The 118195-nt window shown below is 48.3% G+C and overlaps 4 protein-coding genes across 26 annotated transcripts; all 4 read right to left on the bottom strand.

Annotated features, from left to right (window-relative positions):
- Positions 1–19373: 19373 nt before the first annotated feature.
- LPAR5 (lysophosphatidic acid receptor 5) lies at positions 19374–28927 on the bottom strand. Its single transcript, XM_066341150.1, has 3 exons — positions 28859–28927; positions 28049–28279; positions 19374–22105 (listed from the first exon to the last, which is right to left on the bottom strand). The coding sequence occupies exon 3, from the start codon at positions 21800–21802 to the stop codon at positions 20654–20656; it is 1149 nt and encodes a 382-aa protein (XP_066197247.1). The 5' UTR covers positions 21803–22105; positions 28049–28279; positions 28859–28927; the 3' UTR covers positions 19374–20653.
- A 5984-nt stretch (positions 28928–34911) lies between these two features.
- Positions 34912–45374, bottom strand: ACRBP (acrosin binding protein). Its single transcript, XM_066339045.1, is given in 11 exon segments — positions 34912–35040; positions 35530–35616; positions 35692–35859; positions 35966–36145; positions 36337–36469; positions 41620–41893; positions 42112–42214; positions 42330–42424; positions 45005–45275; positions 45278–45341; positions 45343–45374. Coding segments are annotated over 11 exon segments (1536 nt in total).
- Positions 45375–53915: 8541 nt separating this feature from the next.
- ING4 (inhibitor of growth family member 4) lies at positions 53916–68338 on the bottom strand. 6 transcript variants are annotated; one of them, XR_010746090.1, is made up of 10 exons: positions 61410–66340; positions 57066–57137; positions 56703–56869; positions 56377–56491; positions 55948–56056; positions 55496–55643; positions 55044–55105; positions 54610–54784; positions 54452–54516; positions 53916–54303 (listed from the first exon to the last, which is right to left on the bottom strand). XR_010746090.1 is itself a non-coding variant. In XM_066341148.1 (8 exons), exons 1-8 carry the CDS (start codon positions 68292–68294, stop codon positions 54745–54747), a joined length of 750 nt encoding a protein of 249 aa, XP_066197245.1. In that variant the 5' UTR covers positions 68295–68338; the 3' UTR covers positions 53916–54744. The 6 variants fall into 6 exon arrangements, 3 of the variants coding, with proteins under 3 accessions (XP_066197245.1, XP_066197246.1, XP_066197244.1); XR_010746089.1 differs by having other exon boundaries at positions 54452–54784; XR_010746088.1 differs by having other exon boundaries at positions 53916–54516.
- Positions 68339–75771: 7433 nt separating this feature from the next.
- Positions 75772–98497, bottom strand: ZNF384 (zinc finger protein 384). 18 transcript variants are annotated; one of them, XM_066341130.1, is made up of 12 exons: positions 98160–98405; positions 97779–97827; positions 96693–96882; positions 93982–94048; positions 93596–93836; positions 92937–93258; positions 88022–88102; positions 80642–80866; positions 79817–79999; positions 78946–79024; positions 77974–78132; positions 75772–77808 (listed from the first exon to the last, which is right to left on the bottom strand). In XM_066341130.1, the coding sequence occupies exons 3-12, from the start codon at positions 96743–96745 to the stop codon at positions 77533–77535; spliced, it is 1686 nt and encodes a 561-aa protein (XP_066197227.1). In that variant the 5' UTR covers positions 96746–96882; positions 97779–97827; positions 98160–98405; the 3' UTR covers positions 75772–77532. The 18 variants fall into 18 exon arrangements, with proteins under 18 accessions (XP_066197227.1, XP_066197230.1, XP_066197228.1 ...); XM_066341133.1 differs by having other exon boundaries at positions 88022–88099; XM_066341131.1 differs by having other exon boundaries at positions 98216–98405.
- Between the last annotated feature and the right edge of the window lie 19698 nt (positions 98498–118195).

The following is a 118195-nucleotide window of genomic DNA, read 5'->3' as shown; positions in this document are numbered from 1 at the left end:
CCCCCGCGCGGGACCTCGCGCGCCGGGGCAGGGCGCCCCCCTGCGCCTCCCGGGGCTGCCATCCCATAATAGACACGTCCCCCTCCCGCGAGCAGAGAGCGGTGGGGGGGGAGGGCGCACTGTGAGGACCCCCCGGAACATCCCATAATAGTCACACCCCGAGCGCGCACATCCCATAATAGTCACACCTCCCCCCCCCGCGCGCCCAGGCAGGCATCCCATAATAGTCGCCCGGAGCCACCGTCCAGCCCGGCATCCCATAATACTCGCGGCCGCCCGCCCCGCACCCGCGGGGCTCCGCCGCCGCCCCCACCCGCCCTGCCCGGGGGCACGGGGCCCGCTCCGGCCCGGGGCACGGGGCCGACCCCTGGCACCGCGCGGCCTCCGCGCACCTCCCGCCTTCCTGCGCGCTGGCACCGGCCCCGAGCACAGGCTCCGGGCACCGCCCTCCCACCGCCGACCGCCCCCGGCCTCGGGGCTGAGCGCCCCGCTCTCCCTGCCCCGTCCTGCCGTGCCCCGTCCCGCACGCTCCGCCCGCGGGGCCGCAGGACCCATGCAAAGCTATCCGTGCCACCGCCAGCCCGTGTGTGGGGAGCCCGCAGTGACTTTGGTGCTTGCCCTGCACCTCGAGGCTTCCTGGCTGCTGGTACCTGCAGAACTACCGACCCCAGGGATACGCCTTCTCCCGGGCAACTAGCAACAGGATGAGAGCATGTAGTCTCAAGCAGTGCCAGGAGAGACTTAGGCTGGACATCAAGAGGAATTTCTTCATGGAAAGGGTGATCGGACCTTGGAATGGACTGCCAGTCACCATCCCCAGAGTTGTTTAAAGAAAGGCTGGATGTGGCACTCAGTGCCATGGTCTAGTTGCCATGGTGGTGTTTGGTCAAAGGTTAGACTTGATGATCTCAGAGGTCTTTTCCAACCTCATTGATTCTGTGATTCTGTTATACACGGCGTGTCCACGTACTCCATTCCTCCCTGTCACCCAGCACCCTGCTCCCTGTGGCAGCCTCCAGCAGGAAACTCATCACTGATTTACACAGACGGGAACGGTCCGTAGGTATAAGTATACTTCAATTATGCACATACAACTGTATCATTAATTTCCCATTAAACAAAATCACATGCCATAATGCTGCCTTATCCTCTGTTGAGCATTTTCATAACACTATTAATCTCAACAAAGTGGTGCAGTCCTGTCCATCTCTCCCAGTGAATGTGTGGGCGTCAACAACTGCATTTGTTGCCTCCACTGTCCCACGCCTGTGGTCCAAGTGCACGTTTCATCCCGCCACAGTGAAACACGCCGCAACACAAGTGGAGGATTGGCTGTTTATGGACTGCAACAAGTCGCTTACAGATCCTGTAACACAAGCCAGGCTTTGTCTGCTGGAGCCCAGTGACAATACGTCCACGCACACAGCAGGCATGCGGGTGTTCCATAACTCCATCCCATCACCTTGGCCGTGTGCTGAAGTGGCTCTGGCTTATTGGCAAGCTCTCCCTTACCTGTGCATGCAGGCTCCGACCGCCTCCTCGCACCGGCAACTCTGCTGAGATACCACCAGGCTCCACCACCACATCCGTGTGCCCATCTCCACTGCGTGCTCCCACACAGTTCCACAACGCACAGTACGTTGCACCTCTCATACCCTGGTTCCCACCTTGCCATCAAAGACTAGACCAATGCATCCCAACAGGCTGTTGTGTAATCCATGTTCCTGCACACATAAAAATCCCACGTACCTCTCCAGCCATCAGCAGCATGCGCCCTGTCCTGTCCCTGTACATACCTGTGCCCACATGATGGTGATGCTCTCATTTATCTCAGCTCCATGGAGGAAAAGTGGTAGTAAAGAGTACACTACTCTTCCATAGATGCTATCCATCCTCTGCATGGATTAAGCAGACCATCCAGTGCTACAGAAACATGTGGTGGATCACACCACCAGCAAACTCACATGGACCTTTGCAGGACTTCTCATTTCCTCTTTTTTGTGCTGACAGCCATAATCCCCTTTTAACAGGAGCCAGGCAGACAGCCACACCAAATTCCTGAGCTGAGTAGCCCAGCCCCAACCAGTGTCCACCAACTCCACATTTGCCTCTTTCCCCCAGTGGCTTGGTCACAAGGGGAGAGGTGTGATGGAGATGAAGATCCTGCAAAGGGAGTTAGGTGCTGAGGCTCTCTCTGCAGGTGATTCCCAATGCTCCTGCCAGCACAGTTACAGTCTGAAGAAGGCTGTTTGCTATTGGTTAGGCAACGCGTGCCCCAGTGCCTCCAATGCTACAGCATGAAGCTTCCCAATGAGCCATCACCTCCCTGAAATCCTTCTCTGCATGACAAATAAACACATTTTTATCATGAATGTGCCTAAGGTTCCCCACCTCAGCTAAAACTCCTTTTTCTCTTTATAACTTGAAGTTCCTTCATCAGTCGAAATCTTAATTTTCCCTCAAAACAAAAACTCCATATGGGATTATGATTTAAGCGTTTTTACTGTTTGTGAGGGCCAAGTAAATGAAATTGATTTTAAAAAATAGATTTCTAAATATTTTCCTTTGATGAGGAAAGGATAGATTTCCAGTCATTTGGCTGCTTTAAACTTGGAAGTTGCTGTATCTTACTGTGGTTCAATTACTTACCCAGTTTAATTGAATCTTTTGAGTTTATAGCACTTGACTTGGAAACAATTACAGCAAGATCTGTGTAAGACAATCTTCTCTACCTGCGCTGATGCGTGTCACCACCCTGAACAACCCCACAGCACACCTCCCATGGGGGAAATGCTTGCAACATCTTGCTTTGGTGCTGCGCCCTTGTTGGGAAATCCAAACTGGCCAGAGGACCTTCCACGCATCCCTGCCCAGCTCTACTTCCAAGAACAACCAAGTGAAGTGGGCTCTGTACTCCCACAGCAACATGTTGGGGTGACTTCTGAATAAATTTCTGTAATTTTGTGTGTAGCCTAAGTTAGTCAGGGCTCAGGAGAGTGAGTCCTGTCCCATCTCCCACCACCTCGTGGGCAGCTGCCTCTGTCCAGGCTTTTATCAGGCCCACAGGCCTTTTTAACTTTCACTTTTAATTTATGTTCACTTTTAAACATATTTCCCCAAGGTAACAAGAAGAACAAAGCTTTTGACATTGTTTCACCCTGGAACTCAGGGTTGTAGGCTGGAAACCTCCATCCTGTGTGTTTCAGTGCTGCCCAGTGTGGGAGGCAAGGGTGGGAGGAAGGAAGTCCAGAGCATTTTGGAAAGAAGGGGAGACTCTCCAGCCTAGCATGAACCGTTCATATGTGGGACAGAGATAACAGACTACAAGCTTGACATGCTGGTGCTGCAGACAGTGTGATCTGAAAGATCGGTTTATGGTCTTTCAGGCTATTTTTTGTCAGCTCCTCTTGCATTCCATAACAATGCAGAAGGGCTTATGGGTTTGGACGCTGGGCACTGCAATGCTGCCACTGTATTGCTTCATTTGTGTTCTGGGACACAGCTATACTTCCGTTCTCCTCATTTTTGCTGTTTCCCAGACTGAGGGTTGCTCCAGCCAGTATGTAATATCTGCTCTGTCAGGTTGCATACAACCGGTAACATGAAAAATATATTTCAGTATCTGCGTAAAACTGGCAGCCCCTGATGTACCCATGAATGTGACATTGTTCTGCAAAGGCTGCAGCTACATTCCACCTCTTCCCTTAACCTAGTTTGGACCATTTGTAACTAATGTGGATGGACGTACTCCTCATGTTTACCACTCAGCAGCCCTGTAGGCTCTCCAGATCATACTGATGCTTGCCATGACTGAACTAAGGTTTTACCACTTCTTCCAAGGAACCCTCAAGATCCCTGGATTTCTGAGAAGCCTTGCCCTTTTGTTTTTCCTTTGGTAAAGCAGAGAATTTTGCCCTAGATAATTTTTTGAGCGGAGAGGGAGCATCAAACCCTGAGACAGGTAATTTTGACTTTGAAATTAGCAAGAAAATGGTTCAAACTTTCACTTAATATGTGGTTATTGTCCCAGAGTCTGTGTCTCTTCAACACTCAAGTCCCCCTGCCCCCATTTTAAACTATCTTGTGAGAATCCTGTGTCCTCAGCTCTAGCCAAAGTAACTGTTCTGAATTCTGCAAGACTCCCCCAACACGACAAAGCTTCTCCACTCCCAGCTTTCTACGAAGTCTCCATGGCAAGCTAAGGAAATCTAAATGACCAAATTTCATTGTTTCCTTTATCACGCACACACCTTTTTCTAATTTTTTTCCTTATTTTGTTTGAGTGGGGTTTTTTCAAAGAAAAGCATGAGCTTATTTGTTTAGCCCTATGGAAGCATCTTTACTTTGGTGTCAGACATGGCCGATAAATGACACAGGAAAGTCTCCTCGTCTTGCGGAGAAAAGACAAGAGCCCTTTCTGTCATGTCCAAAAGCTGTTCCTGCAGCAAACAAATGCCACTGGAACAAGAGGCAGACAGAGACTTGCACTCAGAGGATTTTGGAGCGTACAACCAGAATAAGATCAAGAATCACTCAAGAGACCACGTGTGCTTCTTTTTTGAGAACATTCTACTGTCAATGGAGGATCGAGTCTCTCTCGTAATAGCCACCTAGGTGAGGGCTGCCCATATGCCAGCGTGACTCTGCATCTACTTCCCGTTAGGGGAAGAGCATTTCAGACTTCGCTCAGCACTCGTCATGAGCCTCGTCGCCTGTTTTGCCAGAAGGAGGGGGCAGGGAGAGCAGCGTGGCCGTGCAGCCGGAGCCGCACCGTGTCAGCCAGACGTGCACGGTGCAGGAGGCAGTGCTGGCGGCACAGAACTGAGGCGGGGGAGAGATAGAGAAGATTGGGGGTTGCTCAGCCCCCTGGAAATCAGAACGGCTGATCTCTATCTCTGTGTGCTTCGCTGGTTTGTTTGCTTTAAAAAACATCACATACTTGGTACTGACACCTATGGCTAAGGTTACTCGATATTTTCCATCACAAGTCTGTTTTCAGTTACTCAGAACTTTGCCAGATATCAGATAGTCAGATTCGAATTTTCCATGTTTATTTTCACTTTTTAATTTTTTTTTCTGAAGATGGAGGCACTTGGTAAGGCGTAAAAAACAAATACTATTTTGCAATTACAAAAATTTGACTTTGACACCAGTCTTTTCACATAACGTATATAATGAATAACAAAAGCTGCAAGCAATACACAAAAGTTAAGAATGCTTATTAGTTACCATTTTTAGGTTCCCATTTCAATAGTGAATTAGAGATGCCCCGATCCCCTCCCCTCTTCATGGAACAAATAGTTGGATCCAGCCAGGGATGGAGCCAGTGGTCTCAGAGGGGCTGCAAGAACAACCCACCGGTTTGAGCTGCCTGTTCTGCCGTTCTGCCATACCTATTTTTACCTCCTGTATCAAAGCTGGTGCATGCTGGCAAAAATCACTAACACCGACACACATCTCTTGAGTGTATTTAGCAGAAATACTGAAAAAACAGGCTGGGACAGAGCTCTCTTTCATCTCCTACCTCCAGCTGGATCTGGGAGAGGTGTTTCCAGTGCTGCACCCAGCAACAACTGTGCTCCAGGGAACAGTGCTAATTAGCCCGGAGGTTGCATTCCTCATTTGGCTGGGTGAGAACACCACTGCTCCAGAGCACAGCTGATGGACTCGGGGTGCATGGAGAGGAGGAAAGTCAAATCTCAATGGTGATACCTACTAAGTCACCACAGGCTCCAAACCAGGCAGAGGTTTGCAGAACTGCCACAGCCACACAGGTCTGGAGGAGACTTTTTCTCATCTCGGGCAAGACCCAGACCAGGTACTTTGGGCCTGTGTCCCCGGTGCAGAAAGCATGATCACACATCAGCCTCTGCTCTGGGATGGACCGTGCAGGGACATGTCTTGCTTAGTGCCATCGTTGTGCACGTTTCTTCAACTTAGAAGTCAGAGCTTTGTGACACTTGGACTTAGACGGCAAGTTTCTTCCTAGAAACTATATGGACTAATGTACAGGTGAGATGCTGAGATGCTTCACAGCCCCAGTTTGAACGGCTGTGGGCTTTTTCCCTTCCTACGTGGGGTCAGAATTTGCTTGCGAGGGCAGGCGGGAGCCCGCAGGCTCGCCATGCTAGGGGCCCGGCCGAGGGGTTCCTACGGAGCCCACGTGCAGCTGGCAGCCAGGAGTCCGCCCCGGCTCGTGTCCCATCCTCCCGCCGCGCTGCCCCGGGGGGCGGCGGGGCCCGCTCGGCCCCACCCCGCATCCCATAATAGTCCACAAAGGCGACTCCATCCCATAATAGCCACCCACGGGAAACACGCCATGGCAACCGCCCCCCCACCCCACCCCCGCGCCATCCCATAATACCCTGCCGGCTTTATTGCTCCCGACCGGGGAGGACAGGGGGGGGCCGGGGCCGGACGGGGGCACCGCGGGGAGGTCCCGGCGGGCACCGCCAGGAAGCCTGGCTGGGGCTGCAGCCTCCCCCCGGCGGCCCGCAACACCCCCTCCTCCTTCCTGCTGCATCCCATAATGCTTCCCAGGGAGGCAGCCCCGCTGGAAGGTAGAGCCATCCCATAATAGTGGCCCGGTCACACCGCGCTGGGAATGGTGCCATCCCATAATACCCTCGCCCCACGCCGGCTGCGGCGGGCCCTGCCATCCCATAATAGCCGCCCGCTCCCGCCCCCCCGCTCCTTGTGGGGCATCCTCCTCATCCCATAATACTCCCCCCGGCGGCACGAGCGCCCGCCATCCCATAATATGCCCTGCCACCCACCTGCCCCCCTCCGGTCGCGGGAGGCCTCGCCATCCCATAATAGTCGCGGCTCGCCCTTCCCCCCCGCAGAAGGGCTCGCCATCCCATAATACTCGCCGCTCGCCATCCCATGAAGCCGCGGCTGAGGCCTGACCCCGCGGGCCGCGCTCGCCTGCCCCGCTCGGCTGGCTCCGGCCCCCGCGCCTCCCCTCTGCTCTCAGCCCCGCTGCCACCGCCGCGCTGCCTCGCCCCTGCCTCGCCGTGCTGCTCTGCTGTGGCTTCACCCTCACCTGGCAGCCCGCTGTTGCCCCGGCTGCAGCCTTGGCCACCTTCCCCGGAGCCTTGGCCTGGGTGTCCCCGGCCCGTGCGGGGCCCCTCGCTGTGGTGCCTTCCCCACTGAGCCCTCGGTGTCCTCCCCCAGTGCAGGCACTGTCCGCTAGCCCAGCCACCATGGAGTCAGCAGAAAAGCACAAAGCTGGAGCGAGTGCCATCATGACACCCATGATATCGTGGGTGTGTGTCTGGTTTGGATGGAGCCTTTGCTGCTGGGAGCCCGGGACCATGCTGGCGTGGCCTTTGTGACCACTGAGCCCTGACCTAGTTTGCCAGGTGCTGTGCTGCCGTTGGAAAGGCCTCCTGCTCCTTGCCCGCGGCCACTGTGTGCCACATTGGGGTTGGCTCGCTATCCACTCACATCCGTGTTATCATGTGTCTGGCATGGAAGATAACTACATCTTGCCATCCGCTCATATTGAGCATATATATTTTACTTCTGAAGGCAGTTTTTGCCGCTGTCTTCGGATTTTGCTTTTAGCCCCATCCCTGCTTTTGTGCCCTATTGGATTTAGTGTTAGGGGCTGCAGGGAGTGCTTCTGAGCTGCTCCGTTGTTTTCCTGGGTTCTTTCACTACCTGCCCTTACAAGTACAGCTCAGCACTTGCAACATATACTTCTTGTTAAAGCCAGCAAATGTGTCCTGATAGCTAAGAGAAGAATAGGAAATGTAAGCCCCAGAAGCTGTAATAATGACATGTAAAAGGCTGATACGCGGAGAAGAACCAAGACGCTGTAATTCCCCATACTCTGAACGGAAGCTACAAAATTATAGACTCACTGGATTAAAAGGTGGGCTGGGAAATAGTAATGCATGGTGACAAGAGAGAGGTGTTTCCTTGTTGGATGGGATGCAGTAAAGATGCCTGCATCCATTCAGTCAGATCCTGGCAGAACATTCAAAGGGATGAGGTTTTAGAGCAGCAGCAGCAAATTTGGATGCTGCTGCAAGGAAAGGCGAGAACCATTCTCTTTTCCCTGTGAGAAACCCACGGCTGCTGCTGCTTCTAGTGGGGAAGGCTCTCCATCGGGCCTCACCCCGGTGAAACCAGAGAAGGGGTCTGCCAGGAGCACACCCGCGGCTGTGTGCCCACCGGCAGCCCCAGCGGTGGCCACCGGCACCGGCAGCACTGCTGAGGTGTGGTCCCTTTGTCTGTTGGCTTTCCGGCAGCAAATGCAGGAGCCCCCTTTGCAAACTCTGTGTTTAACAGAGAGTCCCCCTGTGGCAGATCTGTTTAACAGGGAAAGTGTTTGCAGGGAAGCATGAGACGGTCGCGGATGGAGTCTGCAAATTGCTGCCCGTTTCATTCTGCCCGTCATACGTTTTGTTCGCAAATGATCCTCTGGCATCAGTGAGAAACAAGTGAGCGAGCACACGCAGCACTCCACTGCCTTGGAGGGGGAGCTCTGGACTCGGAGAGCGGAAGCCCTGAGTCCTTTTGACAATTCTTCCCACTCGCTTTTTTTAAGGTTTCTGTGCACTTGGGCACCTGCTAATTCGGTATCCAGCCTGTCTCCTTGGGAAGATGCCTGTCTTTTCCTTCTTTTATCTAGAGAGTAGCTGAAGGGCCAAAGGAGGTCATGCCGGTTTGAGCTTAACGTAGAGCTCTAGTTTGCAGTGTATGGTACATACCATACCATTTGCATGCGATGTGTTTAAAGTAACTTTACATCTGTTCAGTAAAACATCAAGAGTACCTAATGCAGATGACGAACTTAAACTGCTCCAAGCCTGGCTTTAAGTGGATAAATCTGTGGTTTGGGCACACACTTGCTTAATGAAAATCCAGGTTTGGGTGCTCCTGTCCCCTGGCTGTTCACTATTGACCTCCTGCAGTAGATGCTGCTCCTGTCTTGGCTCTGATAACCGAGCAGATGTGCCTGCTCAGCGCCTGCCCCAGTGGGAAGTCCAGCTTTTCATGGCACAACAGCTGCAGGAGGAGGGCTGAGCTAAGAGCTGTTCTGACTGCAGTGGCTGTGTACGGACCCTGCTGGAGCATCCCACTTGTCAGGGCCTGCCTGCCCTGTCAGCAGCCATTTCCTCCTCTCCTCCTGCTCTCCTCAGCCACCATGTCAGGTCCTGTAGTGTGCAGCCTTTCTCGTCTTGCACCTCTCTCAGGCAGACAGGGTGAGTGCTGCCTGCAGCTGGGCTGCTGCCCCAGGGAGCAGAGCTGTATTTCTGCAGGAGCCAGAGTTGCCACCCAGCGTCTGTGAGCTGCAAGTGGGCACAGGAACGGCATTAACGTCCTGGGCAGCGAGCCATGCCAGCCTGCAGGCTCTCAGTTTGATTGCACTCAGTGAACAGGTGCCTCATCCTTTAAGAATACACCAGATTTAATTATACCACTTCAAAATGTTCTGTCTTAGGTGAGGCTTTGAACATGTCCATATTAGCCGTTTATGGAGGTGTGACAAGACTGTTTTTAAATGGATTGATTTACACTGGTGACATTGCTAACAGATCAACCACGTTATGAAAAGCTGCAGCTTTTGAGTTTGACCTTCTCTCTTTCCACAGAAATATTGTAGGCTTTGTGTGTGAATTTGTTTCCAGCTATCAGGCCTCATTTCCCCATCTGCCTCACAATTCAGACAAAGCTTCTGAGAAGCCCTGATCTATGGCAAAGCAAGTCCTGGTTATTCCTGCCTTATTTTGAAGCTGCTACGGACAGCAATGTGATTGATCCCAGAGTGGCAAGTTCAAACTGCAGGTCTTTGCAAGAAGAAATTTACCAGCAGAGGTGGAATTAGACTGACTGGGCATTCCCACTGTAAACTATTCAGTTGCTTGTGATTTTTATGATTGGAGCTGAAATTTTCCATTCTGGCTGTCTGCCTACATCTGATTTTTTTTTAATTTTTTGTTTTCTTTTTAAATATGGCTTCAGCCTGTACATTAAATCTACTCAGGGAAAAAAAAAAGGCAGAGCAAAACATTTTGGTTTTGAGTGTAAAGTGTATGTTAAAAAGAACAGTCTTTTGCCCAACTGCTTTGGAGGAGGAAGCTGAAACCTATGAAGGAGAGCTGTCCTTGCGTCAGAGCTACACTACTCACTATCCTCATAAAAATCCATGCCAAATTTTGATAAATTATAAGCCTTAAAAAAATATCCATTTCACACATGCTCTGTAGGGACATCTGAGATTTTCCCTGTGTAGTTCTTCCAAGATCTGCTGTCAACAGTGTCTCACAAAAGTGAGATAAGGTTGTGTGGATGCCAGTCACCTTCTGTAAGGACCCAACCGCTGGTGACTGCTCTGGGCCAGGCAGGGGGAAAGAGGAGCAGCTGAGTGAAAGGAGAACAGTAAGTCCCTTGAGGAAGGGGAAACATGGAGAATAGATGAAGGCCAGGAGCTTTATTATACTAAGTATGTCGTGAGGATAAAGACAGGGAGTTAACTGGAAAACAAAGGGATGGAAGTGGGAGAAACCTTGACTGGCTGAGTAATTTGACTAGATGGAAAATCAGTACATGGGATAATAAAAGTCAAGAGTGATTGCTGTAGTGGAAGCAGGGCCTAGAGAGAAGAAAGACTATTTGAAAAAGCAAGAAGCTAGTCTTGGGAGCTGTGGAGAGCAGCAGTATTGGAGCCAGTGAAACGAGGAGAAAAAGAGGAGCTAAAAGTGGTAGGAGGGGTGTAACAGCACTGGATGTGGAGATAGGAAAGAACAAGCTGTGCTTGACTCACTAAGGAACCAAAAAGCAGGAAGAGCATTCAGATAACCGAGCAAGGAGACTTGAGGCAGGGGGTGGGCAAGGAGCTGGCCAAGCAAGCACCAGTGTCCGTCTCATTCTAGGGGCACAAGCAAATCTTTAGGTTCCTGCATCTCATCATTGTGCAGTCATGAATCAGGAGTCCTGGGGCTGGCAGCACTTCTATCCTGAAATGTTTAAGGGAGAGAAAGGAAAAAAAAAAAAAGTAAGACAGAGGGGATTCTACAACAGCTTCTGAGCTGTCATTCTCCGCATGAGAAAAAACACAAATCGGATAGTAGTAAAAAAGACCCGATTCCTTCACCAGCTCATGCATGACATCCTGAGACCATCTTAGGGGCAAAAGAGCGCCCTCCTGGTTCCCACTCCCTCATTTGCTCCCTTTCCAGATTCTTTGGTTACAGAGACTGGACCAAATGAATGAGGACTGCCTATTTTGAAGTCTGTGGCTAACAAATCCTGTCTTTTTTTTCTTTTTTTTTTTTTTTTTTTTTTTTTTTCTTTTTTTTTTTGGTGGGGGGGGGGGTGGGCAGGGGGGAGGGGGAAATGGGTTGAGTAAGCAGACCGGATAGAAAGCTCTTTATATATAAAAGGGATAAGGTGCTCCCAACATCTGTGCTCTACCTCTTCCTAATTCCTATGGGCTCTGCCCACTTCCACTTAAAGTTTCCATAGCTGCCCTTCACACTTGCCAGCTGCTTCACGATTCAGTTGCTGATGGGCAGGAGACAGGAACACCAGATCAGGATGTGGTCCATCCAAAATTTGTTGAAGGCTGTGTGATTCTTCTCCTTTACACATCTCTTTCAAAATCTGTGAAGCCACAGAGGGTGAAGTGGGACAGGCTGAGAGGGACTGAGCCCTATGAGGCGTGTCATTCCCAGATGTTTGTCTGTCTCTACAACAACACCAGGTACATTTGCTGACAGATGCAGTCACCTAGACTTGAAGCGGGAACCAGAATTACATTAAGAAACTTCCCAGAGCAGCACATAGGGACAATGTCAGACGTTAAAGCTGGTCTTCAAGTCTTGTGTTACCATATTTTTAAAAACAGTTCTTTAGTCAACAGCTAAATATACTCCACCAGATACCCAAAACAAGGACATTACAGCTTACCAACAAAGTTTCCAGTTTACCCTGCCCTAGTTGCGTGTACAGGCAAGTGGAATATTTCTTTTTGTAATTTGACCCCTTTTATGGATGCTCAAGCTCTTTTCTTCCCCTTTCCCTTTCTCTGCACCTCCCCCCCCGCTTTCCATTTCCCTTCCCCCTGAAGAAGTTGTGGGAGAAACAAAATATAAGAAAGAGGTGCCGATTTTCCTTGACCAGCTTTCTCTTCAAAATGATACCCTGGAAATAATTCCCTAATCTATCTGGGAAAAGAACTTGAGATGGATTTGATGCAGGCTTGCTGCAGGACAAGGAATATCAACAGCAGTCAGGAGCTACACGAGATCAGCGAGCTGTTAGCTCCAAATGGCTGCAGGTTCAGACACAGGCAAGGCCCCATCAGCTTCCAAAAGCATCCATCACTGTGGCAGGAGTCCAAGGAGATGAGACAAAAGGCCATTCTGGACATTTTCCCTGGCATCCAAGCACAGAGCCTGTGCTATGAAGATCCTGTGTTCTTGGTAGGGTCACTGTGCTGACAATTTCTCAAAATACTCCTCTGGTAAAGAGCACAAGTGTCTTCTCCAATAGGTTTCAGAGCCTTTCATATTTCTTTCAGCCTTTGTTGCAGCCTGACTTCTCATAGGCAGTCTTGGCAATTTGAAACATAAACCGGGACAACTACCCTCTGCAGCCCTCTGCTGCTTCCAGGAGCTTGGCATGGGGAAGAGACTCTGAGATCCACACCTACCACCCTGCTCACCCTGAGAGGCAGGAAAAGCAATACAAAGCTCATACAGCTCAAACCACCAGCACTTAGGAGGTTATTTCTCAGGATCACTAATATCACCGATGTGCTAAACACAAGCCAGTAGGAAACACTTTTTTATTAAATTATTTTTTATTTTCTTAAGTTGGTGAAGGCTACCCTCTGTAGAGGGCTACGTAAGTCAACCCAAGGACAGAAATCAAAGTGGTGAAAAAGGCAGACACAATCAGCTTCATCCCCTATTTTGGTGTCCTTGGGGAATTGCTCTCCCAGCTGAATTACATTTTTGCTGCAGAGTCCCTCAGGTTTTTGCAAGAGCAGTTTTTCTTAGTACTTTCCGATTGCATGTCCAGAAAATGGCATGAGGAAGGACAGCATGGAGGGAACAGAGAGCACAGGGTCAGGTTGGAAGAAAGTGAAACAGAGAATTGTATCTATGACAGGGCCCTCCAAAGCTTCAAAAATAGCTCAAGTGATGAGCCTGACCATTTCCCTTTGAAGCATTGATGTCACCCTGCCTGTGGCAATGATCCACTTACCAGACCGACGATATATTGCTACTGGCAGTTACTCTGAAACTAAAGTCAATAAATACCATTTCTAAATTAAGTAGCCAGAGAATTTTCCTATTGCTTCCCCTATATTTAATTCTTCCTTGTCCAGTAAGTCATAGTGTCTCACCCATTGCCATAACCTTCCCTCACCTTTAGAAAGTACAAAGTGCAGAATGACAGAATGGCCTATGTCACCTTTTGTCTGTCTTACCCTTTTACTTTCTAAATTTCTCATTCACATTACCTCTGACTTAGATGACATTTTCCCCTTGATTACAGCTATGGGCTCTTTGACTAGGTAATAAACTTCATGTAACCAGCCACTAAGATCCACTGATGTTTTTCTCTCACCATGTTTCTTACTGAAAAATTCCCCACATCACTTCCCTCCTCTGGAAGTTGGTCCTTTTGGAGCACCAAGTGTGCTCCTTGGTGGTTCAGGTTACATTCTAGGTGTGCAAATAAGGTGACCTGGTCAAGAAGACAATCTCCAGTTCCCAGGCCAACAACAAATGCCTTGCCACCCTTTGCAACCTGACCTCAAACAAGCTGGCTTATGGCAGCACAGGTCCTTTCCCTGCCTACTAATTGTCACCAGTAATTTTGGCAAATGCTAATGAAGCATTTTACTGCAAAATATGTCTCACACATTTCCCAGTTGCAGGTCTCCCATAGCATGTGTGCCACCCCCTGGCTCCGTATCCTGGGCACACAGTGATGCTTTCAGCAGCTGTTCTGCAGGGACTGCTGTCTCTCAGCTGTAGCAGCATGTTTCCCCAACACTTCTCTCTCTCTCTCTTTTTTTTTTTTTTTTTTTTTTTTTTTTTTTTAACCTCCCTGTCCCCTCTGAATAGGCTGTAACTGGGGACTTAAGCACGCTGAAATTATGCAAATCGTCCCACCGGGTTTTTTGTAATGCTAATTATATCAAATGCACGCTCATCAATGAGAATGTCTAATTCCCCTTGCTCATTATCTAGATGTCACACACTGATAGAGAAGCATCTGAAAAAATTAATCTCCTCATAACACAGTGTTTGCGAACCCCTTGTCACCACCTTCATGCCTCCTGCCTCTGCCCCAGGACCCCTAGGTGATGCTGGACACAAGCACATGCAGAACATTTTCCTTAAAACCACCACTCCTTTGCTCCTTCCTACAGAGGAAGGAAGCCTTATCACGAGGCTTTGGTGTTTGATTCACAGAATTGCTTAGGTCTTGTATTTGTGACTTAAATCAACAGGAGTGACACGATGGATATGTGCTATATAGTACTCCAGAAAGTGGCATCTGCTGTAGTTCAGAACATACATCTTAGCTACTAAGTTTCCTGCCTATAAAATAGTAGTAATACCTTATCACTTAATGGGCCTCCTGAGAAAGACATTAATTCAAATTTATGAAGCCATTGGATTGCAGAGATGGTAAACACTACAGAAAAACGGGAGAAGATCAGGAGCCCTATTTGCAGAATGTAGTTCATGTATATGCAGTAGATAGCTGATGGATTGTATATGGCATAGAAAAAAACAAAAAAGGGGGGAAAAAGTAAAACGCCACTTTTTTTTCGTCTGTGTGACTGATGCTCTTCCTACATGGTGAACAAAGAAGGGACTTCGAGGGGAAAACAATCTGTCATTGCGTAACGAAGGACAACCGTGGCACCTATGCACGAGGAGAAAAGTACGTCTGGCATTTCCCGACTCAAAGCGCAGGGCAGCGACACCTTCTGAAGGGATGTGCTTTCATTTATCGGAGTGCTCCCTAAATACATGAGTTCCTCGTTTGCCAGGTTCTGATCAGCTAAAACCCTCAGGAAGACCCTGACCCGTGCCACGCGCTGGATTACTTCCAGATGCTTTTGTCATTCTGTTCTTTACACCTTACTGGGATGTTACTATCCTGACAACAACATTATCAACTCCTTTTCTCCCCTTGCTCCCGGCGAAGAAGCACTCACACATTTACTTCAGTTTTACACCTTCTTGCCTTCATTAACATTTTTTCCTCCAAACGTTGAGAGGAGCTGCTTTGTCCCGGTGCATCTCGGAGGAGGCCGGTGCAGAGGGATCCGTCCCGGGGGCGCCGCGGTCCGTGCGCCCGGAGCCCCTCCGCGGTCCCGCCCGTGCGGCCCGAGGCGCCGCCGGGGGCCGCTGTTGGCCGCGGAGAGCGCGGGGCGGGCGGGGAGCGGGCGGGAGCGGAGCCGCCTCCGGCCGGCCCAGCACCGCCTCCCTTCCCCCTCCCCGCCCACCCTGTCCCCGCTTTTTAATTTTTTTTTTTTTTTTTTAAACCTCCCCCCCTCGTGGTGTTAGAAAACCTCTTTTCTCATCACCTCGAGGTGAAAAGTTTGATTCTCTCCGTCCACCCCTTGCCCTCCTCGGTAGAAAAGTTCTTCCTTGTTGCATTGTATTTCAGGGGCTCAAGTGGAGGGTTGACTGCCCGTGCTTCAGGGGACAGCGTATGCCGTGCAGGGAGGTTTTACAGCGGCCATGGAAGCCTTGTCACTGCCGCTGTCTGAAACAGGTAAAAGCAGTGATAGCTATGCCTGACTTTTTATAGTACATGCAGACTCCCAGATAACCTCAAACAAAATCACCAGCATAGCAGGTTCTTCGGTGATATTACACTGTTTCTTCTTATTTTGCTTGGGAGCCCTATCGCTATCTCGCTGCTCAAGATGCTGTGCAAACCAAACAGAAAAAACCCAACCCCGATCTATGCCCAGAGATCTCTCCGAGTGTAAGAGCAGAGACAATGAAAATGTGGGAAACAATAAGGAAACGCTGAGCCGGTTTTGGTCAGCAGGATGTACAGCAGCATCAGAGCAGCGGCAGCCTGCCTCTGCCGAGATGCTGTTAGCACTGCAGAATACACGAGTTTGCAAGAAAGGCTTCAAAAGCAACACACAAAATGTGAAGCTTTCGCTGAACTCGGCCACAGGATCAAGGACTCTGCCGCTGAAAGGCAAGCAGGGTATGCAAAGTGTAATCCGAGCAAGAACAACTCGGGGAGGGAAAGATAATGAAAAAATGCCTGGGATGACAGATCAGCATCTAAAACACAAGGTCAGGGAACCACACAATTATTTAGGTTGGAAGGACCTCTGGAGGACATCCGTTTCATCTCCCAGCGATGGGAGTGGAAGGGGGGGAGTGGAAGACAGGGGGTACCTCCCAAGCTCAAAGCAGTCACAGCTGAAGTTGCTCAGAGCCTTTGTAATATAAATACACGTTTTGTTGTAGGGATACATCCAGTGGTGGGAGGCACACAGCCAGTACGCAGTAGAAGGAATAAAAACAGTAATAAAAGCAATCTGAAGATAAGGTCTGGCTTGTTCTGGGACTTCTGAAACATCTTTTCAAGCTGACTTACAGAACTCAGAGTATCAGAGGGTTTCTAAAAAGTATAAAATACATTTTAATATTAATAGTCATTATTAATAGGCATAACAATACTTTTATATATCATCCAAGTAGGGAACCATTTCCAGAAGCATAGGACATATCCATACTGGAAGTCAAAGGACTTGAAATCCTGATGTACGTGTACATGTTTGCAGATACTATCTGATCCATACGGAATAAGTGTTCTGTGCACCTTTGCCATCTCTCTGACCTTTCACTTGTTTAGTCTTACTTGATAAGGAGACATTTGTTTAATGTTCACATCTGCAAATGACACAAAGTCAGGGAAGTAGTGAATGGCACCTTTTACCTCTGACATACTTAGGAAGAATACTAATTCAAGAATTATCACAGCAGGATGTAGAGGGTCTTTGCTAAGTTTATATTTCCATTTAACTTTCCCTTCTTGAATACTATTGTTTCATGTACTCCTGTTGTATTAAACACAAGCTTTCAAGTGGTTCTGTTTTGTATTGTTGGACACCACCATACCCTAGAGCTTTCAGATTTGTTTGGCTTTTTTTATACACTGATTAAAAAAAAAAAAAGTCATAAAGCAAGATAAGGATGAATGACTCATTTCACTAAGAGACAGCACATATGTGTGCTGTTCCTTATCACCGTGTGATGGAATAAAAAACTCCTGAAGCTTGAAAAGCAAAAATGCGGAAGGAGAAACTTAGTTAACACCAATTCTCTCTATCAAACATGAAAAGTAGCCCAAATCCCCTCTAGTCAATTACATTTGATTAGAATCCTCAAAACCAAAATGAAGCTAATGCAAGCTGAAAATACCCAAAGGACAAAACACAACAGCCCATAGTGGGCCCACCATTGTCTATATGTAACGATTAAGCAAAGCCTTTAGAAACCCAAAGTCAGGAACTTTTCTGCTGTGTGTAACATGACCAGCAGCCCGCTTTATTGTTAAACTGGTTGATAAGATTCATTAAGAGATCAGCTTTGCAGTTATTTATAATTTAGTCAAAATATTTGAGCTAAAATTTCCTCTGCTGGAGGTGGAATATTTATGAAATGTTCCAGGTAAAAATAGTTCCACTATTTTCAGGAATGAAGCTACAAGAAAAGATCATGTTTTCTGATGTGCTTTTTTTTTGTGTGTGTTGTGGAGGCTACTGTAACTTCAGCAGAGGAGCAGCCTCTTCCGAAGGAGTGGCATCTGCCAGCTGACATTTCATTCATACTTGGCAAGCTTGCCAAGAGAAGGAAGAGCCAGACTCTGCTCTCGGTAGCCCTGAGAAAGCTCAACAGCCATGACTTGCAACACTCCTGGTGAGCATTAGAAACAGCCTCTCCCCTGGGCACGTTTCAGCACTGGTGTGGGTACCTCAGGAAGCTGAGGAATCGCCATCCTTGGAGGTGCTCAGAAGACACCTGGACAAGGCTCTGAGAAGCCTGAACTGCATTGCGGTCCCAAGTATATCCACTCTGCTCCTGGGGCTTTGGCTGTACGAGCCTGGGGAGGCAGTGGAGCAGAGGGCAGCCTCTTCCCTCTGATGACTTTGGGGAATTTCCAGAATGCTCTGCTGGAGCCTCAGCCAGCCCAGCCAGCCCTGCCCCAGGAGATGCTTTTAGGCTGATGCCTTTGCCCCTTGGCTCCTGTCTGAGGAGTGTGGCCTGTGCCTGAGCATATCATCTGTGGATCTAGACCCATGGATAGGCTTCCTGGCTTGACCCAAGATCTGCCTCGTCATGACGGACTTGTCAGCCAATCTCTGGACTGTGGCTCACCCTGGTTCAAGCCTCCAAGCCTGATCTGATGCTGACTTGACTTCTTACTTTGACCCTGGACCTGCCTCATCACCACAAGCTTGTCTAAAGATCTGGATTCTCAGCTGAACCCAGCTATCGACCTATACCTGCCTTTGTCCCCTTTCTGGGAAAGCCTCTTCGTCTTTGTTACATGCCTGGATCTCAGCTCATATATTCCTTTAGGGAGCTTCCAGCCCTCACTTCCAGCAACCTGCTGTGAGCAGACAGTTTTGGTGGAGACCTCCAGAGGTCCTTTCCCACCCAAATCTTCCTGTGAACTTATAACAGCACTCTAGCCATGTTAAGAGGAAAGAAAAAAGTAACTTCTCTGGGCAGGGAAGAAAACATAGCTGTGAAGGCATTGTGTTGATGATTAGGTGCATGGAGCATTAAATTAGGGAAGGGAGAAAGGACCAGAGGGACAGAGACAAGGAAGGGGGTCTAGGAAGGACGAAGGTGGTGGAAGGTTTGAAAATGGACAGCAGTGCATCTGCTGTAATATCACTCCATTATTCCATAAATCCCAGGACAAAAGGGTAGCAGAAGCGATGCACACAGCTCTGTTTCCTCTCCAGCTGCACTATATCACAAAGGATTCATGGCAGTCCTGAGTTTTTAAAATAGAAATATCTAAAGCCGTACAAGCCCTCTACCACCTCTCTCCCTGCATCCCTTGGGCACCATTAAACCTCTTGAAAATGGATTTCAAGGCTGCTCTGCTAGTGATGCATGGGCTGAGCAAGGGGACAGAGCTGGCTCACCTCCATACAGTAGCCTCCATACAGCTGGAGTGTATGTCTCACAGGCAGGCTGTGACACAGGGATTTCTCTGTGGAGAGGGTCATCATCTTCTACAGGTCTTCTTGAAGATGCTTGTGCAGTCATCTCTCATAAAAGGGTCTTCAAGGGAGACTGGAAAAATGGATTTAAAACCCAGTACCTCCTAACACAAACCCATGATGTATTACAATACATTTATTCCCAAAGCAGTCATGAGGTAGGAACTTGAAACCAGATTTATTGCTTATTGAGAAGTCTAAAAACTATAAACCCTACCACTTTGGACTGCATTTCTTGTCACTTTCCCTGACCTTTCCTTTAACATTAAAAAACCCAAACCCAAACCACTATAATGGATCCACTCCAGAACAGCCTGAGACCTGCTGGAAGCCACAGAGAGGCTGTTTAGCAGTGCAATTGGAAAGGCAACCTTTGGCCATCAGCAGGAGTGAAAAACTGAGGCTTCTGGCACTGCTTGTGTACAGCTGGATCTCACTTCTGGGGAGATTTATAGGGCTTTCACATACAGTGCAGCCTGAAAAAGCATGTACAAACAGTGCAAGCAAATACATTTCACCCCAGCCTCATTCTGTGACATCATTTCTTTTCAACAGTGAAAATCACTCAGACCTGAAATTAATCACCCTACATAGGGGCCAACAACAAGAGAGTGGAAAGCATTAATGTCAGCATGAGCTTCTGACCTGATGATATTGGTATCCTTTCTTTTTAGGGGGGCCATTGGGAATGTAGTTTTTTAAAGTATGCTAGTGTTTCTCAAGCCATTTTGCTTTAGGCAAATGTATAGCCATTGTGCCATGTGTGTGTGTGTGTGTGTTTGTGTACAGCTGCACGTTTGACATACCTCCTGAAGATTGTTTTGCTAAGGTCTGTGATTTTCTATACAATTAGGAACCTATTTTCTGCAAGATTACTGAAAACTCAGCTATTCTCCTTGACCTCAACAAAGCTTGCTAAATGCTTCAGTTCTTTTGGAAAATTAAGATACTCATTTAGGTGTCCTGAGCTGGACCTATGACTCAAATTGAAACATCTGGTTAAGGGCTTTCCTCAGCTACTGCTAGTAAATTCACTTTGTCAGCAGTGAGTAGTGTATCTGTGTTCTGACAAACCCCAGAACTGCCTCAGGCTACAGTGCAGCCAGGAGCTACTCAGAGAAGATGGACTTGCTATAGGAATTTGTGCTGGCCAGACCTAGACACACTAAGTTTGTTTGAAATCCTTGTTCCCCACTGTTTCCTGTACCAAAAGAGTCAGGTATGACCGTGTCACGAAGACACCTCTGTTTATTCAAAACAATCGTTCATCCTTCAGCTCTGCATCATCACGTTCAGCCACAGACAGTCTGCTGTGCTCCCTCCAACAGTTTGCTGTATCCCACAGGCTTGCTGTAGTTACTGCACGTGTGACTCTGCAATGCAATGGCTTTCCCAGGCTTAAATTTCCGAGTCCTCGATAGGGCCATTCAGAAATACTGCAGTAGGAAGTGACGGAGAAGATTCATTGGAATGGATGAAGTTTGCAGATGGGAACAGTTTTACTTTAGACACAGCGTGGTCTCGGATTGCCTTACTCTCCATGATCTGATGCTTAAGCGTTCCCATCTCGGAGTCCCAGGCTTGTCCCCGGCGCAATTTCTTGAAGGTGTTACGGAAACCCTCAGTGCTAAAGTAGTAGATCAAGGGGTCCAGTGTGCAGTTCATGCTGGCCAACATCATTGTTATAATTAACGCTTGGCGCACGGAGGCCTTGGTCGTTTCCTCAACCTTCATCACCCGGGCCTTTATCATCCCATAAACGGCCAGAGTGGTGTTATAGGGCACAAAGCAGATGATGAAGATGACCAGATTGACCAAGAGGAGACGGACAGTCTTCTGCTGTCGCAGGGTCTTCGTCTGGCTGGGCTTGCAGAGCTCCTGAAAGATCCGGATTGAGCAGTATGTCACAGAGCTGAGAGGCAGGAGAAACCCCAGGATTTCACCCAGGATTACCAGGGGGAAGAGGTTGTTTTGCCACATGTTGTCGCTAAAGCTTTCAAAGCACAGATAAATGGTTTGGTTTTTTACTTTACAGTGGTTTTGCTTGTGGACTATGGCTGTGGGGATGGAGCCCAAGAAGATCACAACCCAGACGATGAAGCAGAGGAGCTTGGCCACCTTGGGGCGCCGCAGATGCCGCCAGCGAAGTGGGTGAACAATGGCAACGTAGCGATCCAGGTTGATGCACATGAGGAAGAGGCAGCTACCGTACATGTTGATCTGGAAGACCGAGCCAGACACCTGGCACAGGATGCTACCAAAGGGCCAGTGGTGGTTGGAATAGTAGTAGAGTCGCAGGGGCAGAGGAAGTGTGAAGCTGAGGTCACTTATGGCCAGGTTCAACATGTAGATCATCACTACAGACTTCAGGCGCAGGTATCGGATGAATATCCACAGGGCTACCACATTGAGTATCAAACCTGTGATGAATATCAGGGTGTAGCCAGGCATGAGGAGGTGGTGGTTGAAGGTGTAATCCTTGCATGTCTGAGATGTATTGGATGTAATGGATGTATTGGATGTATTGGACGCTGACATGCCCAGCATGGATGAGGGGATGGTCTCGCTGAGATGGCTAAGCCTGTTGATGGGCTAAGGAGGCACAAAGAAGAGCACTGAGGAAAGTTGTTCCCCTCTGAAAAGCCACGGGCAGGTCATTCCTGTCATCTGCAGCTGGGAGGTAGATGGACAATATCTCTCTTGGCTGGCACTGCTTTGGATTGCTGGTCTGTGGTCATCTGGCAGGGATGGTAATCTGGAGTCTGCTTCTGCCCCTAGTTCAGCAATTCTTTCCAGTGGTTACGAGGGGATAAGGTGAAGGAGGATCATTGCCAGCTGTCAGTACAATTCCTGGGCAGAGTAGAAGACCAAAACAGAAGAGTTTAAGTTAGAGAAGGAAATCTCTTGAAATGTTAAAATCCCACCATGGTGGCTTCTGCAGCAAGAACTCACAAAGAAACCAAAAGACGAGGGAAAATGGACACTAGAAAAGTGAGTAATTACTCACTGGCAGAAGAAGACAGAGCACAGAGAAGGTGGTTGTTGTACAGAATCATTTATCACTCAGCCCCAGAAAATGCACTTTGCTTTGATCACTGCTGAGAGCACATGAATACAAGAAAGGGACACCACTAGCACACAGGGAAAGTAGTTGAGGCACTTCCAGAGAAAGAGAAAGAAAAAGAAGAGAGCAGTGTTTTGAAAGAAAAATGCTGACTGGAAGGAACTTAAAATAAAAACAGCACAGTACTGTTTTATATCAGGGAAAGAGGACTTTGTACATCCATTTCAGATAAAAAATATTACCGTACGGTTAGACCTGACTCCACCCAAGCTCCTTTTCTTACGTAAAACAACACACACCACCTCAGTTCCAGTGACTTCGAGTTCCTTATGTTTTTTACATTCATACAGTTCCTTTAGTGTCCTTACTTGCATGGGACCAGTGGTGCTTATTTGGATTGTATGCCCTCATTCTGCTGCTTATAACACCCTAAACCTTGAAGCAGCCCATGTCCCAGAAATGCAGAGCAGCACAGCCATGGAGGGGAGCACGATAAAAAAGGAAGTGCCATGGGATTCATGTGGACAAACATGACTTCAAAGCAGTGTGAGGCTGGTAACCACCCAAGGTATTAACTAGCAGCACTGTCCAAACACTGATCAGCTGGAGAGAGCGCAGTGGAAGGCCAAAATGGTGTGGGGGCTGGAGCACTTGTGCCATGAGGAGAAGCTGAGGGAACTGGTCTTGTTCAGCTGGACAAGAGAAGGCTCCAGGTGATATAATAATAGTACTGGGGTTTGCACCGCAAGGTTTTGGTAGCTGGGAGGGTTATAGGTTTTCTGTTTTCTGTGAGAGTGTGCCAGAAATTTTCTGTGTGTCTGATACAGCCAAATCCAGAAAGGACCTGCTGCTGGCCATGGCTGAGCCCATCCGTGATGGTGGTAGCACCTCTGGGATAATGAAAGAAAAAAAGTTACTGTGAGACAGCAATCGCAGGCAGAGAAGGGAAGTGAGAATATGTGATAGAAACAGCCCTGCAGGCACCAAGGTCAGTGAAGAAGGAGGGGAATAAGGTGCTCCAGGCACTGGAGCAAAGATTCCCCTGTTGTCCTGGAAAAGACATGGTGAGCCCATGCTGGAGCACTCTGTTCCTGAAGGACTGTACCCTGTGGAAGGGACTCACACTGGAGAAGGCATTGGTGTGACACAGTTCCCCACAGTTGTTTGCAGGGGTCAAACAGGGACTCCCTCAAAGAGTCCATGTAGATTGTGATTTACTTCAAAAGGAAAGTAGAATTTTCTGTCTAGAGAATATCTTTACATAAGGTAGATATTACTCAGCAACTTGACAGGCATGTCAAGCATGTCAGACCTTCTGGATGGCACTGGGTGGCAATGCACAGATCCAGAGAGAATCTGCTGCAGACAGAAGCGTGTGCTGACCTCATAGAGAGGAAGAGAATCACTGTGGTAACAACATGTTAAACAAAGGAAGTGGAAACCTAATGCAAAATTGTAGACAGCTACCAACTTGCCCATCCTTTTGTTTTGTTGCTCAGGTCCCTCACCAAAACAGATACCTTCAAGAAACTTCTACTGGTTTGTTAAACTACATCTAACTACAGGATTCTCCCCTTCCTGGTGGATGAATACCTTGCATGAAGTTTCATGCAAATTTGGAGTATTAAGAAGCTGACAAGGCAAAAGTGCAAGAATGTTGTTGGTTTCAAGTGAAGTGTTTCATGCTTCAAAAAATGTCAATGAGAAGCATCACCAATGGTCGAAGGAGGTGATTGTCCTGCTAACTTTGCAGTGGTGCAGCCTCACCTTAGTCCAGTGTGCAGTTTCGGATAATATAAAGAAGGCACTGAGTTATTAGAGAGTGTGCAAAGGAGGACCATGAGGATGGTGAAGGACCTTGAGGGGAAACTGTATGAGGAGTGGCTGAGGTCACTTGGTCTGTTCAGCCTGGAGAAGAGGAGACTGAGGGGAAACCTCACTGTGGTCTACAACTTCCTTGAAAAGGAAAGAGGAGGGGCAGGCATGGATCTCTTTGTGGTGACCCATGACAGGACCTGTGGGAATGGCCTGAAGTTGTGTCAGGGGAGGTTTAGCTTGGATATCAGGAAAAGATTCTTCACCCAGAGGGTGTTTGGGCACTGGAACAGGCTCCAGAGAGCAGTGCTCACAGCACCAAGCCTGACAGAGTTCAAGAAGTGTTTGGACAATGCTCTCAGGCACAGGGTATGATTCTTGGGATGTCCTCTGCAGAGTCAGGAGTTGGACTTGATAATCCTTGATGATTCTGATGGGTCCCTTCCAACTCAGTATATTCTGTGATTCCATAATTCTAGAAGAACATATCAGCTTTTGCTAGAGCCAAAACCCTGCAATGAATTGCAGACTGAACAGACTGGTCAGACCTTTATCTTGATGGAAATAAAGTTATTGAGACTGTGACTTAGTGAGTGACCATGACCTGCTGTAACACACGTACTCAGACCAGCCAGATGTCAGGTGAAAAGGATTTATCTCCACAGACAGCACGTTTTTTCAAACTTTCCAGAGGTATTCAATTAACAGATTTACAGACTATAATATGAAAGCACAGTCCATGCTGTCAGGCTTTCTACCACTAATATTCCACCTCAAATTGTGGATGGTGAAGGGATTATGTTAAGAATAGTACAATCATGTAGCTACACTGCCTCAAGTTGTCTTCCTGCTTCCAGCATAAATTGTAGCCCAGGAATTTCTTGAGCCACAGGTGACCTAGTTGTATTCAATAGTCCTCAGGGAACTTTTATTTCATTGGAGTTTTTTTCAGTCATTTTTTGAGTTGATGTAAAATTTACCATCTACATTATCCAGTGCCAGTAGTGCGAAGGGGTTCCATGGCTTACTTGTGCCTCAGGTGAAGAATCACTTCCATATACCCATCTCTGATTCATTATGTGCTGGATTCAATTCTTAGCTTTAGTGCTAGAACAGACACGGCAAAAAACATCCCTATTCACCTTCATTTCATGGATGATATTATTATAAATATCTACCATATTCCTACTCAGCAATTTTTTTTTTTAATTTTTTTTAGGCTAAAGGGTCCTTGTCTTTGTAGTTTTCCCTTGTAGAGAAGCTGTTCTGTACTTTTGAAAATCCTTGTTGCCCTTCTCAGCACCTTTCCACTTCTGCTAGAGCCTTTGTGTGCCCTGTGCTGGGGTGCTGGAAATACACAGTGCTGATGATGTGGATGCACTGAGCTGTGTGAGTGTAGATCTCATTTGCAAGTGGTAATGGTCAGTTCAGTTTGCTTTTTCCCATCACTTCACTAGATAAAATTTCAGCTGATAGTTTAAGCCAAATCACACTTCTCTTAAGCTCTGCAGTTCTTCTCAGCCAAACCTCATCTTTTTAAACTTGAATAATTTTATGTCTCCTACAGATTTGTTATTTTATTATTCATCCCTCATGAATAAATCAAACAGTCCAAGTCCCAGCACAGGTGTCTGACAACTCCACTGAGAAAAACAACCATCTACCTTCATTCTTTGTCCCTTCTTTTAGGCACTTTTTATCCAGGTAGGAATATTTTCTTTAAATTTTTTAAAGTGCTATTGGTGAGACTGCCTTTGAAAGCCTCCTGGAAATCCACATGGGCCACTGTTCACATACTTATTGAGCCCTTTAAGGAAGAACTGTGGGAACAGAATCCCTTTATAAAAGCCATGATGACTTTTCCCCAGTAATTAGATGTGACTGCATGCCAATTGATTTTTGCCTTTATTATAGCTTCTACTAATTTGTTCAGCAAAACCATCAAGCTCCCTGGTCTGGAACCCCCCATGAGCCTTTTCTTAAATTGAGTCTGCCTTTAAGAGCTGTTTTAAGCAAAGGTTTCTATGGCACAATTAGTCAGGTCTTCCACCCTTCAGTTATTTTGGGACCTCTGGGGTAGGAAAGTCGTGTGGTTTTAGACACTGTTTAGTTCATCTTGCTGCTCCGTGGTTGATCCTACTACTGTTTTGACCAGAGACAGTCTTTTATGGACTTCCCATGGAGAGAGAGTTTCTGCTGTGGAAATCTCCCATGAATACCAGTGAAAAAAACCTGTTCATTTTTTTGCCCACAATCATGTTTTCTTTAATTTCTGAGTGGTCTTGCCTTACATGTTCTTGCCTTTCAGCCTTCAAGACACTGAACAAACAGCACAGTTCTAAACTGTCAGCAAAGATCACCAAGAGCAGAGAACAGATGGGGGTTTTTGAGGGGATTTTTTCATGGGTAGATGGAAACACAGAAAAAAAGAGTTTGCTATGGTGTTGGTAAGAAGCTAATCTGATAGTCTCAGACTTGCCATGACAGATACTGTGACCAAGACCTGAAATGAGATGTACGCAGACACAGTCATTAGAAAGATGAAGTTATGGGTGTGGAGAGTTTCTCCAGTGAGCTTTGGAGATCTTGCTTTGACTGTGCCTCTCTAAAAACAAAAGCTATGGGTAGGTAAAGCAGGCTGGCAGCGGGGAGACTGATTATCCTTGCTGGTTAATGCAAGTATTCATTGCTCTGCACAAAAGCTGCCAAGAGATCTCAAGCCACCAGCTGTGTCAGGAGGCAGTGGTACCACAGCTGAATAATCCCCCTCCTCATAACAAGATGCTCTCTTTAAATCCTGAAGAAACTTTCTGTTTGGTGACTGACCTTATGTGTCCCAGGAGGTGGAGGAAGCACTTTTTTCCCCCTCTTCAATTTGAGCCCCTGGATACCATCAACAGCCAAGACTGTGACTTGCAAAATCCATGGGATTTTGACTTTTTTCTTTTGGGGGATGAGAAGCTGTAAATGTACTTGCATACACAGTGCAGAACAGGCAGGCATGCCCTGAGATGGGATATATGCCTGGCATCTTGCTGCCTGGTCCTGGGAGTCCTCTCTCTCCTGGCACTGTCTTACTACGAGTCACTGCCTGCAAGCACCACAAAAATGATGAAGAATCTGAGTATGAGGCTGAGAAATGAGGTGGAAAAAGAAAGCTGGAAAAATACTGATGAGCATGCTTCAGGATCAGTGTTTCTGTTTGTGGCTTGTCACTAAAACCATGGGGAGTTTTGGGGCTACTGTAAGAATGCAGAGAACAAATGTGGAATTGGGGCACAGAACTTAAACACAAACTGCATGAGCTCACTTACTTAATATGAAACCAAAGAGGAAACAATGAAAACGTGTCAAACCTCAGAAAATGCACCCGACTTTACTCTAGAAATGGAGACATATTTTTTAAATAAACGTGGGTGCTTTTTACTTGCTGTTAGTGATATTCAAGCCCCACTTTTCATCTTTTTTTCTACTTAAGAAGTTAAATTTTGGTGACAATTAGCGCCTTGAAGACATTCAAGTCCTAGGATAGCTTATTTTTAATGAGAGATACATGATATAAAAGCTGAGACCTCAGTATTTCACTCAAGACGTTTGATCACACTGCTATTGCCTCCTCCTTAGAGATTAATCTCCAGAGAGTCCGGTGGAGGAGGGCTCCCACGGTGGGCACCTTGGCAAGTAAGCTCTGCAGGCTGCCTGTGCTTTTACTATCACAGGATCCCAAAGAAAGCCTCCGTTTGAATAAACACAGGGGTGTGCCCTGCCCCTCTGTGTCCAGGGGGCAGCTGAGGAGGGGAGATGTCCCCCAGTGCCCCGTGCCCAGGCCTGGCAGCACGTGCACAGCAGCTGGTGGGGAGCAGTGCCCAGGGTGCCAGACCATCCGGCTCTCCAGATGTTCCCGTCCGCCTTACCTCACTGCTGGAGAAGAGCCAGGTGTGGATTCCAGCTCGCTGCCTGCTGACTGCTCCCACTGCAGAGGGCTCGATCCGGGCACCAAACCCGCAAAGCAGCTCGGATCAAACCAGAACCAGGCCGGCTCTTCATCCAAATCACAGCTGTCCCCTACCACACCACGGCTGATTCTACATCTGGCACGCTGCAGTTTGACTCTTCTCCTTTCTCACTTCCTGATGCACTTCTGCCTGGCTACAAAGCACGAACTTTGTTATCAAAAGCTGATAAGCTAAACCACATCCTACAACTGCAAATGCAATCATGAAAGAAGCAGTACCCAGGTGTCCTTGCAACTGAGGAGACCTGCCCTAGGTCATAGTGCCAAATACTTGCTTGTCTTGCTAACTCAGCCGCCCCAAAGAATGACAGAGAGAAAATAAAACATCCCTCTCCCCAAAATATTGCTAAACAGGAGGTAGAAGTGAAATATGGGAAGTGAGAGCACAGCTGATTAAATTGCTAGCCCGCGCAAAGACTTGGAGTCCTGTGGCTCCCATGGGCTAGGGGGCTTTGAGATTGAATTCCTGCCGGGAGGGAGGGGGGGGGGGGGGCGCAAGCTGTGCACCGCTGGCATGTGGCAGGGTCCCAAAAAGAACCAGGCTCCAAAGAGGTGTCATTGTCTGTGGCAAGCAAAGGCATGTTTGCCACGAACCTCGGTCCCTGGTGTTCAAGGCTACAGGAGGCACAGTGCTGTGAAAGTACAAGGGCTGATTTACCAGGATGTCTGTGACCTGGCACTGCCACGTGTAGCTGGCAAGGGAGCTGACCTTGTGCAGAGCCCATCTGGCACTCTGCTGCTCCGAGTCCTATTTCTGCTTTGCCAGTCTCAGCACACCTGGAAGAAGACACGAGTCATGGCCACGCTCCTAATCCCACTGTTGCCCCAAGAACAGCTGCCCCAGGAACTTGCTGTGGGCTCCCTTTCTCTGCAGCCCTTGCCTGCTGGTGTTAGATTTTCTCACTCCTCCCTTTTTCTGCCGTTACTCACTCCTCATTCAGGGAATGACACACCAAGGGATATATGTTCCTGCTACTCATAAATCCTTGGAGGGCACAAAAGCACCCGAACCACTGAGCTCACCCTGCTTCTTTTCAGCGCCTCTCTTTTTTAGCCCTTTTGTCACTTGCTAGTTGCTGGGATCTTTGTTCTCACAGCTCTTTTTTTGTCTCTTCAGTTCCCGTCAAGGAGCTGCTACTGATAAAAGCTTGCAGGTATGCCACGGGGGGTGTCCTTTTGCCTAAGGAGTGTCTGACACATTCTGTGGGAACCTCCCCCTCCCCTGCAGCCCTCAGCGCTCACACACATGAGCACACACCTGGCTGAGCCCGGCAGTCCTGGCTTTTCCATGTGAGAAGACAAGGACACAGTGGCACCCAGCCCAGCCCATGAGCCCCACAGCATCCTCACCCAGCCAAGTTCACTCACCTCCCCGGATCTCGGTGCATCAGCCCACGAACTCTGTGTCCCGTCACCCGGGTGGGCTCACACGTCTGCCCCTCGCTGTCTCTTGAGGCTCAGCTCGTGGGGGAGAGCAGCTCAACCCCCGGCGTTTCCTCACCGCTGTCTGAGTGAGCAGCAGGTAAGACCAGATTACTGGGGTGTGTGTTGGAGGCTACACCCTGATGCTGCAGATCCCAACATGCCTGCCACCCCGGAGTGCTGGCTCCAGAAAGCAGGAGCAAGGACCCAAGAGGAGGAGGGATGCAGGGAGCTGGGAAGGCGAGGATAGAGGTGAAAAGCACACTGCAAGAGAGAGGCTGCTGAGGTGTGAAAGGATGACTGATAAACCACAGTGCTCTTCAGATTTCTGTGCAGCAAAATGTGGGAGACAAGAGCAAGGGGGCAAATCCCTTTATGAAAGAAGCACAGCAGGGCCAGAGCAGCCTGCTTCACTTTCTCAATGATTCAGACAGGAAAAGCAGAAACCTGTGGCTGCGGAGGAGTTTTACTTTCCAAGGTGGTGTGAAGAGCTGGCAATTCCCAGGTTGGGGGAATGGCAGTCTTTTGTCCTGGGACATTTCAGCTGCCTGGTCACACAGCCCACATTTTCCTGGGCTCCCAGGAGCTCTTAGGAAAGAGGTATCCAATGAGAAGCGGGGCAGCCACCCCATTGTGCCTCCTAGGAGAAGGGCAAGGACTGATCTTGGGGAAGGATAGTCCATGGGGAAGAAAATGAGGGAGATGAAGGGAGACCTCCCAGGGAAAGAGTTAAGAGAGCCAGGGAGCAGCTGGGCTGTGTCTGTTTGTTGTAGCTATGCAGGCTGCAGGGTAGAAAAGAAGAATCTCCAGCCTGGAGGAGGCAGATGAGGGAGTGTCTTCTAGAACAGTGGATGTGGGTGAGAGAGGCAGCAGGTCTTTGCCTCTCTGCTCCCATGCAGGGAAACTCTCTGTCTTTCCAAAGGGCTTGGTGACAAAGCGGTGAAGAGCTGGTGGGTCTGGCAACAGCTGCTTGGTGCTGCTGCGTTCTTGTGTGGAAGGCTCTGTCTGCTGCTGAGCGGGTCTTGGGCTGCTTCCTGCTGAAGGAGCAACTGGACTGGGGAGGAAGACAACCACATCATCTGCCGACAGCATGGCACAGGCCACGGGTGTGACACAGGTGCTGTCCCCATCCATGTAAGCTCCCTGTGACGGATGCCCACCGCAGAGCCCTTCCTCAGAGCTCTCTCCCCATGCTGCCCAAGCTGTAGCCACTGGTGTGGACGACCTTGCAGGGCCAACCCAGCAGGGTTATGCAGGCTACAGGGTCTCCGATGCTGGCAGGCACACCTGGTCACTGCCCAGGGCTGGGGCTACCCTGCTTTGCAGTGCTGGGCTGGAGCTGCTGTGAAAGCCACTGTTGGGCAGAGGCTGTGGGAAGCCACAGGAAGGGATTCGGGTGGCTGCTGGGCTGGGGTTGATGGTGGTGAAGTTCTGCCACAGACAGGATGGAGCTGGTGTGGCTGTATGTGATGCTGATCCACATGCAGCACATCACTGTCATGACCTGGTTGTAAGTATGCTTTGTGCTTGTATTGTCTGGGTTGGAATGCCACCTAGGGAGGTGCTGTCTCCAAAGAAAATAGGGTGAGAACAGGGTGGAAGAAGGAATCTGGGCAACCAAAAACAGAAGGGGCATGTCTGGGAGCATGGAGGAAGAGGGATGATAAGGCTGAAGAGGGGCAGACCAGAACAGGCAGCAAGAATGTCCAATCCACAGACAACATGGCCATGGCCCCTTCCCTGCCCCATTTCTGCTCTAAGATATGGCTAGAGAGGGTTAGTCCTGAAGAGGTAAGGCCCTGGCTCTACGGCATCTGCAACTGAACCTCTCCCCTGCCCCACAGGTCCCTGGCCGAGCAGGCAGTCCTGCAGGACCCCAGGGGCTGTGATGGCCTGATGGGGCTGGTGGAAGAGCAGGTCCACGTGTGACAGGGCAGGTGGAAGCCATGGAGGTGGTGAAGCTGGGTGTGGGGCTGGCTGTCCTCGAGTGCCAGCACCAGTGTCACTGTGACTGCTGGAACTGCCCCACCATGCAGGGGCTGCAGGTCTTGGGCAAGGCCATCATCCAAGGTCAGCGAGGGAGTGGTGGCACGGGCAGACTTGGCATGGTGTCCCTCCAGTATGTCCCCTTGACACATCAGCCATTCCTGGGCTACTGTGCAAGGGTTGCCCTGGACGCATCTCCAGAGTGGTCAGTGCCTTCTTCCACATGCTAACATGTCTGTCAGCACAGAGCAATCCAGACTGAATGCCCTCATACATATTAGCATTCTGGAGAAACTTCTTCCCATGTGCCTAGATTTGGCATTTTGGTCCCATTGGCCCATCCTGGGTACCAGCTCTGCAGACTGACATTTTGTCCCTGACCCTGCACAGAGCCATGCCACTTACTGGCTCTCAGCCTTGGGGGCAGCTGCACTGGGTGAACATCCTGACATATATTTCTCCCGAGCAGTTTCCATCTGAAGGCGTCCTTCCTGCATGCAGTGACAGCCTCTTCTCCCACACTGTGCCTCGTAAGTGTCTTTGCCCTCTGCAGACTGGTGCCCATTCTTGTCCCTCTTGCAGGCACACCAGAGTCTGCTTTCATCCACGCTGTTTCCGCTGCCAGCATTGCTTTTGCAGTGACCCGTGCCTGCAGCTGTGGGGAGCTGCACAAGTGTGGCTTTGACCACAGGATCTGAGGAGTCAGCCCTGAAGGTGAAAGAAGAAGGGGGTGGCAGGGAGCAAGTAGTAGAAGGAAGGTCCATGGGGGACCAGACCAGAAAAGGAGACACTTTCATTCTCCACAGGTTTTTGGGAGGTCCTCTCAGGGCTTCTCTTTCTTTGTCTCAAGACTGCTTTCCCTCTGCAGATTTCCAGTGGTCAGGCTGCTCTCATAATCTGTTTTATGGGATTGCCTTCTTTCAGGCCTTTGCGGACAGCCCTGAGAGGAGCTGTGGTCTCTTCCAGCCAAATGCTCATGAACCTGCACAACAATGAGGCTGGGAGGAAGGTAAGGGCAGGAACAAGGGCTGGGAGCAAGCCTGGCTGCAGGGGCTTCTCCCTGGCTCGGCAGAGCTCAGTCCAGTCCCCACACCCCAACAGCCACTCCAGGGCAGCCACCTGCTCCCAGAGCAGTCTGCATCCTGCTGCCTTTCCTAGCCCAGAACCGTGCCGATTACCCTGAGCTGGCTCCTGCCTGTGTGGAGGGGGGTCCCAGCCTCCCCTACACCCTTCTGTGCAGTCTCCTTTGCCTCACTGACCCCACCTATGATTTAGGAAATAATTTACTCTGTTCTGCTCTGAAGGGCTTCCCTGTCCCCCAGCCCTCTTCAATAAAGAAAGACATCTGCAGGGGCCACAGTCAAATCTGGTCCCTTGGACATCCTCCACCTCTGGCCAGATCTATTCCCCTCCCCACAGCCCCGCAGGTCAGAACAGCTCCCCATCCCTCTCTCTGCCTCAGGGATTTATTTTACAGACCCAAACCATCTTGTTTCCCACAGACTGGATCTTCTGTTCATGTTGGCCTGGCTTTAAAAGACACTTTTGCCCTTTCCCTTCCCCTGATCTCCAGCCCCATGGGCGGGGTGTCGGAGGAGCAGCAGCACATGGGAGGTGTTGGGAAGGGTGTCCGTGGTCAGGCTGGCAGCTGCCTCCTGCTCCGCAGGCTCTCCTGGCCCACACGAAGGTGGAGAGCAAGTGCCACGGCGTGTCGGGCTCCTGTGGAGGTGCACGGGTGCCGCTGAGGGAGGGCCCTGCAGAGGCGCAGGGCAGCGCCCAGGGGTGCCATCAGCTCCTGTGTGCTCCCCTCGCAGCACCCTCCCGCCAGCCGCGCTGGGCTGTTGTGGTTTGAATTATTTTTCCGGATGGAGGGTTGGAGGACACAGGCCAGATAAAACACTAAACTTGAGAAAAAATACCCAGCCGCAGCGCACACAAAAGCTTCTTGCTCACATGTTGCATCAGGGACCTGGAGAGTCCCTGTCTCCGGTCCCTCCCCTGTCTCTGGACGTGCAAGAAATGCCTTCCCCAGTGCTCAGCTGTCCCTTTGGCTGGAGAAGTGTTTCCAAGAGGAGTTCCAGCAGCTGCCACAGTGAGGCTCCCCTCATTCAGTCTGACCTCAGTGCCAGGGAATGTTATGGAACAAATTATCCTAAGTGCAATCACTCAGCACAACCAGGGAATCGGCCCTAGCCAGGATGGGCTCATAAAAGGCACGTCCTGCTTGACCAACCTGGTCTCCAGGTGACCTGCCTAGGGATCAGGGAAAGGCTGTGCATGTTGTCTGCCTGGACTTCAGTAAAGGCTTTGACACCACTTTCCACAGCCTTCTCCTGGAGCAGCGGGCAGCCCATGGCCTGAACAGTGCTTTCTTGGCCGGGTTAAAATCCAGCTGTGTGGCTGTGCCCGGACAGTGGTGGTGGGAGGACTCACATCCACCTGGTCACCACTGGGGTTCCCCAGGGCTCAGTACCGCGGCCAGCCCTGTTTAAGACCTTATCAGTGATCTGGATGAGGGGATTTGGGGCACTGTCAGTCAGGAGACACCGAGCTGGGTGGGAGCATTGGTCTGCTGGAGGGCAGGAAGGCTCTGCAGAGGGATCTGCACAGGCTGGATCCATGGGCTGAGGTCAGTTGTGGGGGGTTCAGTAAGGCCAAGGGCCAGGTCCTGCTTTTCAGTCAGAACAAACCCAGGCAGCACCACAGGCTGGGGGCAGAGTGGCTGGGAAGCTGCCCAGAGGAAAAGGACCTGGGGGTGCTGGTGACAGCAGCTGAACATGAGGCAGCTGTGCCCAGGGGGCTGAGAAGGCAAATGGCACCTGGCCTGGATCAGGAATAGTGTGGCCAGCAGGAGCAGGGCAGTGATTGTTCCTCTGTAGTCAGCACTGGTGGGGCCACACCTCGAGTGCTGTGTCCAGTTCTGGGCCTTCCACTGCAAGAAAGACATTGAGGTCCTGGAGTATGTCCAGGGAAGAGCAACAAAGCCTGTGAAGGAGGTGGGGTTGTTTAGCCTGGAGAAAAGGAGGTTCAGGGGACCCCTGATCACTATCTACAACTCCCTGAAAGGAGGTTGTAGCCAGGTGGGAGTTGGTCTCTTCTCCCAGGCAACCATCAACAGGACAAGAGGAAATGGCTCCAAGCTGTGCCAGGGGAGGTTCAGGTGGATATTAGGAAAAAAAAATCTTCACTGAAAGTGTGGTCAGGCATTGGAACAGGCTCCCCAGCGAAGTGGTGGAATCACTACCCCTGGAAGTGTTCAAAAACCAAGTAGATGTGGCACTTTGTGATGTGGTTTTAGAAGGCATGGTGGTGTTTGGTCAAAGGCCTTGACTATCTTGAAGGTCTTTACAAACTTTATTCATTTTCTGATTGCTGCTTGGAGAGCCTGAGGAACTTCTCATGCCACAGCTGCACCTCCTCATCTCCCTCCTTGGCACTCAGCACCCGGTAGGACTTGTTACTCTTGCATTCCACACGAGTCACCTGCAAGGACAGCCTGGGCTAGTAGGAGCACTGCCACTGCCCATCCTTCCCCAGGGAAAGAGACCTCCATGATGGATGGCATCTGGAGGCTGGGATGATGGGAGCACCAGGGGGAAGAGGGGAGGACCAGCTGAACTGACAGCTGAAATGTCTGTTTGCTGGGATGCAGCCCAGTCCTCTGCCCTGCGCTGGTGATTTGGGGTTTTGTTACTGCCTAAGAAGCTCCCAGCAGATGGGGGAGATCCTGTTCTTCAGGGATACACAGGGATATCACCCCTCACATCGTCCGTGCAAATCCCACCCACCAATGACACCCCAGTTGTGCTGGGGACACTATTCGTCCCCCCACCTCCCCCAAACAGCCCCAATTCTGTCCTCCTAGAAGGTAAAGCAGCGCACTAGTGAGTCCAGCAGGGACTTGGGGCTGGATGTTGAGGTGCCAGCCATGGAAGAGCAGGCTATGCAAAAGGCAGCATAGCTGCTTCTCACCCTCTCATTGTAGATGCTTTTCAGGAGGCACTGGTAGCTCTTGAACATGCAATAGTTGGGATGCTGAACTCCGCTCGAGTCACAGATCTGGTGACAAGGGAACGAAGGTCAGAGAAAGAAGAGGAGAAGGAGGGATGGGAACATCCACTGATGGTCACCCACCTTTCCCGAGCCATCCCCATCTTGGAAGGCGTCATAGTCTGCCTTTAGCCAGAAGGATACAGCAGGGTCCTTACAGCCATAGATGGCCATCCGGCTGCACCAGTACTCCAACCTCATCCCTCTCAAAAAGTCCATGTCATAGTCCTCCGGGCTCTCTGAGGACCTGGACTGCAAAGGGGTGGGATAAAGTGAGCCATGCTTCTTCCTGCCCTTCCCCAGCTCCCAGTCCAGGCTCCTCCTGAGTGAGCAGCAGGACATACAGCTCACTCAGTACCTTGTCCTCTTCATCCTCGTGCTGGGCCGAGATCTGCGGGTTGATGTAGGTGGAGAAGCCGCCTGAGTCGCAGCGGATGCGGTTCAGGGTCTCGATGTTCTGGCACTGCTCCCTCTTCAGTGAGCAGAAGGCACAGTCAGGGCACAGGTCCACGTGGCGCCGCCCAAGGTTGTCACACACCTGGGGTGGATCCAGCAGGGAGTCAGGGGGAAAAGGAGACTGAGAACCTCCCAAAAGAGGAGGCTGAGGAGTTCCCATATTCCTGCCTTGGAGCCTGCCTCCCTGGTCCCCCAGGTCAGCTTCTCTCAGGAGGTGGCCTGCACATAGTGGGGGCCAGGGTTAGGGTTAGAAGTGGACACTGGTGTCTTTACCGAATCTCCAAAGCCAAAGACTCTTTTTTCCATCTCCTTCCAGGCCATGGTGAGCATCGATGAGAGGCAATTTCCCTCCAGCACTGCGTAGCACAGGACCAGCACTGCCTCATCGTTCTGCAGGGCTAGGAGGCTGACAGGGAAAGGGAAGGAGGGAGTCACCTCATTCCTTGTCACAAACTGAAGAGGTGCATCTTTAGTTAGAAACTGAAAACGACCCCAAAACAAAGCAAAAAATCCCTTCCCAAAGAAACTTTGGACTCTTGGCTAAACTGCACAGAGGAATGGAGCTCTCTGCAGGGTCTGTACATGCCTGTGTGACTCAGAGGCTGCAGGGGGGTTGCTGTGCATTTGGGGGCATGTGAGAGGGACTGGATGAGGAGCACAGCTTGAAGAGCTTTCCCAGGGCCTCTCCAGCAGCTGCTGCCTAATTTCATCCGAGTGCGCAGTGAGGAGGTTTTTGTTAGATGTCTACTGAGTGTTGAGCGTCAGGCAGCCCCGTTTGGGCCACATATTAAGCCTCCCTCCCAAGTATTTGACAGAAATGGGGAAAAACTTGTTGACCATGAATTAACTGTTCATTTAAACTGACATGGAGAGCTAAGAGTAGAAAATTTAAGGACAATGGGATCAGAGCAATGAGAATATTTGGCATCTCTTAGGAGCAATGGAATTTGTAAACACAGTACAGAACTGTTAGCAGACAGGGATGGTTGGTTTCAATCATCATCAATGATGCAGAAGAGGTAAACATGCTCATTAGATATTTGCCTCTTGTATCTGGAAAGAAAGCCAGTGATAAGTAAACAAACTTTGATCTGACAGAGTCTAAAGAAGATCAGTAACTGCTTATGTTAAAATGCTCTTAAAATCCATGCATGGGTTAACATGTATGGACAAGCTTTCCTAAGAATAGATGAAACTTCTTGGAGACATTCAGACTATCACTAAAAAAAAAAAAAAAAAAAGGTGGAGAACCTGAAGGAAGGTCATGAAGATGAGATTTCCTAAGGCGTGGAAAACTTTTAGAGGTAGAAGTTACAAATCATCACTCAGCTGAGCAAAGACACCAGTGGGTACCCTCTCAGTCACTCAGCCCTCTTTTACCAAGGAGGGCTTCACCTGGAAGCTCTCCTTGTCCGCAGGTGGAAGAGTAACAACTTTTGGTGACTGGAATCTGGGGCAAGGTCCATTCAAACCAGAAGCAAACTGCATCTTCCTGACACCAAGGGTGTTGAGCATGGGGACAGCTGATGGGTGCTTCCTCCACAGTTCAGAGACTTCAAAAAGATATCCCAAACTTCTGTTAGGAGAGGAGTCAGCGGCTCAACCACATAGCACTGTTGTTTTCTTTGGGGCTCACCAGACATGACTTCATGTCCTGTGCTGAGCAGGAAGGTCAGGGTGCAGGATCAGGGCTATTCCTAGACCTGGATGTTAAAAGAGAGGAGCCTCACAGAAAACCGAGATGTGCCACTGGCACACGTTTACCAAAAAATTCTGCAGTGCTGTCACATCCTCTTTCTCCTCTATCTCTGCTCTCCATCTCTGCTGTGAGGCTTTCTGGCCTCACAGCTGCAAATTTATGAGCTGATTTACCACCTCTGGGTGAGTATAACAGCACTGCTGCTGGTTCTCTCCACTCGTTGACACGCTGCTGAGCTGTTTGTGGATGCACAGAGGTTTCACCGTGCTTCAGGGAAAGGGATGGGTCTATCTAAAGCCATTTCCTAATGCAAATCCCTCCCCAGCTTAGTACCGCTGCATGTTATTGTCCTAACCACTGCCCTGGAAAAAGCCCAACAGGTACTGTGAGGCAAAGATCCAAAGGGAATGTGAAATAAACCCCCAGGATTAAGAAGAATCTGTGGGCCGAGATCAGTAATCAATCCAAGGCAAAAGAGAAAACTTCAGGTAAGAGCTTATCATACTTCAGCATCTCAGGATGTGGTAGGACACACAGAGCCTGATTCAGTGGTATCTCTGAAGAGTGCTGGTGAGCAGCATCCACTCCTCCCGCCATGTAATGACAAGGATTTGGGCCATTAGCTTTCAGCTGCTGAACCTTCCTGATACTGGCTGGCTGAGGTGCAGTGAGCACCTGAGGCGAGCAGAAAAGAAGATAAGGAGCGAACAGCAGCTTTCCAGCACTTGGTAACTTCAGATTTAGGAGGGTTGTTGCAGGAAATGAAAACCAGTTATGAAAAAGCCACTCTTAACAGCTTCAGAAAGAGTAAAAAAGATCTTTGACTGCATGCCCGGGCTGGTTATGGGTGATGATAATTCTAAAACAGGTGGCTGTTTTTTTTTTTTTTTTCTGGGGATATTATTTTTAATGAAGGGTCTGGTCTATAAATGAAAGCCTCTGGGGCTGAAGTAGATAATCACCACAAGGACTGTTTGGAGGGGTAAAGCAGGAGGAGGAGGAGTCACTATGAGGGTATGTATCTCTCACTGCACATAAATATCTCAAGGGTGGGTGCCAAGGGGATAGTGTCAGACTCTTTTCAGTGATTCCACGGGATGAGGAGCACTGGCCATAAATCAAAACACATGAAGTTCCACCTCAACATCAGGCAGAACTTCTTTACATTGAGGGTGGCAGAGCACTGGAACAGGCTGCCTGGAGAGGTCATGGAGTGTCTCTCTCAAGACAATCAAACCCTACCTGGACATGCTCCTGTGTCACCCGCTGTACGTGACCCTTCCTTGGCAGGGGTTGGACAGAATCATCTCCAACCCTAACAATTCTGGGATCCTAAGAGGGCTTGGAGCAGCCTTGCTGGGGAAGCTGGGCTCACGTGAACCACAGGTGAGCATCCACATGTGAATACCAACAGAATAAGACGTGGATCCCAGCAGAATAAGATCTGGATCCAGGACAGCCATGATGCTGAAAGCGGTGTAGGGGTTGTAGCAGACAAATGACACAACGGTGGGAAGCTCTGGGGAAAAGGGCAAATGCAATTCTTTGTGCAAACAGAAAAGCAGGGAATGGGGGCTGATGTCCTTCCACGCACCCAAGTGCTGAATGCTGTCACTGGGTAGGGCACACAGAGCTGGAACCTGGGGGTGTTTTAAAGGGACACTGGAAATTGCTGCAAAAGAAGAGAGTTGCACGGGCTTTATAAGGTAAGGGCTAGAGAGCCCTCTTTAGCTTATTGCAAGATTGAATCATGGTTTAGAGGTTAACTCTGAGGAGAAGAAATACTGGGAAATAAGGCAGAGAGCACAATAAGGACTAAAAATAGAAAATAGGTGCAATAATTGTCATTTTCCCCTCCCGCCCAATGATTCACCGCTACCAGAGACACCACAGAAAAGTGCTGCAGATTCGTCTTGTATTAGTACCCTTGCCCTGTCTCCCTCTAAAGATCACAGCTGGCCTCATCAGGCACTATGAAAGCTGGAATAGCTGCCAGAGCAGCTGCCACAAGCCACAAGGGGTGAATAATAAGGATGGATGTCCTGCTGGACGTAAGACCCTAGGGAAGACAGGCAGCTGTGGGATCCGTGCCCATCACAGCCCTGCCCACCTTGTGTTAAACCAGATGCTGAATGGCACCTGTGCACAGCGACCAGTCCCACCCAGCACTGCTCCTCCTGCTGGAATGGAAATGCCTCCAGGCGTTTTGCCCCTTTTTTAGGTCATGCTTTGAAGTCCCTCTGAGAGGAGGCGGGATGTGGCGAGCGGCAAAGCCGACAGGCGCGGTCTATCTCGCCTTTTTATCCTCAGTGGGGTTTAAGCTTTGCTTAGCATGATTGATGGGGCTCGGCTGCCAGTTACAGACACACAGTCAGCATTAGTGTCTTTGAGAAACTCTGCAGCAGAATAGCGAGTGTCATCTGCAATCACAGCAGTCCCCCAGTAATCCCAATAGAACTCAATCACAGCAAGGCTCAGTTTCAGAGGCAGGGAAAACGAAATCCTCAATGAAACACCATTTTGCCTGAGAGCACATACACCAGGAAAAGTTTTTGCAGGCAGTGAAAGCCTCCCACAATATTAGGAAGGAGGATGACATATGTTAGAGGCTCTTGCAAGAAGACAGTTATGGCTTTAACAACATGATGCAATTCATCCTTACATGCAGAAGTGGAATCTCTGGCTGCACTGTGGCAGTGGTATACAGCGTGTTCAAGAGAAACCACAGATGTGCAATCAGGCACAAAATCTGTGTGCTTACAGGAACATCATTGGCCAGCAGGAGAGCGAAACCAAAATGACTTCTCCATGAAAACCGCATCTAGACACCAATTTTTTTTTTTCTTCTCTTGGTAAGCAAAATAATATTTGCATGTCAGTCAAAGCAAATGGTCCTCAGCCACAAGGTACTAAAGGATCAAAAAGTAAAATTGAGTGAAAACATAATATCCCTTTGCAAGTCTTTTCTCTGCCACCAGCCCCAGCTACCTGAGGACAGAGGCAAACAGATCCTGGCATCTGAGAAGAGCTCAACATGCTCCACGAGCTCCTAACACATCCGTAGGCCAGATTAACTGAGGAGGGTGTGTGAAAGGGTTGCAGCAAGTTCGCCTGGTGCAGCGCCCCATGCTGAACTGCCGTGATCCTTCCTCCAAAACCAGAATGGGGAACCAGAAACACCCTGGGAAGAGCTGTGCACACATCCAGAGTGCAGAGAGGTGCACGTGCTTGAGGAGAAGTAGTGGCCCTGCACAGCTTTGTGCTCCCGGCTGTTTCCTGGCCCAGGGCTGCTGTTGCTCCCCTTGGGTGAGGACAGAGCACTCCTGGGAGGGTTCCTCAGGTCAGGCTGCTTTAAGAAACATCTTCTTCACCCTGCACACTGAGAGGCAAGGAGCACAGCAAGACGAATCCCAAGGACCTGTGTTTGCAAGGACACTATTTCTGCATGTCGCCCAGACTCGTGGGACGTGTGTTTGGAGGAGGATGAGTGCAGAGGTGATTGCATAGTGCAGATGGCCACAGTGTGGGGAAACACAGGCATGGGACAAAGCCCTGCCTGCAGCTCAGGCCCAGGTTAAACTTACTTTGCTCAGGATGCAAGTACAGTGCCATTTTCAGGCACCGACAGTGCTGGATCACCCTTTCCATGCTCACTTTGTGCTGGAATGAGAGGTGCCGGGGGCTCCCCAGGTACATTCCTGCTCTGGGTGGGACAGCTTGCTCCAGAGCAGGAATGCCCACACTCACCACCTGCTCCGAGCAGGGACACGGATGCCCTGGGGCTGCTGTCCAGTGTGCACAAGGACAGCCCTGCACAGGTGGTGTGTGGTACCCAGAAAGAGCAGATTTCTCCTCACCTTCCTCGGGGGGGAATTTTCTGCTCTGATGTGTGTCCTGGGCCCGAGCTGAAGTTCCAAGAGGAGTCCTTGCTCTCCAAGGATGCATCCAAGGAGAGAGCCGAATGGATCAGATGCCAGATGCTTTTCCTCAGGCTTTGGTCCTCAGGGGATTCCACCCTGAGAGGTGAGGTGGCAGCCCAGAGAGATGTTGGGTGCGTAGTACTGCTCTTCTGCCAGGGTGCGGACACTTTTGGCGTGGCTGTGGGGTGTTTTGTCGGCCATGGATTCTGACCTAGCAGTGCATGAGAGAACTTGAGAAGGTCTTCCACATTGCCCTGCAACAGGGCACTAGCAGGTGACAGAAAAGCCTGCTTCTCAGTGGTGGGACACAGGGATGGAGTGGCCGAGGGCGGCTTTTGGAGGCCAGACAGAAAGCTGCAGGGGTGGAGAGCAGCTACAGGAGACCAGCAGGTGAGCAAGGGTACCCAGCACAGCTTGGTGCAGCCATACCTTGTGTGACAGGGGAGCCTCTGGCCATGGCTGAGGAGTTGGCAGTGCTGGATGGCTCCATTGGGAAAGGGTTTGTTAGAGCCCAACTCAAACATGGGACTCGCTGTGTGGAGGAGAGAGGGAGAAACACGACTCTCACTATGTTATTTTCCCTTCCTCCTCACCCTTCCATTTCCCAAGAGATGCTCCCCCCACCCGTCCCACATCCCACTCCTCACCTTGATGAAGAACTCCCGTTTGAGGCAGCGATAATGGGCAAACTGGCAGAAGGTCTGGAACTGCACCACCTCTGGAAATTCAGAGCAGACCGGCCCTAGGGATAGAGATGTGGGGTGGAGGCAGGCCTGGGTGCACCAGGAGATGGGGACCCTCTCAGGTGGCAGCTGGTGGATGCAGGGAAAGTCCTGTGTACCCCCAGGCAGAGATCACAGCCTTGGGTGCTAGAACTCCCAATTCCAGGCACCACATCCCTTTTCCCTTCTGCCCCCTGAGGGCTTCACTTCGTCCTCTGCCCTTTTGCACACTGTTATCTTCCCTATGACAGAGACACAAACTTCTTGTTTCCAGGATCTGATACTTCTGTTATTAGTCCTTGCTGGATTTAAAAAAGAGAAAGAAGGCAAGTTGTAATGTAATAGATTAAAAAGATGACCAGACCAGGCCTGGGAGCACTAGAGAATCAGAGAATGGCTTGGTTTGGAAGGGTCCTTATAGCTTATCAAGTTCCAAATCCCCTGCCACGTGCAGGGATTCCTTCCACTGCACCAGACTTTTCAAAGACCCATCCAGCCTGGTCTTGCTAGGTCAGGGATGGGGCTGCCACAGCTTCTCCAGGCAGATGGCTCCAGAGGAGACAAATTCTTCAGGGTACTAAAATTTGACGTTGATTTCAGCCTTGCAGGGGATGGAGGAGGGTCCACAAGGCCAGGATGCTGCTGGCAAAGCCTGTGCCTGTACACACATACACTGCAGTCTTGACTAGCATTGCCAACACACTGGCGTTGCAGGAAAGCCAAGGGCATGCAGGAGAGCAGAAAAGCCTGAAGAATTGGGTGATCTTGTGCTCCCTCTGCTCTAGGAGTGCACGGCCTGGCTGGAACAGCCAGCCCCATGAGAACAGGGGAAGTGCTGGCTGAGAGGGAGGGCATTAGCAGGGAAATTGCACTGCTCTCCTGATGTTGTTCATGCACCATCCTTTATCCTGTACTCACTTCTTGTGCTGAGCAAACAGCTGCGCCATCAAAAGTAGAATTTCAGATATCCACCAGGATGCCAGCCCAGAAAAACACCCAGTTTGCAGGGAAAACTCCAGAACTCCACCCCATCTCTTGTTTAAAGCACGAGGTACTGTAGGGAGCACTCCAGATCCTCACACTGTCCTTTGTTTAAAGCACAATGTGACTGTCTTCCTCAGCACCACACCTGAATGGGCAGAATTAATGCTCGTGGATATCTGTATGTAGACAGCACTGCCACAGCCCTCTCAGGACAGCAGAGGCTAAACACGAGAGGGAGCACACTCTGCCACAGCTGTTTCACCTCTCACCCTGGCTGAAACGTGCCAGGATAGCCCCCAAAATGGAAAAAAGGTAACACAGAGGGGAATAAATTCTGCGGGATAGGTGTGCTAGGCTGAAGGATGGGAGGTAAAGAGGGCAACCTGCAGAACTGTCCCATCTGGCATTTCCAGATGCTTCTGTTCTTGACAACTGAGTCTCTGAAGGCAGCAGCAGTGGGAATGTGGCTGGACATGGCAAAGAGCAGTGCTGGGCAATTGGGCACCACGAGGAGAGAAACCAGGGACAGACCGTGGGACAGACAAAGCACCATGGCATGGTGGATTGCAGGTGCCCAAAAGTGAATGAGGAGCACAGGACCCATCCCTGGGTCTGGTGATGTGGGTGGGACTCGTTCCCCCAACACAGCTGCAGAAACCAGCAAGAAATAGTTGCCCTCAAGCTGCAGTCCAAATAAGCACAGTTGGCTGATCATTCAGCTCATTGACGTTCATATCTAAATATAAAGACATATTTTTTATGAGAAAATTGCTCCTATTTTTTTTCCTCTGAAGAAAAATACAACAGAAGTAGTCCCAAGTTTTTCAGCTGCACAGATATAATTATACCACTTAAATTCTCTGATGCAGGGGTGCAGGGAAAATATGACTGCAGAGATCTGAAGGGTGCTGTTGCTATGGTGCTTTCTGAACTGGGATGTTTCTTGGCTCCTGAAATGTTAAACACTTAAAAAGGCAGCTTATCATCTCAAGTTTTCTTAAAGACCTACGAGAGCCCATGAGCCAAGATTTTGCATTAACCCTCAGGTGAAGTTGGAAGGAGCTGGTAAGAGATGAGGAGCTACACTGAGCTTGAGAAAACTCTGGCCAGTTTTTCCTCCTGCCACCCCACCAACAGAGATGTGGAGAAAGGAAGGGCCACTGAGTGGCTTTCAGCCCCATGACCTGTAAAGAGAGGCTGGGACAGCTGTCCTTGCTCAGCTGGGTACAGAGGAGGAGTCACAGAAGGCCACAAGGGTTTGAAGGAAACCTACAAGAGGACAAACCCTTTTTGCTGGTGGCAGACAACACATGGAGCGAGGGAAAAACCATGTGAACTCCTGCTTAGGAGGTTAGGGCCGGCCTTTGGGAAAAGGTGTTTTTGTTTTTTTCTCCAGGAAAGTGGTGCAGCGCTCAAAGGGATGCTCAGAGAGGCCACAAAAGCCAGTGTGCTCTACTTCTGCCAGTGTCTGCTCCAAGCCGCTCCTTGGGCTATAGAGCCCAAACCAACCCATCCCATTCCCACAATCTTGTGGCATTTTGGGGCAGAGAAACAGCCACGCTGCTCCAGCGGGGTCCACGCGCTCCTCTGAGCCCGGGGGTGGGCGATGCCCTTACCTTTGGGGATTTCTCCGTGGTTCTCGTCCTGGTCCATGTGCAGGACGGTGGGGCTGAGGCAGCCGTAGGCCTGGCGCAGCAGGCAGAACATGTTTGCCTGCCAGGGCGGGCGCAGCCTGGCGAAGAAGTGCTGGTACTCCCTGTCCGACAGCGGGCTGCCCGGGATGGGCGGCAGCGGCGGGGCCAGGGCGGCCGCCGGCAGGGTCAGCACACCTAGGGGACAAGGAGGCGGCTGGGCTGGGCTGCCCTCGACAGCGACAAGCGGGGGGAGAAATGCAGGAGCAGCTGGCAGGTTGGCCTGCTTCTGTCTGCTGGCACAGAGCAGAGTGCTGGGACAAGCATCAGATGCTGGCCTGAAGTCTCCCTCCATCACCCCTGCCTGCAGGGTGCTGGGGAAACCAGGCAAAAGGGTGGGGGGAAAGAATACAAAGAAGGAAAACCCGAAACTTTTTAAGTCGGATTTTATTGTGAGCTTGGTTTGGACTGGGGGTAAGGGTTTTGATTTTGGTTTTGTTGTTTTAGTGTGTGTGTATGTGGTTTTGCGGGGGGAGGTTGAGGGCTTTTTGTGGGGTATTTTTTTGTGTTTGGGGTTTTTTTGAGGGGGTGCGGGGAGGTGTTGATGTACTTTTTTTAATTTTTCCCCTCAAAAGTTTCAGCCTCCAGAGGCACCCACAATGGTGGTGGCTCCCCTGCCGCCTGCACCATTCTATGGGCACATCCCTGTCCAGGGGGTCACCCCTCCATCTCCTCCCTCCCCTTGCCTCCAGCTGGGCCCCTCTCCTGCTGCCTCCGCACCATCCTCTGTCCCCCACGGTAAGTCAGGAGCCTCCAGCTGCCCAGGGGCCGGCAGAGCTGAGGCTGACATGGCCTGTGGGCCAACTGGGGGGTCTTGTGAGAGACGGGGGTGCGACCCCAGGCTCTGAGGTGGCCCTGCAAGGGAAGTCACTTACTCAGTAGCCAGAGGAGCCACGATGTGTCTGCCACAGGCTTCAGCATCCTGGAGCTGCTCGGTGGCCAGGGGGCAGTCACTCACACGCCGAGCAGGGCAGATGCAGGGAGTGGGAGCGCCCGGGTTCTGCCCTTGGCAACCGTGGAACCATTCCCTGGCCATGGCAGAACCCGCGGGCAGGACCCGGCAGCGGTGTCACGATGGAGCTGGGGAGGGGCAGCCGGAGCCGCCGGGGCTGAGGGCACTCACAGGCAGGGGACACGCCAGGCTCATGGGGACAGGGTGTCGTGTCATGGGGACGGCCAAACTGGGAGTTTCTCCCTCTGGTGGGAGGGACCACCCGCAGCAGCATTTGAGGCCTGGCCAGGCTAACCTGACGCTGAGGGTACCCCAAAAGTGGTACCTTTGTGTCTTAAGTAAGTGTCTTAAACCCCAAATTGTTTCACGTGGGGGAAACACTTCTGTTCCATCTGCAGGGGGTTCGGAAGCACCTCATGCCCTACCAGGAATGTCCCAGCACCAGCTGGCTTCAGGATGTGCTGGGGAGCTGGCTGGACCTCTCCCAGGCAGACACACCACTTTCTGAACTCCCGGGGAGTCCAGGGAGCACCAGCGGGTCTTCCTCTGCCGCTGGCACCTCTCTGCACAGTCAAGCCTTCCCAGGAAAACGCAGGAAGACTGCTGCCGGCAAAAAAGGGTTTAGGGACCACCAGAGCAGAAGTGCCCAGAGCCGTAAGGACTGGCTCTGAGGGACACCCACACCCATGGCCATTTCTTACTGCGGAGACAGCTGAAGGGCAGGGCACGGACACAGCGACCCTCGGGCGCAGCCAGCACGGTGTCCCCGCAGCCGGGCACCTTCTGGTGCCAGAGGGAAACAAAGGCACCACCAGCCCGGGCGAGCAGCTGGCAGGCTGGCAGGAAAACGCTTGGCACAGCAGCTCCGGGAAGTGCAGGGATAGGCAGGAGTCCGGCTGGCACAGCAGCACCCGGCTCTGCGGAGCCCGCCGGAACCGAGGCGGAGCTGCAGAAGTTTCCAACCGCGCGGCAGGATTCTGCTTCTGCCGCAGATCCTGGGGATCCCGGCGGCTCCGCTGTGTGGAGCGGCTGCAGAGCGCCCCGAGGATGCCCCGGCTGCGAGGCGGACACGGCTCCTGCCAGTGCCCTGTGGCCAGTCAAGGTGAAGGCTCAACTCGCTCCAGCCACGCCGTGTGTTACAAAGGTGCCTGGTGACAGCGCATGGCTCTGCCGGGCGGGAGACGGGCTGTAGTTTGCTCTAAGATGTCTTGTTGGAAAGCAGCGTGTCTGAAAAGTGTGAAGCCTAACCATTTGTGGTGTTTTTGCACTGACCATTTAGAAACAGCACTGAATTTCGGAAGTTTTTGCAGCTCTTTAGAAAAACAATGATCAGGAGAGTTTTTTCCAGCTAGCTCTTGCTACTCATATTAAAACAGGCAGCACTGCTGGAGCTTGCATATTTTTCTAGTCTTCCATTGCATAGCTTGAGACATATTGCTTATTAGTGGATTTTGGACAATTGCAGGGCCTTCAGCTCCCTAGCTCTGTTAATCACCTTACTTCTCTGCAACGAAAGAGCCAAGGCTGAGCTCTGTCACCCGGATTGAGCAGCTTCCCAGAGAAGTTTAATGCTGACCTTGCTGGCTGATGGCAGCGTGGGCCTAAGGAAAGCACACTGATGTGGCATGTCACAGAATCATGGAATCACAGAATCAAAGAATGGCATGGGTTGGAAGAGACCTCAAAGATCATCCAATTCCAAGCCCCCTGCTGTGGACAGGGACACCTTCTACTAACCAGGTTCACCAGGGCCCCATCTAACCTGGGCTTGAACACTGCCAGGGATGGGGCACCCACAACTTCTCTGGGCTATGCCACACAGTGTTATTGATCTCTGGCCGGTGCTGGTTACACCGCCTGTGTCTTCATGTGTCAGCAGGAGATTTATGGCAAGTGAGAACAGGAAACCAGAAGGAATGCAAAAGAAGGGGGACCTGTCACACGAGTCCCCCTTGGTTGGTGCTCTGGTAGCAGTGCCTGTGGGGAGCTACCGTTTATTTGGAAAGGTGGTTATGGATGTGGGACATGTTGGCTACTCAGCACTTCTCGTGCACTGTGGCACATCGTGGACTTGGTTCAGGTTGTCAGGATCCTTCAGAAAACTCACAGCCCGCTAGTGGACTCTACAGAAGGCAGTGAGTCTCTGGCAGGCACCCAGCAGGGTTGGGAGGCTGCGAGAGCAGGAGGCACTGCTGTGCTGTTTGATGAGGTGTGTGCCAGCTGGCTGTGGGGCACCTGCATTTCAAGTCTCTGCAAAACCAAAGTCATCTCTGGGGGAGGGAAGAGGAGGGGAGGAACAGTAACTTGTACACGATGCATCAATGCTGCAGGCTGGGGGAAGTCTACTCCCTACTGCTGCATCAAGCAATTATAGTTGTCAGCAATGCGGAGCACGGGGGTGATGTTAATTCCAGTATTTTCTGATTTCTGAGGGTTCGCTTGGCGCCTTTAAGGCTGTACCCTCGATGACGCATTAGAAGCCGTGTAATTTTTGCAGTGAAGCAGATTTGCACCCTTGTTTTCAGGGCTGCCACAAACACAGAGTTTCCTGCAGCCAGTGTTCCTGTGCCAGCTGGGACCCGGCGGGCTGAGGGACACAGCTGTAACCCCCAGGCCTACAGAGTGCCTGAGCCAGCAGCAGGGAGGTGTAACAGCGGGACAAGAACTCACTGGAGTGATGTTTTCCATGTTGTTATCCAATTGCATGTCAACCCAGAGCTTTGTAAGAGCCTGTCTAGTTTGTGAGGGACTACCCTTCAGCAGATGGGCTCCTCTTCCTTCTTGTCTCAAATACTTCAGCTATTTCTCAGCATTTTCCATGCTGCATGTTCCACCACAAACACCACCGGCAGCAGCAATGACCGAAAACCTCTTGGAACCTCAAAGACTGTGGCTCACAGACCCTGTGTCAGCACAGTGAGGTGAACTGGGGGGTTTGGGGCAGGGAGAGGATGTCTCAGGTCAGCTCAAAACCCCATAAAGATGGAGGCCACAAAGATTAAGTGTGACTTTCGGTGGCTTGTCAAGCAGCATCCCCAGAAAGCATGTGTCTTAAATAATTTGAAATGTAAGCAGAGATGCTTCCAAACCCACCTGTATGTGTGTTGCCAGAAGTTAAACAGCAGGTCGCTTAGGGAGGAGGCCATGAGTAGATGTAGATGAGCTCCTGTAGATGTTGGGGTGGTCTCAGGAAAGGGTTGACAGAGCCCCTGAGACTCAGCAGGTTGTGCATTCCTCACAGTGCCCCAAAGGAAGGTGTGATAGCTCCATTTAGTAAAACACACACCTAAAGGAGTGGGTATAGAAGGGGGATACTTGCTTTGTTCACACAAGGAGTTGGACAGTCCAGAGGAGCCTCTCAGCAGAGGGGACAGCTCTGCCAGGAAGGCACAGAGTCATCACACAGCAGACAAGCAAAGATCCCCTTCCAGTTCAGCACTAACTCTTCCAAACACTACTCCAAGATCCCAGTGCTGGACACCTTCACCCCATGGGAAGGGCTGTAGGTACCAGCCCAAGCAGAGCAGGGCACAGATGCCCATCTCCACAGACAAAAGCACCTAGGAGTGTTCAGATTCAAACCAAAATTCTCTGAATTGCTGACTTTATTCACAGGTTAAAGCATCTTCATTCTGCTTTTGTACTTTATTTCAGTGGGTTTACTGTCATTGGCCAATAGCTATGCGAATATACTGATAAATATAGACTTTACATTAAAATTGGCACTCTTTTAAACCTGGTAGATATGGTAATCTATTCACATTTGTACAAGCACCGCACAGTTATAACGTGCATTAATTCAAATACTTAATTTACATTTTATTTTGTTAGGAAACTGTGAATGAAGCATTTTTTTACTTGACATTTAGAAAATGGAATATTTAATTGATTGCAAAAACAGCATTTAAAAATTGTTTTCTTGAATTATTGATGCAAACTAAAATGGAGTGGATACATAAAAGCCTGCTTGAACAAACTGCTGTAGTCTTTTTAGGCAGGTTTGTTTCATGCAAGAACAACCTGACCCAACCACAATTTTTTCCCTAATGCGAGCAGAGGCTTGGACTACAAAGCTCCAGAGAGGCTTCTTCTCTCCTCGATCTTTCTGTGGTGAATAAATGATTCTTCCAGTGACTGCATCATTCAGGCTTTTGGAACGAGGAAATCTCAGGGACTCACACTTCTTTCTCTTGCTTGTTGTCAACGTGTAAAAAATAATTCCTTCCCTACTCCCAGATGGGGTTTCAGTTTTGAATGAGTTGTTTCTTCAATGGCAGTGACACAGCCCACTGAAATTAAATTGCACACCTGCAAAAACAGACCGAAGTGGACACCTTGCTGAACGTTTCTTTCACACCAAGATGTAGGAGCTTAGTGTTTGTCACAGCTTTGCCTGTCCTTAAGCCTTGGACATGAATGTGCTTTTTAAAAACTAACGCTCCTAGTTTCCTTTATGTATTCAGAAAAATAAACATAAATTAGCATAAATTAATCAAGATGTTTGACTATTTTTATAAATGAAATTCATTTTATTGGATAAGAACAGCTATATTTCTTTTGATACTGTAACTAATAGGAAGCAGAGTTGGAGAAACTTCCTTTAGTTGTCTTTGGAAAGAAAGGTAGGACATTTAATTTCCTGCTATTAGTCTTTAACTCTTTCAGTGCTGCAGTCTTCCTTGCCTACTCCCAGATCTTTAGAGCAAATGTTGCTCCTCAGGCTTTCAATGCCTTCACATTGGCAGGGAGAAAGTAGAGCTGTGGTTGATTAAAAGAAGCAGAACAACCCAGAGATTTTCAAGCCAGGTCTGGGAGGAGATGGGCTTATCTTCAGTCTGTATGAGCAAACTGTTTCTTGGGAATGTCTTCCACTGCCAGCCTGAGACCTCTGGACCAATTTGGGCAACATTGGAATTGAATATACATGATGGTGAGAGAGTGTCCACCACACGTCTCTGAGTGGTGGTTAGGTAAGTAATACCTTAGAAGTGCTTAAAGAAAGGCTGGGTGTTGCTGAGCTGTGGTGTGAGTTCATTCAAAAGCAGGAGAGGAAGGTGGTCCCACTGGTGGAAGGTGACCATTGTGGCTGGGATGGTTTCCATGCACATCATGCAGGGGACGTGGCAGAGCCTGAGGGATGGGAGCCTGGGGAGCACGTCTGCTCCTTGGAAAGGGGAATACTTTGCTGAACATCCTCGTCAGCACATTTGCCCAGCTACTCTCAGGGATGATGCCCACAGATGGGGCAATCAAACTGGGAAAGATAAATTGGTCCTTTGTGTGCATGACCAATTATTATTAATAAATGGGCTTAACAAGGCTGCAAAATTCTTCCCTCTTGTCACGCTCTATGGCTTCAGCCTCCTGAAACTCAGACTTGACTTCACTCATCAACTAGGATATTTCCAATCACTCTAAAAGGGCAATTTCTCCAGCACCATTTTAGAAAGTGTTTATGTTGCACTGACAGCTGTTCCAGGAAATCTGCAAGCTAGCCAGTTCTGTAACGGAGTTCATGATTACTTCAACTGAGAATATGCCTGCTTTAAGCTCTTCAATTCTAGGAGAAGTAAACTTCTCAGATCCCATTACCACTACAGGACCCAGGTAACTATTAACAAGAATCTTAAAAAAAAAAATTTAAGTAATTTTTGACATATTTTTTTGACTACTTCCCCTCAAACTGATTTTATTTTGTTGACCTGGATTTCTTGCTTGTTTTAGCGAGAAGAAATTTATTTCTCCGCTGTTGCAGTATTTCACATCTGGACTGTTGGGGCAGCCTTCTTGACATCATTAAGGACCAGGACAGAGCTGGCTCTTTTCCAGCCTTGTAGGTTTTCCCAAATCAGTCCAGAGTCTGACAGAGATCAACCCACAGATGCCTCCAGGTGGCTTTCACAGGATGACAAACACCATTTATTGAGGAGTGATCAAAAAAGTCTTTGCCCCAAGAGGTGCCATTTAAAACCCTTCTTTACTGTTTGCCTAGGAAGTACACCATCCCCATATGACACTAGCACCAACACAGAATAAATATTTACAGAACATTTCCCCTCCTCTCATTACAAACAATTCTGCTATCTGCAGTCAGTAATGGACAACTGCCATGTTCAATTATATCAAAAACAAAAGACATTCTAAAAAAAGCTGCTCATGTTTTCAGCTTTGTCACTTACAGGCTTTGTTCCCACTGGCTTCATTTTTGTACTTTTTATTTTCTAGCTTCTACTGGTTCTTTTCCTCCTCTGGAGATTAAATATTGCACAGCTATTGCCCTTATTCCCTCTTTTCCAAGGTTAGCTTTTAATGTGCTTTCATTTGCATTTATACTTGCAAGCCATTTAAAAATGCCAAGGTTTTATCCAAATTTTGGTGTAAATTATCTCATTGTGCAAGTCATAGCATTCCCTCAGTGAGAGCAGAAGTCCCCGGAATGCTCCTTGCTGCTGGCTAGTGCTTCAAACACCTCTCTGGCCCACAGTTCCTGGAGAGCTTGCAGCTAATGCTGGCCATTAAATCCCGTGTCCAATCCATCGAAACCAAGCTGCTTGGAGCAGTTTCCATCCTTCATTACCACTGCACTCTGCCCAAAACTCATTTTCCAGTTCAGGCCACATCCACCATTCCTTCTGACAGCTGAGCACTAGTTGATGTCTGAGTAACCCCCAGCTGAAGAGATCAGTTCTCCTGCCACAGCCTGGAACTGGTGATCCAGTTCACTCACTGGATCATGGTAGAGTTTCCCTGTTACTAAAACCATACCAGAGACACAGCAAACACCTTCCAGAACTTGCTTCACCTCTGTTTAAGAAAGGAAACCCCAGGAAGTGGTGTAATACAATCTGGGGATCAAGATTCAGACTGTGGGAGGGGTACCACAAACCATATAAGCCACAGCCTGGGCAAGAACTCATCCTTTTTTTCTGTGCAGAATGAACAGAAAAACGGAATGAACATCCCTCCTCGAGGCAAAAGCAAAGTCTGACTCAGTGCTAACTGACTTGAAGAGAAAACACCACCAGCTCCTGAGCTGATGGCTGCCAGGATCCCCGTGCAATGAAAGGCGGGGCAGCACTGAGCTTAACCCACACTGTCGTCTGAAAGCTAGCAGAGCTTTGGCTTCATGACTAAATGAGCAAAATCCCCCATGGATCCTCACACAAGTTCTCTGCGTGAGGAAAACGTTCCATGTCTCAGGTGGAAGGCTCAAACCTTCCTGATGAGCAGACCACAAGGAGGAAGGAGACTTGGTTTGTCAGTGTCCAGGCCGTGCCAATGGAATTGATGAAGAGGAGCTTCAGTGTGGGCCATCTCCTCACAGTTACCTGCAGACACTGCAGGCCTTCAGACTGCCCATCTTCAGGAATTGTTTTGGAGCCTAATGTTACGTTAGTAACAGCAGCAGAGTTTCTGGCAGTAAGGTGATTGTGACCTACTGGGAAGCAAGCTATCAGGGTGTCTGGAAAACTTACCCAGCTTTTTGGAGACAAGTGGTTTGTCCTGAGGGCTTATTTTCTCAGCTGTGCTACCCAACAGACAGTGAGGGTTGGCCTTTGCCACCTCCACTCCTCCTCATTTAAGAGAAGGCAACTGATGAAGTAAATGATCAAACAATAGTGGGAATAAATGTTCACCTTCTTGTGAGGGCACAACTGCAGGGACAGGTATTTTTCACAGCCACCACACAGCTCACTAGCTTTATTAGGAACATTTTCAAGCCTGCTTTATGAAGAATGTCACTTTTTAGGGACAGGATTGCTACATGAAGAAGCTGTACCGCATTCACCATTTACAATAAAAGCAGAGCTAAGAGAGAAAGAAAAGCTAGAGAGACCAATTGCCACAGTTTATTTTGGAGGTGACATCCAGGCAAACAGAGTGTTTGTTTCAATGAATTTTATTTAATTCTGTATTATACAAGTGGGGTCTGAATCCCCAAACTTCCCACCATCAACATAATGGAGAAGCACCACTACACAAGAGGAAGGCAGAATTTTGAAGCCGGAAGACAGACTGGCCCAAGCCGTTTCTCCCCACGTGGTCAGAAATTCTTCCTCCTTCACACAGTGTGCTTCCCAGACCAGCAGGTTTACCCCAGCAATAAGAGAGACAAAGCTAGCTCTAAACACTCCCTCTGCCTCCTCCTCTCCCCAACAAAAGAGGCTGCTCAATGCCAGCAGTGGAATGGTTAAAGACAGGGAGCACATCAGGTTTTCAGTCTCTCAACCAGCCCACTAGATTAAGAAGTAGCTTGGTTACTCCCTCTCTCCTGAAAAAGATCCAGGAAAACGAATGACCTAAAATGCTGAAGACTTACCTCCTTTCCTTCCCCCATCCCATAGCCTCGTTCTCTAAGCAGAGAATAGGCAATGAACTCTCAGGAGGCTGAAGGAAAGCCAAGGAAAATCAGGGGCTACCTGAATCCCTGGGAATCTGGTGGCTACCCTGGTGCCCTCATTCATTCCCTTTGAGGTTCAGAGACCTGTTTGGAATAGTACACAGAGAGGGCCTGCCTTAAGGACTCAGAAGCAACCAGGGATACAGAACACACAGGAACCACCGTGAGGGTACACACCATTCCAGGGATGGCCCAAACCACAAACAGGGCAAGACTTCCCTTCAGCCAAGGCCCCAAGTGCTGGGGGAACTGGGACGAGGCCCTGGCAGGGGGAAGAGAGCTCCTGCAGCAGTACTGAGGTCTCATGTGAATTTACTTCTTCTTCCTCTCCTGGGAACAGCGAGGGCAGAACCTGTTAGAAAGGGAAGTACACAGCCAACATTTAGGGCGTGACATGAGCCTCAAGTGCATGGTCCCAAAAGACCTTTTCCAAGGTCCCTGACAAAGCCTCAATTCAAATTTTCCTTTTAATGACATATTCTAAGTGTGTAGTACTATAGTAATAATAATACTAAATAATAATACTAAAGTAATATATAGTACTTTTCCCCCTGCCACCTAGGACTTCCCCTTTCCAAAGGCCAATGGGCCCCCCAGGTTGCTTCACTCACCATTTTCCTCTTGGTTTTGTTGTCAGACCCACACAGGCAAAATGAAACCATTCAATGGAACACTGTTGGGATGAAGAGCAGCCAGTTAGAGTGGTTTCCTTTTGAAATTGTTGCTTTTGGGCTACCAGAGTTTCCCAGCATTTAATCACAAACTCTTAAATCCCTAGCAGTGATCAAGGATTGAATACTCACACCCAACCTACACACTGTTAGCAAGGAGAACGCCCCTTCTCCCTTGCTAAGTTTAGGGACAAGAAAACATTTTAAGGAAAACCCTGAAGGAAGAGGCACTTCAGAGGTCATTGCCAGCACACCTCTGCCCCTCTTCCCTGAGGTAAGCCCTCTCCTTGTCACTGCTTGCTATCTCAGCCCCACCCAAGCAAGACAAGACTTTCAATGCAAGACTCATCTCCACTCCATTCCCCCCCTTCCCACCACGCGCAGGCTCTTACATCTGGGTTGTCACAGCCAATCATCTCCCCATAGGAGACCTGGTGGCACAGGCAGTAAGTGGGCTCATTGGGGTCCACGGGCATATCCAGTACATCCGAGGGGTGCACATTTCCAAAGGTGACTGAAGGCATCCCATACTCTGTGCTACTGCAGGACAGGAATAAAGTAAGTCAGCAAAGTAACTGGCTTTGAGTACCTTCATGTGTCCCAAGACAGTACCCTTGTTTGCCAGAGACAGATAGTTCTCTTATTTAAGTACTAAAGGGGCTCTGCTTTCCCTTTCAACCCACATTCTCCTGAAAGAATAAAAAAGTTTCCTTCCTCTTGCTTCCCAAGAAGGGACAGAGGACACACAGTTCCAGTCTGGGCATCTCAGGGAAGCCTGGCTAGGCCTGCCTTGATCTGATTTCTAGCGCTGCTTCTCATTCCCTCAAGTCCCTTAAACACTTACGTGCGGACGAGCTTCAATTTCTTTTGGGCAGTTTTTGGTGCTTCCTCATCAGAGTTTTTCCCTTTAGAGCGAGCACGAGCAGCTTTTTTCTCTTTCTGGGCTCGGCCCTCTGGTAAGAAGAGAAAAAGGTGTTGCATCTGTCACCCCACCAAAACAGACACCTGACAGTGACAACCTCTGCAGCACTAAATACACTCCTGCTTTGGAATGTATATTGGCTTTGGGCCATGCACCCCATCTTAATTTATCTAGCAGCCTTGAATATGCTCACACAAGAAGAGCCCAGGTCACCATCTTTTTACCTGTCCTTCAGACTCCAGCGCAACAGTCTTTGATCTGCACCACTCCAGTGCCTGCCTTCATCCCCACCACTTCCATAGTCACTTGGCTGCCTCCTGAATCAATCTGCAGCCCAGTGGGGGTACTCACTCTTCTTGCCCTTGCTGGAAGAACTGTCATAGTCGCTCGACTCTATCTGCTTCTCCTTCAGGTCAGCTTCAAAGCGAGCGAGGTCTGTGTCCAGCCGCCGGATGTGCTTATCGACCTGCAGAGACAGCAGTGACCAGGGTCACCACCGGACAGAGCCCAGGAAGGCAAAGAGAGGACAAAAGGGGACAAAGGGGCAGGGGGTTTGGACTAAAAGAGCCAAGGAGCAAGAGTGGGCATGGCCTAAAAATGAAAGATCAGGGCCTGCCGAGATGGGCGGCTTTAGTTCGGGCGTTCACAGGACAAGCACGAGACACTTCCCTTCATACCATCTCGTAGGTCTGCATAGCCAGCTGGACCTTGTCATCCCCAAACTCCTTGCACTTCCCATAGGCCTCCTGGATTTGCTTGAGAAGCCCCAGTTTCTCCTCCGAAGATAAGGTCCGCGCATTGCTGATATACTCCGTGGCCAACTTATCGATCTCTGATTTGAGGTCTGAAACAAGTGAGCCATTGAATACACAAACACCACACACACACCACAGTGCCCTCCATGAGGAGAGACTGAATGACTGGAGTAGCTCCAGGCCTCCTCCCCTGCCTGGAGATCCCCATGACAAAGGCAAGGCAAAGCAAAGCTGGTCAAGCTACCTACTCCTTGTCTTGGCAACAAAACCATCTCTAATCCTCACCTTCTGTCCTCTGATCCAGATCTCGCATGAGCTGGAAGTTTCTCTGTAACTCAAACGGCAGGTTCTCAATACCTGCAGAGAAAGGAGAATACATGGAGAAATCAGATTGCTGTCCATGATGCCAAGGCAGGAACAAAGCTAACCACCAACAACACCCCCCCCGCCCTCTGGTGCACATCAGCCTGCTTCCATTTGTTGCTGGCCCCAAAGGAGACAGACTATAAAAACATGATATATTTACTGCAGAAGCACAGTTCTAGAGGACATGGAAAGGTTCACACTAAGAAAGCAGAAACCCAAAATCTGTAATGAGTGTCAATCATTATAATACATCTCCATTCAAAAACTCCACTTAGTAATGAAAAAACCAGCACAACAGCTGGTAACTAAAGCCATTTAGTTATTTCTACACAAGGATGTAAAAATTAAAGTTGATCAAATGCTAATTCACTGAAAAGTGAGTGTGTTTAATGTATTCATTTAACACATAAGGGACAGTAGACACTTTGGGCAGAGCAAAGATCAAGTGTGAGATGGGATGTGGAACAGGGAGCAGTCTTAACCCCTTGTGACTCGTAACTTGTTGTGCCTTCTGCATTGTCATCTCAGTGTGGTCTGTCCAACACCTGGAAGGATGCCACACATCATGAATAATAAACGTTTGTAGGGCTCTGAATGAGCAATGTGAAGTTGATAGTCAATTAATTTTCAATGCACTATGCTACTCACCCCCCAGGCATCACCAGATGCTCAACTGGCAGAGCTGATAAAAACAATTTTCATTTTTCCATGCCTGTCTAATCAAAATGAGATCTAGTGTCACTGCATTAACCTGAAGTCTAAGCTTGATTACTGTCACCTTTATAACTAATAAAAATCATAAATCTCTCTTGAAGGTTTAAAAAACACAGGTGTTGGGAAAAACTCTTCACAAACATAACAGGAGCATGTCTGAGCTTCCTGAACTCGCTCTCTCGCTCACAGGGAGTGCAGCTGACGGTGTGTCTGGCCACCACCAAAGCTGTCCAACACATCAGTCCAGGCAGCAATCTCTATTTTCACCATCTGCACGTATTTCCACAGTAATGAATGCTTTTCCACTTCCCTGAAAAGCAACCAGTTGACAGGGAAGGTTCTGTATGCAAGAGGTTTTAACAACTTTTAACAAGTATTATATAACAGGACCAGAAATTAATTCCTATAAGAGGTAAAACCAACTGTGGGCCTTGCTGAACACAGAAGTTGTTCCTTTTACTTAGATTTTTGCCTGAACAGCAGAATAAGAAGTTACATACAGAATCCTTAGGAGCAATTAAGCTGCTGCTTCAACATATTTCTGTTGCCATGTCTGATTTAGTTACCTGAGAAATGCTCAGATAATAGGTGTCCTTAAATACCCACAGCACATACACATCACCCCTCTGCATTCAAGGACAGTTAACAGTGCAAATTTAAATTCTGAAAAATTACTAAGCGGCAAAATGAAGTGTCGGCACGTCCTGAGTTTGACACTTCCATGTTTGTTCAGCATGACAGACTCCACACAAGGTTTAAGCAGCTGACTACTGGATTACATCCTTATGCTTTGAAAAGCACCTCAGAACACGACGGGGACACAATGCTGAAAATTATTATTGCTTAGAGAGGGAGCTTATGGCAGGGATGAAATCCAGCTTGGGAATCTAGAGACCATGCCTTTTTCCTTCCTGCAATTCCCAGCCTCATCAACTGTAAACCTTTCAATTGATACAGCAAATGAAACATGGGTCATACTGCAGCACGCTGCTTTTCATTCCTCTCCAAAGCATCCGCTGCAGAAAACAAGACAGGTATCCTCTAGAGGAAAACAGAAGATGTTCCTGCACTGCACACAATATGTCACATTTATATTGAGTTTATTAATCCTGGAAGATCACAGCTTCTAAATTCTGGACTTTGTGGTTTTTAGAAAAGATTAACGTAATTTCTTTTTCTCTTCTGAAAAGGACAGATGGTAAAAGCACGAATTCCACCAGGTACTGTCAGGTTTCCCTCAGCAGGGTGAGAAACCCTTAGATAGAGCAAGCACCTGAGCCAGCACAAAACCCAGCAGGATGCTACTCTGCGGGCAGAACAACCCCACACGAGGTTACGGTCACACTTCACAGCGATGTTCTTGCACCACGAGAAACTCAAAGAGGGGTTTGATTCTGCTACACAACCTGAAAGGAACTGTGCTCTAGTTTTCACAGCCATCACTGTGAAAATCTGCCACCACCACTGATGCCAGCACATGCTCTTGTCTGGACAGCATCTGCCTTTCTTTTGCCTCCTCGTTCAGGGCCTTGTCTGTTCAGCCTGTGCCCCTCACCCCTGAGAGCCCCTCTCTCCCCAGAGCCTCCTCCCTGCAGTGCCGGCCCCTCGGCCAGGCCAGTGGCTCCCCTGCCTCATTTCCTGCCTTGTTTCCTGCCTCCAGGTGTGCAGAGCCCTCTGCTCCGGGAGCTCTGGCAGTGTGGGGAGAGCTGTCACCCGGCTCTGGCCGGGCAAAGGCTCAGCACAGGCACCACGGGCATTTAAGCACATTAATGGATCATTTAAGCACACCGGAGCCATGATCTTCCAGAGGCTCACGAGCTGGGCAGGCTTCCACTGGGGCTGAGGAGACAAACCCTCGTCAGTTGGATTGCTTCCCTGCCAAAACCAGCAAAAGGATTTCCTAAAACCACAGCAAAATATTTCACTCTGAAAATCTGTTATTGGACAAATGTTCTGCCACTGCATCGTCAATAAAGGGAGAAAATGAAATGAGTGACAGTACAGCGCCTTTATAATCAGAACTGCTACAAAGATACTTTATCTGTTCAGCTGAACGTGGAAGGAAGCTGAGCAGACCATTACAAATTATGATCCAGAGAGAGTCTGGCAATAACAAAAAGCATAACAAGATAAAGCTGCAGATAAGCAAGTTATAACTGAGCAACAAATTATTTGTATGGTACATAACTTAATCTAGCTGTGGGGATGTTTTCTACTATCTGCAGCTTAACTCCAAAGCTCTTGCATAGCCTTAAACAGAAGTGATTCTCTGCATCACAGAATTTATCACAGGTGCCAGAACACTTGCTGAAATTGCTTGACCTGTGCTGTGCTGGCTATCAGACATTATCACTCTCTAAGTCCCATTAAAAAATAGTATCTAGATTTGAGTTTCCATTTCCTTATTCCTACCACCACACTTTCCCCGGCCCTTTCTAAAAACATACATGTTATTTCTGTAATTTCGTTTCCTCCTGCTTTTCTCCTTTCCTCTGCAATTAATTTTGCTCTTTCATCTTAGTAAGATTCACCTAAAATTATCATGACTAAATACTATCTATCATAAAATACCCACGTAATTCTCAGATTACGAAACTGATAATTGTAAAGAAAAAACACCCTAGAGGCATCTTTGATCACTAGACAAGAGTCATGATACATAGCAACAGAGAGAATAATATGGAAAAGCAAGGGCCTCGTTCCACACAAATGGCACAGTAGCAAGAGAGGAACAGGAGGATGGTGAAAATGTAGAGGGAAGGAAGTGCTAGAAGGCCAGCAGCTTGGCCCAAAGCATGACTGGCATTAATACAGCTGTGTCACAGGAACACAGAATGGGTAAGCCTGTAAGGGACCACAGTGGGTCATCTGCTCCAACCTCCCTGCTCAAGCAGGGTCACCCCAGAGCACATGGCACAGGATTGCCTCCTGTTCTGTAATATTCCAGTGAGACTGCACAACCTTAGTGGGGAATCTCTTCCAGTGCTTGGTCACCCACACAGTGAAGAAGTTTTCCTCATGTTCAGGTCGAACGCGCTGTGCAGCAGTCTCTGCTGCTGCCTCTTGTCCTAGTGCTTGGCTCCACTGAGAAGAGCCTGGATCCACCGTGGACACCCTCCCTGCAGACACTCACAGACACTGCTGAGCCCCCTCAGACATCTCTTCTCAAGGCTAAACAGGCCCAGCTCTCTCAGCCTCTCCTCACAGAAGAGATTCTCCAAATCATCTTCATTCCCCTCCACTGGACACACTCCAGGAGCTCCAAGTCTCTCTTTAACGAGGAGCCCAGAGCAGGACACTGCACTCCAGGTGCACCTCACCAGGGCTGAGCAGAGGGGCAGGATCCCTCCCTCGGCCTGCTGGCAATGCTTTTCCTAATGGACTCACTGCACAGATCCATACAGAAGCCTTGTGCAGCCCCACTGATTCCTCTCATGGTATGACTATCCTGAAAATCACTGCTGCAGGTCTCTCACTGAATTTTTTTCACCCCTTCCTTTCCTTACCTTGTTCTCATTTCTGATGACAAGCTAAAGTCTCTCTACCCACCTTCATCTTTCCTCTCCTCAAATGTTAGCCCTTCACTAAGCCTATTCTTCTTTCTTTTCTTCTCCTCTTTCCTTGCCATTCTTTCCCCTGTTCATTCTTCCACAGGCATCCATAACCATGCTGTCTTCTCCCTTAAGAACCACGCACTCTCTCCAAAAGCCAGAATACAACACCACTTGTTTTCCTCTGCAATAATTATTTTATTTACTTCTTTTTAGAAACACACGTGGGGTGTCAGGTGCAGGCAACTGATATTTCAACTTCAGCTACTTAACTCAGATGTTAACTGTGACACACAGACGCAGAGAGCAAGCCTACACAGCCTGATCACTTCAATTGTGCTTCAATCCTCTGCAGCATGTCTGTGCTGTGCCAAACAATGGCTTTGTGCTGCCCTAAGTCCTAAAAACAGATCAACAGCACCAAGCACCATCCAAACACACAGTGCCTTTCCCAAGACATGTCTTCACCCATCATGTTTAGATGCATGTTTAAATTTTATTAAAAAACGGGAAAATACATTTTGAAACATAACCACAGTTGCTTTATTGAACAGCTTAGATTTCAGCAAATGCTTTAGACACCACATTGCTGAAGGCAATTAAAAAAATTCCTGCTTGTGCCAGGGACTGCCACAATGAGAGGGCAAGTTCTTTGCCCTGCAAGACTGAAAACTGGCCAGGATCTTGCTGGGGAAGCACATCGGACTTGTTGGTACTCCACGATTCTCATAATTTTGTAGCGCTTGAAGTACACTGCAGGACAACTGGCTTGCAGCAATCTTCAGGAGCTTCTTTGCTCCCTCAGTAGGGGGCAGGGTGTCTTTTATATCCCTCCTTTCAGAGCATATCATCCTTTTAAAAAAAACCAGTGCTTCTACTCTGTCCTGCATTCTCAAGTAATCAATCACCTTCCCATGCAGTTTATTGAAAACAGTGCTTGACCATAATACATCCCTTTCCCTCTATTCAGAGATGGCTCAGCCCTGCTGCAATAAAGAGTCCTAACCTGTACCATTATCCTTCCAGTACCTTGATAAGGGATAACCCTACCTACAGTTTTACAAAGAAGGTGCTCAGGCAGACTGATTTAGCCACAGCCACCCAGGAATTCTGTGGCCACGTCACACATCCCAAGCTTTGGGCCAATGCACTGCACACCAGTCCTCCCAAGCACATCTGCTTCAGACACTGTCCAAGGAAATGGGCACCAGTCCGCAGTGACAGTCAACATCAGCTACAGTCAGCCATGGAAACCCAACACTCCCCCAAAGGTTGGGCCCATTTCTCAGGAAGGGAGGGCTCTTTTTGTTGTTTTAGTACAGTAGCCCAATGCTACAGCATCCACAGCCAAGACAGCAGGCAGTGTTGTTAAGTCTCAGAAAACGGATCTTCATTCTTAAAGATCAACCTTGATTTGAAAAGCTTGGAGGGCTTGGAAGACTGACACAACAAACGAGACTTGCAACACTCCTGGCATTTTCAGCCTGCTACAGACCTCCAAAGGCAGGGAAAACCACCAAAGAGATCACAGGGCTGTTTGCCAAAACAATGACATCAGATTTGCAGTTGGTAAGTGAAGAACTACAGAAAAACACAGCATGCTTTGCCATGTAAAGCCATCTTGTATCAGCTCCAATAAAAATATCAGACAACAACAAAATCAATTCTAAATGAATTGGTCATTAAATGTATCAGCTCAGTGTGGGCTGTGCCAGTAGATTTCACACAGAAACAAATGATGCCTATGAATCACCAAATTCTCTCCCCTGCACAAAATCTTTTGTAATTTTCCATAGATCATGTGTGGTGCATCACAGGTGTAACTAATCCAAGGTCTCAGTAAGGTGAAAGGCATCTTTCACTACACTGAAACAGTGACAAGTAGAGAAATGATTTATTAAGAGACCTGCATTTGTGAGGAATGATGTGAGAAACCATAGGGGCAGGGACAGGGGGAATGGCTGCATGCTGCACTGGGCAGGGGATACAGGTAATGAAGGTAGGGGATGCAAGAGATAAAGGAACTGCTGGGGAAACTGGAACACAGCCAGGTCTGGGAAGGAATCACGGGCTTACCTACAGCAATTTCTGACATCACACCCGTGTCCTCTAAGAGCTCTAAGATCATGAGATTCATCACAGCCTCATCTGATGAATCCATACAGAGGAAAATCCAGGCAGATGTAGCTATTCCAAAAAAATTTTGGAATTTTACTAGGTTAGCTAATGTTATCAAGGAACTAAAGGACATTCCCACGTCAGTTGTAGGAGAAAGAAGATGACTTCCATGCAAACACGTGCTGTTGCTCTGTGCTTAAACTGCCTTAAGTTTTCCGCCAGTGACAAGCCCTGAACTGGAGCATCTCTATGTGCCTACTGACAAATGCAAACAGAAGGAGCAAAGGAAACTCGATGCCTCCCTAACCAGTGTAAAAAGGTGGAAAAACCCAAGGTAAATTACTACACAGTACCATGTTAACTTACCAGCTGAGGTCTCCTCAGCTAAGCCTGTTGTCCCCATCACCCTCAGTGCTGAGGCAGACAAGTCCTAGTGCCTGCTCCTGGAACAGGCCTTGCCTGGCGGCCTCGGAGGCACCAGAATTAATGTCACACAGCTCTCTGTGCAGCCCGGCCTGTGACATCCTGCCTCTCCAGCTCACCAAGGCTACCTGCTACTCCTGCTGCTCATGACTGTCCCAGATGTTTAGGTCTAATTCAGATGAAATGCTGGCTTCAGCTCCTCAGGGAAGGTGGGAACAGCTCTTGTTGTGGAGGGGAGGTACAGACCTGGGTATGTTGCGATAAAAGATGATTCATATGTTGTCACTAAGTACAGTACTTCACTCTGGCACCCATGAGATGGGTACACAGGGAAGCACTGAGGGCAGAAAACACAGGTGGTTGCACAGCAGCTCCCTCTGCTATAAAGACAATCCCTACACTCATGGCACATTCACTTATAAACAGAGACTTGATCTGGGACTGCTTTCTGAGTATGTGTGCCTCAGTGATGCCTTTCACAAAGGAGCCCTACAATCCCCTTGAAACATCCAAACATGAAGAAAACTCAGGGTTTGCATCTCACCTTCTGGAAAACCATATTAATAATGGTTTTTCAGGATCATCATATTATCCCTTTCTGCCCCTCAAAGCCTCCACAACTGTATTTCTAACCCTGTACAAGGGGCAACACTGAGCCAAGCACAGTAACTCAAGCTTGAGCAAGAACAAACTTCTTGTGAGTCTGTATGCTCATTGCATCTTTTAATCACCAAACAGTTTTCTTACTTCTTCTTCCTCCACTCCCTTCTGTATCTCTAACTCCTCTGCACTCATAGGATTTCCCTTACCAAAGCTGCACTGTGTTACTGCTTCAGAGAAAGCATTTTTTATCTGCTTCCTCCCCTCAAAACCAGAGGGGTTTAGAAACCAGAACGACACCAATATTTGAAGAGATGGAAATCTTTGTATGTTTAAATTCAGCCAGGAGAAAAACACTCAGGAAGAAAAGTGGAACAAGACACATTCCTCTTCTCCCATTCCCTGAATCCTTTGGCTCAGTTAGTAGGATGAAGGAATGAAGGTGATCAGAGTAGACAAGTTACGGAGTTTCTCTGTCAGGATGCTCAGCACAGAAGGGATGTGTCTATTTTTCTGCTGCAAAAACATCTGCCAAGAGTATAACACATTTCAGACAGATCTGCTTTGTAGTTAACACCTTAAAGCCAAGGAAAGGGATGCCTAACCCTAGGACTAAATCCAGATTCAAATTACAGCAAGGATTTGAAAGCTGCTGGAATACCTGACCTAAGAAGCCTCTAGACACCCTTTAGTAAAGGAACTCTTCTTAAATTGGCTATTCCATAAAAAAAAAAAAATCATGGAAAAGAACTTTAGATGTCTAAAGTAGAGGGCTCAAAATATATGAACTGAAGCAACTGGGGCTGTGTGCCTAGCTTTCAGACTGCTCGTGCATTTTAGCATACAGTTTTTAATTACTTATTTACATGATGTTTCATGCAAGGTGTTTCTCATTCCCAGTGACTGAGCACTGATTCAAAGTTTTATTTTATTCTCTTTGCTCAATAGAGTCACATGCTCAGACCCAGAGCTCAATCTGAAAACTGACTTTGTAATCAGGTTTTAGGCGCTCACTGCTGTGAATCAAAGTGTTTTCACAGTGCTGCTGTGGAGTGGCCCATTTCCCTCACCACCAGGATGAAGGCCAAGAGATTTACTGAGGCCAAGAGATTAAAGCCAAGAAGGCCAGCTAATTACAGACTCTCCTCTTGAAATGCGCAAAAATGCTTCATAGCACAACTTTTCAGAATTATCTGTTCAAGGCAGACTCCAGCTGCAGCTATGAGCATTCTGCACATCTGCTCCTCTGACTAAAAATTTCCACTCACAATCTGAGGGAAGCACAATCCAAGCAAGGAAAACCTGTATTAAGTGGGACTCACGACGTAAATAAAAACATCAAACTCACTTTGACAGTGATACTCAGTTGCTTCAAACAGGAGGCCACCTTTTTTCTTCCTACAGTTTTCACTTTATTCCTTACACACCTTCCTTTATTCAAAGATAAAGAATTAAGGGGGTTCTACACATAACTGCCCTTTCATCACACATTACTCATTCATTCCCTGAGCAGATCCAGACAGAAAACCATATGAAAGAGAATCTCTGTGGGAGGAAAAGAGACATTCAATTGAAAACTGTGTCTGCAAGAGCAGTGTATTGCTAAAAGAATTCAGTACCAATACACAGATGCAAATTAAGAATTACATGCTTTTTATAAGAGATGACCAAAAGTTCTGGACTATTTATTTCTATCAAATTTCAGGAAGCTTTAGGATATTGGTGAACTACTTTAAAATGGAACTGAATGTTTTTAAAACGCTGAAATAACATGGGGAAAAAAAGGGGCGCAGCAAGGAGGAAACTGAATGCTGTCAATCAGTTACCATCAAGAAGAAGACTCATGTCTAAAATACTGCATGCATTTTCACAGAGTCTGGAGTCCAGGCAGAATGCCAGGAGAGGAGAGCAGGCTTAGAGAAGAACAATATGGGTAATCAGAAATATATGCTATATATCCTAACTTACTGAAGACTGTGATGGGTGCTCTTTGACTCTCAAGTATCAGAATTCATATATGTTTTCCAGAAAGAAACCTAGAAAGAATAAGCACAGCAAGTGTCTTATGATTAGCTAATAACAGCAAGTAATATTGCACCAGACAAAAATGAAAAAGGCCTTAGAGATCTAAGAGTAACCAAAAAGGCTAAACCATCACAGCAAAGAATGTTTTGTTCTTTCTAAAATCTTTGTAACCAGATATGTTTAAGGACTTTTAGACTGTGCACATCACCTTCATTTTTTTTTTAAGCAAGACATCTCAACAATAACAGTGACTCTACTGTATTAGTATCCACCTTCAACAGCACGAGAATCTCTAATCCAACTGCAGGACCAAAAGCCTCAGCTGAGGGAGAAGAGTTTAGCATTTCCTCTGCAAGCCTGCACTAGAGAGGAAGAGGAGTTCCCAGGCTGGCTGCTTTTAATTGACTGTGATGACATGATCCAGAGGTGTTTTACTTTGGCAGGAGCATTCTCCAGCCACCAACCTTCCCTTCTCTCCAGCTGGGCACCGACTGTACCTCTCTGCACATCCTGCTCGCCTCTGCTTCCAGCTGCAGATCCCAGGCTTTGGCTCCTTTACCTTTGCTCTGCAGCTCTCACCCAAAATACTCCTCTGCCCTCCCAGCAGGAAAATCCTGCATCCTTCCTATGAACTTACTCCTTGTCCATCTGCTTCCTTCCCCACTCTCCCAGCTGAGGAGCCTCAGTCAACTGCAGCCTGCAACAATGGAGTGAGAACTGCAAAACTGCAAAAAGCTTCACTCCTCTCCAACCTGCCTCCTCATTCAACTCTTCTTCCTGCCTTTTGCATCCTCCTTCCTTCAGGCACTTAGATCCTTGCCTGCTCAACTGCAGCTTCTTTCCAGCTTTCACTGAAATTTATTATGGTTCGTCAACATTCTTAGAGACATTTCCTTTCCTAATGACAAGAGGAGCACTGAAGACACAAGGAACGAGACTACCCAGCTTTGAACACATCACCCCATGAACATCCTTCCCTGTCTCTAGTGCCAAAACCAGACCAGCAGGAAAACCTGAGAACAGCATTCCTCAAAGAACAATTGTAACCCATTAGCCCATTCATTGAGAAACAACTCAGATGGATCTGCTCGGCTACTTTAAGAACGTGTGGTTAAAACATGCACTGAAAGTCTCGTCCCCAAACGGCAGAGTTTGATGAAGTTTTAAGCACCTTAAGGCAGGATGGTAAAATGGGAGGTACCGTAGAAGGGTACGAACTCCATTAGCATTTACAGAGCTCCTCTTCGGCCAGAAAAGCAGGGCTGCATTAGTAAACTGACAGGTAGGAAACTACCATAACCACCGCCCCACAGATCCGAAAGTTATCTCTGGCTCGATGTCTATCTCGGGAAATCACTGACAGCCAAGTCAGTGATTCCCGCTCCCGAGAGGCGGCTGGAGCAGCACCGGGCTCGTTTCTCATGGGACAAACCAGTCGCGGGACCGCGGTGTCAGGGCTCCCGCAGCAGCTGCAGCCGAGCCTTGCCCCACGGACGGGACCTCTCCGCACGGCTCGGGGACCGGGCACCCGCCAGCCGGGCCGGGCTGCGCCCGAGAGGCCGGGAGAGCCCACAGGCGCCCTGCGCGGCGCTCGGCCCCCGCGGGGTCCTGCCCCTCAGCCCGTCCGTGCCCCCCGGGCCGGCTCAGCCGCGGCCTCGGCCCCGCCCCGGCGGCTCTTACTGTCCAGGTAGTGCTCCAGGTACATCCCGGCCGCCATCTTGCGCCCCACACAGCGGCGCTTCCGGCGGGAAGCGGACGCGCGCGCCTCCCGGAAGCGGCGCTGTCCGGCCGCGAAGCCGCTTCCGCCCGCCTGTCCCGCCACTTCCGCCCCGCTCCCGCCGCCATTTCGGGCTCTGCGGGGCTGCCCCGAGCGGTCCCCGCGCAGGGCAGAGGGTGACCAGGGCACTGCGGGGCCGCTCCTACGAGCAAAGGCTGAGGGAGATGAGCCTCTTCAGCTCGAGAGGCTCCATCCATGTCTACAAGTATCTGAAAGGATACGTGAGACTGCTCCGTGGTGCCAGCGCTAGGACAAGAGGCAATGGACAGAAACTCCTGCACAAGGAGTTCCGCCTAAACATGAGGAAGAACTGTCTTACTGTGCGGGTGACAGATTGCCCAGAGAGTGTGTGGACTCTCCCTCACTGGAGATACTCCAGAACCATCTGGAGACAATCCCGCGCCATGTGCTCTGGGATGACTCTGCTGGAGCAGGGAGGGTGGAGCACTGACCCACTGTGGTCCCTTCCAGCTTGGCCCATTATGTGATCTGGGTGAGGAAGTCCTGTTGACTTCTATGGGTTTACATTCACCTCATAATCCACCAATCATAATCATAAACCACCGTGTTGCTGTGACATAAATGGAGATGGATGATCTCTGCTGCAACAGGACTGGTACAACATAACACTCTGAACAAACTAACAAAAGGAATTAAGTTAAACATGTGACTGTGCTCCTTTTTCTTCATCATGCCAGAACCACTTTAGTGTTCATGCACCACGAGGCACTTGAAGGTTTAGAGCTCCTCGTGGTGTGGAGTGAGTGGAGGAACCCTTCCCCAGCACATGAACGGTGTGGTGTTGTGAGGTCACGTTATGGAGGAAGTGAGACAAAATTATCTTACTTCTGTTGCTTCTTAGGTTCCAAGATATGCAGGATTGTTTTTCAAGAGGTCAGCATTCATTTGGCATTCTGTACAGTTTAGGAATCACTGGGTTTAGCAAATACTACATTTCATCCACCTTTCTCCTGCCTACTCACCTACACCAAACTTTTTCTGACAGTCTGTATAGTGACAGCCATTGCTCAGGATTGAATGCTCCCAGATTCTGGCCACAAGAAGTAGTAATTAGATTTCTCTTTTCCTCCCAAAGATCTTCCAAGACACCATGCCTTTATTTATATGGATATACTAGGATTAAGTCTTTGAGCACCCTGCACTGCAAGACTGAGGAGCTGTTATATAAAGGAACTGCAGCTGTTTGAACTGTGAACCATCTTGCTCTTAAACTACTTGGTTAATTCAGAGATCCTCTGTGTTCTGATGATGGAGTTTTCCATTCCTCTTCCTACAGTCATTTAAGTTATTTATGACATATTTTTAATTATTCAAAACACATTTCTTAGTCTTTTCAGTTCCCATGTGGAGCAGCTGGCTTCAGTTAGCTGAACATTATTGTTGAGCCTCTTTAAAGTACTTCAAAATTCTTGTATAAATTGCCTTACACTCTTAATTAAGAGGGAGGATGTGGCTGTTACATAAAAAAAAAAAAATCTGCTCCCTATACCCTGTCACAGTCCTACACCAGAATCTCCTAAGCACATCCTGTCTGGGGCAACCAAGCTGAATGGTGCTGATGTTAAAAATCAGACATTCTTAGACATCACTGATTTGCTTAAGAGACCACCGAGAACCCCATCTTATCCTCCAAGCCAAGGCTAGGAAGATGTCAGAATTCTAGAACACTAAAATGGAGAAACAACCTCCCTCTGGACTTCTTGCCACCACAGATACAAATGATAGGGCAAAGAAGAGGCACTTGCCTAAAATCTAAATGGCAAATCTCAGCAAACTGTAGAAACGTGTCTCTAGCTGCATGAACTGCCACCGTGAATCTGCAAAATAAAGGGAAGAGGCAGTTTTGTGTGCCTGTGTGGTCTCTAAGTAGAAACTCTTACCATTGCAGCAAAAACTAGTTCCTGAGCTCAGAGTCCAGGAAAGCTTGTTATTATTGCTTTCTTTACAAAGTCAAAGGGTTTGCATCGCTCAGGGCTCCAGAAGCATCCTCACCCACAGTTGAAGTGTCACTGCGGTAGTTACTTGTCGAGAGGTTGCAATATTTTCTAAACACTTGTGCATGTTGAAGTCGGAGCACAGGCACAGGTGATGGTGCAGGGAGGTGCTTTCCCAGCTGAAATAAGCTCCAGAGACCCAGGACTGTTTATGTCTGACCCTCACCCTGCCTCACACGCTGATCCTTTGGCGAGTGATGTAGTAACCAACCACACGCTGACTCCTGTGGTTACCACACTCCTCCCCCTCACCCCAGCTGGCTCCTGCAGCTCTATCCTGCAGGATAATCCTGTAGGTAGCTCCTGGTTCAGAGGACCTGCAGGATGGGCAGTGCTGCCCAGGCCTCGGCACCTCCCACAGGGAAGCTGCACGGCCTAGGGAAGCAGTCTGCAGGAGTGGTTCTCAACCTTTATTGATCTACAGATGCCTGTGTGTTTTCCCTTGGAAATGTAAACATCTGCGTACCAAATGCAAGCCTCCAGATTTTAGTTACCTTATAGACCTAAATGTTTTCCAAGGACTGTGAGGTGAAGGCCAGTCCTTGAGGGGAATCCTCATGCAGAACCTGGCAGGACAGCTGTAACTTCAGACTCTTGTTCAGTTCCCTTTTTGCTGTTGAGGTATGTTCAGCTCTTCTCACTCTTTAACGTTCTCAGTTCAGAGGCCCCTGAACTTTCCATCTCCTGTCTTCAGGAAAGGCGAAAGGTACCCACACTTTGCTCTCACAAATGGCAAATGATTGATCTGCAGCACTTGGCCCCTGGGCAGTTAATTATCTTTACAAATGAAAGAGGATGCCAAAGGCCACAAATTATAGCTGTGTCCATGTTTCAAAAAGGTATCCTACTGCAGTAGCAAAACTAGGCGTAGACTCTAGTTCTTTGGTGTCAGGATTTCTTTTCTTGCAGTTTTTTTCCATTCATTACACAGACACTACATGAAATCGAAATGTTTGTTGGACCAAGTTACTACATCTCTCTAGTACTTTGATGTTCTACTATACAGAAACAAGAAACCATGCACACAAATTTAATCTGTTGTACCTGAAAGGACGATTGAACAGGTACCTATCTTGTAGTTAAGGAAGTGTACAGAGCAATTTCATTCTATGTTCTGAAACTGCACTAGTAAACTTGGGCAGCTTTCAGGTACATTACCTGCAAAATATTAGAAGAAAATCCTAAACATGATATATATCCTTTAGTTGATATAAAGATGATAAAATAATCAATAAAAATATAGAAGACAGACAGAATCTCATAATTGTATTCTACATTAGGAAGAAAGTTGGAAGATGTAGACACATGTATGAGGTCATGAAATATTACCTATTGCCAATGAGATTTAGGAAGATATTTAGTTTTACCCATTAAATAAAACATCCTAGAAGTTGCATAGCTAGAAACTGACAATCAGTAATTTGAAAAGAATTATCTGGCAAGCAGATGGAAGCAATGGGCTTTCTTTTCCAAACAACTTTGAAGTTCTGAATGTGTTCCAGAAGACCAGGAAATACTTTTACTTAAATAGTGTTTTCAAAGCAAGTGGGCTCATCCAGGTTGCTGTAAGGCAGTTAACCTAACACTGATGTGGCAAAATCACAGTGGCATTGACAAGGGTAGCACTCAGCTAAGGAAAGAAATATACAGCTGTTTGTTTTAATTTGAAGAAAAAGACCTAATTAAAGAACTGGATATCCTTGTATGGAAGTCTAAGTTTGGTGGCTCAAAATAACCATCTAGGCCTAATGTAGCAAGACTTGAACTGAATATTACACAGCTGGGTCACTGAAAGGGAAAAGAAAGGCAAAAGATAAGAACTAAGCCAAGCCTTACTGTGAGACACCTAAACCAGCTCAGTTTAATTCAGCTGTTTGGAAAGATGAATAAGGTGACTTGATCATGGTCTGTAGTTCATTACACAAGAAGAAAGACTTCTTATATCAGAAGACTTTAATGTACTCAACAAAGGCATAGCAAGACTCTATAGATTAAAAAAAAAAGTAGTAATATAGAGTGGCAGTTTCAATGGCAGTGATAACTAACAAAAAAACTGTAGTTAGGGACATGGTTGATTAACCATAAGGCTTTAAATTATAAAAGTCTTAAATCTTTCTTGAAGATTTAACTGAATTATAGACCAGCAATACTATCATTAGTCACGGCTGAGATTCTGTTACTGTTTGTGGGTGACTTTTCTAAATGATTTCCAGCCTACATGATGTTTCCTTTTAAAGCAATGATAATTTGTAAAATTCAACTAAGAACAGAAAATCAGCTTGGAAAAGGACAGGAAGAAAAAGTGCTATTGCCTTTCAGCAGATACAAGATGCAACCTAATACAGAACTCTAGAGTCATTGTCAAGTCTTCTTGGGCACAAACATATAGAAACAAACGGATTTGCAGCACAATGAAAATGCAGGGTCAAAGAATTCAGGGAGCTGAAGAAGGACCATGGGATCTTGTTAAGAGAATATCCCACTCTTGTGAGTGGGAGGTAAATAACTGAACTGTTGTTGGCTTGAGTGCACAAAGCTGCAGACTGCAGAACTTCAGGCTTCATTTAAAGAGGGAAGAATTCTGTACAAGTTGTTACATTTCATGTCTCGCAGGTAGCTACTGTGCTTATAAACCATTTGGAGCACTCTGAATATGTTAAACAACCTTGGGAATCCAAAGAGGAAGACCTAATCCAAACTCAAGGAAGTAACAAAGATAATGAGGGTAAGGTATCTTCAATTATTTCCACATCAGCAACAGGACTGGGTAAACAGAGAAATTCCCATTGATAAGAAAGAAAAGACCTGGAATAAAGTGGCATTTCTGAAGCTCAATGGGGAAGTCCCTTTGTAAGACATAATTAGTTTCTTCTTGGGCAACAAGCTATAGGCTAAGCAGCAAACTGCACAAACATGAACAGTAACACATTTGAAATGACTGATAACAAGAATTCTACAACCTTAAATACATATGGATGCCCATGCTAGGTAGCAGATTCCAAGAAGGGAAGGGGTAGCAGACATCAGAAAACAACACCTCAAACCAGGGACCAGGGAAGGCAATTTCAAGCATCTTTAACATATAAAATGAAAAATCATTGTGAAGAATTTTAACTTGTGAGCTATTCCCCAGGGAATTCAACCAGTCAGCAAAGCATTATTGTGACTTTTAAAGCCTTCCCAGCTTAATTCAAGACACTGCACCCAAATCAAGTCATTTTTCAGACTTCAAGATAATGCATTCAAGATGAGAGAACAGCTCGAGTGAAGCTGGAAGTTTTGTCCTGTCCATGTGGAACACACACATGCTGAGGAGAGCCACTGTACCGAGTCTGGTGACTTCCAAGGGGAGCAAAACTATAAACTGCGTTGTCCACGGGAAAAAAATAAAGAAGGCAGAGGAATATGAATTAAACTCTCCTGTAAGGAGAAATGTAATGGATGGAAAAGGTGAGGCCAGACAGCAACCAACATAAATAAGAGACTATAAAAATAGAGAACTCTTAAGAAAAGCCTTGTGACTAGCAAAACTAGTGGTGAAAGAAAAGGAATATCTTGCTCTTTCATTCTTTTCAATCACAGAATAAACAAAGAAACCTTACTAATAGTACTGATCCATGCTAGATAAATATGGTGAAAATGCCAGTGACACAGAACAGGAAAAAACAGTCAACAAATACTTCCAACTCCATCTAAAGAAAGGAACAGAATGTAGTAGTCATATGAAAATAGCAACTTCTATCTAGTACCATAGTATCAAAGTAAGAGATGAGACAACACCTACTAGGGATGTACATTTTGAAATCAGCAAAGAAACAGGAGTCCAGAAAGAGTTTGGTAACCAGCTCTCTAACCCAGTCATTCTGATCTTAATTAAACTTGGGATATTTGAGATATACCATAAGACACTCATGACAGTACTCCCAAAAGGTAAATGAAACAACTCAATGACAAAATTACGGAAAAACTGTAGAGATGAAGAATTAGTGAATGAAAAAATAAAACTTATAACACTAAGGTTTTATGAAATACAGATTCTGTAGGAAAAAGAAGAGAAAACCCAAACCCTAATTTAATTCTTAGATGATATCATTATACATTTGGTTTAACAAAGGGGACTGCATAGGTGCAACATACTTAAATTTTTATAAGGCATTGACCTAGCACCATAAGTCAGAAAGATAAACTGTACATAATCAAATACTAAGAGGATTAAGAAATGCCCAGCCTGCAAGTCTCAAAAAGAAGCTAATGAGAAGTTGCACTCCATGTTTTTCAAGTCTGTGTAGGTCAGATGCAATATTGCATTTTCAACCTGGATCTCAAAGTAAAAATAACAACTGATACAGTTTGCAGGTGACAGAACTATGAAAGCTGTGAGTAACCTGGTCCATCAGTCAGCCAGGTCCATTCACACAGGCTGGATTTGGACACAGCCCCACATGAAGCATCCAGGAAACAAGAACCCAGAGCATGCCTGTAGAGAAGGGAAAACACTATCATGGAAAGCTAAGACTTCGGATGATCAGACTTTTCCAGACAAGCAGCCACTGTGAGCTCCTGTATAATGCTGTGAGAAAAGGAAAAACACAATCCTCTGCAGACTTAAGGCAAAGGACCAGGGGGATGTCATCCATGGCACTGGGGCTTCAACACTCAGTTCCAAAATGAACATGTTTATAAGATACTGAAAAATTTTACAAGACATAGAAAGAAAGGACAAGAATAATTAATGATCTGGAAGAAATCCCTTACAGTGGAAGACATACAGAATTGTATCTGTTTACCTTGTCAAAAAGTGGATTGAGAAGGGACATAAAAGTGTTTAAATACAAGTTGCAGGGGGAAAAGTCCCATTCAGGCTCTCTGAATCAGAGGGATGAATGTTTCCATAACTAGTAACCAGAAGTCAAAGCAAGAAAAAATCTGGGTTAAATATTTAAACAATGAAAACATGAAGCCCTTGCAGCAGGCTACCAATGGATTTTGTGTCCCAGTGCCTCAAAATCAAGCCAATGCATTTTGTCAACACCGGTCAAATACACATTAGTTCTTGGGGCTCAATACAGCCTGAATGGTTGTAAATGTCACCTGTGAAACGCAGGAGTCAAACCAGACAGCTCCTTCTAGCCTAACCTACGCTGCCAAACTCTCCACCCATTTGCAGCCAACCCAGGTGACTAAACTCAGAAGAAAAGTGTTTCTGCCACAGGCTCCCCAGGTGCTGAGCTCCTGGCTTTCCTTGTGCAAACCGCAAAGTGCCAAAGGCAGGGAGGGATGTGCCGCCCTTGCCCCTCGGGACCTCGGGACTCAGGGCAGCCAGAGGCTCCTGCGGGGGTCGGGTGCTGGGGGAAGGAAGACACGTCACAGGGGCAGGGTGCTCGCAGCAGCACCTTCAAGGAGCCTTTTACACCAATTTATTTCTATACAGGGTGGTTAAAAAAAATAAAATAGAAGCCCCTATTGGTTGTTCATACAGAAGTCTGGGATTCTATAGGCTTTGGGTAGGTGACTGATTTTAAACCCCAACAACACATGCTTTTTCCCTTGCCTTCTCATTCTCTTCCAAGTCAGCCTCCATGATCCAAAGAAACTAACAAGTAACACACAAGACTAGCAGTCATGTGGACCAATTAAAAAAAAAAAGAGGAAGGAGAATTGAAGACGAAGAGAAAGGGAAAAACAAACGAAGATTGAAAATAAAAATTCGCCAGGATAATGCGTTTTATAAACACAGAGATAGAAACAGTTACAGCAAGGACAGAGCGGGCCAGGGGTGGGGAATAGATATTTATATATATATATATATATATAAATTCAAGGGGCCTTCAGTTTATTCTTGTTGGCTCCCCCTTCTCATTAGATTGGTCTCTCTGTGGGGATCTTCATCCCCTTCTCTCCACTGTCCAGCTTTTGGGGATTCTCTCCCATTACCAGGGTCCAGAAGAGGCCACCACTGCCATGTGAGTCCAGCCCGTCTTGGCAAGAGGGAGCCTGGGAGAGCACTCTGGCAGGAGATGAGCAGGAGAAGATAGCCTTTCCCTGCCTCCTGCCAGCTCCTTGAAAAGACTCTAGGTCTATTCCTCCTCCTCCTCCTCCTCCTCCTCCTCCTCCTCCTTCCCTTTGGGAAACTGGGGGCAGGACAGGTATGTGAGTGTCAGAACTGCTGTCATTCCGCCTTTCAGGAAAGGGAGTAGAGAGAAGGGTGAAGATTATTTTGGCAGTCTCTTACCCTCCCTCTAGTTGCTTTTTGGTTTGTTGTTGATGCCTGCAGGCTTTTCTCAGGAGGTGGGGGGAAAAGCAGGAGGGAGAGGAGGAGGAGTACAAGCTGCTAGGATATCATCCACAACAGGCAGGAAGAGCAATGAGCAGGAACCCACATTCCTACGGGGCCATCATGCTGCTCAGACAGCTGGGAGAGAGAGGCAGCAGCCAGTTCAGACAGACTCCTCTCTATTGCTCTCCACTAGGGGGGGGAGAAAGAACGCAATACTCCACAGCCCTTAGGCAGTGTAGGCACCTGTCCATCCCAAAGAACATGCCTCACCTCTCCCCCCTCCACTGGTCTCACCTTCCACTGGGGAGAAGGTTTCTCCCATCCAGTCCCTGGGGCAGGACGAGCAACCCCTCCTCCCTTTCACAAGCAGGAGGGACAGGAATGGATATTTCTCTCTTAGACACTCAAGGCAATCCTCAAAGAACCCCATCCAGCTGTCAACCCTGCCACATTCTTCTGTGGCCTGCTAAAAACACGTGTCCAAGCCCCTGTATATACAAGGGCCGTCTCTCCATCCCATCCACCATGCGTGCCTCAACACGCAACCCCGCTTCGTACACATCCTACAGTGAGAGAGAAGGCAAAACAGGGGCCTTTCTTTGGGTTTCCAAGGAGGGGCTCTTGCATGAGGAAGTGATCCCAGCACAGGAAAGGGGCTCTTGCACAAGGAAGCATCCTCCTACCAGGCAGGCTGTTGCACAGAAGGAGCAGCCCCTTGAGACAGGCTGTTGTTCAAGGGGCTGCTATGAACAGGGTTAAACGGCCAGAAGAGGCTGTTGCAGGAGGAGAGGCCGGAAACTGTTGCACGAGGAGGGCCGCTGCACAAGCGGTGCCCCTGGCACAGGCTATGCACAAGAGGCATTCTGCTCCCTGGGTTGAGGTCTCTCTAGGAGCTGGAGAGGTGCTCCACTTGGATGGCGCTGGTGCTGACAGTGAGGCAGATGTCCTTGTGATGCTCTGAAGTCTTGTAAGGAGTCAGGTCAAAGGAGCACTGGGGGGGAGGGTTGGGTTGGTTAGTGTCTCCAGAAGGGCCCCCTGCTGCCCCCCCGCCCTGCGGCTGGAAGTGCTGCTGCTGCTGCGAGGCCTGGGCTTGTGCCTGAACCACCTGCTGCTGTGGGTCAGGGATGTTGTGTTTCCGCATGTGCTTCATCAGGTACGTCTCCTGCAACGGCAAGAATCGTGTGAGAGGAGGGAAGGACGCTCGCAAAAGACAAAGCCAACAGGGAGGGACATAGCAAGTCAGGGAATTGCTCCCATTGGATCTAGAGGAGCTGCTCCCTGGGAAGTTTGACCATTCCTGCTCCCCCCCAGGGCAGCAAACACTCACCGAGGTGTAGGCCCGGCTGCAGATGGAGCAGGTGTAGACCTTGGCGTGTTTCACCGTGTGTGTAGCCAGGTGTACCTCCAAGGAGGCAGCATCTGTGTACGCACGGTGGCAGTTGTGGCACTTGAAAGGTTTGTCTTTGTTGTGCTGCCGTCTGTGGGACTGAGGGGCGGCAGCAGCAGGGAAGGAAGAGAAAGCATGAGGGAGGAAGCAAGTATTAGGCTTTACCTCAAACGCTCCCTTCCCAAGCTCCTGCTGCTGAGGAAGGTATACCTGGCTTTGAGCATAGGGACAGAACTTCTCCCTCCAACCCACCACACCTTCCCCACACATGCCCTTTTTCTCATGCACACTAGGCATTTGAAAAGCAGAGACTCTTAATGCTCCACAACCCCCATCTTTTCAGTTTCCATGCAACTCTCAGTCTTTTCCTGGTCTCTCCTTTTCTACCACCCTGTACATCTGCTCCCTGCATCTAATACCTTCAGGGCAGGATTTGCTTTAACTGCTTGCAGGTGTTTACAGCTCTTTGCTCTTTGGCACACTCTACAGTCCCCCTCCTCCAGGGTACTGCAACAGGACACACCACCTCTGCTTCTCTATATCCCTACCCTTATGCCCTCCATTTCACTGTAAAACAAACAAAAAACGCAGCCAGATATCCAGAGTTTACTGGGTGTAACATCCTGCGAAAGTCTTGCCCAGCTAAGTTAGAAAACTGCAAAACAGATGGGAGGAACTGCATTCAAGTCTCACCACTTTCAAGTCAAGTTAACAATTCTACAGCATGCGATTGTTCATGCGACTTCTTTGGGCCAGTAGTGCCACAAGTCAGGAATCTCTTCCCTGCCCAGGGCTTCAACAGCTTTCTGTATTCTTTTACTCTCCTCTCTGCTGCCCCACTTCTTCCGCCTCCTCCACCACAGGCACCCCTGCCAACCCCTGCGGGTGAGCAGGACGCACCCAGCCCCTTACCTGCAAGTTGGAAAGCTGGGTGAAAGCCTTTTCACACCCAGGGTGAGCACATTTGTAGGGTCGGTCCCCGGTGTGGATACTGTTGAGGAGGAAGAGCACAAATGGGAGGCAGTGAGCAGACAGGGCAGACTGCCAGAGCCTGCTGGTGTGTGAAGGGGACGATGTTGCCTCCAGATGCTGTTCTAGCTGGACAAAGAGAGCTCTGCCCAGCTCCCGTGTCCAGTTAGAAGCTGGAGAAAACAGGCAGTCAAGCAGATTTCAGAGTGACTAGGATTGAGGAGCAAGAACTTATGAATGCCTGGACAGCTCAGCATGTGAGCTACCTTAAAAGGTATTGGGAAGGGGTCTGGAGGTCCAGCCTCCCTGCTCCAAGCTCAGGAGTCCCAAATCACCAAGAGGAATCTGTTCTCATGCTTCTACAGTACCAAAAAAGCATCTCTGTTCCCTCCAGGATAGACACAGCAACACTTTTCCTTCTAAGTAACAGGCTTAGTTTACCTACAGTGTTCATCTGTCCCTGTCCCCCTGCAATGCCAGGAGCAGCTTCCACACACTCAGTCCAACCCCCGTGGTGCCAGGCTGGGATCCCCTACAGCCAATGCCTCTCTCTCTATCGCTCTCTCTCTCTGTGCCGCCCGCGGTGCAAGACCAAGGATCCCCAGGGACAGCATGTGCCCACCTCAGCCCTGACGTGGTCAGTGTCTCCTGCGCAGCCTCCACTCCGTCCACTCAGGTGGGTCACCTCCTCCTGGGGGTGCAGCCGGCCGCATTCCCCGCCCGCCCCCCGCATGCTTGGCGCGCGTGCTCCACAGGTGCATGCCGGCAGCGCGGGGGGACCAGGGCCAGGCCCCCAGCCTCCTCTGGCCCTTACCGTGTGTGCTGCTGCAGGTGGGAGAGCTGGCGGAAGGCCTTCTGGCAGTAGCGGCAGGTGTAGGGCTTGGCCCCCGAGTGGATGCGGAGGTGCTGGGCCAGGTAGGATGTGTTGGCGAAGCTCTTGGAGCAGTGAGGACACTTGTGCGGTTTGACAATCGCCGTGTGGAGCTTGGAGTGGATCCTGCCGAAGAGGAGGAGGAGCAGCAGCAGTTGGACATGACCGCCATCTGGCTAGCGCTGATGGAATGAGGGCACAAAGGGGGTGGGACAGCACCATGCTATCTGCTACACGAAGGAACTCCAAACACAGCATGAGCTCTCTTGGTCTCAAACTGTGCTCCCCTTGGATTCAAGAGACCATGGTCTGTCCGCACCGGGGGAGGATCCAGAGAGAGGAACTATAGAGCTTGGACTGAGGGGCATTGGCAGAGCTGTGTGTGGGAAGCCTATGGCTGAAATAGCAGGGGGGCTACAAGCCTGGACTTGGTATGTTTGGCAGAACTATGCTGGGGGTGACAGGGAACAGTCCTCCTATGCCCAGTCTACTCTCACGCTGACACAAGCAGCCCTACCTCCTGTCAGAAAGCGTCACTCTGCTGCCGACGCCCCTCTGGCGGAGCAGCGCTAACCTGAGCGCACCCAGCCCCTCACGGCCAGGGCCCAGCCTCACGTGTCCGATACCGCTACCGCCGGTGTGTCAGACCTGACCAGCCTGTGACAACCAGCCAGGCCTCCCCAGGCAGTCGCCCGCTGAGGTGCTCACAGCATGCTGGGACGACGGCAACATGCAGTGCGGAGGGCCTCGGCCTCCTCTGGCCCTTACCGTGTGTGCTGCTGCAGGTGGGAGAGCTGGCGGAAGGCCTTCTGGCAGTAGCTGCACGTGTAGGGCTTGGCCCCTGAGTGGATGCGAATGTGCTGGGCCAGGTAGGAGCTGTTGGCGAAGCTCTTGGAGCAGTGAGGACACTTGTGTGGCTTTGTCTCCGTATGGGACTTGGAGTGGATCTGCATCTCCGACTTGGAGTAGAAGGTCAGCGAACACATCCGGCACCTGGGACCGGGGTGAGGGGAAGAGACAGTGTCACATGGGGGTAAGCCCCAATATGGATCAAACTCTAACTGGATGGGATCTTCCATACTGAGTGAAGAAGGGGCATTTTCCCATTATGTGGTACTGGGGAGGTTTCAACTGGGACACTGCTTGGCTGTGAGTGCTCCAGTCCCAGGGGGGACAAATTTAAGCTGGGAACTGGTGTAACAGACCAAACAAACAATACTTCACAGCCAGACAAGTAAAGGCACTCGAAGAAAGTGGCTTGCAAGAGAGATAGAGCAGCATTTTGGAAATTTTCCAACAGCAATCCTAAAGGGATAGGAGTAATTCCCAGACAAAACCTCCACTTTGTTAATCTACGATTTATTTCAGTCAAAAAAACCTTGGAAAACCTGGAAATCCCAGGTTATAGTTCATATTAGAAGTTAATTCCATGCGTGGTGAAGTCTATGAGAGCAGTAATGGCCAAATCCACTTAACTCTGCTCCCATTTTTGGAGAGGACACTCAAATATTTAGGATACAAAATGCTGAGAATAACAGCAGTGCTGCTTTCCTAGTGGGTCTCACAAAGATACTCTGGCTATCAAATGTGGTATTTCATTGGTCTAGTGGGCTTTCATCATTTCATTCTTACTGATGTGATGCAAAATGTTTTGTCTGGGCGTTTGGATCCATCTGTTCCCATAATGATCAGAAACGTATTTGTTAACACACACACTCTGAACAAGAAGAAGCAGTTGGCATCGCTCAGCTACGGATGATGCTGCTAAAAACTGTTCCTCCACCACGATACCAGGCTGTTAAGAGAAGCTCTTACTGTTTTACAATTCAAGATGGTAAAAGCTTTTGTCGTTGATAATTTGACAGAGAGACAGAAGCTGCATCCAACTTACTCATTTCTTCCTCACCTCCCCAGTGTGTGTCAAACAAGGGGCAGAGTTAAGGCTTATCTGAATTTAGATTTTTCATTTACATTAAAGACAAAATAGAATCTCCACATATAACTTCCACGGTCACAACTGAGAGAAGAAATGCCATCCAAGAGGAAGCCTGGCTAACATTAATTCAACTTTCACAGTGGTTTTGTCCGGGAATTTCCTTGAGTTTTATAGTGTTTACAAATCTGCTCAGCAACAAAAGTCTCTGCAGGTATTACAAGCCACAGAGAGCTGATCCTACTCTTCCCCATATCCATCTCCTCTCAGGAGGATACTCCATGAGATCTACTGTTGTGACTCTGTTGGAGCCAGAAGCTTTATGACGTGTGCATATGTTTTATTACGTGAGCGTATGTCACGTAAGCAGTGTTTATCCAGCACCTACCTTAACTTCCACAGGCCCTTCCGAGCCACAGCTTGATTCCAAGCCATTTAGCTGGAAGCCATGCCTCCCTAGCAAGCACTCTAACACACACCTGTCGTAACATTTCCCTCCTCTCCACTTTTGCTCTTTTACATTCATTATCATCTCTAACAGTTGCTCCCACGTGTCATACCTTCATCCTTCTCTTAATCCATTTTAATTGCAAGCCCTAACAGAACATGCAAACCAAGTACATCCTTACATAAATCCCTCTCTCTCTCACACACACACACACACACACACACACCCAGTCCATTCTGGAATCAACAAACAGAAGCAATTTATCTGTTTATCCCTACATCTATTGAAGACATAAGGAGTTAAAAGGAACATCAGTGTCATCTTTTTTTTAAAAGTAGCTCTTGGTTTATAAACCAAACTACCTCAAGTCACACAGTTTGTTCCAAACTTCCTGAAATGCTACACTTGAATAGAGCATATGTATTTTGCAGTAATCAAGTAATACTTACAGAATGAGGACTTTTAATCCTTGAAAGCACCAACATTAAAAATAACTTTGAGGGGAACACTGAACTAAAAAATACCTTTGAGTCACTATGTCCTGTTCCTGCTAATGCAAGCAATTACAGCATAATCCCATGCTTGACTTTTAGCAAGTTCCTTCTCAGCAGATGCTGACTTCCATTACTCTCAATTGAACTCCGTTCCAGAGCATTGGCCCTCTGATAAGGAACCATTCAATTGAGAACAAGCTCCCAGTGTGATGCTGTGCTAATACGGCTCACCAAAACAAAAGGGAATAGCAGGTATCCTTTTTGTATACAGGAGGGGAGTAACTGTTTCTGCCAACAGCATGTCTAATTCTGAAGCCCATGTCCTCAACAATTACTGAAAAACTCACACAGGCTCAGCAAACTTAAAGAACGATGGCATGTGGAAAATTGGCTTTGCAGGAAAGATTCACTGACTCCAGTCAACCTAGGTTTGGAGTAAAGCTTAAACGATAACTTGGGTCAATATCCAAATAAATCTACATAGGGAGAAAAATACTAATTACTAGGGGTTTATTTTATGAACAAGTAAGATATAACGAGGAACCACAAGTGACGCTAGAAGTGAAAAAAAGAGGAAATAGGCTTTTTCCAACCTTGAGAATAATGCATCTTTGGAACAAGGCTCAGAGGCTGCAACACGGTCTCAATCACTTGGCCCCTACAGTCAGTATTTTGAGAATCTTGGTACCTTTCTGAGAGAAATACTTCTTAGGGATTTGCTCTAGTTTAAAGAGAATGCTGAGCACTAATCTCTTCTGTGCTGTACACAGGACTCTATATTTTAAACAGTCTATTGTGTTCTGAAAAATTAATGAACTTTACCATTCCATCAAGTCTAAGTAGCCTCATGCATTAAATCTATAGGGCCATAAAGCCATCAACTTTATCTTCCACAACTTCTGTGCACCCTTTACTTATTTGCTTTGCCAAGTATCTGCCTTCAGGTTAGAAATTCTCTAAAATAAACTTTAATGGAGAGAAACAGACTCCATGTCCTTTTTTAATTTCAAAATAAAATTATAAAGAAGTTGTTTCAAAACCTCACTGGCACTTGCATTACAATGATAAACCTAATTACTAGCAAAAATAGGCCTCAACAATGGTAACAAAACCCCCTCCCCAAACCCTGACCTCCCCCAAAATCAAACCAAAACCCTCAAATGAACAAACCAACCAACCCCTGCTGTCAGAATTTAGCAGCTATAGACATTCTGATATTGTTTTTCAAACAACATTTCGAATTATTATCTTGCAAGAACTCATTTTCTAATCATCTAATTAGCATCAACCCTGAGAGAGCAAGAATGTTATGCAGCATTAACAAATTCATGAGCCTTATGAGTTAAAAAAAGCCCTGGAATATAACAGAAAGCTGCATTTCAGAATTTTATATTGTGTGGTATCAGGTTTTTTCAAGGGAACAAATGATCCATTTAATTAAGGGCTTCGCATTCTGCCTCAGACAACATCAAATATTAAAGGGGAAGATGCAATCAGCCCTCTAGTGGGCAAATATGGATTAAAAAAAGTGTTAAATCTATGTGGATAATGAGAATATCCCATCTGACACTAGCAGCATTTCAGTATTCTACTTCAGTGAAATTCTGGCTGGGGAGAGGAAAAATAGGGAAGTGCTCCTTGCTAAGCATGAATGAAACACTATATGAAATAATTGATTTCTACCCCCCCTCTGTTTAATATCCATTTTTAATAGTCTCCCCACTGTGCTTCTAAACTACCCCTCCTTTGCCTGCATTCTTTCTGACACCAAGAAACAGAAATGACTGCAGCATTCCCATTGATGGCGTGATACAACATCCCCTGCAGCTGCTTGTTATGGCTCTGCAAATTCAGACAGCCTTGGAGAAAATATCCTTAATAACACAGAGGCTCATATCAACAGTTAAATTAGCACTCAGCCATATGCCAGAGATCAAAAGTAACCCATTCCAACGTTTACAATGCTTTCTTTTTTATAGGAAATAAAGACATTCAGAAAATGTTCATGTTAGACAGAGACACTCTAAAAAATCATGAAATGCCAGTAAAAGATGGATGTAGAGTTCTAATTCTGCTCCCATATGAAAGTCATCACAATGAGTCATAAACAAAATTATGCTTATAGCAACTAGACTACTACTCTGTGGCACGCTGTATTTTTTCCCCTTTTCATAGAATGTTCCGCCTCATTCATCAGATGCTGTTAGGAGCTAAAATACCATCTGAAATACCAGCTCATAGTAAAATTTGCCTAACATGGATTAACAGCCTTTTTCAAGCAAGTGCTTAATTAATCAGTATCACAGTTGTGAAAACTATGTAAGCTTGTATATGGGTCTGAGATTCAAATTCCTAGTATCTACTCAGAGTAGTCTTACAAGTTAATTGAGTCCTTGCTCCTTCTGTTAGGCTACAAATACAAGTTAAACCATCAGTTAAAATAAAAATCAAAACAGGAAAGTCTGAAATTAGACTAGATGATAAGAGTAAGTTTAGGCTGTCAGAGTCAGCAGTTCATATAGCAGAGAAGGAAACGTTCTGCCTTTCCAATGCAGAGTTAATGAAGTAATAATTAATGCAAGCATAGCATAATAATAGATGCACAGTTCATGATAAATGCTAACTTGGCCCTCACATGCCCCCATTTTTTTTAAAGCTGAAGTTAAACGCTTTCTTGTTAATATTTTGTAAAAGGCAGGGAAAGGAGACAAAACTAATATCCCAGATACACAAGGTACACTTGGGCAATACCAAACTAAAGCCAGCAAGTATGGAGATGCCAAATGAAGGCACAGGAATTGTATCTCTGCTTCCACACTGGCACAACCCAGCATCAGCTCCTATTCAAAAACTAATACTGTGCTCCCACTGAACAGTTTACACTACTGGTGTGTGTAACAAACCTATCAGGTATGCTCAGAGATGCTGGTCAACTTACTTCCACCATCCTTCAGTCACCCAGTGCCTTGGTAATGCTGCAGAAAAGCATACTCTCATACTGGCAAGGCAGAGAGTAGTTTAAAATGCTCTCATCATATGGCACTTTCCCAGTTCTCAGATTTGAGGGCATTCCTGCATTTTGTCCATTTTTCCAAATGACCTTAAAAATACCTGACTCAGAATTTTGTGGTATTTCAGCATTCATCACAAGTTGCTTGTCTTCTTTTAATGACTCTCTCATTTATGCTTTCAACAGTTGCACCTTAAACCTTTTCTGTCACAGTCTCGCACTGAGAGCTTTCATGACATCACTTAATTCCTAGAAGTCTTTTTCACAGTCATTGCTTTCCAGGATACTGTTCCTCCATATTCCTTATGTTTAGATCAGAGACATTCAATAGTCCAATATTCAACAAGACACTTCTTGTTTTTCTATTGTGTCCAAACATCTGGACCTCAGTCCCTGGCTGCTGGAGACGTTATGCTGTCCCAAAAGGCTAAGTCTTCCATGGGACTGTATTAAAATATATTTTGTCTGAACAATTAACAACCACATAAAGATCCTTTTTTTTTTTTTTTTTTGCAGCTATCCACCAGCATTGCTTTTATCTTTAGGTTATCAGCCATGACTTTCTGTTGACCTCCAAATCATTGAACATCATACCTAAGACACTGTCTACCAATTTTTGAAATCAGTCACCATTAGCATAAAAGACCAACAAAACAATAAAACACAATAATGTGCTTCCTAGTATAGTGATAACATGCAAGAGCTAAAATTAAAAGAATACAAAAGGCTCATTAGAAAGCACTAGGAAATTTGGAAACACCAGGATTAAGGTCATCCATGTCACCATAATTTGGCTCCGCAATGCAGGTGCATTCTGATACAGCCTTATTGACTGTTTCCACAGAACTGCATTCTTATTATGTTGCACAAACAGATATTTAACGAGCACTTAATATTGATAAGACATTTAACAATCTGAATTAAATTCAGATTTTTTATATCACCGATCTGGACAGCCTTAAGCCGCGTTGACCATATGCAGTTACAACCTCGTGAAGCAGATCACTTATCTCCTGTACCCATACAGAACTATCAGTGCTCCATAAGCACTCATCTATCCCCACAATATCCCTGTTTTATGTTTCGTAAGGGAAGGAAATCACAGAAGACAGAGTGAAATACAGCAGGAGAGACATATCCACTTATTCCAAGTGGCCAAACTGGTATCTGAACCCTTTTTTTCCTTTAAAGGAAAATTCCTATGACATATGTTCATATCACTGCTCCTATAGACTTCTATGCTACTCCTGTGAGATGTAACACTTCTGCAAAGCAAAACAGGGTCTGACTTGTAACAAAGGAGTGTTCAATGATATTTGAGATTATGGTTTCAGGAGCACCAAATGTTAATTGTTTTAAGATAACTCTCTGTGATCATTTGTAGCCCGAGACAAATGCAAATCCACTGAAGACTGGACCTAACTCATACTTGCACACACTTCAGGGCAAGATTATCTGTAGGGCTATAAGATACCACAGCAATCTGTGGCAGACACAAGTCTAATCAACAGCTCTTCATACTAGCAAATGCCTTCCCCAGATCATCCTCCTCAATTCCACAGTCCCATGTCAATGCATTTTATTTTCTTTTAACAGAACATTCCTTTCAGTTGGAGCAAACATGCAGGATTCTGACAGGCTATCATGCACCAATAACTAATCAAGGATGGTATCAAAGTGCATTGACTCTATAGGGCCAAATTAAGGTGTAATCAGATAAGAGGTGCAAAATTCAGTTTTAAGGTCCCTCTCTCCCAAGCTGAAAATGTGACTGTCCTCCTTATTCCCTAGCACACACTCATTCCATTGACAAGTAACATGCCAAAATTAGAACTTGTGACTGCAGAACTTCTCCTGTCAATTCCTTCTCTTTGGCACTATGAGGAGCTGCCAAGGGAACGCACGTAGGTATGTGCACACACACACAGTTACAATATCTCAGCAGAAGGAGAGAACTTACCATAACACAAGGTTTTACCTCATTATAGCCTCAGGCATGTGGCCAGTCAAACTGTCATTTTCTATGCTCCAAGCACTGCATTTATATACAAAGCAAGGATTATGTGTGCAAACTGCAAGTGTATATGTAAAAGTGCATGTGCAACAGTCTTCCTTAGAGTTCTGAGATCATAAGCCAATTCCAACCAATCTGGAAAAGGGGTAGGGGTCTTAAAAGTCAACACAAGTCTCAAAATTATGCAGCTGAGGAAAGAAGAGAGACTCTCTTGGAGTCCTCTGCTGAGGGAAAGGCTAATAAGCTCACCCTTGATTAGACATCAGAGAATCCACACAGGAGAGAGCCGCTGGAAACCAGGCATCATTAGTTCCGCTGCTCACGGAACTACTTGTTAAAAAAAGCAAACAGAAATTCCAACGTGTGGCATCATACTGACACCCACGTTGGACATCAGCAATCTTAAAATCCATTGCACAGACCTCTGCCACTGCAGCTAAGATGATAAATGACACCAACAATACTTTGTCACCTTTTTCTAGCCTAAGAAGGAGATGAGGTTCTTTGCCAGAGGAGGTCACATTCTTATGCTGACATCAAAGACATGGTAAAATTTAGAAACACTGGGTTTAATATTTCTAGGCTTTGGAGGGAATGTGGTCAAACTTTCTGCCTGACACTTCAAACTTAATTCCCCCTTTGCCCTTAGCCTTCTAGCCCAAAGTAATACCCTCTCCTGCACCAAGGCCCAGACTCAAGCTCTTTACCCACATGCCCCAGCCTCTTGATCCTCTACTGCAGGGGCTCTTTGCTATTTCATTCCCTCAATTACCTAACACTTACCTCCTCTCGCTCACGCTTCTGTTTGTCTGTCCACATCCCATACTTTTGTCCCTCTCTGTTCTGCCAGTTTTAGGTATATGATTTTCCAGCACCTAGCAGGTCTGGTTCCTTCCTCCACCCCTCAGTCTTGGCGGTTTATAGCTTATTCCTGTGCTAGCTCTCCCATCTCTCCCTTGCAAAGAGGCCCCCCATCACATCCTCTGTTGCATTCCCTAGTTTGTAGGCTCGTCTCTTCTCTCCTCCTTTCTGATTCCCATCTCTAACAAGTTTCTAGATTTCCTCAACACAAACAGCTCCAGTCCCTGTCCATACTTCATTCTCATCTCTACCACGTTTGAACCAAGCAGTGTCTTCTCATGCCTTGCTTTTGTGCACATCAGAGAGGGAGGTTACTGTCCGCACTGGGCACTAATGACTCCTTCTGAAGCAGAAGGAAGAGCAGCTGTACTTCAGGGAAAAACACGTTTGGCCCTTCAGTGCAACTCTAGAAGATGCTTAGAGCTGCAGAAATAGTAGATATATAGTCCAGCCTCACAGAGAAAGTGAGAGAAGTTAGGCTGTATTTATCACCTCTGTGGAGATAGACTGTCTGCTGAGTGCCTGGAGCTGTGCAAGCCTCAAGAAACAGCAAAGAGAATATAACCTTCACATATTTCAACCACCAAACCATAAATCATCTCAGAGCATGTTTAATGGACTTTTTTCCAAGCTTCAAACTGGCCAAATTCAACAATATTGTCACAGACATATGTGGCTTAAAAAACCCATAGCCACCACATTACAAATTGATTCAAAACTATGGGAAGTTCACCAAACAGTAATTCTAAATCCAGAACAGAGAAGAAAAAACTGGTTTAAAGCAAGATATCTCTGAGAAGATGCCCACCTGCTGTATTCAAACCACTGGTTCTCCTTGTGTACATCATTTTCTCCCCAACGAGGGTCTCCATCCAGCTTCCTCACCTTCTACAGCTCAGTATACTATGGCTTCTGTAAACTTTTTGCACCTTGGACTCGTCTCCTAAGTTGCCTATGTCCCTCAGCTGCTTATTGCCTCCCAAACTCCCTGCTGCTCCCCAGTGAAAGTAAGGAAAACCCAAATCTAGAAGTGGAGAAGACAGAGCTTGTTGATCCCACTAGGACAGTGAGGCCCTTCTCAAGCCAACAACCCTTCTGTTGGTGTCTCAGGCTCCATAGCACAGCTTGCAAAACTATTCCAGACTATAAACTGGTGTTCATCCTAGATTTTATTTAATAGCAGAGCCTAGCAGTGCCTATACAGAGCTCTCTTCCTCTTGCAAAGAAACTGGTTAGAGAACTGTCAAGAGAAAGAGGATTGATGATCACGCCCAGAGCGGCTGAACCACTTCATCAGTCTTGTCCACTGACCACATCACAGCACAGACTTCCGAAAGTGCACAGGTACAGGCACCACACCAGGATTAAAAAAACAATCCTACTGTAGCCAGGACCTGGTTTGCTACTTTTTCCTCAGCACCTTTTAAAGCACTGGGAAGAAGCCATGTGCTTCACAGTGCCAGCATCTTTCTAGAAAGACTCTTGATGCTGATCTCATTTTCCCAAGAAAAAGTGAATTCTACAAAGATGTCAGGGAAGATTAACAAAGAGCTGATGGAATCTAGACAAGACTGAAGTGACATTACTCATGAAGGAAAATGCTTCACAGGACTGGGTTAGATGCTGTCCCCTACAGGTGCAAGCATTCTTCCAGCAGCACAACGCAAAGCATTAAGGACTCTGCCAGACTAATCCTAAGGACAGATGTCAAAGATCCGCAAGTCTTGCCATCGCTGGCAAGAGCCTCACACATTTTCTTACAAAAAAACTCCTAGTCATAGAGATTCCTGCATCACTTTCACAGCAGCCTACTAATTCACTTCTAAAGATGATACAGCAGTGAAAGAGCTGCCATTTGCTGGAGCAGGCATCTCTACATCTAGTAGAGAATGGGATGAGCTGCAGTGTATGTATCAAGTTTTATCCTCCAACACCTTCCACATCTGCCTGTCGGTGCCGCTCATTCAAGGCCTTACTCTGTCTTTATCACCACACTAGGAGTGAGGAATTATCAGCTACCTGCTCAGACACTCATGACAGGAGAGCCCACAGAGCTCAAAAACAATGCTTAAAAATTAATTAAATTTGACAAAATAATCTGAGGCTTTAGGAATTGGGTATTAAAAAAATTAAAAATCATACTGATCAATGTAGTACAACTCCTTCCAGGAATCTGAGTACATTATTCTCAGTGTCTCATCATGGGCATCAGTGAAATCATACAAACGTAGTCATATGAATGCCAAAACCAACTCCTCCTCCAGCCTGAGAAAGAAGCAGGAGTAGATGAACCTCACCCACAGCCTTAATTTAGCTAGCATATGTCTGCATACTGTAGTGACGGGAACTACTGAAATCATCCTCTACAATGCAGAAGGATCCCAGTAATCCTCAAAGTTTTAACTTGTGCATCTATTCATATGCATATTACAGAGAAACGATTTTACTGTGTTTCACAAAGGTTTTCTCTCCCACAGCTCCAAGAGAAGATAGTGCTTTCCTTTATTTTTCCAACAATCATTTTTAGTTCCACACTTGCACATGGAATGCATCATCCGTAAGAGCAGATCTCAAGGAGGGCTAAAGTACTCTGTGGTGGTCTTCAATAAATCTCAATTTAGCTCTCTCACACCTAAGCACTGCTCAGAGGAAGGCCTGCTTGGGGTGGAGGCGGGTGGAAGAGGTACCACATTCAGACTAAACATAAAGAAATCTTAAACATAAAGAAATCACATGTTCCCACATATATACTCATCTGCTTTTTCCCTGCAAAGCCTTTTTCATGAGCTGTTACAGACTATGCACGTTCATAAAGTTTCTGCTGAGTCACTCCACCTGGTCTTGGGCATTTTTTTTTCAAATGTACAAGTAAACAAGGAGCTATAATTAAAGCCCTGGTTCAGCTTTAATTCTAGTGTTCACTGCCAATTGTGTCCCCTGTAAATACATATTTAACAACCTAATTAGCAACCCGGACTGTAAGCAGCTTGAGTAGTGTGGAACTGTGGCTATGGCCCAAAATAAATGGTGGGATTACAAATAGCAAGCTACCCAACACTCCCACCCTTCCTCACCATACGCTGATTATATTTTCAAAGTGAAGAACTGGGACATTGGCTAAGATAAAAAGGCTGATCCAAGCTCTAGTTCTGTACCCATTTAACTGTGTTGACTTAAAAATGTAAACATTAAAAAAATGCTATAGTTAAAAGTGAAAAAATGCCTGAGGTGGGTGCACAGATTCTGTGCAGATGCCTTCATATTCCTATGGCTTAATTCCAGAAAGATAACTAAATCTGTACCAAAACAAAGAGCATCTAGGATGATAAAAAGAAAACTGTTTGAGATGGGATCCTGGGCACATTGTAGAGAAGTGAGAAGACCTAGGGACCATCTTCTATTTCTGTATCAATTCGACTACTACTTTGCCTCTTATTAATCTTAATCATCTGTCAGAAACACCTATCACTGAATTACCCGTAAGTGCTCCTGCTTCCCGCCTGAGACAGACATTTACTCCCCACCACTTTCTGCCCTCTCTGGTTCCCACCTTTTCTAAAATACCCACAACTGCTTAGCCTCTGGTTTAGGTATTCCCTCCTACCTTACCTCTCACCTCCCCACCACTCATCAACTCAAGCCACATCCCTCCAAGCTCAGAAACCCAACCTCAGGGCTCAGAACTCTCGTCTCCCTTATCTGACACACTTAGGGTTCAGAAACACTCTTATGTTTAACTCAGAAATACATTTTTCTTTCCTTGTTTTCTTTGGAATGCTGAAATAGAAGGAGACCACATGGGGCAATGCACACAGGAGCAGACACTATCACCACAGGTGGCTCCCTGCTCTGTGTGTCTCCAGTTTGTAGTCTTTACACTGGGCAGACTGGAGTCCTAACTGAGGAGCACCCAGGTATACCAGGGCTCTCAGCTACAGCTGCACCAGCCAGCACTGCACCCCACAGTACACCAGCCATAGTACCTGGCTGTGATATCAAGGATATAGTTTAGCCTCCATAACATCCAGGTCATTAACTAACCTAGTAACGTTAACAATTGTATGTTCAGGAAATCAAGACTGTCCACTAAAAGGAAATCCTTAGTTTTGGGTCAACCCATCAGATTGTAAATATTCCTGACCACAAAGAAAACTCAACTCTTTCTGCAGCTCAGAGATTCTCTGCTCACGGACTCTCTAGGTACAAGGCAGAGATCTCTTCTTCCCCATGTAACCCTCTGAAGGGTTAAATACACCCCTATCCCCATGCAATGCTACAGTCAAGGTTTCACCCCACTCCCCACCTGTATGTCTTGCCATCCTTGTGCTGGTCCTCATCATCCTCGTTTGTCAGCACAAAGGGGTCGCTCATCTCCGGCAGCCCTGACTCCTGCAATCGTTTCTTCTTCCGGCCCCGGGGTGGTTTGGGGGCAACTCCCCCAGCCCCGCCACCTTCAGTGAGGGTGGTTGTCCCTTTCTTGGACAGGTCTGGAACCACCTGCAGGGCTGCCTGGGAGCCAGGGGGGAGCGCAGAGACAATCATGGGAGCTGAGATGGGAAAGGTTTGGGCAGAGGCGGCCGTGGTCACCAGAGAACCTGACGGGGAAGTTATCACCAGACCGGGACCTGCAAACAAAGGAAGGTGGAGGAAGTCAGTTATTATATCTCCAATTACACCCAACCTCCTTATCCCACAGAAGCACCTACTTTTGACTACAACACAAACAGAAGGGTAGCTTCCCCTCCCAAAGCATTCCCAGTCTCCACTGCTGGAAGTCAAACTTCCATAAAGTGGGTGGACGTATGGAGTGCCTAGAGATTCACAGTGAAACCACACCAAGGCACTCCACACCATCAGTAAGACTGGGAATAATCTACAGGCCAATAAGGATTCCTCGGGACCTGGTGCTTGCCCATCCCAGAGTCCCCTTTGTACTCTGCCAAAGCCTTTGGCGTGCCCTACCTGCTGTCATGAGGCCAGCAGACTGCACTGGTACCACGGTGATGTTCTGAGTCACAGGGGCTTGGCTGTGTGGTGTCAGCTGCTCTGGCTTGGTGTCCGAGTCCATGGCGATACCAGCGGGCAGGGCCACAGAGGTGGGGACTGTCAGCAAGGCAGGATAGTGGGGGGGAGCCAGGCTGCAGCCCTTCTCTGTGGGCAATAGCTGCTCCTTCATCTTGTTAATGAACATGGTGTTCTCGATCTAAACAGGAGGAAGGACAGGTTTTAGCAAACCCTGGTACAGCTCTGCCCAGAATTTGGCTGAGCAAGAAATGCACCAGAAACACTCAGCATGCATAAACTTCTAACAGGAAGCAAGACCAACCTAACAGGTTGGAAGATCTTACCTGTCCCGAGACAGTGGGCACTGCTGGCCAGAAGTACGGGGAGGAGTTGAAATGAGATTCTTCCATCCTAGCTGGGCACAGGGGGCAGGAAGAAGGGGGAAGGGAAGAGGAATGGACGATAAGGAAGACAGACAGACACACAAACACAAAAAAACCCATTAAACCCAAAGAGACTCCAACATGGAACTGACTCAGTCTAATGCTGTGACAGTTCCTTAATCTTCCCTGTCTTTCTTGAGCAACTTGTTCCCCCTTCTGAGCTATCTGCCCAAATAAAGAAATTATTTACAGGGGAAAAAGGTGCCTGTTATTCCCATGGGCTTGGGTCCATCTGAAATGCCCCTTGCCCAGCAGTCATCCATGCAAAAAACAGGACTGACTAGAAACCCAGAACACATCCAAATTCTCCCAATTATCAGCCACCCATGTACATGGCAGAGATGAAGTCTGTGCATCTGCAACCAGGCAAATACAGACGAAAACCGTTTTTCACCACCACAGACAGTCTGACCCCACAGGCAGTGGAAAGTTTGGACCTCACCTGTCCCTCCACCCCAGCTCAACACTAAGAACCCAGATGCAGCAAAGGGACATTAGCATTATGTTACACAGGAAGAAAGACAGGCAGAGAGAGGGAAACAGACTTGCCCAAGATAACAGACAGCCACAGCAGACCAAGAAGTCAAACTCAGGGCTCCTAACTTCCTGCTGCCCAGCCCAGCCCCACTCTTGAAAGAAACACAGAAATATCATTCAATATTCCTGCTCTCCTCCAATGAGACTAAGCAGTAGGAAAATAACCTGATTCCCCTGTTCCTGACATACCCTATTTCCAAGAGAGCTCATGTCATGGCTCTCCACTGCCCATTTCCTGCCCATCTTTTGGAAAAGATTCTGTAGGACTCTGTCTCCAGCCAAGTGCCCACTGCCCCATCTCAACTCTCCTTGCATTCAGAGGACCAGTTTGAAACCAAGAGTCTCCTGAACACAGAGCTATGATCTCTTTGGGAACACCTGACTGAAGAAGCACTAATTTAATTTCTAATCCTTACATTCCTCTGTGGACAGAGCTTGTAGCACTTGCAAAAACACTATTCGAAACCTAAAGAAATTAACAAAACAGTATTTTCTGAAGGAGAAGATACATCTATTCCTAAACAAATATGGCAAAAATGGTTGATAAAACTTATGCTCAGAATAGATCTGGCAGAGAGCACAACCACTGCAGGTTTTTCACGCAGCTACCTGCAAACTGTCCCACTCGTATCTCTGATATGGTCTGTCAGTGGTCTAATAATTAAACAATATTGTTTCAGAAGAGTCTGTCTCAATCATCAGGGGAGCACAGAGGCATGCCCCCAGTAGAATGAAACACTTACATTACAGAAGTATTATTGGGACAGAATAAATACATGTGGAATTGCTGTGTTTGAGCCAAAATGCAAAGATAATTTTCCTCTATGTGGAGAAGCAGCATTTAAATGAACCAAATTACCCGATAATTTTGTTTTTATGAATTGCTCATGCAACAGCAAGGCCATGTATTCCTGCCTCACTCACTCACTGCAAATCAACCAATAAACACACTTAAGGATAAATTATTTACCTTACGTTGGTGGCATGCAGTCAGACTGCTCGCTGCCTGACTGAATTACTGTGGATTTACACTGCTGTGATTCAATCAGAGGCTGATGGGGAAAGACTCTTACCTTCCTTCCTCTGCTTTCTTTTCTGAGCCAAATTAATTATTAAGTACACTGCCCACAGCACAGCCCTATGCATGTAACGCCTAATTAATGACTTTTTTCTTCCACAGGATGGGCACACATGAGGAGATAACATATCCTTGGCAAGTGAGCCCCACCTGAATCAAGAGGGGCATTTTGTTTGGAATTTCCAAAGTTGGGTTTTTTTTGCTTAGGTTTGATTTTATTTGTAAAATAAATACATTGCTATTATTGCTATTATTATTGCTTATTTGCTTAGCTTCCACATCAAAAACACTAAAGTTAACCTGACTCTACAAAAACATGAAGTCTCATATAATAATCAGATGCATTTTCCAAAGAAAGTTTGTAGTTGTCCAAAACTCCCTCAGATGCAACTGTAAACTTTAGGAGTTAAACAGAAAGATGCCAATTTAAGCAAAAAAAACTCACAACCGCTTTCTTATTTAAAAATTAATGAAAGGCAAGTCCATTTCGAGATTCCAAAACTCAGACTAGCAGAGGCCAGGGCACTCAGTGGTTCCTTGTCTCCATCTTGTCTTCCTCCAGAACTTCACAGAGAATCTAACTTTTGTTTGCTCAGTTTACAGTATGCAAGTGAAATATGGCTCTTACTGATTCTTCAGAGGATGGCTACACTGATTTCATCAGCCTCTCTTAGAACCCACCTCCCCATCCAAAAATCTTCATGCTTGAGCATGTTATATATCAGGCCTCAAACTTCTGGCTTGAAAGGATGAAGTGTGATGGAGTTATAAGAATGTTGAGGAAAAGAAGAAATGGTGTAAAAGTTGAAGCTTTCATGCAATTTCACTAGCAAGCCAGTCTTCCAAAGGCAGGAAACAAAGGTAAGATTCCTCCACCAACCTACTGTCCTAGTACCCAGAGCTGTCCCCCTCCCCTACCCCATTTTTAGGCTAAAAGGGTATTTTGAAAACATGCACCCCTACTGGCAGCCCCCACTTAGACGCTGCTCGCACTTACTTTACCAGAACTCTGCACGTAACCCTTCCAATTGCTCTATAACTACCAGACATGGGCTGGAGCTTCAACCCTGTACCACAGCACGTTCCCACTGCAGGGCCTTCATCATCCCAGCTTCCACAAACAGGCCAGAGATGGGACCTTCTTCCTATTCACCAGTCTAGTATCAGACAGTTGTCAACGTACCCTCCTGATATAAACCAAAAACACCTTCTATGTACAGACCACAAATGTACATACACCAAATAAACAACCGAGTGAACCAGAGAACTCACAAGGGACAAGGGATCTGGAGTTTAGATCTTACAGAGTTTAGATCTCACATACTTAACGTGCTGGATTTATACTTCTTGGCAGGTCATCACTTTAATCATAAACAGACAGATAAAAGCACGTGCAAGTACACGGTGAGGTAGAGGCTGTGTTTCTGGAAGGCACAATTAAGGTTGGATATGCAGGTATTTATTCAGAGGTTGACTTTTAACACGGGTTTCTTTATTCTCCAGATGCCTGGCTTTTAGTTCCTATTCGGCACGGAGTTTTCAGTCAACAAAAGGCCCTGAGTGTAATGCTTGGGAACAATTTAGACTGTTGTCTTATGTCTGCTCAAGATCTTTGTTCAATGACAAGGAGCTTTTAAGCTTAATTGCACCAAAATACTAGGGATGCTGAAAGCCACACAGGCTGTTAGATCAAAAGCAAAAATGCTTCCACGGAAATCATCAGCACCAAAAAGTTCAAACGCTGCTACACCTTTAGAACAAGTGCATTTAAACACACATCAGGACTACCCCAAATGTACCGGACAAAGCTCTGTAATCCCAAACCCGTATACTAGAGACAGAACTTTAGTGCAGTTCCCCGACACTTGTGTAGCCTCCACCCCGACCAAACAGGTGCCTGGCAGAAGGCAAACCCTGCGCCTCAGCTCCTTCCAGGCGCTCAATCCCTTCTCCCGCACCCTGGAGCTCAGATGCCTTCACGCCCCCAACTCCGGGACCCGCGGCCCATCCCATCTCCTCCCGCCCCGCGGCAGCCCCCGGGGCAGGGGCGGGGGTCACTCACGCAGCTCGGGGAGCTCCTTACCCCTCTCACTCTCCCTCCTCTTGCATTTCTCCTCCTTCCAGGGCCGGCTCTGCAAATAAACCGCCTCGGTTACCGGGGCGCCCGGGGCCCCGCATGGCATCGGGCGGCGCAGCGCGGAGCCCGCGGGTCGGGGCACCTCGGCCATATGCGGGGCAGGCGCTCGCCGTGGGGCCCGGACCCACCTCCCCCCGCGGCGGCCGAGGGCGGGGCCGGCCCGGAGCGCGGCTCGCCGGTGGTGGAGCCGCCGACACCGGGACAGACGGGCGGACGGACAGACAGACAGACAGCCCGCCCTTCTCCATTTCCGCTTCCGGATCGCCCCGGCCCCGGAAGTCCCGCTGCCCGGCCCCCCGCCCGCGGTCCCGCCATCCCGCACATTACCGGGCTCCCCCCCAGCGGCGGCCCCGGCCCGGCTCCGGCGGCGGCGGCCTCCTCACCGGAAAGACAGCGGGGAGGAGCTTCCGGGTCAGGGGGCGGGGCGCGCCTCGGCGCTTCCGGGTCGGCGAGAGGAGCGGAACGGCGTCATCAGCGGTTTCGCTTGAAAACGGGGCGGCGGAGCGGCGGCGGCGGCCCGGGAGAGGCTCCCCGGGGCGGGGGCACCGGCGAAGGGGCCGCGGCCGGAGGTCGGGGCGGGGGTCGGGCGCGCGCGCGCGCTTACCGGAAGCGCCGGAGGGCGCCGGCGCGCGGGGAAGCCCGGGCTGGCGGAAGGGCGGAAGTGGCTGTGGCGGGCGGGCGGGGGGCGGGAGGGCGCGCGGCGTCCCCGAGCCCGGCCGGCAGGGCCGCTTCCGGCCTCGTGCCGTCACGTGACGCGGGCGGGCGGGGGGAGAGGCGGGCGCCCTCATGAATATTCATGAGCCGTCGTGAATAGTAATAGTAATCCTTGGGGTCTGCGCGGGATGGGGCTGGCCCAGAGGAGTTTTCCCGAACGCTGTGCCTTGCCCGCGCCTGGGAACGGTGCCGGCCCGCCGCGATGATCCACAGGAGTTGTCCCAAAGTTTGGCTGCCAGGCGCCTGGGATGGTCCCAGCCCGCGCTGGCTCGAGCGTTTCCTGGCACGCTGTTGAACGTGTTTGTCCTGCTAAGCCGACAGAAAGGACTTCCCGCGAGCTGTTTTTGTGCCAGAATGGGCAAACTGGACCATCTCATTCCCTGTCGGGAACAGGAGGGCAAGGCCGGGCGCGGAGGGGGAGCGGGGCAGCCCTGTTCCCGCAGACGGCGGCTCCGCGTAACCTCACCCAAACACTAATTGTTTCTGTATTTGTAACCGCGCACAACTTGACCCAGAGGGGGCTGCAGCTCACCCTCGTTCTCAGTGACTGGGAGCTCAGTTTCACAGATTCAGCCCACCCAAGTTCCGTCTGTCAGCTCCCCGCTGGCTCCCGGGCGCTGGCGCTGCCGGGCGCGTTGCCGCGCAGCGGGAGGAGCAGCCGGCACTCGCTGCCTCCAGCCTCGGGCACAGCCGGGCTGCTCCTGCAGGACACATCACCGAGGGCTCCACCGCATCGCCGAGCCGGGCCGGCTGGTCAGCCCCACGCCAAGCTGCAGACACCCCACAAATCACCGAGCCGCGCTGGCTGTGGCTGCTCTGCTCTCTTAGGCACTTTAGGGTAGGACACACTTCTTCCGCTACTCGTAGCAGGGTTAACTTTGGCGCTGGGCCCACCTCCCAGGTCAGGTTAGGTTACCTGCCTCACCTGTGGTGTGTGCGCCGGGCGTTTGGCTGAGATGTTTCAGTGCTCTGACTTGAGAGAAACCTCTTTTTTTAATTGTTGCCTGAGTTCTCTGCCAGCTTGGCATGCTGGAACAGCCTTTCCGAGCCAGCATGAGTAAGAGGGTGGGACCGGGCAGAGCACAAGCACACGGCAGCCAGCGGTTAGATTGGCTCGGGCGATGGTGAAGCCGCAACATCCGGAGCAGTGGGCAGAGGGAAATCTCCCTGCGGCTCCAGCCACAGCGCCTGCCTGTGCCCAGGACGTGCTGGGGAATTGGCCCTCGCAGGCGGCACCTAACTTGCTCCTGGGAGGAGTCAGGATTGGCTCTGCGTTTTTCAGCAGGAGTCACATGAAGGCAATTGTTGATTTATTTAAATAAAAGGAGTTGGCAGCCTAATCAGTTTGGAAATTAATTTCCTTGTTAATTTGGGGGTTTTGACTTGCTCATGAATATTCACAAATACTCATCTTGTTGTTGTTGTTTGTTTTTTTTTTTTTCTCTATGTAATTTATTTTTGTGATTGTCAGATCACCTCTGAAGGTGACATTTCTCCCCTCGTTCTGCAACGCGGCAAATATATTCAATCTTATGCCGTGTTAGAGGAACTCTAGCACTGACATCTCTTTTACTTCTCTCCTCTTTGCCAGAGAGTCCTTTATAGCCTCCTTCCTCCCTGCATGCTGCCTAGGAAGAAACAGGACTGGGTCTCCTCGAAGAGGGCTGGCCTGGACTTGATAACTGGAAGTGCTTGTCAGAATGGCCTATACCTGCCAAAGGAAATTGCCACTTGAGGATTGGGACAAAGTGGTTAATTTTTCTTAGGGTGCCTGGAGTTTTCTGCTCCCCCTCTCAGCCCGCACTGCCGAGCACCCTTCAGCAGCACGTGAGGCAGCGTGACTAACATCTGCCACAGACACTTGATTTATCTTATCTCCTTTCCTTTAGAGGAGACAAAGTCAGAGAAACACGGGTGTGTGTCTCTGGAGAGTACAGCTGATCTCTTTACCTTTTCTCCCAGCTCTCTTTACTTGCCTCCCTTATCCTGGCAGCCCTTGCTCCTTTCCACGCCAGGGAAGAACATCCTGGTTCCCACTGCGGGTTTCTCTCTGGTGAGACATGCCCGTGTCCCGTGTGTGCGTGTGTTTAGGGCTTCTAGGATTTCATAACACTGACCGGCTAGGCTCAGCTAAGGAGTGTGGTGAATAAAAGCCTCTGTAAAACTGCTGGTGCTGGGGGCAGGAGGAGCAGTGTGGGGTGAAGAGTTGCCCTCCTTTCACCGTGCCCATGCACAGAGACAGGCTCAGCTGAGAGCTGGCCCCACAGCAAGTAACGTGATGTGTGTAGTGGAGACCCCCAGGCCCAGCCCAGTCTCCAGACCAGCTCCTTTCTTTAGCAAGGCCAGCTTTGGTACAGCCTCCATCTATCCAACTTGCTCAGAGCGGTGTGAGGAGGGGTGGCCAGGCTGCACCAGCCATGGGGTTCACACAGTGGCACTGGGAGCTGGGGAGGGGGTGACAAAGAGATTCACAACTCTGCAGCAAGGAAATGTGCCAGCAGCGGTGCAAAGTGACTGCAGGAGGTAATACAGCCCTGGAGCTGGTGGTAGGTGGAGGTTAGTGCGGCCTCCCTCCTGGGAACCGAGTCATGTGAATAACACAGTCGGGTTCCCACCTCCTGCTGAGGGCACCAGCTCCTGACAAGCTCAGAAAAGAAAATGTGTGGAGAAAGCCAGCCGGTTACCACGACAGTTGCTCTCTCCCAACCTTTGGAACAACTTCTGCTGTGCAGCTTTGGCCCAGGAGGGTGGCAAACACACACCTCCACGCTGGCTGCCTGTTCCATCTCCCATCCTTGTTGCCTCCTCCACAATCACATCTGACTGTCACGTTCCCACCTCAGCACTTTCCTTCTTTATCTACTCTCCTGACTTCTCAATTTCTCTCTTTCTTCACCACCCCAATGCAAAGCACCCACCTCTGGCCCTTCAGTTATGCTTACAGACCATCCTCCCGTATTGCCACTGGAGGATGTGTGCTTGAACACCTTTTGTTTGCTGTCTGTGTGTAAACTGCACTGCTCATAATGGCAGTGCCAGTAATATAGGTGGTATTTTGTGTCATAGGATCCTGCTTGGCTGGCTTCTAGGGCTGATAAACCTGGCCTGACGTGTTCATTAGGCTGGCTCAAGTGGTACCTGAATTTGTTGGAGGTACTGACCAGTAGGCAGAGATGGACAGATAGACTTGGAAGGTGTGATGATGTAGTGAGACATATTTTAAGGATGGCAGCTGTTCATTCTCACCCAAAATTTTTAGCTGCTTGTAGGACAATATTTGGTTTATCCTGCAGCTGGTATTTTATCTTGAGAGTACATTTCTCAGCAAGGCTTGTTGTCCTCACTCTTTTCAGGGAACTGACATCTCTTTGGCAATCGGCTGATTAAATCCCCTGGCAGCACACAGCAGAGAGCATTTCAGCACGTCATTCTTGGTCGGTTTTTTTGGTTGGGTTGTTGGTTTTTTTGTTTGGGTTTTTTTTTTTCTGCTACATGGAAATAGATTGCATTTTCCCCTGCTTGGTAACTTTTCTGCTTAGTGTTGTTTAAGCTTTTAGAAATACACGGCAATGCAGAGTTATAGATGCGTGTTATCCTACACATGCTTGATTGCCTGAATCATTTCATTATAGTGGCATCTTGCTCTCTTAAGGGCAAGGAGCAGAAACCACACCCCTGGGATACACTCTGGAATTTGAAGCATATGCAGCAACAATCCAATCCTTTTTCACTGAAGGAAGTAGGTTTCTCTGGGACTGGGCGCTTGGAGGTGGGTCCCTGTTGGGCAGGAGTGTAACAACCTGTGATTGGATCAGCCTTGGCTGCAGACTGAGTTCATTTGGCCACTGTAGTGTAGTAAGGGCAGTCAGTTACTGAAACTTCTGGCCGATGTGCCACGAACACAAATCCCATAATTTTGAAGGAGAAAAAAATATCACTCACTGGATATGTCAGGACAGCAAGAGTGGCTGAGGACCTTCAGCACAGGGCAAAAATCACAGTTACATCAGAAGTGCTGAGAGGGTCTCTCTTGAATGGGCACAGCCGAAGAACACCACACACAGGCAAAGCCTGCTCCAGTAGGACAATAAGTTCTCTGTGGCAATAACCCCTGTATTTTATTAGATCCCCACAAAACTTATCAAGAAGCATTTTAACCATGACTCAGCAGTGAGCCCTTCCAGCAATGCAGGTTCCCTGAAGCCTAGGCTGCATTAGCAGAGGTGTAATCTAGCAGATCAAGGGAAATTATTATTCCTATCCACCTGAGCGGTGCGAGGCCCCACCTGGAAGATTACCTCCAGGACTGGCTCCTCAATACAAGATGAATGTTGACAAACTGTAGCATGGCCAGCAAAAGGCCCCCACGGTGGAGGGCTAGAGCACACAGTGCACAAGGGGAAGGCTGGGGAAGCTGGCTTTGTTAAACAGAGAAGACCAAGAGGGTGTCTGGTTGCTGTCTGCTCCTACCTAAAAAAAAGCTGTAGAGAAGAGGAAGCCAGACTCTGAGAAGGCAACAAACAAGGGTCAAGAAACAAGGGACAAATATTGAAACAGAGATTCTAAACACATATAAGAAAAAAATTTCTTCCCCTTTGAGAGCAGTTCAGTAGGGGAATAGGTGCCTAAAAAGACTGGTGTATCTCCATCCTTGGAGATGTTCAGAAGCTGTGTAAGCAAAGCTCTAAGCAAGCTGGTGCAGCTTTGAAGTTACCCTGCTGTAAGCAGGGAATTGAACTAGAGACTTCTAGAAATCCTTTCCTACCTGACTTTTTGTGTAGGTCAGTGTTTTTGTGCTGCTGATCTGCCATGAGCCAATGTTCAGTGTCTTCACCACGCTGGGAGCCAGAAGGGCAGTATGCTTGTTCGGCCCCGTGGAAATGCATCTGTGCTGACAGCAGCATTAGCATCTGTAAAGCCTTTCTGCACGAATGTCTCTTCTCCAGCTGGCTCGCCACCCTCTGTAGCACAACTTGTCCCATTTTATACTACGGATGAATCTCCTAACAGCAAGATCTGGTTGGTTTGGGGGTGACTCCTTAAGCTGTGTCATCTGTGTTTTTCTGAACAGCAGCAATCACTAAAATGTCACTTAAAACTATATTGCAGCATAGAAGAGTTCCCTCCCTATACAAAACCTTCACCCCTTCAGAAGCAGAGAGACTTTAATAACTCCTTTAAATTCTTGGTTTAGGTGTCTGCATGTTTCTTTGCAGTCAGAGAATCTGACTCCGTGATGAGTTCCAAGGGACCTCTGTTCCCTTTCAGAAGTTAAACAGTCACTTCTCAGCCCCCCTCTTTCCGAGAAACATGCCCCTGTGATAGCGTAAACTGTGGCTTTCAGCTCACCAGGAGAGCAGAGGGGTGAGTGCTTGGCTGATGCACTCCTCACACCACCTTCAGTGCTCACCACAGGGTTGCTAAAACACCTCAGTCTTTACGTCTGCCTTGTGTAATTTCTCAATAAGAAGGATGATGCTGGAAAAGATGTGAGAAGAGGATAGAAGAAAGGGTGTAGAACAGTAACTTGATGTATTAGGGCAAAAGCAAACCTCGGGAAGCTCTGTAGAAGCAAGGCTGGAGCTCACCATCTTACCTTGGTATTTGTGGGGTATTTTTTTCAAAGCTGTCTGAGGAGGCAGTGGTTTTGGGAGCAAAGATTTGCAGCATATCCATCAACTTCAGAATAAGCATGTCAGGGCTGGGAAAAAGGAGCTATATTTCAGGAAGAGAGAAAACAAAGTACTCTGGGCAGCTGCAAGCCCATTAGTCTAGTCTCAACAGAGTATAAGGTTAAGAACAAATTACAGAAGGAAAACAGAATTAAAGCTACAGCAGTAAGTGGAAAATGGAATCAAATACAAAATGGGTTTATCAACAAAAGCACTGTGTGCCCTTAACTTGATCCTTTTCTTTACCTCCTTTCCCTTACCTGGGTGAAAAACGAAATTGGTAAATCTAATCTAGTTGGATTTCAGTAGGGCACTTGATGCAGTAAGGGCTGGAAGGCAGCTAGATAAGCTGAAGTGAAAGGAATTAGTAGGAGAATTTTAGGTGGGTAAAATGCTGGGGAGAGGCAGATGATGTGTGGAGTCAAAAGGGAACTGCCACCATGGAGGAATGTCACTGGCCTTGGGAATAATTCTGCTTGCAGTAATGGCTCTAGCTCAGCAAAAAGCAGCATGAAAAGGAAGTCTGCTGATTAAATGCATTTAGGAGAATTACTCACAGTCTGAAGCAGAGAAGTGCGAGGTCCTTCTTCTTTGCTCCTGCTAACAGGAATGTCTTTTACACACAGAGATTCACTGGCTAGAAATGACAGAAGAAGAGACAGATCTGGGTGCATTCATCATTCACGAGATGATTATGAAGCCCCGATGTGACGTGATCACAAAGACAACAGCCTTAAAGAGATCATTACGTTAATCTTATTTAGGATGCTATATACAATTTGTCACTCATATCCAGAAGTGGGCTTGGGGCTGGCAGCAGTGTGGGGGAGCTGGAATAACACAGTCTGTCTCTGTGCCTACCCCTGCTCTCCATATGAGTGGACATGGAGCCTTCCTTAGCTTAGCAGAAGGCTGGAATGGATGAATGTCTCTCTAAAAATCCATTTTAAACACAGGGATGTGCACAGCGAAATGAGCCATTATAGAAGGGAAGGAGCTGAGCCGTGATTTAGTTGGGCAGTCCCTTTCTCATCTGAGTTTGGCTCTTTTTAAGGCTGCACAGATTTACCTCTCCCTGCAATTTGCTGTGCTTCCTTGGCAGGCAGAGCAGGTTAGCACGACAAGCACAGCATTATAAGAAAAGATGTGCTGAACACAGGCCCACAAGCCCACATTTTTTCTGCTCTATCCCCCAAAGAGTTTTTCCTTCAAGGGTAAGAGATCAGTCCAAAGTCTTGTGCTCTTGATGCAGGTGACTTGTTGGTGTTTCTCGCACACTATGCCTGCTCCCATAAGCTCTCTCAGAAAGGAAATTTAAACCCCAGCATCTCAGAAAAGGCTAGGTTTGTGTATTTCTTTGGAGAAATACACAAAAGCCAGTCTGAACTAAATGTGCCACGTGCCTGTGCAGCAGAACTGAAAGTGTTTCATCGTGCTGGTTTTCATTTTGGGCAAAGAGTGGTTAGTCTTGAACCTGGTTTACACCTGGATGGAATTAGCGCTGATCTAACACTTGACTGAGGGTGGGTGGATGCAGTAAGTACAGCTTGCTACAGCTTGCTTTTGACAATGATTTCTGAGGTTTATTTAATTTAATTGGGGGAAATGAAATTGGGACGAGACCTCAGGCAATCATGTAATTCAGCCTCCTGACCCGACGACAAGATTAAGTAAGCACAACTCATTCCTGACAGATATTTGTTGAACCTGTTCTCAGCAGCCTACAGTGACAAGGCTCCCTGGCCAATCTAGTCCAGCATTTTATTGCTCGATAGTTAAAAAGCTTTTTCCACCACACAGCTTAAGCTCTTAGAGATGAAAACGAATCTACCGATTTCCACAGCCCTGTTGAAAAGTGCCTTTCCAGCCTGACAGTGCATTCTCCCCAAACCAGCTGTATATACTTTTTGGCAATTGTGTGCATCTTTTGGCAATTCCAGCTGTGGGTTTTTTCCCCACTCTTTGTGCCTTTCACTCTATCAAAAGCTTTGGAGTCAAGACGTATCACATCTACTGCACCCCCCCAGTCCGCTAGCGCAGTCACCCTGTCAGACAGCGAGGTTAGATGGGTTTAATGTGATCTGCCTGATGAATTGAAGTTGGAGGGTTTTTTCAGGTTTGAAGTGCACATTGGAGGCGAAGTTAATTCATACGTGCAGCTGCTGCCTGACAGGGATGAGAAGCAGGCGGGGAGAGAGGGGCTTGGGGCTGTGGCCAGCTGAAGGGGAAGGAGGCAAATTCAGCCAGGATAAAATGCAGTGCTGAACAAGTAGTCTGCTTTTTGGGTTCTAGGGATAAGAGAGTCTGCCAGGATCCCCGTGGGTAAGCACCGCAAAGTGTGGAAGGACGGTCTGCTACAAGTGTTTTAACAGTGTGTAACATCAGAGATGCATCAAGTCTGTGCACCGTGAACCCCTCTGGAATTCATTATGGACTAGAACATGCTGAGAGGTTTTCAGAGTTAACAGGCTTGGGCTGCGTCACTCTGGGTGGCTTTTTCAGATTTCAGCCGCGCTTATGCCTTTGTTGTGTCCCAGAGTTTTCACAGCATCTGGAGCAGATCCCTCTGGGCAAGGCTCCTGAGTTTCAGGTAAACATCACGTTCAGGGAAGTACTTTTTTAGATGTGTTTACAACATCAGCAGGGAGAACTCACCAGCTGCCTTGCTTCCTCTCACTGTACTGCAAACAGCTTATCTCCCAGGGTTACTTCACCGTCCTCCTTGTGCTGTAGTTCCCAAAGAGCTAAGCTCAGCAGCAGTAGTCTTAGCTAGTCACAGCACATCTTGCAAGCTCGTCACTGTTTCTCCCCTGTATCACATACCTGGACACTCTTTTTTTCCCCAGCAGGCAAGGCACATAGCCGTATGGCAGGAGGGAACAGCTCCTGATGAGAAGCAGAGCAAGTGGCAGACAGTTCCCCTGTCTATCATGCCCTTTTCTCCCATACCAGCTTCATCTTTCCCTCATTCCACCTCTTCCTGGGATGCAGAAGTCATCCTGTCCTTATTAGAGGACAAGCCTGCCATCTCCTGAAGCCATGACTGTATTTAAGCCAGAGTACTCAGCCCTGGGACACAGGGCAGACTGGGGCCCTGTGGCCACCGGTTCTGTCACACAACTGCTGCAGTTTTAGCCCAATGCAGCTATTGCTGCCTGAGAAAAAGCCTGAGATTAGCTTGGGGTGGCACTCATCAGAGACCACTCCCAGTAAGTGGTTTCACAGAATCACAGAGTGGCTAAAGTTGGAAGGGAGCTCTGGAGGTCATCTGGTCCAGCCTGCCCCTGCTAAGGAATTCACTCAGAGGGCCTCTATCAGCCAGGAGTCAATGCGGGGGACTGCCTCCTGCTAGACTTTGTGCCACTGCTCACCACCCTCTGTGCCCAGCCATTCAGCCAGGTTTCAGCCACCTCACTGTTTGCTTGTCCAGCCCAGACATCAGTAGCTTGTCTGAGAGGATCTTGTGGGAGACAGTGTCAAAGGCTCTGTTCAAGGGGAGGCATTTTATCATAGAAGGTTGTCAAGTTGGTCAAGCATGACTTCCCTTGGGTGAATCCATGCTGACTATTCCTGATGATTTTCTTGTCACCCATGTGCCTTGAACTGATTTCCAGGATTACCTGTTCCATCATCTTCTCAAGGATCAAGGTGAAGCTGACTCACCCTGGATCCTCCTTCCTGCCCTTCTTGAAGACAGGAGAGGTGTTTGCTTTCCCCAGGTCTTCAGGTACTTCTCCCAGGTGCCATGACCAATCAAGAGTTATCAAGAGTGGCCTCGCAATGACTTCTGCTGGCTCGCTCAGCACTTGTGGGTGCATCCCATCAGGATTTGGTGTATTTCTTCTGTTTCAGAGGCAAGCAGATCGAACTGCCTGTATCCATAAGCTTGTTCTGCCTGTTTGACAGAGCACTGTCCTTTTCTCATTTTGCACTCTCCATCCTTATGTTCCTCACACTCCACAGTGCTGTCTGCTTTCTGGGTAGTTTTCCACTATTCAAGCTGAGTGCACAAGAGTTGCGAACTTGTTCCCTCTTCCTAGACCCAAAAGCTCCTGGATTATTTCTTGATTCTCCACACAGAAGCTTCTCTAGACAGAGCTTTAGGGAATGCAGCTGTGGCCAGGTGTTCTGCCTGGAGGAATGTGAGACCCAAGGGCACATGTTCCCTGCCCAGTGCCTGATTGGAAGAAGCAAGTCCTTGGATCAAGGCAGGTGAGTCCAGAGATGCAGCAAGTAGCGTTCTGCAGGTTCAAGTGCTTCCTTCCCACTCAGCTGGATGAGCTCCTCCTCCCAGACAGGCTGGCATAATGATCTCCACATCCTCAGGGCAGTTCTCAGCCTCACCTAAGTACTCAAGAGTTCCTAGAAAATCCTTTGCATCATTGCCGGGGCTCATTTTAGCAAGGATGCTTGTGTTTTCCAGGAACTCCCTCGGCACCACGGTCACCTGGGGCTTCCTTCCTCCAGCCTTGCAGGCAGAGTGAGCATCTGTCATCAAGCCTTGGCTCTGTCTGAGGAGCAGCTGCCACCTGAGAATTCACTCTTTGCTCATTCCCTGTCTCCTTTTCTCTGGAGTGGAGCCCTCCAGGCCTGCCAGCTGACAGCCCTTTGCTTCCCCCAGATCAGCTTTCATCATCTGAACATCCTTGCTATGGCAAGTATGGCCAGTGGCCCTTTTGGGTCAGCAATAGGGCAGGTGCTGTATACACTACACATGCAAAAAACTACACAAAGTAGAGAATAAATGTGAGAACTGCTACTTGTTTCCCCAAAACGTCGGGAGATCAGGAACCCAGCGCAAAGCCTGGCTGGACAGAAGGATGCTGAGCAGGCTGTCTAGGTCAGGTTTTGTGCCTGTCCTTCATATTGAACTTCCTATAAGTCACACTTTAGAAAATACATACCCAGCAGCAAACACTGTCAGATAATTTGTTTTAAACATTAGCAGTTTCTAAAGTACTAATGTTTTAATGCAGTGAGAAAGGTGAGCTGGAAATAGCAGCAGCACTGGAAACAGGGCAGTGGTGTACAAAGGGAGTCCCTCTGGCCATTCTTTGCTTCTGTGCTTGAAGCTTCTGCAATCACCATGTATTAAAATTTCCAAAATTTTCAGCCCTGGCTCTTGTGCACTGTACATCTCTGTTGCTGTGCTGGCAATCCTGGTCTGAATTCCCTTAATACGGAGCCTGGGATGGGGCTGAAGCTCATGGCAGCCTCCTAGCATCCTTCACCTTAGACACAGCAGTTTCTGTGGCAGAAACAGCATGACTTCAACTGCACAAAAGGGCAAACAGCCTGATGCTGCCAAAAAATTGCAGGAGTCCTCCCCAGCTGTGGTTGTGCCAAACCTGCTGGGCTAGCTAAACTTGCTGCTGGAGATGGCTTTCCCCCACCCCAGAGACTCTGCAGTGCAGTGGGTCAGGACCTGCTCTCTCGGTGAGCACTGCTGTGCTCTTCCCAAAGCACTGATGCCGCCCGGCTGCATTTTTATGAGCTGACACTTGCCAGAGAGTTGTTGCCTCCGGTGTTGTTGCAGAGTAGAGTGCCTGGTGAAATCTTTACCCCAGGACGTCCTAATCACATGTAATCTCCTTCTGTCCTTGAAAGTGGTGCACTGAAAGAACCTGGGTATCCCATGGGCAGAAACACTTTGCCTTTCATGCCAGAGCTGGCAGCCAGAACCCCCCCTCGCCTGCCCCCGAGGGACTGGCTCTCGCCTCCTTGCTCAGCCCCTCCGGTCCCAGGTAACGCTCCCACTGATCATCACAGAACGCTTTATACTTGACGCAGTGAGTGCAGACAGGGCTGACAGTCCCTCTGGCAGCTGCCAGCTCAGAAGGTGCACAAGTAAGGTTGCCTGGGCATGTACTTTAGCTCTAAATGCCCTGTTTTTCCACAAGTTTGCGTTTTGATGAACATAATGTTCCGGGAATGAATGAGCTATCACCAAGCAACATTAACTCTCTGTTAACAAAGGGTTTTGACATTGAATTTAAGCCTGAGGACAATGCTGGCACAAGAATGAGTTATCACAGGCTGGGCCATGGGTACACTGAGCATGGAAATTAGAAGGAGCTTCCCACCTGCCATTGCAAGGATCTGGAACAGCTTTTCAACAGCAGCAGTGAGGCCAAAAGACAACTTGTTGTGGGACTGGAAGTCCCTGAACAAGAGAATGCAACGGGGCTGCCTGCCACAGGCCAGTAGATCTCTGCCAGTCCTCTCTTCTTATGCAATTGCAGGACATTTTCATAACGACTCTGCCACCAAAGCAGCTCAAACCAAGTTGGGTGCCTGGGGCTCGCCTGGAAGTGAGGCTGTATGGGGTTATGGGGTGGTTTCCTGGGGATACTGCAGAGTGCTGTAGGGCTGTAATTACCCGGGGAGTGCAGGATGTGCATCCTCCTCCCTCCAGCGTGCAGAGCTAAGCACGGAAATTGGAGGGAACAGTATGTGACAGGCCCAAGACAAATTGCTTCAGGTGATGGCTGGGTGTCTTGCAGATCTGATGGGGATTTCTGATGAGCAGAAGAGGGCTCCTCCATGCTGCAGCCCAGGGGAGAGTGAGCTGAGCACTCAGGGGCTTTGAGGCCAGCTCCCCCACTGGCTTAGTGCCCAGCCAGGGTACTGGTTCGTGGCCAGGGTCCATCCATCACCCCCTTCCTGGAGTGTGCAGTCAGTTGAATGAGACCACCTTGGCACAGGATGGCAAAAGGGGACAAGAGAAGGGGGCACCCCAGGAGCATCTGTCGAGGGGAAAGATGACAGCAGCTCTCCCGGGGCAGCCGCAGGCTGGGTGCTACAGTGAACCAGCTGCACCTGCCTGGGGGCACCGCCTGCCTCGCTGCTTTCTGCTGCCAGTCCTGGACACCAGCAGCCCTGGACACCAGCAGCCCTGGGATGTGGCCCACAGCTCCAGCCACCCCTGCCTCCCGGCACCCACCTGCGCTCAGCTGCCCAACGCAGAAATCCTCGCGTGGAACACTTCACTGCCAGATTACAGTGGATTAAACGAGCCGGGATAAAACGGGAGTTACAGCAAACTCAGTGGTTCACTGTCTCTTTTCTGTTCTTTAACAGATGATTAAGGCCTTGCCAGAGTGACGTCTACATCGTTCCTCAGCAATGAAGGTTAGGGGTTTCAAGCCTAGCTGCTGACTCACAACCAAGAAGAGGAGAAGAGGGAAAATTAGCATGAAGAATGTTGCTGAAATGGGTTCAATGTGTTCAGAGATTAGTGTAGACAATATATTGCTGCCTGTGTTATGGCTGGTGTGTTTAGTAGGTGTTTTTAATGGAATATGATCTTTTTAAAAACATGGAACACCTGTGTGTAGAGCATTTGCCTTATATCTGCAGATCCACTGCCAGAAAGGGCAGATTGTTAACAAGCTTCTCCAGAAAGCATCTTTAATTACTGACGTTGTAACACCAGTGCTTTCTTCTAAGCCTAGATGCCTTTGGATATTTTGGTGAGCAGTTGAACCACTGGATGGCATGTCCTTGCCCAGAGTCTAGCCTGGCTCTGCAGGGATTAAAATTTGCCCCCCATGAGTGCATGTCTGCAAACCCTTCTGGGACATGAGGTTGGTGCTCCAGCTTCCCCATGAAATACTCAGTTTCTGGCTGCTCTAACTGGCAAACTCAGCAGAGGCATGGAACATGACCTTCATCTAAGCTGTGTCACCTCCAGTGCACGTTGCTTCTGGATCAAGGTTGAGGCAGGCGGGGGAGGCTCAGGCTGCTGCTCCTGAGATAACTGGAAGGATCAGGGGAGCTGGGTGAGTGCTCAGTCTAAACAATGGCTTCAGAGTCAGGGCTGTGATCATACTCAAATTAATTTCAAATATGCACGGTAACACAAGAAGCAATTTGCATAAGACGTCACATGGAGTTGCATACAATTTTGCATATTTAAACAAAGTACAATAAAGCACAGCTCGGGCGGGTATGTGAAATCATTTGTGCAGTGAACCGTGCAGAGAAAAGACATACAATTATCACCAAAGAAGAAAACAAATGGCAGCAACCACCCAGGATGCAAAGTGAGCTCAGAAGTTGTGAAACACCAGCTTCTTCCTTCATCCCGATAGATGCTTGGAGTCATGTTATCATGCACTTCTTTTCCACAGGTCCTTCTGGTGCAAAGGATGGTTCTCGCTGTTTCATATCACTACTCACATTCTTCCTTCACACTTCCTTGGCTTCAACTTTGCCAAGCACCTTCTTCATCCGTCATTTTTTCTGGGTTTTCCAGTACATAGATTTCCAGGTTTGAGGGACTTCTTCCTCACCAGGCACTGCTCCAATACCTGCTCCAGGTGGTATTGTCCTTGCCCTTTAGTGGTAAAAACTAGAGGCCAAAAGACTGGCTCTGGGGGCACAAGGGAAGACTCTGACAGTCTCATTTCTGGTGGTCTCAGTGCTGTGAATGTTCAGAGCATGATCCCTGTGGGTCAGATTTGGAACCTCTGTAGGTCACACGGAGTGGACTCCATCTCAGCTCCTGGAAAATGATGGCCAGACAACTAACATAGATAAGGAAGGAAGAAAAGGGAACAACATCCCTTAAGTGGGAATGTATCATCCTTTGGAGCAAACATCAGAGGTCTGAGACCTTTAAACCTGCAGAAGGGACTTTCAGCCCCTGATCTACATTTTGTGACAGTCCTGCAACTCTCACACGTGGCTTGGGTCAGCACTGCAGCAATGAGGCTGAGCTCTGAGGGCTGGCCCATGAGCATGTGCTTTCCCTTCCCTCCCCAGGAGGCAGGCAGCCAGGGGAGGATTCATCTGCTGCTCCTGAAACAGCTGGAAGCATGAGGAGAGCTGGGTAAATGCTCATGCTAAACTGGGACTTCGTTTTTGGCAGCACCCTGGTCCCCATGAGCTCCCAGAGCCCTGCTTCATCCTCCTTGTCTTCATTTACCCAGAGCTTTAATGTCCCCTAGCTCTAAATTTCTATTCTGATCCCTGCCTTTGATCCTATTTCTCCTTCCAGCCCCATCATTTAATCCAAGCCACAATTTCTGGTTTTGCCCACTCTCTCCTCACCCTGACTTCTCCTGTCATCTTTCGTGCTCCTGCTCCCTCATACCTCTCTTTAGGCCTTTGCTTGACAACCTCTGCTCCTTATATTTTAGTTAGGCAGTTTGTTTCTCTCTGCAGGACTGCCTGAGCATCAACAAAGACCTGTCACCAAAACCCTGGAAGAGGCAGTGTTATGCTCAGTCACCCTTTTGTCCCAGCCCTCTTCTAACTTGCAGGTACAAGGGGAAAAATCTGTCTCTATCCCATATCCTGCACTCAGAATTACTGCACTGCATATGCAGCTACAGGTAAGCTGCCCAATGTGAGTAGGTACAAGAAACCCACATTTTTCCAGGACAGTATTTTTTGGTCATCAGTTTTGTCATGGAGTCCCTGATGCTTGGTGTAAGAGAAATCTCATTATAAAGGAACCTCTTAGGGTTCCTGCTGTGTATCCAGCCAACGCAGGGTACACAGAGCGTCGGATCCCGTTTGTGTGATGTTTGTGTGATTTGTGTAATATGTCACATAAGAAAAGAGTTGGCAAAGCAGAAAAATGCATGGGAGAGAAACCACTTCAGGCTTAGATAACTCATCCTGGTATTGCCAAATGTGTCTGAATCAACATAACAAGACAGGCACAAATCTCCACTGTAGGTGTATTTAACCACTGCATTCATGTTTTCGTTAATGAATTCATTCAGGCAAAACTGTGTCCTAACCTGGCAAGATTGACTCCCCTGATACTAGCAGAGGACACCCACCACTGTCGGCTCCTTGGTTTGGGAAGAGCTCAGAAAGCCTCTGCAGTCTGTGTCACTTTACCAAGGCTTAGAGAGTACCTGAGAGAATCACGATGCCTGTGATTCTGGTGCATCCTTTCATAGGCAAACTAACAAGGAAATCAACTGGCTCCCTAGCCAGGCCAGGCTGTAACTCAGATTTGACCAGTGCATGCTGTAGGCATCACACCATGTTCCTCTGATAGAAAACAAGTCACCCCAGGCTTGTTTGCTTGCTTGTTTGTTGAACCCTAGTGGTATGTCCAGCTGTCGACAAAGTCTGAGCTTCAAACGAGACTGGCTGCCCTAGAGCATCTGCTCTCCTGCCACTGGAGCGCTAACTAGGAGCCACTGAGAGGCAGGGCAGGGCCCTGGAGCAGAGACTGGCATTTGCATCCTTGCCAGATCCCTTGTGAGGATTGATCTGAGGCTGAAGATGGTTTTGCTTGTATTCTGGTCACTCTCAGAGAAAGCTGGGCTTTGGATCAATGTGGAATGCGTCACTGAATGGCCTATTATTCACTGAGTGCAATGTGCACTCGGAGACACAGCAGCCCTCAATAAAGATTCAATTCTGCCTCTAAGGATCAAAGCAGGAATGAACCAAGGGAACTACTCAACTCTTTTACATGATGCTGAAATGAGAGGTTGCTTGTTTCAGGGCGACTCTTTATGGCACTTTCAAGTTGTGCATTTCTCCTAATTAAATGGCCATCCACACAACCAGGTCCCTTTAGTAGAGTGCAGAGCTACCTGTGATTGAAGCTGTCCATTTCCCCTGCACAAATGCTCACACTTGAGTTAGCACAGCTTGTCCATGCTGCCATGCCTGCTCCACACCCTCCTCAAGGAGCACAGGGGTGCCCACAGCTCCACAGGTGTTTTCCCACCACTCTCCTCATGCCCACAAGTGTCGGGATGGCTCACTCACAGGGTGTGCTGCAAAAGAACACAAAGGAATGATATTCAGCAGCACAGGCCTGGGGAGGAGGGCAGAGGCAGAGCATATGGAGTCCTAACTTCCAGCCACAACTCTGGATAAGGTCCTTGAGCAGGGGAGGTAAGCAGGTGTTGCTGGTTGCTGCCACATCCCTGCAATACAGACTCTTCCAGCCGACAGTTGCCTGATTTTTTTCCCATAATGGGATAATTTATAGCAGGTTATAGAAGGCATTCAGCTGGAGGGAATCCCAGATTTTTGAGATGTTTTCAAAATGTTTTTCTGAACTACTCTCTCTCCCAGGAAATCACAGTGGGTCAGCAACACCTCATGCTTGTTTTTTGAGCACTCATCAGGGTGATTTTTATGTGTCTTGAAGTCATTCTACAAGTCTTACATGTTCTTCTTGGATTTAAAAATGATTGCGTTCATTCCTCCCATCTCTGCTGTCCTCATTCAGAATGCAACTCCCAGTGCTACCTCCCTGCTGGAGAATAGGATGTGGGGGAGATGCTAGGGAAGGAGGGAAGGCTGCAGACTGGAAAGGAATAGAGATGCTGGAAAAGAAGTCAGGGCTGGGACTAGACCGGAGAGGTGGAAAGTCAACATGGAGAGGTGGGTAGGAGTGGTGTAGTGGGGAGTGGTGATGGGAGGGGACCAGCTCAGGCAATCAGTGTTTCAGGAAGCCAGAAGAATAAGGGGCAGCTTGTGGAGCTTCTTCTGTGAGTCAGAGAGTGAGTCCTGGTGAAAAAGGGTAGGTTTGGCTTTGTGCCTGCAGCCCCAGCCCGTGCAGAGAGGGCATCAGAGGAAAAGCATCTGATGACAGAGAGAAGTCAGCAGGAAGGGCTGAAGCTCTGGCTGGAAGCAGATGAGGTTTGTGCAAAACATCTCACTGCACCAGCGAGTACATGAGTGCAATTTCAGCACAATGAGAACTCATCACCACCTCTGTCAAGTCTCTCTGGCTTGCCCAGCCTCAAAGCTGTTGACTGGAGAGGATCTTCCACCTAAAGCAAGAGGGGTGAAAGTCTCTGCCCTCCCACACTCAGCAGAGGGAAAGAAGAGGTGCTGCTCAGCCTCGTGTGTCTGTACTCCAGGACAGCCACTACAGGAGTGTGTCTGCTCTCTGATGGGCCTGGGGCCACCACCAACCCACAGAGATCTTGTCCAGGGCACAGGGTGCCATGTGGAGGGCCTGGCCATGCAGCAAGAAAGGTCCTTCCAGTGGGCAGAAACCTCAGAGTCCAAGGTCAGGTCTGGACTGAGAAGCCTGCTCCTTCCTCCAACAGTAAAGCAGAGGATCAGGGACACCTCTAGGGCCCAAAGGACTCAGACAGGACAGAGGGAGCAGGGGTGGGAACCATCTCCATCCCCATCTCCAGCAGTCTTCCAACCATAGCCAGGGAGCAGCCCTTTGGAGTGGCCATCAAGCCGGGTGCGCCCTCAGCCCCGATTGCCGCTGGGCTTGCGAAGTGGAGGAGTTGCAGGAGACAAGGATGCTTAATTACAGAGCAGCCCTGGAAACCAGCAACAGCAGCAGCACTGTGGCCAGGAGGGGAGGCAGCAGGGCTGTAAATAGAAATTGCGGAGGCAGCCGCGGGGAACAGAGTGAGAGAAGCTTCTGCGCCTGCTGCGCTGCATGTCCCACCCTTCCCCTTGGCTTCTGTCACCTCTCCCGGACACCCTGCCCCACCCCAGCACGACAAGCAGCCCCAGGGCATGCCTGGGAGACGGCAGCTCCAGGGACAGGACAGCAGTTTTGGGTGGAGAGGTGGGTGAAGAAGAGCTCCTCCTCCACCAGGCGCCACATCCCAAGGAAATGCATGAAGGTGGTCAAAGGGCCCCTTCAGTCGGCAGAGAGATCAAGGCAAGATGGACACGGGGTCAAATTGCCCCCTCTACTACCAAAGAGAGAACGTGGGATGCCAGCAGTCTGAGCCCCCATCCCAGGTGCTGTCCTTCTGCCCAGGGTGCAGTCCCTCTCGTCCCACCCTGACTTTTCCAGCGTGGGACCTTCCACAGAAGCAAGAGGTCTGCTTTCAATATTTTGCAAAGTTTTTATTTAAAAATGTTGAAACTAACATCCCACAAGAGTTGAATATTTCACCACAAGGAGAAGAGAAATCCTACAAAAATATATATCACAGCGCACAAGGGCAGGGGAGGGGGAAGAGCGAGACTGAGCAGAGGAGCAGGAGGGAGGCTGGAGGGGAGGATGGAAGCCGTGGCAGAACGAGACCGAGTGGCAAAGGGAGAACAAGAGAGGAGTAGGGAGAGCGAAACAGTAGGAGGGGAGAGAGAACCAGGAGAGAGACCGTGGTACAGGACAAGAGTGGGAGGAGGGAAAACAGTGGGAGAGGGAAGACAACAGGAAAGGAGGAGTACAGAGCCAGCAGTTGGTGAAGGAAGGGGACCTCTCTCTATGGTCCTGCCAGGGTAGGGCCAGGACTACAGTGGGACGTTAGCAGGGATGCAGCTGGGGGACTGGAGTTTGACTCAGGATTTTTGTGCTGCAGGTCTCAGCTCTAAGGCTGTGCCACACCTGTGGTTTGTCAGAGTGAAAAAACAAAACCACCGTTCAATTCAGAACAGTCTCAAGGTGGTCCTGTTTGAGAACTTGCAGGGAATGAGAAAACCACTCCTTTCCAAGCATTTTTCTTCGTCGGAAAGTGGAGTGGGAAATGAAGGGACCAGATTTGCAAGGGCACTTGGGTGCCATTGAGGAAGAGGTAGATAGCCCTCTTTGAATTTTGGGATGCTTGGCTGGATGTGAGTCCCTGGAAACTAGACTGGAGGAGAGGTGTGGAAGCTGACACTGGAGGTCTGCTCCCTGCCTACCAGCTGCCACCAACCAGATGGGAAAGCCCAAGCAGGATTTGGCCTCGTGGTCATACCACTCTCTCGGGTAAAGAAAAGGAGACTCCCTTCCACTGTGCTCACAGAGAGACCACCCTTGTGTTCAAAAAGCCAGGGCTCTCCAGGAGCTAAGCAGAGACACAGTTACTTCATCTCACTCAGCCCACCTGGATGTTCCCTTTTAATAGCATATAAATGTTGGGCAGAATTAGCCCAAGATTACGAACACTTCCAGTTGGTTTCCCTGCACACTTTTCTCTCTAATGGAAAGAAAAAAAAAAAAAAATCTTTCCCCTCCATTCATCTAGAAGACAGGGAAACCTGATGGACTGTGACTAAGAAGGTGCTGTCCTCTGCCCTGGCTTGGTA

This window comes from Sylvia atricapilla, chromosome 2 (assembly GCF_009819655.1).
Source record: "Sylvia atricapilla isolate bSylAtr1 chromosome 2, bSylAtr1.pri, whole genome shotgun sequence".
NCBI classification, from domain to species: domain Eukaryota; kingdom Metazoa; phylum Chordata; class Aves; order Passeriformes; family Sylviidae; genus Sylvia; species Sylvia atricapilla.
The sequence above is the reverse complement of the archived record's forward strand: the minus strand, read 5'-3'. Positions and strand labels throughout refer to the sequence as shown.

Excerpts from the sequence above, each read along its gene's own strand:
- LPAR5 (XM_066341150.1), bottom strand. The coding sequence starts at position 21,802 with ATGCTGGGCATGTCAGCGTCCAATACATCCAATACATCCATTACATCC.
- ING4 (XM_066341147.1), bottom strand. The coding sequence starts at position 61,488 with ATGGCAAGGAAAGAGGAGAAGAAAAGAAAGAAGAATAGGCTTAGTGAA. Across the intron at positions 57,138-61,409 it reads TGAGGAGAGGAAAGATGAAG|GTATTGAGAACCTGCCGTTT; the intron begins GTGGGTAGAGAG and ends CTTTCTCTGCAG. Across the intron at positions 56,057-56,376 it reads TTCCAGCAAGGGCAAGAAGA|AGGGCCGAGCCCAGAAAGAG; the intron begins GTGAGTACCCCC and ends TCTTCTTACCAG.
- ZNF384 (XM_066341130.1), bottom strand. The coding sequence starts at position 96,745 with ATGTCTGGTAGTTATAGAGCAATTGGAAGGGTTACGTGCAGAGTTCTG. Across the intron at positions 79,025-79,816 it reads CACCTGCAGCAGCACACACG|TATCCACACCGGGGACCGAC; the intron begins GTAAGGGCCAGA and ends CCTCCTCAACAG. Across the intron at positions 77,809-77,973 it reads GCAGCCGGGCCTACACCTCG|GAGACGTACCTGATGAAGCA; the intron begins GTGAGTGTTTGC and ends TTGCCGTTGCAG.